Source organism: Dermacentor albipictus, chromosome 1, assembly GCF_038994185.2.
Source record: "Dermacentor albipictus isolate Rhodes 1998 colony chromosome 1, USDA_Dalb.pri_finalv2, whole genome shotgun sequence".
Classification (NCBI taxonomy): domain Eukaryota; kingdom Metazoa; phylum Arthropoda; class Arachnida; order Ixodida; family Ixodidae; genus Dermacentor; species Dermacentor albipictus.
The window spans coordinates 220,592,036-220,713,931 of NC_091821.1; the positions used below are offsets into that span (position 1 = coordinate 220,592,036).

At 45.0% G+C, this 121,896-nt stretch overlaps 2 protein-coding genes across 5 annotated transcripts; both read right to left on the reverse strand.

Annotated features, from left to right (window-relative positions):
- Positions 1-19,860: 19,860 nt before the first annotated feature.
- Positions 19,861-72,918, reverse strand: LOC135919888 (alpha-protein kinase 1-like). Of its 4 annotated transcripts, XM_065453884.1 has the most exons (7): positions 72,650-72,918; positions 68,130-68,183; positions 60,951-61,044; positions 59,859-60,000; positions 56,703-56,855; positions 25,649-25,945; positions 19,861-21,184 (listed from the first exon to the last, which is right to left on the reverse strand). In XM_065453884.1, exons 3-7 carry the CDS (start codon positions 61,016-61,018, stop codon positions 20,516-20,518), a joined length of 1,329 nt encoding a protein of 442 aa, XP_065309956.1. In that variant the 5' UTR covers positions 61,019-61,044; positions 68,130-68,183; positions 72,650-72,918; the 3' UTR covers positions 19,861-20,515. The 4 variants fall into 4 exon arrangements, with proteins under 4 accessions (XP_065309956.1, XP_065309957.1, XP_070387029.1 ...); XM_065453885.1 differs by lacking the exon at positions 68,130-68,183; XM_070530928.1 differs by lacking the exons at positions 68,130-68,183; positions 72,650-72,918 and adding an exon at positions 61,201-61,447.
- An 18,096-nt stretch (positions 72,919-91,014) lies between these two features.
- Positions 91,015-121,303, reverse strand: LOC135919907 (adult-specific rigid cuticular protein 15.7-like). The gene is made up of 3 exons (XM_065453914.1): positions 121,042-121,303; positions 96,791-96,877; positions 91,015-95,658 (listed from the first exon to the last, which is right to left on the reverse strand). Exons 1-3 carry the CDS (start codon positions 121,051-121,053, stop codon positions 95,164-95,166), a joined length of 594 nt encoding a protein of 197 aa, XP_065309986.1. The 5' UTR covers positions 121,054-121,303; the 3' UTR covers positions 91,015-95,163.
- Positions 121,304-121,896: the final 593 nt, after the last annotated feature.

Consider the following 121,896-nt stretch of genomic DNA (forward strand, 5'->3'; position numbering starts at 1 on the left):
TAACATTTAGCCACATAGACCCACGGAAACGCAGAGTTACACAAATTGTCACATTATACAAAATTATGTTGAATATACAGGGTCCATTATGAAAGTAATGCGCATTTCCTGGGGAAAAATAGATTTATTGACCGGACCTGTACAAATGGTTAAAATTTTTCAAAATACTCTTCTCTGCATCAATACACTTGCGGAGACGTATTTGCCACGCCTGGAAGGCACCCTGAAAGTTCTCGACGGGAATGTCTCAGGAACGATGTAACACGCTCTAGGATGTTTTCCACGGTCTCTCAATGCTTTCGTTTCAGCGCTATCTTCAGTCGGGGAAACAAAGAAAGTCGCACGGAGCCAAGTAGGACTAAGGAGATGGGGGACCACCGGGGCGTTGCTCCGGGCCAAGAAGTTTGTAACGATGAAGAATATGTGTGGCTGGGGGCATTTTCATGGTGGAGCTTGACCGTGTCTTTCATGCCAGCCCTCCCGCGCGCGACCCGGCGTTTCAATCTCTTGAGAACCTTCAGGTAAAAGGCTGAGTTGACAGTTTCTCCCTGCAGTACAAGCTCAAAATGGACGATTCCTCGGGCGTCAAAGACGACAATGAGCTTCCTTTTGATGCGAGCCTTGCTCATTCGCGCTTTCTTGGGCATGGGGGATGATCTTGTGTGCCACTCGCTGCTCTGCCTTTTCGATTCTGGGTCGTACTCGAACACCAAGGATTCGTCTCCGGTTACGACAGAGTTACGAAAGTCCAGCTCATTTTGAATCAAATGTGAGTTATGTGAGTTAATGACTCGTACTGGGAGATGTTTGCGACGCTTTCTATGAGCCCCAACATTATTGTAACTTATTTCGGTAGTTTTTGGGCACGCTTGCCGCGCCCGACTTTGTGACGCAGCTAGCGAAAAGCAGCTGACCGCGTGGTGACGGCTTCGCGTGTACTGAATCTTGCCGGGGCAAGTTCGTGACGCTTTCCCTGACCCCCAACATTACTGTACTTCGCTACCTTTTGGGATACTTCTCAGGTACGCGCGCCGCGCCTGGCGGTATAACGCAGTCAGCGAAAAGCATCTCTGCTGTGTGCCGCAGTTTCGCGTGTGCTTAAAGGACCCCTGAAACGGTTCGGGCAAATTTTGTAGACGCGTAGGGTACAGCTTAAGTAGAACATTCGCACCACAATTTAAGTGAAGCGTTACGTATTAATGGAGCTACAAGCGATTAGAAGTTACCCTCCTCCCCAGCCATGCTTTTCCTCCTCAACTCGTTCGCCGAGCGAGCGGGGCTAAGCTCCTCCTTCACTGGTCCTGCGTCACGATGCAACGTCACATCGTCCACTTCCGGTTGTTTTAGAACCCGTCCCGGCCCGCGCGAAACCTCTTCGCTAGCCGCTTGGTTGTCGACCCCAAGCGAGAGCTATCGAAGCAGCGTGCGTTGCGAGCATTCTGTCGTAGCGCCGAACGTGTCTGGCATTCCGTTAACCACAGGCAAGCTGGTCATTTCGGCAAATGACTGGAGGCATAAACTCAAGCTGATGAAGGAACTTTGGCGTAGACGTACGTGAGCGGCCTGATCGGTCTGCACGGTCCAGACACTTGTTGGCGCAGCGCTTAACCAGCCAAACAAAGCGTTAATATTGCTCTAACCAAGTGTAAAACATTTTAAACATTTATAAAAACAACATGTTGATGATTACAGTCCTGCGAAAAATACGCACCAGCAGCAAAGAAGAATACGCTTCGTTGCTGCTACTGTGTATGGTTGAGCTCTATGCCAGCAGGTGGCTGCACCGTGCAGACCATTCACATTCGCCCTTCTGCTCATCTCGGCTCATCCCGTTACGGCACAGTCAAGCGGCCAGACCCTGTCCCCTTGCGCTTACGTTTGCCTTAATACGGGACTCGCGAAACGCTATTGCGTTAGTAATCTTCCGGTGTGAAGTGACGGCCACAAACGCGCAAATCCTGGCGCCGATCAGATAGCGGCAGTCCGATGCGCAGCAGCCAGTTCCCTCGTACGCTGCCTTGCAGAGGGACACGACGTCGCAGCTTGACATATTGCCAGTCGCTACGTTTGCAGTCCACAAGGCAACAAAGTCGAATCATAGTGCTCGCGAAACGACTGAGACCAACTCTGACCGCGGAGCTCTCGTCAAAATGGAGTACGTTGTAACACAAGCAGACGACACTTGCTGTGTGCCGGAAGTGCTTAAGTGTACTGAAAAATTGTTCTTGTGCATTCTCTTTATGCTACTTTCTTTTTATAAAAACAAATTAACTAACATTCCAACTATTACGAAGATCATTTGTTTACCATAAAGTTGGAAAAATTATCGATCACGCGCCCTGGTCAGCCAATCGGATAGCTCGCCCCACTGACGTCATATGGGTGATTTCGGTCATATGGGTAGGGGCGGCTTAAAATTTCGCCGAGCAGTGCGCTGCGATCGGCAGCGATGTGCATTTTTAAAACCTTATAATAATTTACACGCTTTACGCAGAGCACTTAGATGTGTCAAATTATGATCAGAAGGACCTACTCTAACGACTCAGTACTTTTGTAGAAAATCGTCAAAAGCGTTTCAGGGTCCCTTTAATCCCATCCGCTCGGTGCTCTACAATCAATGCGGCCGCTGGGCTCTATGGGAGTGTCCGCTTTTGTTGAATTTTGTCTCTATAGCCACGCAGTATAGCACTACAGTTTTATCTTTACTACCCTTACAGGTGTGCAGGCTGCTGGCCTTGCTTACTACGAAATTACTGAACTAACGATACCTGAATATCCTCATTGCAACAAATATACGCCATCAAGAGCACAATTCCTTTAATGAAGCAAACTTTTCTAACCTATATACGCCTACTATTAGGCTGCAATCGCATGTATACTTCTATCGTGCCGACGCCAACTGCTTCATTGAAATGATCGCCACGTACTGATGATGATGATCTCCATACTGTTGCAATTAGCTACAACGGGGGATTGGCCAAGAAGTGGCCGATACATTTAAATATAAATAAAAAGAAATGAATAAAAGGCAATACACGAGTTGTCACATAGCGTAGCACCGCGATGCGCGAGAGCACGTGCACGTACGTTTTCATTGTTACAGACGCAAGCATGAAATCGCCAAATTTATAGCATTTCAATAACCGCTTCGCAAAAGCTTCGCTTCACATAGATTCCAAAATATCCGCTGGATCGTCTTAGTTTATTCTCGAACTAAATACTCGTGAGCAGTCATCTTTATCACCGACGCTGAAGGCGGCTGTCATGCCTACGACTACAACAGCAGCAGCAACAACAATAATAATGATGGAATATGCAAACTGGCCATACCAAAATCAAGGGAGAAGACGTGGCGATCACCATTTGTATTATCGACGAAAACTTTGTGATCGGCTTAATAACTTGAAAAATAGCTTCAACGGGTCATGCAAAAGTCCTAGACAATGTCACCACAGTAAAATATTTTTGCGCGCACAATTGACAAGGACACAGTGAAGGGGTACACACAAGCGCTCGTGTGTCCCCCTTCACTGTGTCCTTGTCAATTGTGCGCGCAAAAATATTTTACTATGAATTCGTACCAACTCGCCCAACTATCAGTTCTGCTGCGTCACCACAGAGTACCTGCGGCAGCCACTGCAGGTAGTTCATTTCTGTATCTCCATTCACAACAACCAGATTTATTATGTCTGTAACGTATTCCGAAGCTACACAATGCAATGCACAGAAGCACCATGGACAGGAGAAAGGTTGGGCGACACATCGATGAGGACACTGCCGAGGGGCACCAAGTTGGCAAGCCTAGCTCGCTTCATCAGAGTAGTGACAGGAACTGTAAGAGCAGGCACAGCTGCAGCAACATCCGTCGTTGTTCGGTAGCCAGGGCCACGCAACCACCGCTCGGGCTGCCCAGTTCGTCGGCGATCACTAGGCACAGCTAGGTGGCAGGGGGCAAGCACATGAACAGTGCGTTGCGCGCCCACTGATTGGATGGCATACGCAGAGAAAAGATACCCCTAATCTCTTGCGCGGCTAGCACTCAGGCAACGTGGCCTCGCGCCAGTTTCACAAGGGTACCATGAGCGGCGCTACAGGCGTCCAAAGTGGCACTCGGAGCAGAGTAGAGGCGACGCGTCCGTGTGTGGTACCCACTCAGCACATCCACCGCCCGGCTTGCGACGCCGTTCCGCGCCACCTCCATGACGGGTACCGTGCGCGGCCGTTCCTGGCATCCAAAGTGAAGCTCGGTGCCCATTCACAGCAACATGCTCGCCACATTTTTTTTTTTTTTTTGAGCGCATGAGCAACCTCTGCTTCCTTCTCCAAGCGAACCTCGAGTTGAGCCATTTCAACTGTGCTCTTCTCAATGCATTGTTGAGGTCTGACGAATTTTATCAGTTTGACTGTTTTGTGAAACAAGGTCATCTTGAGCTCTTCAGGAGAATGAACAATCTCACGTAGTTTGTTCGCAAGCATGGCATTCTTTTCGTGTAGTTTTACCAGTTCAGAATGAAGCAGTTCGAGCTCGGCCTCGAGCTTTCCGGACTTTTTAGTAAGAGTTTGCTTTTGTTCCTTGAGTCTGATAATCAGGACCTCGGACTGGTTGCTGCTTACTTCTTTCCTCAAACTGGTCTTGCTAGGAGGCATGAAGTGCTTGCAGTTCTTCGTTAATTTTGAAAAGTACAATGTTTTCTTCGGCAGCCACGTTAAGCTGGCACTCGCTCTCAATTGCGCCGAAGCTCGGAGCAGAGCGTGTCTGGCTGTTGCTTGGAGGCTTCGAACTCTTGTGCCCGTGCTTGAAACTGGTCTGCTCTGCACATAGCACTATTCAGTTCATTTTGTACTTCCAGAAGTCGCGTTAACTGAGCCTCATCGTCGCATCCAGCCTCCTGACACAACTGTTGCTTCAGCTCTCTGCAGAAAGACCGACTTGCCTCCAGTTCAGTGCGCAGCATGCCTATGGCTTCCTTAAGTTCTGCGCACTGTTCCTCGCTGGCCGACAGTTGGCACGAAGTCAACGTACTTCCAGCCGCTTCTGTAAGCTGCACTTCCAGATTCCCAAGTGTTGTGTCCAGAGCGAGCATCTTTGAATCCTGTTGACACAGTGCATCCTGATCTTTCCTGTTCTCCGCTACAACTTCACGTATCATATCGGCCTGTGCCACCTTTTCCACCTCCGATGATCGCAAAGCTGCGTTCAGCTCGGCGTTTGACTTGAGCTGCTCCTGGTTCATGGCATCAGAAGTGGCCGACTTCTGTGCGCGGCAACCACTCGGATGACACGTGCTTGCGTCAGCACCACGATGGGTTCCGTGAGCAGCCGGTCTTGTCGTCCAAGGTGGAGCTTCGAGTAGACGCAGGCCGCCTGAGTGCGGTAACCCTAACGGACGGCCACCAGAGCTCCTCGAAGGGTTCCGTGACAGGTCCCAGGCGTCCAAGGTGAAACTCCGAGTAGAGGCGGACTGCGGAGTTCCGACGTGGCGTGCCGTCGTCCCTGGCAAGGAGATAATCGAGAAGAGCAGCGGGTCCAGCGTCTAGTCTTGCCCAGCTCGAGAGCGCGTTCCCCTTGCTCGTCGCTCGAGAGGCGAGCTCACGGGATTGGTGGCGCGGTTGAAATCAAGAGTGATGATGACCGATGACGATGACGATGACGCTGTATTCGCCCACTGAGTGGATGGCTTAAAAATTCACTGACGAATACGATACTCCGTCATACGAAATTTGATTGCAGCTCTATACGTGTTACATAATTGGCGAAAAGTTAGTGCGCATCCGGTTTTAGTGTAACAGAAGAAAATCATTGGCATATATATATTTATTTATTTGAACCTCAAGGGTCCCTGGCGGAACATTACATGAGGGGTGGGTATGAGGGTATATATATATGGGGCTCTATTCTGGACACGCATGGCGGCTGCACGGCCGCCATTATCCGCCATGTTTACTCTCTGATTGGCTGTCGAGAGGTCACGTGTTTTAAAATTTGTGCCGGGAAGCGGAAGTATTGCAAAATGCAATTTTGCGTTTTCATCAAGATGACGAAACGTGACGTGGAGCTGCAAATGTTATGGACTAATACATTTTTTTGGTCCTTGGCAGATATATTGTGATGTTAGCGCTTCAAAAAGAATGTGAGCGGTAGCGTGCAGAAGCCAGTGCAATGCATCTGCAATTGCGCGAATATGTGGTGGCGATTCAAGATATGCGCCATGCCAGCTTGCTGATTGGCTGAAGGAATATCTCATGAGGAGCGTCACAGGAAGGGCTGTTTCGTAAACGTCATTTTGACGACGCGTGACGTTTCGCAGGGCCGCCATTGCTGAGATTTTCCGCCATAATTTTTGCTGCGACGAGCCGCGCGAATTATGCTAATGGGCAGCCATATGCAATGGCAGCCGAGAGGAATGCGTATCGCCACATTTTCCCCGTCGTTTGGCGCCACGAAAATCTTTTGTTCATAACGCGTGCTCATAGTATTTGCATCGCTCTCGGGTGGTGTTGGCATTTGTGTTTTGGGCCATCGTTTTTTAAAAGAACGCGTTTATACGAAATAATATTGGTTGAATATAGCAAACTTTCAGCAATGTTGTCCACTTTTCACTGCTGCAATTGTATTGTAATCGAGATTAATGCCTTTTCGCACAATCAAAAGTTATTACAACGGCCTTTTTCTAACTTACAAAAAGAAATATACGCAAGGCGGCGCCTTGAAGTTCCCTCCCGCGGTGCGAGTAACCAGCGAAATGAACAAGAGATGGCAGCGCCGGCGCTTGCGTCGCTCTAGTGGATATCTCTGGCGCGCGCAACGCTATCGGTGATATTCGGCCGTTTCTAAGCCAGCCGAGTCGGGCTGAGTCACTTGCGTTTCACGAAATAGCGATAACGTGGCCTAGAACGTGCGCGCATCACCACTGGTAGGTCGCGTATGTTGTCTCAAGAAAGAAAACAAGCGCGTTGGCGCCAACATGCGATGATTCATTCCATTTTCCAGGGACACGCATCCGAGCTACTGAAGCAGACGACGGCTTGTACGCAGCAGACGACGGAAGCGAGAAGCGTTTTCGACAGAATAATCATACGCTTTGAGATAGCTGCTTTATTTTTACTGCGGAGGAAAACTGTTTTGCTTTACCGATAACGCTACATTCAGTGCCTTCATTTCAGTTTCTTAGGCGAAACGTCAAGTTGGCGTCACGTTACGTAAGCAAAACCGGGCCACCAGCGCCATTTTGTTTGCGTCGCGCCTACGTCACGCATCGAAGAAAATGGCGGAATGTCCAGAATAGCGCCCCTGATGTGGAAAAGCGTCTTTAATAAAGTTTCCGCCATGTCACGGCCTTCGTCAGATGTATATATTACCACGTTAGCTTCTTTATAACAACGCATCTTGAAATTTTTTAAGCGTTTTACGCATTCTAGCAGCTAACATCTCTTTTGAAATTAAATAAAGAACACCTCAAGGGATCTTGCGGCACACATTTAACTATCATTTTTTTCAACAAGTAAAAAATTTGTGCTCCTGAGAAAACGCGATGTTCGTAGAAATTGTAATTCAATTCGTACCGAAAAAATATAACAAGAACAAAAGCATTTTAACACGTTAGGGTATAAGGGTGAAGATGGCTAATTTCTTATTACGATTTATTCACAAGAAGTAAAGACAGCTCAACAAAGGTCATCTAAGAGCTTTTGCTAAGCGGGGAATAAAAGTGCAACAACGGTTACCACGGATGTGCTTATTGCTACTGCACATACAGGCTCCTGAATATTTCGCTGCGCGTGTTCGAAAAAAGGTTATGCGCTCACTGCTGCACTGCTCTTGCTCAAATTTTGCAGGACAATTGCATCTTGGTGTCGATTTCGTTTAGTATAAAACTTGGCACAGTCAGCAGCCTCGATTTTAAGAAAAAATTGCAAATTTTCCTGTGGTTGTGGGGATGCGAGCTGCTGCCGCGACGGCGCATGTTTGTGTCGCCGTCTGCCGTCAACTGCAGAAGGTAGCGTTTAAGGCAGGGCAGTCGGCTGTTCCAGGAGCAGGCCACCGCGTGTTGTGACGGATAACTGAAAGAAATATGTGACGGCGGGTGGTGGGATCGAGTTTTTTTGCCTACAAGCAGAGCAGCCCAATACTCCAACCATTAGACCATGATAGCAAGCATGCTTCTCTCGCGCTGAAGTCGCTCTTTAAAAGGAGTGGCGCGAACATCACGTGCCAGTTTCTCGCTTTTTTTTTCTTTTTTTCTCTCGTGACAGTGCGTTGAGACGCTGTTATACTGCACTGCCTTTAAGATCGGCCCATATTTTCTGTTAAATATAGAGTTCTAGAATAGGAACCCCAATAGTTTGGAGCCCCAAAGAGCTTTGCAGGTATTAGCGTTGGGGCATGCAGGAGTGAAAAAGAGTTTTAGAATAGGGTTTTGCGTTTGTGGATAGCGTCTTGCGCTGACAGCGCCGCTACGGCGTCAAAGAAAAGGTATCAGAAAAAAATTAATAAAATATACCATTTTATGATAGGAATAGTAATCTTGACTTGCGTGTATTCGCGTTTAATTACAATTTAGAGGTTATTCTGTAAGCAGCAAAAAATTAGTTGCGCTCAGTTTTGAGCACGACCGGTCGTGGTTTTGAGCAAACCAACTTTACGTGCCTTCACCAGCCAAGCTTAGCCGCGGTGTCTAATCAATCAATCTTCATAACACACGTTAATGGAGAGAAAGCGATAAACGCAGTCACTTCTCCTGGCTTGCGAACTTCACGCGTTACTATGAATCGAACCCAGTTTGGTGCTAGGTTAGAGCCGTCGCTTCGATGGGTGCCGCCATGTTTGCTGACGCAAAGCTTTTGGAGCCGCCATATGTGCTCTCGCTGAATCGGCGAAATAGCGTTCCCAATGCAAAACCCAAACGCAGTTTGCGTCTCGCGCATGCGCAGCGGCTTCGACGCTATTTCTTTGGAGCCCCAAAGTATCTCCAAAGTGTGTGAAGTCCGCCTATGATGCCTATTGCAGTAAAACATCCAGACCGTGATAACACACCAAAAGCGAAAGGTTAAAAGTACGACAAACAGACGCAGCAGCAATTTTCTTGGGTTTAGGTCGCCAACGTTTCCCAATGCAACGTACATGGTAAATTACAGTGCCCTGAAGATCTAACAATGGAACCGAGTGCCACTGGACTTTTTTTTTTCTATTTAAGATTCAATATCCCCGCTATCAAAAATGGTCAACGACTGGTCTGCATATGGCGCGACTGAGCGCAGCTCAGTCGCGCCATATACAGCCGCCACCGGAGTAGAATGACCCCGTGACTGCCCCCCCCCCCCCCGTGTCTTGCGCGCGCGTGGAAGACGGCGCGCATCCAGTGTGCGCCTTCCGCCCTTGCGCGCGAGATCAAGCCCTTATCTTCGGCTCACACTCGCACGCTTTCACTCTCACCTACAGCATACGGCGCGCGGCCACGGTTATCGCACTGGCGCTTTATACGGAACATCACGGCGACGCCGACGGTGGAAATGCGCCTGGAGTGTCCATATAATTGCTATGGCAATAAAAATTGCAAAACGCTGAAGCGGCAGTAGGCGCCAGTATACGTCAGGGCGGCTAACATGAAAACGCTACACTCGCGATTAAAATGTGATGGCCCCCGACGATAGAGGAAAACATTGCAAAAACAGTCATTGCACTTCAATTTTCAATGTGAAACACATGCAGTACATGACGGAACGGGGTTACAACCCCTCGACATTGAATCCCCACATGTTGCGTTTGCGCCTTCGCTGCCACTTTCCCATGTTTACAAACACTTTGTTAGGGTCCTTAAATCCCATTCATTCTTCAAGTCGGCACACGCCAGTGCTGCCAGCAAGAAATTTTAATAACCCAAACACCTATACCACGCGTACACAATACGTGATCTCACCCCCAAAACACCACTAAAATCTGCAACTGGGGCCTCAAAAAGAGCCGTCAAAGAATTGACGAATATGACACTCCCTAATGTGAAATTTGAGCGTACCTGCATACGTGTTTTCATTTCACGATATATTGAGCATTGAGGCATCGCATCGATCACCGCACTGACTGGCAGAGCCACGACGTGCGGCACTATACAGGTTGTCCCGCGAATACACGCAAAATTGATGTGCGACTGGTCGCTCGAAGCACTTGGCGTGTATTCGCAGGCTTTTTTCCCGCTTGGAAAAACACTTTTAGTAGCACATATTGAGCAACAGAAAGCTGTATCAGGAGTTTTTCTTGTTGCTCTACAATTTTCTCACAGACACTTTTCATCTAATTATATTTGAGAAATTGAATATTAACATTAATTAACCAATTAGATGGAATGCAAAAATAATCTGGGTATCTCCAGGCAACGGCAAACAACATTACTTTTGTTCTATCCAGCTAAGTGGCATTTGCATATTTTTAAACTCTGGCTAAAGTTAGCTGGGACATCCTGTGCATATTTATCAGTCAGGCATTTTGCCCATCTTCTTAACCTTTTATCTCTATATCTACCCATAAATGTAACGGATCTGGTCCTAGGTCCTATCAACTTCTTCCCTGCTTTTTTTCCCCCCCCCCCCCGACTGCTGACCAGCTAATCCTTTCAGTCGCTTTAAATACCAGTGGTTCTGGAAAGTGGACTTTTCTTACGGGTCTCATTGCGTGAATACCTTCGCATACCATTAGGATGCCGAGTTGTCTCCGGATTTTACTTGTAGCAGACGCATGCCTCATCCTGCTGGGAATATTTGCTTGCTAGGCTTTTGTCAACCTTTTTCAACCAGCTCAGGCCTCAAAGAGCAAGGTGCTGTCCTTTGCATTATTGTAGATTTTCCTTTCACATTTTTTTCTCACCATTCTTGTAAATCTCCATGGTTGTTTTTTTTGTTTCCATTCTTTTTATTCGATTTAGTGTGTTTCTCTCTTTCTTTCTGATTGTTCTTGGCTGTCTATTTACACTATCAATTACCCCGTACCTGGTTACCAACTTCCTTGACCTCTTCCTCCATTCTGTGTCCACGATTTTGATCATGTGTCCCTGTCTGTTTTGATCTAGGCACCGCCATTGCAGAATTTAACATCACAAAATTTGGCAGAGAATACCCCAGCACGAACAAAGCGCAGGCTGCCAGCAACGATATCTTCGAGTGGATAAACTTGGCGCTTAGGCCGTTGCAGGACAGTATCAACGCATGCTCCCAATGGGCTCGGTTTTGGTGAAATTAAGGTTATTTATCTGTCTTAAATAGTTCAAAATTGCCTACATACGTGCAATTAACATTGATGGCCTAACATTTAAAATTCAAAAATTAATTAACAAATCTTAGGCATAGTTAATCATGCTACAAGTGATACATCAATAAGTTTTCTTTGCCCCTCTTGTGAATTTTGTTTAGGAAACGCTATTGTTGGCTTGAATTTTTCTAACTAGAACAGTCATCCCTGAAACACCCAATATACGTGCATTTGTGTTTGCACGTGGGCGGGCATGTGTACAGGCAAGCTCAAAAGTTTACGGGGTGGGGTTCCACGAACAAGTCTATTATCAGCCCAGTTTTAGATTGCAGCCATTGAACACGCCGTTTGCATACACTACACGTAGCACATTTGAACCAAGCATGCGTGCCCAAGCTCAAAAAATATTTTAGCTGATCTTGCATGCTGTAAACTTTTGACCTTGCTCATAGATATGTATATAGTGTGTAATCCCTCCCTTAGATAACCCCTTTTAATGCTGGTGAAGCTGGTGTTTCCTCTTCCAAATTGCTCTGGCAGAATTAGCAGAAGGGCATCATCTTAGAATTAATCTGCACATCCGTCCCAGAGGAGAATTGGAAAATTGCACTTTTTCCAACGTACCTTTCACATTTCACTAACAATTATTTAACATAAAAAAGTCTATTATTGTCAGTTCAGCAGTGCTAAAGAAAAAGGAGACATTTATTTCAGCACGAACACCCTTTATTGTTTACTGCTATAATACCAGAAGCAAAAGCAAATGCAAATGAAACGGTTTGGCACAATGTAGCTCAAAACAAATGTTTACTAAGCTGTCACCATTGCATATGCAATGCAAGGGAAAAAAGTAAAATATCACGGTTTTCATGCATTCAAGCAAAACAAGAAGCAAAAAAAGTAGGCTAATTACATTACTGTGTGATCAACAACCACTTGCAAGACCTACAATCTACCTATAATCCTAGCTTGCTACAGGAAAATGAAAAAAAAAAAAAGATACCATCCCTTTTACATGTGCATGATGCACCCATGACAAAAAATAAAACCAAGAGAAAGATAAACAGAAACGTATCACAAAACTTAATGACAATTCAAAAACGCAATGTGCAAAACTATGAACTCTAAGTTTTGTAAATTCTTGCATACAGGCAATACGTCCTCCTCATTCCATCACAGTGAATGGAAAGGGCAAGAATACTACTGTTGGTGTTGCACAATAATCCAGTCTAAACATACTAGGAAACATACCACTTTAAAAAAAAGACTCAACATTATCTTCACCATGAGATCTTGTACTTCAGCATAATGGAAGCAAGTCAAGCTGTAAATTACCGAGCTTAACTGCACCAAAATTTTCAAGTCACCACAAAAACAAACTATGCAGGCCTTTTTATTGCCAGAGCTATTCACAACTGATATTTTTTGACAGATTGAAAGGCATGAGCAGAGCAAAGCTCGAGGAAGGGAAGAAGGAAGTGCAAAAGATGCGCACATCATTTAATGCAGTTACAAGAGCTAGCACAACAGTGGAGACAAACTATGTGCAGCACTGAAGGTATCAAAAAGTTGCAACTACTTAGTTGCAACTCTACCTTAAGATAAGCTTCCTTTGCTACATGCTCAGCTCTTTAATCGCTTCAGTTATGAATATTAATCACCTAGTCAAACAGATATTCAAAAACAAGTTCTAAGCAGTTTATGCGAGAAAGCTGCTATACACAATCTGTACTCATTGAGGAGCCAACAAATTTCTCTGCAACTATATCCAATGTGACGGTACCACTTATATGAAGTTGAAGAAAAAAAAAAGGCAATACGACTAGAAATCAAAGGAAAACGTTTTTGAGATCTCGACATAAAAAAAAAAAAATGCAATCGTCTAAAATGTGCCAATTGTTCACGTCGCTATCACAGTACACTTGCTTTTACAATAAAGATTACACAGTTTTAGGTCAGAAAGTCCAGATTTAACCAGCATAAATGTTTAATGTGAAAGAAGTAAGAAAGCTGCTTTTTCAGTAGACTAGAAGGCTCCACCAGCCACATGCAGCTCAACTCTAGCATGCACTATGTGGGAGGAAGAAGAAAACAGCATAGTGAAGATAGAGGAGCAAGTGCTGATTACACCATTTGGGGGGGAAAAAAAATAAAGGACCATACTGCATTGACAAGCCCTTGCAGTGACTATAACAGGACAGAACTTGGCATGTGCTTCTCACGGATATTTGCACACTGTGCAATAGCCATGAAGCAATGAGTATAAAGATGACTATAACACCCTCTACAGAGAGTGCCTTTGTTCCAAGCAAAGCAATAACACCTGTTGTTTGCTTGCAAATTCGACTACACCCAGAAGGCCTTTAGTGTACCTATACACGCAAAGAGTAAACTTTTGCAAAACCTTTAAAGGGGCGCATGTGGCAGCTTCAAATGAAGAAGAATACAATATGCAGGAAGTGCACCTCTGAGCCCCATCCAGCAGCATGTGGTAGAGTTTTACAGAGGTGAACCGCAAAAGAATAAGACAGCCACAATCTGAACAACAGGTATACTGCATATGCTTTGCTTATCAGACAATTTCATGGCAATACCAATAGCACAGAGATTACGGTAGCATAGGCAGAGTGCATTAACACTTTGCAACTTTTACAAAAGCAACATCTTCAAGTCACACTTGCTCTTTATATGAATATGACAGACAAATGAGTTTCCGTGCACCATAGACAATAAAAAACTAAAGTAAACATACACACAAAACTAGTGCGTGACACAGTACGTCTGAAAGGAGCAGTAGCAAGTTTAGCAACAAAAATTGCGCCACATGAGAAATCATTCCTGCAGGCATCAATGGTAAATGGGCAAGCACAGGCAAGCTTACAGCAAACAGTAATCCCACCACAATAGCCTCACCATAGTCATTCTCCATACTTCAAGCGAAATTTAACAGAAGCTTCTTAGCTGATATTATACTATGACTTACTACTGCAATATTCAGCAAAGAACATCAAAGTCATACACACTGCTAAATTTCAACTGCAGTAAAACAAAAAAAAGCACTCGTGTTTCGTTCAGGCTGGAACTGTTACCTTGCAATGCCTGTATTTAAACAGAGCAATATAAGCTCAAGTGGAATAAAACAAACGCTTCTAAGTTACTTGGCCACAAAAGTAATACAGAAGTTTACTGAGCCATTACAGAGAGCACAATGATATTGCTTGCTTACAGCACAGTAATTAACACACACACACACACATACACACACACTTGCACACACACACGTGCACACACACACACATACACACAAAGAAACCTCTTACAGCATAATCAATGAGTGCTAGCGCCAGGAGGCACCACCAAGGTCAAAGATTGCCTTTTTGCTTAACAACAAGCAACACACTCAAGCATTTAAAGCTTAGCCCCAAAAGTTGTGCACTGCAACACTTTCCACATCCCAGCACCCCCGCAATAGTTCTAAAACCCCAGATTCCGAAAATGCAGCTTACACAAAGCACCACTTTTTTTCAGCGTGGTCTTAAAAAGCCAGTAAAATCACTGACATTAAGCTATCAACATTATAAATAACTTGATATATTTTCATGATCCAGAAAAATAAGAAGCTGAGAGCAAGTGGCTTTCATATTATGCAAACGAATACTGCATGCAGAGAGGCATGGATAACATCCAAGCCAGATTACTGTAGAATTTCTTTACGCAAGTTTTTGTTGCGCATATCGCTCTTAACTAGTACACAAAAGCAGCAAACGGCCACTCAATATATAAAGGCAACCATGATCAGGTGTTCAACAGTCTTTCACAATCCATTTCAGTACAAGCAGCATTATCAATGCTTTTGCCACTCAGTTACCCATGATACAAAAGTAAAATTGTTATAGCACTGAGTACCTTTAAATACATTTTATGCAAGTGACACGAAGGGCATTACTTCCTATTTTTATTTGAACAGCACAGTTGTGCTCTAATGCTGTCCCAAGTTGTGTCACTATGCTGAATGCTAGGCTGTTAATAAAGGCCATTCTTTATTGTACAGTAACCCTTCATTACAGTGAAGAAATTAAATTTATATTACCATTTTATTCAGTTTGTCCTGTTTGTATGCCCTTTAGGCCACATTATTTAATAGAAATCCATCACCAATATGAAAGAAAAGACCAGGTTTACATTGGACATCTGTAATACTCCTCATTCTTGCACTTAAATTTGAGAAGTACCATAAGGAAGATTTTTCCTCACAAGAACCATGGTGCACATAGCAAGAAGTGCATCTCTGAAGGCCACATAAACAGGAAATAAGTTTTCCCTCTCTTACTGATACACAGTGTACAGTGGCAACAGATTACACTAGGTACAAAAGGTGTGCAAGCAATAAACATAAGCCCTACACACAGATAAACACAAAGTGGTCTTTTGCTCTCCCTTGTTTCACTTAAGAAAGGTAAACAAAAAATCGATGACCAAAGCGCAATGCTACGTCAGCTTCTTTGGCCCAAGTACCTGATCATGCAATAACCAAGAACAGACAGCTAAACGACAGCAAACAGCAGCACTGCCAGGACAGTTAAAAACATACAAAATTAGCCATATTAAAACAAGTTAATGGCCCTTTCTGCATATGTTTCACCTTCACCCATACCGGCTGCACCTCCCCAGCCCCCCAAAACTTCTAGAAGCAATAAGGCATTCACAGGAAACTTCTCTCGTAAGCACAGCTTGTGTCACAAGTTACCTTGTTACCTTCTTTATTTTGCCTCAAGCATGACAAAAACTGCTTAACTTGTGAACAGAAAGTATGCCATGGTCAAAGAGAAAGTCAGAGCAAGCAAGTATTCTAACACTTCAATGCTGTGCATCTTCCAAGTGCTCACATTACGTAGGAGTGTGCATCCCACAAGGCTATCGTACGTACAGTTAAACCTCGATATAATGAAGTAGGTAAAATCGTCAATTTGATTCCTTATATTGAAATTTCGTTGTATTGAAATTCGACCTTTTATGCAAATAAGTACAGTCGCCAATCGATTTTTCTTGCACAGAAAGGGGCCGCAGAACTTTCCTAATTATAGGGAAACCAAAAAAAGCAAATTTGAATGAGAAAACAATTCATTTTGATGACTTTGGGAGTCGGCGATGAATGATACAGCGTCATGCCAAGTCCACAGTATCTTCACATTGGCGGTAAGAATTAAGCGAAGTCACCGCACTGAGATGACCACCTCTCGCTCCCAAGGTTCCCCGAAACTCGTGATTACGCAACCTCCAATACTAAACGCGCTGGAAGACAGCTTGCATGGTGCCACGCTGTCTCGGCATGCCCACTCTTTGTATACACGCGGCAGATTACCTCCAAAGCAGGGTGCGCCACTGCGTATGTGCTCAGCCGCCTTACAGCCATATTTACAGCCATACGCAGCCACAGTCGAGACAGATATGCGCCAGAAATTGAGACGGGCGGCAACTTAACCTCCACTATGCCTCCTCGCGCGCTCTTGATTGGGTTACCGTGAACTCGCTCCCCTCCCTCTCTTAGCCCTTTGCTCACACAGGAAGGCGGCACTCAAGAAACCCCCATCTTTCTTGTTTCACCCTCGTACACTTTCATTCACACCTAAAGCACAAAATGTGCGGGGCGCGATAGGATCTTATCGCACTTGGAATTTAGACGAAACATGAACATGATGCGGCTCCACTTCGGCGATCGCTCTTGTCGAGTTGGGCATGATTTGTGAGGTGCGTTTGCAAGCAACCGCTTGTAATTCAACCATTTGACAATCTGCGTCCACGGAAGTTTGCATTTATTGTTATGGCATTCCTTTGCACGGAAGCGAAATGTTAGTATATTGAAATGGCATACAAACACACTTTGTTAAATTTAGGTTCTAAATGCATGGTGTTCTATGCACAAGATGTTATGAAACGTTAAATACCTCGTTATATCGAGAATTTCGTTATATTGAAGTTCGTTATATTGAGATTTAACTGTATATCATAGCTTCTCCACTGCTGTCAGAATAATATTTTTCATTTCCTGATCGCTTCACTGTAATGGAGGTTTCCTGTACAGTCAAGAATACAATGCTCACAGCCACATGTAAACAGCAAGGTTGCCTCAGTGCTGAGACCAGTAACATGATAGTTTTGTAATAATATTATTCAATATGCCAATGCTCATGAAGATATGTTAAAGTGACCTGTACAATGTCGCACTGCAATCTGTGAAAACTGCAGTGTAGTACTCAGTAAAAGTCGAGAATCAAATTAACTTTAGCTGTGGGCCCTGATGAAAGCATAATGTATGATCAGATTACTGTGACTGAAAGAGGAAGGCAGAAAACCACACTCCACTTACTCTTTCATCTCCTTAACTCAATTACTGTGAACAGCAGTCTCAAGCTCACAATCAGTTTTGTGACTTGATGAGTCCAGTCACTTGAGCCTGCTCTCAACCCCCCCCCCCCCACCACCCCCCCACCCACCCCCCCCCTTACCCCACCCCGAGCTGCAAGAACCGCCTACAATATTTATGTCCTCTGGACAGGTACTGTTCTGCCCATTTCTTAGCCTCCACTTTTTTTTGAGCTACTGCAATTGCACTGCCTGGAATTTTCCATTCCATTGGTCTATTCCTGCACTGCTAATCACTATTTCACACCAACTTTTCCTCCTTCAATTACTGCCCAACATTCTGTACAGCCCAAAGAATCGCCCTGGCTGTAAGAGGTACATGCCTCAGATTTCAAGAGCCTTGCAAAAGCGGCTGTAGTGGTGGTCGTCTCTAATGAACGAACCAACATTTTCTACCATTTCTTAGCTTTTAACTGCTGTTCCCAGTACACATACATACATATATAAAAACCTCTTCAGATGTCATATTACATCAACCAGATGACCTGGCATGTCACAGCCCATCATAGTGTAGTGCAGACTGTTTCTTTTTAACGAATTTGAAACTTTCAGTGCACAAAGACAAAAAGGTCACAGATGGAATGTACAAGCATGAGACATGTAAGTGAAGTGAGCACTAAAAATTGTATATGCACTGTAACACTATAAGCAACAAACATGCCAAGACCACAACACAAAAAGCTGCATGCACATATGATACACTAAAACATTAAGCTTTTACATTTAGAAACAGAAGAAAGAATTGTGTACAAGAAAAAACTAGGACAAATAATGAACTCCTCATGTATGAAACACTACCTTAGCACTTGTGAAAAAAACTCAATATGTGGGGACAGACATGGAGAAAACACATTACATGCTTTTTGATTTTGGATCTTTACGCAAACGGACAAGAAGACATGTATCACACATCAAGCATTGCATTACATGACCAAAGTAAGAAAAGCAAGAGAACAGACCTTTAACCAAGAAAGGCATGACATAAAACTCATAATACATAATGCTCAATTCTGTAAGTAACATGTATTTAGCTGCATGGCTGCTAAGCAGGAGTGTCCATTCAACACCAAGTGCACCTCAAGGAACAGTTATTTCTCCAACTGTGTTTGAATTCTTTTTACAGCCACTAACCATTCTGGGCCGATGTAACCATCATTCCTGTATTCTTTCCCAAGCATGTCTAGGGTCCTTCCAATGCCAGAATATTCTGTTCAGTGGCCTTTTGGCTTCTAGGAAGGGCAAACTCAATGCTTACTTTTACTTTATTATGACTTCCAGAATTAGCCAATTTCGTTTACTTTCCCTTGCTTGCCAATAAAGGCACAGCATTTGTAAAGAAGCAAACTGCCTAGTACTAATAGAGCAGTTGCCTTGCAAGCTCTCTTGCAGAACCACACTATACAATATTCTTGACAACAAAACGTGCAGCTGCATGGTAAATGTAGGCGCAAAGAGCAAGCAAGGCTTTTCTATTTCACCAAAACAGTGTCTGCTGCTTTAACAGTACACTACTTCCAAAAGCTAGGCTGCAATGGTCAGCACACAGGAGCAGATAAACCAGCCATTCAGGCTTCACGGTGTGAATATAGTTGCACATTCTGAATTTATCTTTGCAAGATGAAACCAGAAAGGTTCACTGATACAGCCACAAAAAAAAAAAAGCATAAAAGAAAGCACAGTAACTAGGAGGTTGAATGTAATAACCAGCCACTATAACAGTGGGCCCTTTTAGCAATTAACTCTTCACACAGGCACTAATACAACTGAAAACCAAATGAATGGTTGTTTCCTGTAGGAACTACTATTTTGATTTATGCTGAAGCAATGTTCACACCATTCACCAGACAAGAAGACTTTTACACAACCAATCAGCAATACTAAATGGTTACAATGAAGCCACTGTGACAGAAAAAGGAGTGTTCACAGACTTCCCCCTCTTTTACTACAATATTTCTGAAGTAATCACGGAACAAGTAATTTCAGTCCGAAAACTTTGAACATCTCACTATCCACACACATTTTTCTGCTTTAAGGTCACACATGTACTGAATAGCAGATGCACCAAAGAATCAACTCTTCCACCATGAAAGAAGGAAACACAGTTAAAGCATGACAAAATGAAACACAGCTAAGTATTGCTTGGAGTAGCAACTACAGTGCTATGTACATTCAATGTCTCAAACTCAGATACATGCATGCTAGATAAACAACTTCCATTAATGCTAGACTGCTGGATAGCAGAATAGGGACAAAGTGGCCTTAAGTAGCTTGCTTTACTTGCAAATGAAATAACATTCAAACAATGGACCATACAAGTCAGTTTTGTTTAGGCCTGCCATAAAGGTATCTTCCAACAGAAAAAACAAAGGATATGTCAGGCCCTGGCTTAGTGAATGATTATGAACCGGCACCCCCAATTAGTAAAAATAAAATGTAAAAAAAAAGGAAAGTATCAATCTCAGAAAACACAACATATAAAAGAAGAAAGTAAATTCGTTGTAGCAATCTCAGTGTAGAAAACGAATGCCGTTTGTTACCGTTAACAGAAGGTATCCAAAAAAAAGATAATCCTCCAAGGAAAAGCAAAAGTTGCAGCAATCAACCCCTTAGAAAAATAACAAGCAGATTGTAAACCTAAACTTTTATTAGCATGAAGGCAAGGTCCTCAATGCTTTACCTTTTGACAGCATTTAGCATCTAGCATGCCTTCACTAGAAGAATAAAAAAAATTCTAAATATGTTTTCCGAGATAGACAATGATTAGAGACAACTTGCCCCCCGCTAGAAACAGTAAAACTGAAGAAAAGAAATAAAAGGAGGTGCATAAATCAATGGCACCTTCCTTGCATCCCCTCATGGCTGGGACTCCCGTGGTGGTGGGGGAGGTTGTTGCTGCTGTTGTTGCTGCTGCTGTTGCTGCTGTTGTTGCTGCTGCTGCTGCTGCTGCTGTTGTTGTTGTTGTTGCTGAATGTCTTGCTGAGGCTGCTGAGGTGCTTGCTGCTGTTGTGCCTGTTGCTGTGGCTGCTGCTGTTGCTGCGATTGCTGTTGGGCCTGCTGGTCTGCCTGCTGCTGCTGCTGCTGCTGTTGCTGCTGTTGCTGCTGCTGCTGCTGCTGCTGTTGTTGCTGCTGCTGCTGTTGTTGTTGTTGTTGCTGCTGCTGTTGCTGTTGCTGCTGCTGCTGTTGCTGTTGTTGCTGCTGCTGCTGCTGCTGCTGCTGCTGCATTTCCTGTTGCTGTAGCTCCTGCTGGTGTCGCTGAATCTCTTGCTGGTGTCGCTGCAGCTCCTGCTGCTGCTGGTGGGCTGGCTGAAGATGGCCAGGAGTCTGCAGGTGCAGTGGTTGCTGGTGTGCCGGCAACTGCTGCGGCTGGGCATTGTAGCTGTCATAGTAGGCATGGCAGTTGCATGCTGCAGCACAGTTAGCCACCACCTCTGATGCCCGCGTCACTGCAGGGGGCCTGCCACGGCCTTTGTGTGGTGATGGGCTCATCAGGTTCTGTGCAGGAATGGGTGCTTGAGTCAGGTCCTGCAGGCACATAAGCAGAACAGTGCCACATTAAGTACCATTGAAACAAAAATGAATTCTGGGGTGATTTGATAAAAATACTGCACAATTCTGCATCTTTATCCACTTCAAAAGGTTGCCCACTCACAATTTTAGGGCACATCAATTTTTCTAATTCAGTTGGGGCAACACTACTTCAATCAGCCCAGAAATCAGGCTGGCTTGAGAAAGAGATATTCAACAATGAATCATATCCACGTCATTAATAAGGTAATTGAAAAGTCTACACAAATATAACCAATGCCTCTGTATGATCTCCATATATAAACAAAAAACTTTAAAATTGGATGCATTTCTTTTTTTAAAGCTGCCCTAAGCACACACCATTTGTGAGACACATATGCACTTTATTAATGATTGCTTACCTTTAAACACAGCACACACGATGCAGTAAACTCACAACAGCAGATACTTACAAGCAACCCAGTGTTTCATTGCGATAGCAGTTATAAGGACACTTCAGGCACATCCGTGTCGCCACCACTAGCATGCTGTCATGGTATCGACGACACATGCAAGGTACACGCATGGTATGTTATACAAGACACACACAGAGTATGTTTGGCTGCAAAAACAACAAATCCAAGCAGATGCACTATCATATTCCACTCAATCGGCTCTGCGGCAGAGGCAGGGCAGCATTCCGCCTTCTGCTGCCAACATGAGTGTTGTGTGCACAAACACTAGCGTTACGGCTGAGCGGCTGTGCACAAAAAGTGGGTTGAGTGGGACGGACAGTATACTTTGAGGTACAAGAGCCGACAGTCTTCCTTTGGTCTGCAAGGTGCAACGCCACTGACTGCACTTGTCATGCCAGCAATCCGTGGCATCTGGTTGCTGCTAGGGCTGTTTCTGCTGTACAGCAGCAGTTCCCCCGCATGCTGCGTCACACAAACATGTCGCCCACATGTATTGTTCGACACCATCTGAGGAGGTTCAGCACTACACTAAACCTTGCTATCACTTTCAATGCTTTTAGTCCTTTGTGTGGAACTGCCAATATTTTAGATTGCAGCGACTTCTTCAGTGACATTGCTGTTGCCGATTTCACCTGCTTAAGGAACTTTTCGGAATAAATTTGCTTGAACCATGTACTTCCTGGTTGATAGGGTGCTTTGTGCTGCCTCAAGAGGGGAGTACAGGGCCGGTATTTTGTAGCGATGCCTTTTCCCATTCTATGCTTTTTCAGGCTTTTCGCGCATGGCCAGTGGTCAGAGCGACGGTCTGCCCACATTATCAACGGGATCAGGCGGCCGTGTTTGGTGGATGATAAGAATAGCATAGAATAAGGCATAAGGCATCGCTACAAAATAGCGGCCCAGGTACCATCACAATTTCTTTTGCATGCATTTTATTGCTATCTCTTCATCATCATCAGCCTATTTTCCTATTTTATGTCCACTGCAGGATGAAGGCCTCTCCCTGCGATCTCCAATTACCCCTGTCCTGCGCCAACTGATTCCAACTAGTGCCCGTGAATTTCCCAATTTCATAGCTTCACCTAGTCCTCTGCCGTTCTCGTCTGCACTTCCCTTCTCTTGGCACCCATTCTGTAACCCTAATCGTCCACCGGTTATCTAACCTGCGCATTACATGACCTGCCCAGCTCCGCTTTTCTCTCTTAAAGTCAATTTGAATATTGGCTATACCCGTTTGCTCTCTGATCCGATTGGCTCCCTTTCTGTCTTCTAACGTTATGCCTTGCATTCTTTGTTCCATTGCTCTTTGCAAGGTCCTTAACTTGTTCTCAAGCTTCTTTTGTCAACCTCCAAGTTTCTGCCTCATACGTCAGCACCGGTAAAGTGTACCGATTGTACACCTTCCTTTGCAATGATAATAGCTTCCTGTCAGGAGCTGACAATGTCTGCCATATGCACTCCAACCCATTTTTATTCTGTGAATTTCCTTCTCATGGTCAGGGTTCCCTGTGATTAATTGACCTAGGTATACATACTCCTTCAGAGACTCTAGAGGCTGACTGACGATCCTGAACTCTTGTTCCCTTGCTGCTGCTGTTAATGTTAATTTTCAATCCCACTCTTACACTCTCTGTTAAGGTCCTCAATCATTTGCTGCAACCCGTCTCCAGTGCTACAGAACAGAACAATGTCATCTGCAAACCAAAGATTGCGAAGATATTCGCCGTCGATCCTTACTCCTAAAGCCTTCCCAGTTTAATTGCTTGGATACTTCTAAACACGCAGTGAATAGCATTGGAAAGATTGTGTCTCCTTGTCTGACCCTTTTCTCTATAGGTATTTTCCTACTTTTCTTGTGTAGAATTAAGGTAGCTGCAGAATTTCTGTAGTGCCACCCCATCTTGAGAGCTTTAGAGCATTTTTGCAATCAGAATTTATTTTTTCATAAAACTTCACAGAACATTCATGACATCATAGAACAAACCCAATTTTGTAAGCTTTATAAGAATATTCAGGAAAATTGGCAGCTATGCATATGGCAGACATTCTCCAAGTCATGAATGGCAGGTTTGAAATATCTTCAAAAAGTATATTATCAATGTATTCTGCCAGTGCTAACCTATGCAGCCCAAACTTGTAGAATAACAATGAAGCTTGAGAACATACCAAGGAACACACACAGTGGAACACAAAATGAATGGCATGACATTGAGAAACAGGATGAGAGCAAGAGAGCAAACACAGGTAGGCGCCATTCTAGCTGAGATAAAGAGGAAGCGCATGTGACGTAATGCGAGAGTGGAACAACCGGTGGTCCATCAAAGTAATACAACCAGTGCCAAGGGAAGAATAATGTAGCTGAGGTCAGCAAAGGATTAGGTGGTGCAATGAGACTGGGAAATTAGCAGACATATGATAGTCTGCTGAAACAAGATGGGTAACAGGAAATCATTGGGTGATTGGAAATCACCTTCATTTTACAGTGACAATAGCAATGCATTCCCAGCGCAGGAATGTGTTGCCATCTTATACAAACACTGTAAAATCTGAAAAAATGCCAATGGTGTATCTACACCATTTCCCATGCTGCGAGTTGACCTCAGCGATGGTGTCTGCTTGATTGTTTTTTGCGAGTTGCAGCTACAGAAAGTGTGCAAAAGATTTAAACAATTCTTTTGTAAAATAAAGTGTCATTAATTTGAAACTTGCAACAAAGCCTGTTTTGTTGTAGATATGTGCCAGCACTGCAGCATAAAGGTAGCAGAAGAGAGAAACACAATACTTTTGTCAATGCTGTGCAATGCCACTTGGCACAGTACCCTACTCCAGGCAGTATGATGGAAATGAAAGGACTGCTTTTTAAGAATTTTTTTCTTGCTTTCAAAGCAATAGAAAGCCAAGTGTTATCCTGTTTCTGGTGTAATATGGCAATCTTTTTTTCCTTGTTCTTCAGTATCATCTGTTGGGCAGTGGAAAAAATATTTCCAACCAGAGAACTTTTGCAAATGTTACTTAATAAAATCAGTATTTTTTTACAGGGAATACTTACGATAACGTCCTGTAAAAGAAATGCGTCAGTAGACCCCTGTACAGCACACAAAAGTTTTCCCATGAAAGAACTAAATAACATAGTAATCAAACCTCTTGTAATAGTGATGGCAATTATTCTGACAGCCAAAACACTCATTAATGTACTCCTGACACTGATTGCAACCTTATTTTGGCATTTTAAATGCTGAAACTCAACACTGTCACTTTATTTTTACCACATACTTGCATTGCTTACGTAAGCATTCTTCCACAACTTTATAGCATGTATTCTTAACCTTTTCCATGACAAAAATTAGTCTCACTGATCCACGAATTTCCTTTGGTATATGTGCCACAGACAAGTGGAAATCGTTATTGCATTTTGGTGCAATTGCTGTACTATTCGATGGCACCAGCTTCCTAGAATAATTACTTTTGTAGCCACAGTTGGCCCAAAAACAGCTGCAACGCAAATGCGCGGCAATTTTGCGTGCATTTGTGGGCTTCTTTCACGCTCAGAACACTTTTATGTAGCAGGTATTGAGCAACAGAAAGCCATATCGGGAGTTTTTCATCTCACTCTACAACTTTCTCAATGACACTTTTGATCTAATTATAATATTTGAGTTGTTGATTAATTAATCAAGACTAATTATCTATTTAGGCAGAACGAAAAATATAGCTTGAGTATCTTCAAGCGACGGCAAGCAACATTATCTTTGTTCTGTCCAACTACGTGACATTTGCATATTTTTAAACTCTGGCTAAAGTTAGCTGGGACACCCTGTATAAGCGCGCGCGCGCGCGCGCACACACACACACACACACACACACACACACACACACACACACACACACACACACAAACACATATTTGTGCACTGTAGAAAAAGAACAGGAGGTGCTCACTGACTTAACTACATGGCTTTATATATATTCATTGTCACCAATGACATAGCAACAGGCAAAGGCGTACCCTCAGGTTGGCCGAATTTCCAACTTCTGCAAGAAGGTCCATAACGTTGAACTCTCTGCGCTCAGTGGTTGAAGCCGAAGGCAGAAGGGACCCGCCAGGACACATAATGTTACGTATATACTCTGGGTGGGGATGGTGGTTGTTGTAAAAGACTGACAGCTCCGCAGCAGCCAGGGCCAGTTCCAATGAAAGGCTCTTGATCACATTCAAGGGTGGCCCAAATGAATGCAGTGGAAAAATGTAGCCTTTTGATGTCTCCTGTGTATAGCCAAGCTGTTTGAGAATTGTCTTTGTGCCCTGAAATAAATAAAACAGCACTGAACAAGTTACAATTTGCATTATTTCCACCTATGGCCATTTTGTGGCCAAAAGAGACCAGCAATACAACACAGCGAAAATTGCACATAAAATCTGGCGGTAAACGTGACAAGAGCAGCTGTGACATGAGCTATTAAAATTGAGTTCTGAAAAATCCATCATACAGGCCATTACTGCACTCCAGCGAATGCACTAGAACTTATGTTAACACAATGAACACATAAGCAACCCACCTTCAAAGTATGTTTTACTGTGATTTAAGCACATAAAAGCAAAAGCCTGCCTTTCCTAAAACTAGCTTTTTCCTGAATCATTCTGTATGCTCCACGACATGGATGTCACTAACACAGTAAAACTCCACTTCAATTGAGTCTCAAGAAATTCTTTGTTCAAGTAAAAGATCATCTGTGTAAAAGTTAACAGATGGGGATCCTGCTGTCACAATTTTACAGTTGTTTACTCAAATGAAAGATGTTCATTAACATGAGGTATGATCAAGCAGTACTTCATGACAGCAAAGTTGCCACCACAACTCTGCTTCAATATATGTTCTTTATGTAATCCTGTTTCTGTGCTACAGAAGGGTTATCATTACTTCAGTCACGCCACTGCAGTGTTAGCACACTTCACACTTGTAGTGTAAGCTTGTCCTTTTTCCACTAAATCAATCAGTTTGGCACTTGTGCATGTGGCAACATCAGCTGTTAAGAACTCACATACACTAAGGGTCTGCCCCGAGTTTTGTGTGTGGGTGATATTCAATGACCACCACAGACAGTAAGCATTTTGTAGGAACTCTGTAGACCCTGTGTAGATGCTGGTCAGAGTCCTACAGTGTGGCTCATAAAATTCTTAGGAGCATAATTAATCACTAAAGTTACAATGAACCTTAGCAGAGCAGGCAGGGCTGCAGCAGCTGGCAGAGTGCCTTCTTAATGTTTCTAATGGTCTCTGTGCAAATTTCTGCAGATTTAAGCGGCTTCTGTGAAGGCTCCAGCACCAATGACAAATTGCATATGGAAATCCTTGTGGGCCTTTAGGGCTCCTGACCCTTAGTCGATGCTATATTTGGATGCATGCCCACTAAGAATTTCCAGAGTGCTAAAGTTTTTTTTTATTAGCTGCAGATGAGGTCACCATGGTTTTACATCAGTATCAACCTAAAACTGATGAGGAATTTTTTTCGTTGCTTTTCAAGCATTAGAAAACTGCATTAGAAAGCTGCAAGTATGTAACTGAGAGCTCTAAAAAAATTTTTGTTTGTATCATATGGCTCTTAGGCTGCGTAGTCAGCTAAGCAGATTATGACTCCATTAAAACCGATTAACAAAACTACCAAAACCAACAAAAAGGACGAATTACCACGCGGTGGTGGCGTTGCCTTATTGATTCCTTATATCATGTTACCTGATGTCACAGGAGTGGAAGGAATTATTTGTAAACTAACATTTTCTACATGCAATATTGTCGTCGGCTGTATTTATTGTAGTCCCTCCTATTTTGGGGGCCAGACTAATACTTTTAGGGGATTTTAACCTGCCTGATGTGAACTGGCAAACATTTGAACACCACTCACCAAGTGCTGGTATGTTTTTTGAACTCATGCTTTCATTGAATCTCAGCCAAATCGAAACAGAGCCCACACGTGTCCAAGGAACTGTTTCCAACACATCTGATTTATTTTTTTTTAGCCATCATTTCCCGTTAGAGCTAACTTATCTTGAATTCATTAATGGCATATCTGATCATAAGGTTACTTTATGCGCTGTACCTGATCAGAATACTATATTTTCTTCCGAACCACGCATCACTTACCCGGACTTCAGTAGAGCAGACGATACGAGTATTATTGACTGCTTATCTAACGAATTTACCGCCTTTGAAGCACTTTCAATACATCCCACCACAAACATCGAAACATTGTGGCAGTTTAAAAAAAATAATGTTTCATTGTGTTTCCAAGTATGTACCTTCTAAAGTTAAAAAAATGAGGAAGCACAATCCCTGGATCTCACGTGACATCATTCATGCCAAACGTAAAGTCAAGCGTCTGAAAAAATCAATGAAAATAGCACCTAATCCTTCATCTCGAAGTAATCTTACTTTAGCTATCCAAGACATTAAATCTAACATAAAGACAGCAAAGTCAAACTTTTACTCCAACACACTTCAAGAATTCCTAAGAAATTCACCGAGCAAATTCTGGAACTACCTTAAACCTAAGGTATCAAGTGATTACCAAGTGTAGCCCGAAACTAACAAAGAAAGTGTTAATTCCCTAAATAACTATTTTTCTTCTATCTTCACAACTGACGATGGGAAACTACCTCAAATTGACATCACCGTTAATAGCAGACTAAGCCACCTTACTGTCACTGAGGCCGGAGTACTGAACCTCCTCCTAAACCTGGTCACGAAAAAAGGGCCAGGCCCGGATAAAATACCCAACGCTTTCTTGAAACGATACGCAGAATGGACGACGAGGTACCTTGTATAATATTTAACAAATCATTATCATCATCTGTTCTTCCACAAGATTGGAAATCTGCAAACGTCGCAATACATAAATCAGGCTGCAAAGACGACCCGTCCAACTTCCGGCCGATTTCGCTTACAAGTACCGTGTGCAAACTTCTGGAACACATCATACTAAAACATATAACCGTTTTCTTAGAAAAGGAGAATATCGTATCACCATATCAACATAGCTTTCGCAAAGGCCTTCCTGCAATCACTCAACTACTGGAACTAACCCATGACATATCATTTAATATCGACCAACACAGACAAACAGACCTCATCCTACTCGATTTATCAAAGGCATTTGATCGGGTATCACACAAAAAGCTCATGAGGAAACTTGAGATTGCATTAGGTACATGTCCCATAATTGACTGGATTTGTGACTATCTTACTAACCGTACCCAGTTTGTGGAAGTGAACGGACAGATTTCCCTGAGAGCCCGGGTAACATCGGGAGTCCCCTAAGGAAGTGTCCTAGCTCCCCTTTTATTTCTAATTTTTATTAATGACTTACCCGCAAAAATCACAGGAAACATTAAGCTATTTGCAGACGACTGCATTCTTCATCAAAATATTAACTCGCATGATGACCACATAACATTAAACGACGACTTGAAAGCTGTATCTAACTGGTACTGGCAGATGACCATCAATACTAAGAAATCTGCTGTTCTTCCAATCACCAGAAAAAAATCTAACTCGAGCTTTAGGTATACCATTAACGACATGCCACTAATACGAGTTCATGAGCACAAGTACCTTGGATTAACGTTAATACTTGACTTCAGATGGAACTCCCATATAAACAATGTTACAGCGACTGCAATGAAACACCTTTTCTTTCTTGGAAGGCACCTCCGACTAGCACCACCCGATACGAAACTTCTGGCTTACAAAACTTTCGTCAGGTCAGTCCTTGAGTACGCAAATGTTATCTGGTTCTCATACACTAAACAACTAATTAAAAAACTAGGTGTACAAAGGAAAGCTCTACGGTATATATACAATAAACATAAATTAACAGACTCGCCCACCGAACTACTTAAAGTCGGAATCCTAACAGTACAAAACCGAGCTGTACTAGCCTGTTCCAAACTTGCGTACCAGCGCCTACACAACAAGCTTAATATTGATACCTCGAGATACATCTCCAGAAATGAAACACGGCCAACGCGACATAAACACACACAAACACTCAATGAGTATTCTTTTCATACCGATTGCTTTAAGAATTCATTCTTTCCTTTAGCGATAAGAGAATGGAATAAACTGAGTGAATCCATTAGTAACAGTTCCTCATTAGATACATTTGCTAATTCACTGGAAAAACATCTCCTCGCCTTACAGCTCTGATTTACACACTCCGGTTTGTTACCGATCATCATAGCCTAACAATTTAACCTACGAGTGTTCTTTTTGTACAATGCATTATATGCATGACTGCATCCTGTTTGTGATGTTCATTAGGTGTTTTATATCACGTGTTTTCCAGGTGGTTTCTTTTTTCTTTCTTGTTTGGTTTCTTATTCTCTGATTCTTCTTGAAAGCTGACATTATTGCTGAATAATTAATTAATTAACTAATTATTGTTATAATTAATTAATTATATTACATTATATTATTATTGCTGAAAGATATTGACACTCTGAAAGATATTGCATTTGTAATGAAGTAGTTAATTCTTTTGTTTAGCAAAGCCAAAACCTTTGCAATAACACACTCGTGATTATATAACATATTTATATTCTTTGTTCGCAAATACTACCATAAGTACTTGCCCTTCCTGTTATAATCCCATGAGGGATTGACAGTATGTCAAATAAATAAATAAATAAATAAATAAATAAATAAATAAATAAATAAATAAAACAATCTGTACATCAGTATAAAATCTAAGGCAGTGATCTCAAGAATGATCTGAAGGGTGGAACCAGGCTAGAAATAACTTTACAAGTTTTAATGCGGTACCGTCAAAGACTACGTGACTAAGATTAAGGCTCAGAGATTGATTACCGCAGTTTCCGGTGTGTAAGTCACACCTTTGTATAAGATACACATCTTACTTTCCATGACGTTCGAAGAACGAATTGGTACATTTGATGCACCTTTGTATAAGACACACCTATTCTAACTCAGTCAGTATAGTGAAACCCAAGTACACACACTTGTACACTCATTACAGAATGTCCTACTCACCCATTTCAAGGCACGAAATTTTCTAAAACAAAATTTCTACGAGCTAATTCTAGCAGAATAAAACTTCAACCAATGTTCCTCTAAGGTGCAGGAAACAGACTTTTATTGCATTTAACTCGAAGCCATCAAAGGCAGCATCAACGTACTACTGTCGCCAACCTATGAACAACTTTTAAGCAATGCTGTAAGCATCTTAAAAGCACTTCGTTGGAGCTGCATTTGCGGTGTGGCATGCTCGGGACAAACGCATGAACAACGATCATATCACGCCTGAACTCATGCATACAAAAGCAAAATGGCGACCATAAGCCCATAGCACTGTGAATAATGCTACACTGCCAAGACTTCTCGCACGGGCGACTGATGATCATGATAACCAAGAGGTGCTTTCTTGAAGGGGGGATGCGGGGCTAAAATACCGATTTCGGTGAAAAAACTTGTTTTTTATTCTGAGTTGTTCTGAATTGCTTGTTTAATAAAGAATCTTCTCACCAGCTTTGGTAGTTATCTGAGCAGTAGAAAGGAAGAAAATGAATTTTTTTCACAAGTTGGTGGTGTGCATTTCCTGTTGAACGCAACTCTGAACGCTGTTTTTCCAGACGTGGCCGCATAGTGGGCAAGAAACGAAACGCAAAGTGAATGCCCATGTTAGGAAGTTTGTTTTTCGCGCTTTTTATGCTAGAGTTGAGAAACTAAAGAAAATGACGAAAGGTTTAGGAGGCAAGGGGAAGCTGACACAAATTGTTGTAAAAAAACTCACTGCTTACTATGTATCTGCCCTGAAAGACAATGTTCCAGATGTAAAAGAATGCAACGAGGAGTATTTGCGACACTTTTTCACTCCTACTCAACAGATGAAGTCCCACGACATGACGCTTGCCCAGTTGGTGAGGACTTTTGGTGTCACTACAATCAGCACAGAGCCGTAGTTGCAGCGGACAAGCCATCAGTGCCAAGATCCCGTCGTCCAGCTTTCAGCAGAGACATTGCCAAAGAGCTGGTGCCTCTCTACAACAGGCTTAGTAAGCCAGAGCATATTGCACGATGTTCAAGGATGCAGACAGAGAATGCAAACGGGTCCTTCAATGCTCTTGTATGGAAAAGGTGCCCAAAGACAGAATTTGCATCACTGAGAACAGTGGAGACTGCAGCAGCCCTGGCTGTGCTGGAATTCAATGAAGGAGCACGTGGCATCAAGAGAGTTCTCGACAAGCTAGAACTTGAACATGGAGTACAGACGAATAAACACGTTCAGGAAGCAACGAAGCAAGCCATTTCACAAGCGCGGGCAAGAGCGATGGATAGCTCTAAAGCTGAAAAAAAGAGACGACGCCTTGAAGCGATCGCCACAGAGCAGCGTCGTGTTGAAGAGGAGGGCCCGACATATGCAGCAGGGCACTTTGATTAATTTTTTCTGATCACAAGAATAAATGCCATGCTCTGAAATTTTTGAACTGATTTTTCTCAGTTTGCACTTTTTGGAAAAAGAAAAAGCATTAGGAAAAGTATCATTTCCAAACTGCTTCCCCAAATGCTGCTTCCAACGTTTTTTTCTAGACTAGAATTTTGAGAGGAACAAGCTAAAGTACTTTTCAGATGCCTAAATTTTTCCAACATATAATATTTAGCAGATTTTTTACATGTAATGACAGCGAAAAAAATTAACTTCATTTTCACAGTGATGGCATTTTTATAGAAATGACATAAAAGACGTGCAGCTGACCTTATCCTACACTATAAACCATCTAAAAGGTATCTAATCACAAATAATTTGTATATGTTCATTATTTTGTAAAAGATAGTTTTCCTAAGTTGACACACAAGATTGCTCAATTTCACAGTTATAACTTTTTTTGTCGTTGCGCTAGGGTGTAGATATTCGGAAGATATTCTAATGACAAGATCCACTACCCCTGAAAATTTAATAAAAATTAGTTGAGCGCTTCAAAAGCTGACCCTTCAGCCTAGCATCCCCCCTTAAGAGGCAGATGTCGAGCGCCACAACGTACAATGATTACTGTTTCAGTAGCTAAACTATAACAGTAAAACAGAACACGTGATCCCCAATCACAAAGGTACCTATTATATCATGAAGGCCACGATGGCGGCCTTTACTGCAGCTGCCGTGCTGCCTATACTGCCCTTGGTGCCGACATCTGTTGCCACGGTCACTTCACTGTTAAAACGAGAGTCAATTTCGTTCAGAATGCTGCCATGCATGGTGGCAAAAAAAGATGTACTTATTGGTCACACCAGCACATTGTTTTCTGCATATCTAAAACACACTAAAAATTTTTTAATGCGTCTTATAGAGTTGATTTCCATTAATTCGACCGTGAAGGGACCAAAGAAATTGACTAAATTAAAGATGGAGAAAAAAACAGAAACGTATAGGTGCCAGGGCCGGATCTTTCGGTTAAGATCGAATTATCTGGAAAAAAAAAATAATTAACCGGAGTCGCATCAATGTAAGTCAACTGTGCACGAAAAATACGATATTTGCTTGTCCTCAGAGGTGAGAGAAGAACTGCTGCTTGAGCAAAGGCAGAGGTAAACACTAAGTTTCTTACACTGGACATATGTCCACATGTGCGGATTTAGTTTTCAGTACTTAGTACTGGGAAAATGAGCAAAACTTAGTCATCGCTTTCACAATGCGCAGTACAAGTTTGTCAAATTACCACACCACCTTCACTCTAACTTCACTCTTTCCTTACCAACCCATAGAAAGTAGATAAATTTGATTAACAGTTTAATGATGAATAGTTAAACATTACCATCTCAATTTCTCCATGAGCCATGTCAGGCACCACATGAAATGAAGACTACACTTTTGTAGAGATTTCACAATTTTTAGCACGTTGGGGAGTCCAAAAAATAAAACTTCGACAGCAAGTATTGTCGAAACTGGTGTACAGTGCTCTGTGCACTTCCCAAATCAAACAACACAAGATGTGCAATCAGTTGAGTCAGTTACATAATCTTTCAATGAGAGCAGCAGTAAAGACACCAAAGCTTTTGTGGGGTTGTCTAAAAATTAAATTATGGGGTTTTATGTACCAGAACCACAATCTCATTATGAGGCACGCCGTAGTGGGGGACTCCTGAAATTTTGACCACCTGGGGTTCTTTAATGTGCACCAAGTCTAAGTGCACGCCTGTTTTCACATTTCACCCCCATCGAAATGCAGCTGCCATGGCCAAGATTCAATCCTGCAACCTCGTGCTTAGCATCCCAACACCATAGCCACTAAGAAACCATGGCGGGTTCGGATTGTCTAATTTTCTGCTCCAGCATCTATGCTGTTTTAGAGGTGCCCTAAAACACTGTTCTAATTAATCATAGAATGGCCGCACTATTAACAGATGACTAATCTCCTGCGGTAAAATCTTTTCGAACCTTTCAAGTTAAGAGGAGTCTGCCGTACTCATCACACCAATGCCCAACTTTCTCCCTTATTTCATCTCTGTTCGTGCACTGGAAGCTACACAGGGGGGATGGGATGGCAGTAGGGCAAGGCTGCCCAAAAGTTTTTATTTATTTACTTTTCCTCTCTACGGCGCTACTTCCAGTTCAGGCATGTGCAGCGCTCTCTTGACACGAGACGGGCGCTCCTGTACCTGGAGCTATCCGATTGTCTCGCCAACAAGAGGACTCGTCGCAGCACCCCCCATGATGGCCGCGGTATCTATGCTACACAGCATGTCGGTGCGATCTGCACTTAGTAGATGCAGCTAAATGCAACAGGCATGTGTACACCAGAACTGCAAAAATGAAACTTTTTTGTCTTTTTGACATAGCAGACGCGTATTTTTCATTTACTGAAGGGGAAATGTGGGGCTAAAATCAAAATTTTTTTCAGAAATATGCATTTTCTAATTTTTTTGTCTTTTTGGATTTCCAAACAAAGAAGAAAATTAGCTTTTTAACCCGGTAGTTGCATGTGTTTTGGCATGTTTTGAGAACTTTGAATGGATTTTTCTCAGTTTGCATTTTATGGGCAATTTGCAGTTTTACACCCATGACACCCAGGCACTGAAAATGACATTAACTAGCTAATGTCTTAAATTTTTATGTGATTCATGGGGTGCCACACGGACATGCTTAATGGCATTAAAGCTTAATGCCACTCGAAGCGTAGTGCTTACTCGTAACTCACTTGGCCATCAAATGCGTACTCTCATTCGCAATGTCTCCACATTCTGAGAACACTAAACGAATTTGTAGCGAAAAACAATCACTATATTCTTCACATTCTTTTAAAAAGTACTCTTTTTTTCCCAATGTAGTGCATTCTCACAACCATCACAACTCACTTGGCCATCGAATGCATCGAATGCTTTGGCTTCAAACAGTTTGCAGAAGGGTTCAAAAATGACATTCCTGAAGTAAACTACATAAACTACCGCCTATTAATATTTTCATGCCATTTCTTAAATGTTTGCTGCCTAAGGAGGAGGAGGAGGAATGAACGTTTATTGTAAGAAACAGCGAGAAAGTGTCCTTTCTTCGCCCTAGGAAGTAATTTTTTTTATTGTATTATGTTTAATGTCATTAACCCTTTCAGGGTCAATGACGTAAATATACGGCGCTGCAAACAAGTCCAAAATGGTCGATGCCATACATTTACTGTACGCTTAAAAAGCATGCCAATGTCCTAACCTTTTCTTTCTTGGCATGTGCTGCCACTATGTGGGAATACATGCAATTTTTTTCTTGCGCCCCCCTCTCTTGGTTTTCGTTGCATGGTTTGTTTTAGAGCTAGTTTGCTCCGGTGCATCTACGTACTACCGCCCGCGCATTGATGCACGCATGGGCAGGCGGCGGTTTGGGTTTTGTTCCGCGGGCAGCTTCGGCTTCCTGTGCTCGCAGAACTTATGGCTATCTCGTTACTAACCGCTCAAAGGGCGGCCACCTGTTTCTCGCTTGTTTAGTGCTCACAAGGGTGAGCATAGGAAGGATGCCGCCGTGCATGCGTTTCCTTTTCCTTTCCTTTTTTTCTTGGAGACTTGTGAAAACTAATCGCCTCTGGTTGGCAATAAGATAAAAATTAGCGGAAGTTTGTCGCACATTTTGCTTTTTTGATGGGCACACAACCATACAGTTTTCTTGAGTGCGCTCACCTATGCAGTTCGATTACGCTACGGATGTAAATATTAGTGTGAGAGCAGGAACATTTGACACTTGTGAAATATTTTTGTTTGCGCATTTTCTAAGCTTTCAACTATGTGCATAACAATGCATCAAATTTTTAATTCTTATAAATTTATTTCATTTTTTATTGTGGTTATTCATGAGTAAACAGTACATATATACCAACACAATACATTTTTTTCTCACTTTACGGTCACCCTAGAAAAATGATGGGAGAGGCACTGCATGGGTGACACGTGGGCACGATTCACAGCAACCGCTGCAGACAGACCTCCACTCATGCGGTGCTTTGCTTTCATATATGGTATTGGTGGCATCATCAGTGATCAGACGACGCACTCTACTCTGGTACCACCTCATAGACATCACCGCAATAGAGCCCATCTTGCATGACACTAGGCTATTCTTTTCACGCCTTCGCCATACCCTCCACCTCCACTTTCAGCCTCATGGTTCTGCTGCACCCTCCTCCTCCCCTTTCCTCCTCACGCTCTCTTCACTATTGCAGCCTTTCATCCCCTGCTGCGCTTTGCGTTCGCTCTTTCATCCTTTGCTGTACACATTCGCTCGATCACAAGGGATGCCGACACTCGCCACAGGAACGGGCGCCTAAAAGCTTTGCTCTAAAAAAAAGTACAATTTCTTGATCTCTGTAACAACAACAACAAAAAGAAACGTGGTTTTGAAGTGACACGGTTTCTACAGAAGGCATAAAATTGCAAGCGGCTAGTTCTATCCTGCACTATATGGCATCCAAAATATAGTTATATAAAAAAATTTTATCGAAGTTTTTCATTTTTAAAATAACAGTTTTCCTAAGGTGGGACCACCAACCAAGAACTGCTGGTGGTCCTGGCTTTGCAACGTAGCTACATGACATTGCAAAGAAAAGACAAAGCGGTTTTTTGTTGTTTTTGACACGAGACTGTAAGTTCCCTGCTGCCTGCAGTGCAATAAATTTGGCTCACATGTTCGCAGTAGCCTCGTCAACAGAACAGCAACATTTTCTTATTATGCTGAAAAAGTATTTCAGGGCCCCTTTAACCCCCGAGTGCCGTAGGCAAGTCTTACTTGGTTACAATTTTTTTTTTTTTAAGTGTCAAGGCTGAGTTTGTCTCGTTGAGTTCGACTCTGTTCCAGCAGACATATTGAATATGGTGGCTACCAGTTGGATGTTCCTGCCCCCTCAGGCGTGGACTTCCTTCAGAAGCAGGCCTTACTCATCTGATGGCACAGCACTTTGTGGACTTTATCCTGTCTACAGCAGGCAAAGAACATCTAACAAGAAGGTGCGTTGTCTGCTGCAAAGGTCAAAGCAACACTGGCAATAAGTCCGAAAAGTAATATGCTTCTGGGGTAAGAAGTATGGCGTGGGACTGCCTCATACCTAGTTTTGAGATCTCTCATACAAAAACAACGTTCTAGACACTCTTCAAAAACTTGAGACTTTTTGTATTTGCAAGCCTTTCTCAACAAATGTTTGACTAGAAATTTCTCCTTTAGCATCGAATGGTTGCGACGGAACTGAACTCCTGTCAACTGAAATTTCCAGTCACTGTACATGGTTCTTGTTATTTCGTATTTTCATAATCAAATTGCAATTTTACTACTCCACGTCTATATATTTAAAATCTATTAAAAAATTTCTATCCAGATGAGCAATTAAAAAATTTCATTTCCTGAACACTTTTTCGAGTTTTTGCCAGCACTTTTATCGGGTTAACGGTCTCAAACATTGCCACATGCTCCCAAGTGTGCATTGTTTGGACGATTGTGTTCAACTAATATCAAGTGCAATTCAAATTTGGCTTTTAAAGTGGGTAGCTTTTATTCATTGGCATTTCGACAGCATAAGTGCAGCTATTATGAGAAATTATCATCGTGTGGAGTTTTCACTCACACAAGAGTACACAGACAATTTCAGATCAACCTTCAGATCATCAATTTCAGATCAACAAGGCAGCAGGGAATTTATAGTCTTGTGTCAAAAACAACGAAAAAAATGCTTTCTCTTTACAATGTTGTGTAGCTACATTGCAGGCAGCCAAGCCCACCAATAGTTATTGGCTGATTTTGTGATCGCGACAACATTCTCAGTAATACTCAGTTAGTGGGCTTGGTGGTACACAAATGAATCACCCTAACTGCCTTCGCTTCTTTGTCACACAGTTCACCACACCTTCCTGGCCCCGGCTGCTCGCTGTTCTCAGGGTGCTGTCCGCATGCACTTTATCGGCAGCCAAACCGTTCCTGGTGATTACCCCCTACGCATGCTCTAACCAACGCGGACCATCCGCTGCAATGTCACGCTTCAACGGCCGTGGATTCCCTGCTTCCGCCACAGTATCTTCATTGCCCGTGGCCAACGTCATTGCTACCTGGGACAATCGCTGCGCCCTCCCCTAGGTTATACTATGCCCTCCCCTAGATTAGACTATATAAAGCCCGACCAAACCATCGCAGCGCTTAGTGGGCTCAGTGGTACTACAGGAATGGATCACCCTAACTCTGGTGATTTTTCTATGTCCATCAATCTTAATGAAATTTTGAATATAAGTTCTCATTTGTATTCTTATTATCCATACCAAACGATATGGCTGCAAATCATTTAGTTTTCCTGAAAATGAATTTTAACATTGGTTGCGTTTCTGACTCATTACTTTTTACTGGCCACCCTGTGCTTGTGACGTCAGAGATTAGACCGCCACTGTCGCTAAAATCATTGCTGAAATCGCCACCATCTTCTTCGGAAAATTTGGAGAAGCTCCCTGTGGTGTCGGGAGATATCATCAGCTTCGCTTCTTTGGCGTTAGCGCCACGTGTACTGTGTGTTTAGCTCGTGTTCTGCGCATTTGCATTATGGTAGTGTAGGGTCTGACGTCATTGACTCATCGTAACATCACAGGAAGCTGCTACCTGTTTCGGTTTCGGTATCCATTTATTGTTTATTTAAAATTATTGATGAATTTATAAGCAAATTGAACCACCTTACCGGCGACATGACTGCCAATGCCATTTAAAAATGACGATATCCTAATATGGTTAAAAAAACTCCGAACTTGCCCTTAAATCAACCGGTTACGCACTAAGTGAAGACTTCTCCCCTAGCACCCAACTCGCCTGTAAATGGCTTATTGAATTCACGAAAGCTAACCACATTTCTTACAAGCTATGTCACAATAGACTAGTTTCTAGTGGCAAAACTTACATCTTTGATCACACAGCTGATAAAGTACTTGAGCGTAAATCATGGCAGCTATCAACCCACCTCAGCCGCAATGTCAAGCCCAGACACGATCACCTACGACTTCTTTACACCACCATTCGCAGTATAAGGCCCAAACGAGATTCCCTATGTAGTCTTATCAGCTCATCGTCCAGAAACATCGTTCTGCTAACCGAAACGTGGCTAAATTCCTCGATCTTAGATTCCGAAATCATGCCCAAGCTAACCAATGTTGATATATTCAGGAAAGACAGACCTGACGGCTGCCCTGGTGGCAGTATTCTCATGGCTGCCAAGTGTTTCTTAAATTGTTCAGTTGTGAACGTAGTAATGTCGCTGGAAATGATTTGGGTGTGCTGTCAAGCTTCTTACCCCCCCTCCCGTTCTTATCGGTATATGCTATTGACCGCTTGATATCGACAGTTCCTTCATACCTCTATTTCATGACACGCTCCGTTCACTAATCTCATCTCACCCTTACACGCCCATTTTGCTTTCTGGCGACTTCAACTTCCCGTCTCTAGATTAGAGAAAACCCTAAAAAAAAAGTTATGCTTGTAGTGAATTCTTGAACACTTGTCTAACCTTTGGCCTGACTCAAATTATCTCTGAGCCCACCCGCACAACTGACCATTCATCTACTATTCTTGATCTTATTTTGACTACTCACCCTGAAGATTTCGGCACTCCTTTGTACATTATGGGCCTCAGTGACCATGTTGTAGTCCATACTACTTTCTCTACCAATATTACCAGAAGTCCAATGTCTAAAGAAGTACTAACGCTTTACGACAAAGAAGACTACACTAGCATGTATCGCAATCTCTTTGTGTTCTATAAAAATTTCGCCTCTACCTACGACCTACGTTCAACTGAGTCAAACTGGTCCCTCTTCAAATCAGAGTTGTTGCGCTTAATAGAACTTTACATCCCCACCATCAGAATAACAGAGCGAATGCGTTCTCCGTGGTTTAATATCACACTAAAACGTTTAAAGGACAAGAAAAAGCACCTTTATTGTTCTGCCAAGCTGCATAACACTGAATGCATGTGGCAGAAATACCACACCATTGCCAAACAATACTCAACTATGACTGCCCAAGCTGAACGCCAGTTCTAATCTACTACCCTTCCCGAAATGTTACAAACCAACCCAAAGCGCTTCTGGAAAACTATTATCCCCTACGTAAACACTACTGTTTCACTCTGTGACAGCACTGGCTCGCTGGTAGACGTAGCTAACGTACCTCACGCACTGAACAACGCTTTCTGTTCAATTCTTGCTAACGAAGCAACTCACAATGTTCCCGATCTCCCACCATTGCCGCGTCTACCAATGGACACCATCACCCTCAACCCGCACAGTATTGTCAATATAATGGATTCACTAATGTATTCATCTTCCTGTGGTATCGATGGAATTAATTCCAAAGTTTAAAAAAATACTAAACATGTTTGCAGTCATATTCTTTCCATCATTTTTAGCAATCAATTGACACTGGTTCCGTTCCACATGACTGGCGAATTGGGAAGGTCATCTCAGTTTTTAAGAAAGGTGACTGATTGCCAAGTAACTACAGACCCACGTTGCTAACTAGTGTATGCTCCAAGATCATAGAACATGTAATTTACTCCAATGTCGCGACATTTCTAGCATTCGTCAACTACTTTCATCCCAACCAGCATGGATTCTGGAAAGGCCACTCCCATGAAACCCAATAGCTTTGATCCTGCATGGCATTCAATATTGACCGCAATATCCTAACCGATGCACTGTCCCTAGACTATGAGAAAGCATTCGACAAAGTACCCCATTCCCACCTTTTACTCAGACTGCCTTTTTTACTCCTTCAGCTGCATGTCTTTAACTTGATTCGAAACTTCTTAACCGACCACATGCAATTTGTTTCTGCTAATGGCTTCTTGTCTTCTTACTCGCATGTTCTTTCAGGAGTACCCCAAGGCAGAGTTCTTGGCCCTTTGCTCTTTCTAATATATATATTAACGACCTGCCTTCCATAGTAACACCTACTATTCGCATTTTCACTGATGATTGCGTAATCTACCGCCCTATAACTAACACTGACGGTTCTTCTGTCCTCCAAAATGGCCTGAATAACATACAGAAATGGTGCGCTACTTGGCTAATACCCCTAAATACTGCAATGACTGTACTGATTTCATTTCACTGCCACCGAAATTATGCTGTACCTACTTATAAAATCAAGGATACCACCATTATTTCCACTAGCTCCATTAAATACCTTGGTGTTTACATCACCAGTGATTTATCATGGTCTTACCACATTAACCCCATAATAAAGTCATCTAATTAAACAATTGGGTACCTTCACCGTAACCTGCGCATGGCACCTTTTTCCTTAAAATTAGTAACTTACGAAACACTTGTGTGACCTAAACTTGAATACAGTAGCGCAGTCTTTTAATCCACATCAGCCTAACCTTAATACGGCTCTCGAATCAGTTCAAAATTGTGCTACACGTTTCATTCTTTCAAACTACTCACGATACTCTAGTATATCTGCTCTAAAGAATCAGTTACAAGTGCCTTTTCTCGCTCCCCGTCGCCATATTTCACACCTCTGCCTTTATCACAAGTTTTTCCATTGTTCACCCCAAGACAGCCAACTCATCCAACCAGTGCGTCAAACACCACGCACAGGCCATCCTAACAGCATCATCCTGTATTGTGCCCGCAGTGCTAAGTTCCAGAAGTCATTTTTTGTGCACACAGCCCACGATTGGAATGACTTTGCCCGCAGCCAAGCTCTTATCCCTGATCCCGCTGATTTCAAGAATTCCATTGAAGAAGCTACGTACTCTTTATAATTATATGCAACAATCATTGTTATCCCCCATCAATGCGCCCACTCCTCATGTAAGGTCCCGTCTGGGGACCCTTGAGGTTAAAAAAAACTCCCATAGAGGCTTGGTTAGCAGCCTCAGCTCTTACATATTGAACACCACATTGAACATTGCCGACACAAATATTCGTATTCATTACTCTACACTTCTGTTACCGTACAATACTGTCAAATACTGTACAGTACAGAACAAATGCAGTAAAAAGTATGCAAACACTCTAATATCACTTCATAGAACTAGACTAGGCCAGCTTGCTTACAAAGCAAAGTTGGTCGAGCGTGATAATCATGCTCACCAACTTAGTTTAACAGACCATTTATTAGCAGTTGGGGCGAAGGTGGCATCGGGGTGCTCGTGACTTTTTTGACACAAGCACATTACATATTTTATATTTCTCCTTTATCCACAGTCATCTATCATACTGTCTGGAATCATGGGGATGGACCTACAATAGTTATCTCCAGCCAATCAAAAAATTGCAGAAACGATCATTACAAATCATAACGCAATCTAAGCAGGATCACCCCAGCAACCCATTATTCCACGATCTACGGATATTACCCTTCGATTCACTACGCCTCCTAAAAACAGCAAGTGTCGTAAACAGTATCGTAAGAAACAACCACCCCTTCCATATGTCCCTCTTTCATACATCATCGTGTACTACCAGAAATGTATTATTAGGCAACTTTAATCTACCTCCCACGCACAATGTTTATGGAGAACGACAGCTCTCATTCATTGGTGTTCAGATATGGAACACTCTTTCACAAGAAATAAAATACGCTCAAAATTTTGCACTTACAGCTAAAAAATTCTTTCAGCGCATGCATTAAACATGTTAAAAGACATCTATCTGCTGTTTACATTTCATTTATTATAATAATATAACGTGCACAATGTTTTCAAATTGAATCAACCATTTCTTGTTATGCTTTATTTTTGTCATATGTATTATGTATATATTCCCCTCTCCACTTTTCCAAGTTTTGATTGTTTATGTGATGAAGTGTCTGCATTAAATAATTTCATTTCTTGGACCCATAACTAGCCTACGGCTACGGGTCCAAACAGTACTGGACACACTTTTATTGTATTTTCATGGAAAAAATAAAGAATTTGAATTTGAATTTGCATGTTCCCCAACCTGACAACCATTGTTTCAAGAGCCTAAAGGCAGAAAGAAAGCAACCTGGCACTTGCTGCAAAGAGAACAAATGCTCCGTGCACAATAGGCGCATACATAATTTCACATTTGCAAAGCCACGGCTTTCCCGCATAACATGAACATCAGTAGAGATAACATTCACATCGAATCTGCACGTCTAATTTTTGGTGTGGTCTAAAATACAGAAATTGGAACCAGGAGCAAGGCACATACTTTGTACAGCCTTTCCAGATTTTTTTTTTTTTTTACTCTTCATAGGCCAAACTGAAGTTCTTCTTCATACCATATTTACTCGCATAATGATCGCACCCCTGAATTTTGTCGTCAAAATCCGATTTTTTTCTTTCCCATGTAATGATCACACCCTGAACTTGTCGCAGCGATATGTCGTGTGCCAAGTCTAGCTAATGATGATCGCGCTTACTATCTGTCGAATGCTACACGAACGACTCGAAGACATACCAAGCGGTCTGCACGCAGCCAACATCACTTTCCGCACTTCTATGAAAAAAAAAAGCTACAACCAAACTTGCCTTGGCTATATTATTTGTCTCTACATGTGGATTGAAAATTACCTAGATGGTCGCACAGTCTTCATGTCTATGAATGATGGCGAAACAAGAAGACACATTGTGGTCCTGGGAGTGCCTCAAGGAGGTGTGCTCAGCCCATTGAAAAACATTGAAAATAAGGGCAAAATTGAAAAATGTTGACCTTATTGGCCTTGTGGAAATAATTCCTGATACAGTACGCATCAGTACCTACGCAGATGACATATGCATATGGGCGTCCGCAGTCACACGACTGCAAATTCGTGCAAGATTGCAGCGAGCTGTTTCTTTACCGTCTTAGTACCTGCAGTGCCAAGGACTGCAACTGGCCCCAGGTAAGTGCGCTGCAATAGCGTTCACACGGAAGCTTATGTGTGGGTATCCAATTATGATCAATGGCAGTGCCATCCCATATACTTTAACGTGTTTTCACTGGCTTTTCTCAACAATAAAATAACAAAAACATAGATGTTTCGCCACCTTGGCCCTTTCAGGAAATACATCGACCACTCTATGAAGATTGTCTGCCATGAATGCCACCTGCGTTTCAACTACTAGTGTCTAAGCAGCAATGTTGTTCCCAAAAGCCTGCACTGCCGGACCCTGGTCAACACGTCCCTACGGACGCAAGCTTGCAAGAGACTTCAGCCGGAATTGCTTAAAAGCCTGTATTCAGGAAAACAAGCAGCAAATTAACCAAGCAAGACGTCAAATCTGCACATTTGAGGCATGTCTTCGTGCAAAGCTACACGCTGCAGACTTCAGTGAGGTTCTGGAAGCAAGAGTAAATGCAGAACTTCTCGAAAGGTAAAAGTACATGCATGCCCATAACAAGAAATTGACTACCCTACTCCCCAGTCAGGAAATTTTGAGGCTACAAGTGTGCACAACCTTTCTGAAAAACTGCTGTCGCAAGACCAAGTGAGTGTTCTGTCGAAAGGGATGAACTTTGCTATCGCACCACGGTTTATTCCGAAACGCGATATTATAGTAGAAACGGAAGAATGTTTCTGTCACATGAAAGGTACTGCAGCTGTAAGCCTTGCTCGTAGCCGTATTGTGAACATTTTGGCAAATGCCCAGACACCTCAGTCGAATTTAACCAGTAAAGAGCGCGCTGCGCTTCATGACCTGAAGTCTGATGCATCTGTTGTGGTCCTCGAAGCTGATAAGGGCAGAGGTATTGTAATAATGAACCGCAAGGACTACGATAGAAAAATGCAACTGCTTTTGGATGATCCTCTGCACTTTCAGAAGATGCAGCACGACCCCACTTCCAATTGCGAAAGGCAGTTGGTCAACTATTTGCGCACGTTAAAAACGAAAGGAAGGGTCGACCAGACGCTATACCGTCGACTTTTTTCGTCTGTCAGAGTGACGCCGAGAGCCTACGCGTTGCCAAAAGATCACAAAGACGGCTGCCCCCTATGCCCTATTGTTTCTTTTGTTGGGTCACCAACATACAACTTGTCTAAGCTTTTGGTTGAAATTGTGAAGCCACTTGCAAAAGGGAACACGTTCACGATCAAGAATTCTAAAGAATTTGTTACCACGGTACGTCAGCAGCAGCTTCGGCATGACGATGTTATGGTATCTTAAGATGTCGTGTCCTTGTTCACGAATGTGCCGATAGCATTGGCTACGGATATTATTGAGAAACGCCTGCAGGATTACTGTATGTTAGAAAGCCGCACTTCCCTGACTGTTGATGACATGATTCTGCTTAGGTTCTGGTTGAAGCAAACATATTTCTCATTTGCCCGAACCATATATCACCAGATAGAAGGCGTCCCGAAGGGCAGTTCTGTTTCTGTAATCGTGGCTGATCTGTTAATGCAACACATGGAAACAGCTGTGATGACGTCCTTGCCCTTCCCTGTCAAAATGTACTGTCGCTATGTAGATGACACTTTTGTGATTGTCGAAAAGAAAAACGTGCATGCCATGCATGAGGCGCTTAATGCCGTCCATCATGCTATTCAATTTACATGCGAGACGGAGAATAGTGGCAGCCTAGCCTTTCTAGATGTGCTGGTATGACGGAGCAAAGGAGGTTCAGGGGAGACAGCCGTATATCGCAAATCTTGCGATAGCGGGAGTGTGCCGAGTTTTGACTCTCACCACCCTACAGAACACAAACATGCCGTGGTACGTACGCTCCTGTCCCGTTGCGATGCACTCTCGTCAACGCAAACTTTAAGGGAGCAAGAATTAACAAATGCTGCCTCTCTTTTGCATAAACGTAGTTACCCTGAGCGCTTTGTCAATGACACGCGACACTGCATGCAGTGACCCCACAAGAGCAAGGCCGAAAGGCCGGCTTCTTTTGTGTGCATTCCATATGTCCGTGGTGTATCAGACGCAGTGCGCAGAGCTTTACAGCCTTTGGGTGTTCGAACTGTGTTCAAACCATCGTACACATTGGAAAACGTGTTCCCGAAGCCAAAGGACCACACACCTCAGGACGAACAAAGTGGTGTCTTCTACAAGGTCGGCTGCTCGGACTGTGGTGCCAGCTACATTGGCGAGACGGCCAATGTAGTTCATGCAAATTATAACCGTGGCCCCCTGCTGGATGTTTATGGCAGTATCATACATAAATAGGATGTATTCCTCATTTGTTGCCATTGGTGTAGTGATGATGCCACCCGCATAGGTGGCGAAACGTCTATGTTTTTGTTATTTTATTGTTGAGTAAAGCCAGGGAAAAAACAACGTGTTGAAGTACGAGTTCCCCTGGCTTTTGGAACATTTTTTCACGCCATCCCATATGTGACCCACCACAGATACCTCGCCGTTGTCATTGACCGCGGTGTTTTATGGTCGAAGTATGTGGCAATGTTAAAGAAAAAAATTAACTGGGCTTGCTCAAGTTTTTCGCTTTCTGGCCGGTATGAAGTGGGGTCCATCTGAGCATTCGCTACTCCGGCTGTACCAGGCTCTCTACGTCGGCTACATTCGGCATAGCCTGCCAGTTTTACCAAGTATGAGCCGGTCATGTTTGCGTACGCCGGAAAGTGCCCAGGCGCCGATGCTGAAAACATGTCTCGGTGTTCCACGTTGCACCTCAACCTACGGAACAATTGAGGAGGCTCGCGTCACCCCTTTACCTGTCTATCTACGATGCGAACCTCTTCGAGTATTCCTGCGACTGCTGTGCCGTCATGGAAGCCACCCCTTATCGACACTTCCCGATATGCGGCTGGACTCCACTTTTTCAAGAGCCATTAAATGCTAAGAATCTGCCATACCATCATGCTTTGTCCCTGCTGACCTTCCACGTATGCCTCCATGGGTAATGTCCAAAATACGGGTACGTCTATCTATTCCTGGGATTTCTAAATAATCACGAATACCTACCGTCGGCCTCAGACATTTAACACTTGAATATATGTCAAAAGAATGACTCCTCAGTGAATGCGTATACAGACGGATCGGTCTCGTCATATGTGTCTGGTGTGGCTTTCGTCATGCCTGCGCATCAAGTTATTCAACGGTTTCGTCTGTGTAACGAGACGACTACAACATCTACGGAACTAGTGGCAATCAGAGAGGCAGTTCAATATATTTTACGACAGCCTCTTCAAGTATGGACAGTCTTCAGTGATGCAAAATCGGCTCTGCAACTACTTAGAGCGGTGTTGAAAGTAAGCGCTTACAGAGTGTTGGCTCTTCAAACTGCCGAGCTCTACACTTTAGCGCAAGAAAACAGCCACCACATCACATTTCAGTGGATTCCCAGTCACTGTGGTATACACGGCAACAAACTGGCCAATGCCGAAGTGAAGAAAGCACTCGAAGAACCAAATTCACTGCTTGCAATTCCTTTCTCAGGAGCGGACACCAACTGCCTCCTCTCCAGTGTCATACGAAAACCGACAGAAAAACACTGGGACAATCCAGATAATTGCCACATACGACTCCAGAGATTGGACCCTACCATGAAATTTAGGCTACCACTGAAAATTCAACGCAGCTGTGCCAGTCTTCTGCAGAGACTAAGACTGAGGGTAGTGTTTACACGCGGATATGTGCACCTCATGCGACGCACTGAGTCGCCAGACTGTGAGTTGTGCAATGTTAATGAGACTGTAGGTCATGTGCTTTGTGACTGCCCTAAGTACATGGAAGAGCGTCAAAAGTTGAACAATGACCTTATGTGTCTCGACAGTCCACCACTGTCGGAGGACGTTATTTTAGGCCCTTGGCCAAACGCTCAGTTGAGTTTCATGGCCATCCAGGCGTTACTGAACTTTTTAAAAAGTGCGGGTCTGGACTGTAGGCTTTGAGCATGCCAAATTGCTTGCCATGTGTATTACATCCTCCTTCTCTCGTCATCGTCACCCATGATGCGCCTCTTTCTTCCCTCTTTCTTTCCCTCTTCCCCTTCCCCCAAGCAGAGTAGCTGGCTAGAGGAATATACCTCAGGCCGACCTCTCTGCATTTTGTATCATTAAACTTCTCTCTCTCTTATTTGTAGGCTTCATAATGGTTTTGGTCAACAACATAAAGGGCGCCTTTCAATTCTTTTCGTCTGCACGGGGCGAAATGTGAAAACACCCGTGTACTTAGCTTTAGGTGCGCATTAAAGAACCCCAGGTGGTCGAAATTTCCGGAGTCCTCCAATACGGCGTGCTTCATAATCAAATCGTGGTTTTGGCATGTAAAACCGCATAATTTAATTTTTTTTTTTATAACGCAGCTAAGATATTCGCCCACCCTTAGCGGAAACATGCCATATTAGGATAGCAGCGAAGACAAATGCCGCAGTTTCCGCAGCATGCCTGCCATGGGTTTCTGTCTCTGACAGCTAAGTGAGCCCATCTACGTTTCTGTCTCCTTAAAGTGGACATGGCTACGTTATTGTCACAAACTTGCCGATATTAACGATTTTATTCATTACTGATACGAAGAAACTGTTTCAATGCGCGTAATGTACTCACGAGACGAAAAATAATCGCGTTCGGCTTGCTCCACCGGCCGCCATTTTCGTTTTGGTATCCCGCACTGACAGCGGCAGCCGCCTGCTTGTCATCCCGCAGTAAATGCGGGATAAAAAAAGAAAATGTTTCTTTTTGTGGGAAATTCAATCCGCGTAATGATCGCACCATTGAATTTGCATCATTTTTTTTTGAAAAAAGTGCGATCATTATGCGAGTAAATATGGTACAGTAAAAGCTCGTTAATTCGAACCGCAAGGGGAAGCCGCTTCAGTTCGAATTAACGAAAGTTTGAATTAACGAAAGTGAAGGAGAGCAACAGTACACTGCAATTTGGAAGCAGTAGGGCATGTCAGAAATTTGGCGTCAGAAAGTGATGGCGTGTGCCGCGGGCACACGCCATCTTCAAGTCGAAGCTCTGGGTCCGACTGTGCCACACCACCGATGTCCACCGAAACGAACGTTAGCCGAGGCTTAACACTATCACAATGATTCGCAACGGCCGATACCTCCTAAGCTGAAAACAGAGGTGCACAACCGATTAAGACTGCCGAGACAAAGACGCTGAACATGTGAAGGTGGCGAAGGTCCTGATTCGTTGGTTCTTGATTGCAAGCGCAGCTGCGACGTACTTGATTCGCTGTCTTTTGGCGCTTGCCGTGCCATCTCCGCACAACATTAGCAGCTGTACACGATTTGCAAAGCCTCCGCGATTCGCAACGGGCAAGAAGTCTTGGAGGTTACGTAGAACGGAGAGGCGGCAGCCGCCACTGCCTTCTGGCTGACCCCGCGTCGGTTAGATTTTTTTCCGATTTTGCCTTCTCTCGCCGTTCTCTCCGTTTCGGAGGCAATGCAGCCTTGTGTGTAGGCAGTAGGCGCTTTTCTCGGGCCGTGTGCCAGGTGAGCGTAGTTCGAATTATCCGTGAGGGAACCTTCTCGCGTTCGAATTAATGGACTTTTTTATACATAGACTTCTGTGGAGCTTGGCCGGACCAAATCGTACAGTTCGAATTATCCATAAACTCGAATTATTGAAGTTCGAATTAACGAGCTTTCACTGTATTACTAATAAATGTTGAAAACAGTTCTTTTCATTCATGCTTCTTGAGGTACTTTGAAATTTTGCAAGGAATTTCTCGAAAACTATACCAGAAATAATTCCCGCTTTATTTCCATTCAAGATACCAACCATCAAGCTACCATTTTATCATTATGGTACGACTAATATGTGCGACAAGGTTTATTGGACTCGTCAAGCATCAGCCAGACACACAGCACCAGCAACGAGCGGTCAGCAGATTGGCAAACTAGCTACGCGACACGCAATGGCAACAGCGCTTTCTAGAATGTCGATCTCCCAGCTCCGAGACACGCGATGGCAACGGGACTTTCGACCACCATTCTTCTTCCTTACAATCACACCTCAGCTGAAAGAGGAGCCATCCTGGCAACCTACGGCAACGACAAAACGATGGGTTCGTAATAAAGCTTGAGCCTGTTGACATAAACAATTTCTTGCGCCTGGCGATGATGGTAACTTGGGGCTGTCAGTGGCTCGACAATGTAGTTGACAGGCAAAGTTTGGGCAATTATGTGATAAGGACCATCAAATTTCGGTAGTAGTTTCGAAGAGAAGACAGGACTTGTAGGTTGGACCCAGAACCATACAAAGGATTCAGTCTGAAAGGCAGGAGCAGGCCAGCCATCGTCACGTCAAAGCTTTTGGCGGGATCCATCTGTGGTAGTGAGCGAGCGGGCGAGCTACCGACGTTCCTTGACACGCTTAGCGGCTGTAGAAACCAGAGTGCACTCTCAAGAATCTGGATGATATGGAAGGATTGTGTCGATGGTACAGGAAGGTTCAAGGCCGTAGAGAAGAAAAAACAGAGAGAATCCAATTGTGGCTTGTTTGGAGGTGTCGTAGGCATATGTTATGAACGGCAGAACAAGGTCCCAGTTAGAATTATCCGAGGTGACATACATGGACAGCCTGTCACCGAGAGTACAGCTGAACTGTCCCGTCAGACCGTTTGTCTGGGGGTGACAGACGGTGGTGCTGCGATGTATTATATGTTGCATTGATGAAGGAGAGATGTCACTGCTTCAGAAAGAAACACGTGCCCTCGGCCACTCAAGAGTTCACGAAGAGCACCGTGGCATAGAACGAACTGATAGAGAATGAAGGAAGTGATGTCGTGCACTGTGGCCGCTGGGAGGGTAGCACTTTCCACATGTCACATCAGGTGATCGACTGCTACTATGACCTAACGGTTGCTTGCAGCCACACATGGGAGAGAACCATACAAATTAATCCCAATGCAGTCAAAGGGGCAGACTGGGCATGGAAGTGGCTGCAATGGAGCGGCTGGATGAGGGGCACTCATCAGCCAGAAACACAGTGGCAGCAACGAGCACTCGGCTAGATCGGCGAACTGGCCGCACGACATGCGATGGTGACAGTGTTTTCTAGTGTGCCGACCTTCTTCTGGCGCCGAGACATGCGATGGCGACAGGACTTTCCAGCACCAGTCTTCTTTCTTACATGTCTCGAAATAAAATGATAGAACATAAAAGCACCGAAAATGAACAAATTTCTGGCGGCGGTAAGGAAAGAATTAAGCAGCTTCTCTGCTATCATATCCATAATCATCCAATTTTCTGCATTAACACTCAGCCAAAGTTAAAGCAAAAATTAAAGCATATGTCCAAATGCTTGCTAATAAGGAAGAAGGCTATGACCAAATATCATCACTGAATCACAATGCACAGTCAATGTTCATTTATTTGATAAATGGTTAATTCGTATCTCTAGCTAAATGGATAGTGTTTGAAATTTCCAATATGTCCCTGTAGTTTTTTGCATAGAAAAAAGCTTGTAATTTTTAACATCACAGGCCACACATCACATCATTCAAACTAGCTGGAACTATCAACAAGTAGATTACGTGGTAGCAGTTGTACTAAAGGCGCTAGCAGCGTCATACTAATGCTGTTCATTCTGTCCGACCCAAACCACTGATTCTAGCAACATGGACACCACCCACCTGCTTGAAAAGGCAAAGAAAAAGTAATGCCTATGAGTACAGTCAGAACATGGGCAGACCATGCTGTGGAGGGGTTCAGGAAAGTGGGCAGCTGACAAGGGCAAGCAGCTAGAGGCAACCTGAATGACTGCTAGCAGTGTGCACATCTGTACAGACCTACTGTGAACCTGCTGGTTCCTTTACAGCTGGGATTTCACAAAAAAGAGGGGGTACGGCAGCCGTGTATGAGAAGACACTTTCAAGACTATCAGTGAAAACTAAATGAGGAACATTTGGAGCTCCCTTCTCGTGATAAAGTCTGCTCATAATCCTTATTGAGAAAGCACAAGGATGCAACAAGAGTACAGTTTCTGTCAATGATTGTTTGGTAGCATTTATCAAAACAGCTGGTACCAGTGGCAGGGCCATGGATGCACTCTGCTCATCACGGCAAGTGAACAAAAATATATGTGCACAGTACGTGTTGCTCTCTGCAACATTAAACTTTCCGGTTATATTCAAAGATCAGGCAAAGGACAAGGCAACCCAGCGAGAGTGAGGGTGACGGTCAACAGTTCACTTTCCTGACACGATGCGACAGGCTACAGCCAATGATGAGACACGCCACAGCTGTTGACTGGTTTTAAGTGCTTGGAACAATTTGAGAAGAAACCAAACAAGCTCCCAGATACATGCACGTCAAGAAAAATGTTTGCATCGATAATACTAACAGCTTATCGCACAAATACGACAAAGCTGCAACACAAAAGTGGAACAAACAAGATTAACAGTTACTGCTTGCTAGCAGGTTTTATTTGCGCCAAGTTACAGATCTAACTGATAAAGATGCGCAAAATAGCCCAAGAGTCCACCGAGTTTCTGTCAAATTGTATGAAGGAACCATAACCACTCAGCATTTGCTCGGTATCTTTGCATTCCTTCCACAGAAGTGCTTATCTGCCTGCATTCGGTTTTGTTCATTTCTCATGGGGAATATGTGCACTTTTTTGATAGTGCATCAGCATGCTGGAACAGAATGTGTTCATAGCCGCACACGTTCAGTGCTTGAATTTGAAAAAGGGGTACCAGCAAAACACAAAGGACGCGCACACAAGGAAAAAGCGTTAGACATGGACGGACATTGGACTTCGAACTGTACTTTGTTGAAATTTACATTGCCACACATAACCTCCGACGCATGCATACCTTCAACTCCACCCAAGACATGTGTATAGCTAACACCTCGAAGATACATTAGATGTTCGGACGTGTGACCATTTTAGGGAAAGGCAAGACTAGATACGAAAGCGAAATCTTAGAAGCTTTTTACAATGGAAATGAGAAAGAAATTGATGTCATTGATACGTCTTTAGGTTCAACAAACAAGGAACGTGCTTGCCTATCGAGTAGATAAAATATGATTTACAAGAAATTGACATTCATGCACAGGTCTTGGGAGGAGTAGAAGTTGCGCATGCGTCGGCTGTTTTCATGCGGTAATGTATCTTCGAGGTGTTATCTATGCACGTCTTGGGAGGAGTTGAAGATACGCATGTGTCGGAGGTTATGTGTGGCAATGTAAATTTCAATAAGGTACAGTTGAAAGTCCAGCGTCCATCCGCGTCTAATGCCTTTTCCTTGTGTGCGCATCCTTTGTGTTTTGCTGGTACCGCCTTTTTGTCCAAGTTCATCATGCACCAACTGGCCCAAGAGCTTGCGTTAATGTTCAGTGCTTATTACATATATACACTGTGAATTCTTTCTTTTAAAGCAAAGCTCTCTTTGTTTCTTCTCCCAACTTTCTAGGCGCTGCTGTAATGGTCTTGCTGTGCATGCCGTTGGGTTTCTTGCAACGGCACCAAGTGGCACTGACTATGCATCCTGGTCCACGGCGGCACCGCGCATCCTGCGCGGTGCCGCTGTGGGCTGGAGTGCATGGTTTGTATGTATGGCACGTAAATGCAGGTGTTGGGGGGTGGAGGTCGCATGCTGAGCTGAGATAGTGTAAACATTACAATCGTCCATAGCCTGAAAAGACCGCTTGGAGTTGGCATCTCAACAGCGTGCTGGTCACATATGCAGGAGCACCGAAACATGTGCCAGCAAAATGGCTCCAAAGCATTCCCTCAGCGTCAAGGACACTGAGGCCCGAAAGAAGCATCGCGCGGAATAGGAGCGTCTTCGCTATGCAGCGAAATGTGGTGCAGACCGTGAATGTATGTATACAATGTATACATACAATTTTATAACTAATTGAATTACGTACAGCCCCATAATTCAATTAAAGTTTAACAATTCTGCAACAATGCATGTGCCATGCGTGGCAGTGATAATGCTCAACTCTCGGAGATTATGAACAACGATGCACAACAAGGCCTCAAGCAAACACGTCTCCCTGTGTGTTCTGTGGACTACACAGACAAGCAGCAGTGGTGCATGCAAAGTAACCTTTAACATCAACTCGCCACTCTCATATTGGACTAAATGCTTAATTACATGTGCACCACCAACATCACAGCTAATTATTGTCAATCAAAGCAAACAGCATACAAAGCTTCACTTACACCAATTCTCACAGTGTGTCAGATCTGCATATTTTCTTCTTTTGCATTTTTACCTTTCTCATCGGTGAATACCACATGCTTGACATCAAATAGCATCGAACTGCATCGCCGTCTTTCAAATTCAAGGAAATGAATTTCTTTGCAATTGAAATTTATTTTTTTCCGATTGGCCAATTATTCGGCAAATATTGCAGCCACTTCTGTGTAAGAAAATCTATCAGGTATTATTTGCATAAAAAGTTCATTTTCAATATAATTAAATTTTGATATAACGAAGCAAATTGTCATTTTACCAACTTTGTTACATCAAGGTTTCACTGCCTTTCAGAAGCTCGCAAAGATGCAAAGTAGGTACATCCTCCATGCATTTTTCTGCACCATGCAAGCCCTTGGGCGGCTGAATTCTCCAATTCTGTGCACTGGCGAAATTCCTGCAATGAGTAGTTCATATATGGTAGCCAACAGACATGTAGTACTATATGCAAAGTAGCATACTCGGATTAAGACTAACACGAGCCAAATTGATCAGCATGTTAACATTGTAAGACTAACTTTTGTTTAAAGATATGAGAAACCCACCGTCCTGTATGCTGTCTCCTGTTCATGTTTTTAACTGCCTAAAGTGCAAGCCAGAAATGTTGATCCAAATGCACATATGCTAATGACAGTAGAAGCGAAAAAAAAAATTAAATTATGGGGTTTTACACGCCAAAACCACTTTCTGATTATGAGGCACGCCGTAGTGGGGGACTCCGGAAATTTGGACCACGTGGGGTTCTTTAACGTGCACCTAAATCTAAGTACACGGGTGTTTTCGCATTTCGCCCCCATCGAAATGCGGCCGCCGCGGCCAGGATTCGATCCCGCGACCTCATGCTTAGCAGCCCAACACCATAGCCACTAAGCAACCACGGCGGGTGACAGTAGAAGTGAATACAACTTCATTTATTCTCTGTGAGTATATCCTACAACTTGATGTGCATGTGTAATGTCTATATGCAGTTGTGCACTGTGTGTGTGTGGTCGGTTTAAGTCAACAGATAAACCAGTAAATTAGGACCTGTCTTCTAACTGTGTGTTCTCGCTATTGTCTGTACTATAGACTGTTTACAGCACCTTAATCATGGGCGACGCCATATTTGGTCATGTGACAGCTCCCATCATTGAGCGCTTTCTGATCGGCATTTGCTCGCTTGTTTACAATGGCCAGGCCAGCCACAAACATTGCTCAGACAGCTGCTATTTCGGCCTCCATGGGGAGCAGTGAATTGATAGGCAAGACTTTGGCCAAAGCTGCAGAGGCAGTGCAAGTATACTTTTCATCTATCCATTCCGTCTGCACTGCAATCTTATCGAGTGCAAGTGTACTAGATGAAGACAACGAATGTGGCCCGATGTTTTTTTTTACTCTTTATATTCAGTCTTTACAGCAGTAGATTTATAAAACTGTTACGGCCGTGCACCTGTTGTCGTTAACTGTATATGTATGACAACTTCGTTTTGACCTGCTCCGACCACAGTGGTTCGTTACGATCACATCATTCTTGTTGCCAGCGCTAATCAGAGAACTTGAAAATGGCTTTCCAATTACTCAGAGTGCAGACTGAAATGTATTAGCGTACGCATGGACAAATGTTGCAAGTGGCTGAGCGATCACACGCCTGCTGTCCGATTCCTGGCGCATAAAGAAAACTCATGGTGTCTGCTTATTATTCCATGTTTGACTTTGCTACTATAGAAAGGGAAGTTGCTCAAGTATGTCGGTCACATAGAGTTCAACAGTGGGCTAATTGGTCAAACAGAGAGTTGGAGCGCTGAGATAAAGAAAAGACCAGACTGGAGCAGGTACACTTGCACTTGGTGACTGGTGTTTGTATACTTGCTCCAGTCTGGCCTTTTCATTATTCTTGTGCACAAACTCTAGTATGTCAGTATCACGTGTGTAGGGAGAATGAGCGCTGACTTGCATGCTTATGAAAATTGAACATATCGTGATGGTTTGTGCCAGCGATGGTGGCACAAGATATGGTGGCACACCTATGTTGTAGTTGCAGGTGGTATTAGCTTGGCAATCATTGCCGGCAACTGGCTATCCAGCACCAGCGGTTGGGTTAGTTGTGGTCGCCTTGTGGAAAGGCGTGCTTGACAAACGATCATAAACACAGGCACTTTTTGAGCAGCAAAGATGGATGAAGCTCATACAGTCTTTGTCACAGTTCTTGCAGTTCCCAACAGAGCCCGTCTTCCCTCTGCTCTTCCACATCTTAAATAACTAGTACTAAGTGATAGCCAGCCTCTCAGCGGAACGTTGCTGGAGTGGCCTGCGGCAGCTGATGCCTGTTTGCTTCCAATTCAGAAGATTTTCACTGGTGGTGAGCCTGTGGCGGCCCCTGGTGTGTAGACTGCTCACTGTAAAAGGTCTATAACCATCCAAGAAACAGCTCAGAAGCCAGAAAATATTCTCTCACACAGGATGTCATTCTGGCCCCAAATACAGAACTTACATCCATCCTGGTCCATTTCTGTGGGGCACCTGCTTTCATAAAGGGGATCTTATTCCAGTGCTTGTACCGTTCTTTTGTAGGCTTCAACATCTCTTTGGCATACTTTGCAAGAATTCTCAAGCAATCAGAGATCTCCATCAGGCTCATGCCATTCTGTAAAAAATAAATGTGCTTCTGGTTTATATCAACTTGTACAAAGCCTATCAACAATTTGAAAATAACTTGCAAACTTATCCCGAAATTTTGCAGTCCCTGCCACCTTAAACCAGTTCATATAGGCAGAGTTGCTCCACTCTGTATCTGACATGCAAGTCTCAGTAAAGCACACAAGCATGCTAACCACTGTACAATGGTTTTCAGCAAATGTGGTCACAACTGCAAAGCGGCAACTTTTTTAAAGGGATATAAAAGGATTAAAGGCCATTTTTTAAATGAAAACAAATGGTCTTAGAAGAAAGCAGGTGTCCACGTTTACTCAACACTTAGCCAGCATAAAGCAAGCACTTGACTGACTAATTAATTATCAAACTCGGACATTTTGGAAATCCTACATTGAAGACAGAACGAGCTGGCCAGAGCGTGTGCAATGTCACGCGTCTGTGTCGTGCAATTGGGTCATGCTTCGCTGCAATAATTCCACTGTGAGGGTCTTGCAAGTACATTTTTTCTAAATTTTTCGCTGGAAGCTAGTTCCTTCAGTAACGCAGCGTAATGGTGAAGTAGAGGCACTGTGCAGTGAAGTGCGATACACAAGATGCGACTTTTCACAAGTTATCCAAGTATGAAGCGTTTTAGAAATGCAAGTGGCATCTGTTAACTTCAGTTAGGTCACAATTGAAGCATAACAACAGAAATAGCCAATGCTGACAAATGCACATCCCTCCATATAAAAGATATTGGATCAACGAGATTTGCAGGCAGCATAACCACTCATCCTTAGGCCGAAATTCACTGCATGTGCACTTGAAATGACCCCATTGAGGTCATTTATGCAGCTGTTTAAACATAAAGGCCAACCCACATTCAGTATTGCTACCGTCGTCTTCTGGCATAGAGTCACTCAGTATCATTTGGTGTTGATGCAGAGCCAAGAGGCAAGCAAAACGTCAAAAGCTGGACATGCAAGAACTTCACAATGACGTTTCTGCCCACGTTGGCTGGCATGCCATCACTCAACGTTGCTCAGTCTCGACATGGAGAAAGGCAAAAGCCAGAACACCAAGGACAAAACATGCCAGTTTAATCCTCTTCATCACCGTCAAGACCAAAGTTCCTAAAGTGGTTCAAACAGCATAAATCAGAGCTGTCTTTGCTTTACGACTCCAAAGAGCTCCCACAGCTCTCTGTTTTGTTGAAAGAGATGGCACTGAAGGCCCATAGAAACATGCAGTGCCTATTGCCCTCATCGCACACACAGCTGGGATAGAGTGGCAAATGGAAAAACAGGAAATTAAAACAATGCCTGAAGTCAAATAAGTCTCCAAACGCGATAAATGCCTTCCAAACTATGCACACCTGGCAGCTCTTGCTCAGAAGGGGCTTTTACTCACAGATGCTTCATTAATAAAGCATTGGCATGAGCAAAGAAAATTACTGAAACATGTTTGTGTGCCAACAGAGCAAAACATGCAGCAAATGCACACAGCAGATAGCTTCGAATGTGCTGTCGTGTCACAATGGCCGCCGCTCATCAGAATATCTAGGGCAGGTTTCGTACACATGAAACAAAAAACTAAATAAAAAGCTTTACAAGACTAAAATAGCCTAAAAAAATCACAGTTGTGTTTTTCACATGCGCAAGCACGATACACACCACAGTTCATCATGTTTACTCTCATGCTTGGACCTTAATTGGTAAGCAGAATGTACTAAATAAAATAAAATCAACAATATCACCGGACTATTCCCTTAATGCAACAGTGCGACATAAGCTCCTGCATATAGCAGACACACTTGCTCATTGCATACTGCAAAACCTAGCATTCGTGCCCATGGTTGGGCACGCACAAATTCCCTATGCTCAGCACAAATGTCCATGCTTGGGAACAAATGCTCTGGCATTCATGCAAATTAAAGACGAAAATGCAACCAAGTAGCAAGAATACTAAATACTTATAGTATAAGGAAGCCCCAAATGTGATGCCCCTGGTCATCACAAACCAGATTTGCTGATAAAGCTTCCTATGACATAAAAGCCAAAAACTGGTGCCAATAATTTCGCTAACACAACATGGCAACACAAACACAATCCATTTGAAACATGATTTGCTGCAGTTTGAAATTCACAAAAGCAGTTTTTAAAAGCAAAGCTTCCCCCCCCCCTTTTCCTTTTTAATTGTACTCGTTTCTCACTTGCGTATTCAATGTCCCTTCTGATATTACATTGAGACAACTGTGGACTTTCTCAATACGCTATGTGATCCCTACAGTTCTCAATTACCTACGTGACCAGGTGACCAGTTCCTCACATCACAAGCAGATTAGGGTTGATTTTGCAGAGTTGAAATCGAGAGGGTGACATGATCCTGTCGGGTTGGGATGGAACATGATGAAATAAGTAAAACACCAACCACATAAGATTTAGTAAGGCTCACGTCTAAGCTCCCACACAGAAGCCTTACTAACGAATGAGAGTTGCTTGCAGAATTCTTCAGTCACTTATACTGGTTTTGGGGATTTGTTGAAAATGTAGCAATTCCAATACAAAAAACGGTAATTTAACCCATATTCATGAATTTGTGAGTTGTTTCACATACCAAAGTTTTCAGGTAACCTAGACTGATGCATCCACTTCCCATTGGAAAGAACAGGAGAAACCAAAATCTCTCAGAATCATTGCTTAACATAAGCATTACTGCAATCTGTAATGACAACTGGTTTTTCACCACTTTTCTTAAGTACCACTAACCAGCCATCGCCTCAATTATGCATACAAATACACAAATGTATGTCCGTAATTAAACAATCTATTATTTAAGATAAACCACTTTGGTAAAATGCTATGCTTGTTTTGAGCTATCTCAGGGCAATCCATGCCCTTCATGAGGGCCTGTTTTGACGGAGCTTTGCAATTGGTGGCCCGAGATCATCTGGTCACCCTGCCACGCCACAATGCACTAGTACCATGACATGACCCTAGTGAAATTCATCACTTACTCGCAGATTTGTGACTATTATTTCTGAAATGTTCAGAAACTCGAACTTTTTGATGAAGTCGCAGTTCATCTGCAACATGACATAAACAGAATGGTCGACAGACTGCAGTGTCAGTGACTCCAAGGCAACACTCTTTGCTGTCCTGAAAAAAAAAATATAATAATAATGAGGAAATAGAGCCACCAGTTCAATAATCTGAAGTAAGTGTATGTAGTGGCTTGCAAAATCAAAGGCTAACTGAGTCGGAACATAATAGTAACACACATGGAAATACATAAACGCTAGTACTGGTCGTTATTAAAATGGGCGACATGCACAACACACGCAAGTATAATGCATTACACTGCAGACATTAAGCTCAAAGATACAAAGGTTGCGTACTGAAAGTACTGTGAACCGAAATACGCCCACCAGTCAAACTAATGAGTCTTTTGCTCACTGCAGAGGCTAAAACTCCGCAGTAACCATCAAGAAAAAATGAGGTGCACAATGACGCACCCAATCACATTTCGATACTAGCACGCCTGTGAATTGTTCGCATTTTGTTCCCACAATACCAGTAACTTAAACATTGGCGTCACAACTTAAACTGAACCATACATCACTGCAGTTCGGCGCTAAGTCTTACAGAATTTGCTTTGAATATACAGTCGATTCCGGCACCTCTACAGACATATCCCTTCCGAAAGTAATCTGCACACTAGCAACTAAATAACTTTTTTTTCTCAGTGATTTAATAAACTAAGCATACGTAGTAGTCGGTTCAAAGGACGCTGGATGTTACCAGAAGCGAACATCCAGCAGCGTTCACATTCTACGACACTGCGAATAACATCTGAGACAACATATATTACATAAAACAATACTCGAGGGCTTTCTTCCTGCGCCGGATCAGTAGACTGGCAATAAAACCTTGCAAAATCATCTAAAAAAGACAGAACCCAGTTTAGCCTGCCATATTTTTCGTTGTTTTTTTTTCTCCCCGAGACAGCCATTTACGAAAAGTAAAACTAACTCTTAAAACATCATAAAAGCAAAGCTTATTCGATGAATACTGCCAAAAAAAAGCCAAAGGAACCACCACACACTCACCTGACATCGCCTTTTATGCTGTACCAAAGCTTCAGCGGATCACTCGGAGATATTTTGGGCTCCGACATCGCAACGGATGACCACTGAACCGCCACTATAAAACGGAATTAATAAGTCAGACTGAAGGGCAACCGATCAACTGTTAACTACTTTGTTTGCAGCAGTTGTTCACCTACAGCATAAAACAATCAGACCACGGAAAGGCGCCGAAAAATGTAGATCATTTGCATTAAAAGAGGACCGACTTTACCCATGTGCCACAGTTTATTTGTGCTAGCGCCCTCTGGATTTCGCGCCTTGGGGATCGCGTTCGCGTTTTTGCCGCGATAAATGAGTGGCTTCAGAACGCTATGCTTTCCTCAGGGTAGATACAAGTTCGTCTCTACAACAGTGACACAATACCCTAGACTGGACCTAGTTATAAATGAGTGTTCTTTGTTCTGAAGGGTTTTCGAGGTAAAAGAAATATCGACATTTTGGACGCCGCTGCGGCGTTGCCTTCCCAGGCGAGGGCGTGGTTGCCAGACCTACCAGACCTGTTTTTCTAAGCGGTGGCCCGCGTAAAAGCTCTTCCCCAAAGCCGGCACGCATTTTTCCCTAGACACAAGGCTGGTTCTTCAAAATGACATGTGGCAGCTTCACAGGATACACAGACTGCACTGCGTTAAAGAAAGCGTGCTTGCAAGGAAGCGCATATACAAGCTTGCTTCCGGCAACAAGATCGATATGCATAGCGAAAAAAAAAGTAGATCGTTTGAAAAATACCGCTTTATTCTTTTGTTTCTATGCTTCCGGGCCGAGCCTCAGAGCCTCTTTTGTTCGATACGCTATTACTTGCCTGCTGGATGCAAGTACGAAATGCAATTACGCCCAAAGAGTGACTGTCTTTGCGCCCGGCCGTTGCTGACAGACAAGGTAAAAATTGGGCCGTTAAACACAGCAAAATTTTCCTTCCGTTCTATTCATTTCATGTCAACCAATTGTGTTACCTTCCGCGCTGACAAGAAGATGTAGTTTAACAAGATCGAGGCCCTGTAGTCCATGGACGACATCACATTTTCCGTAATGGGGAGGCAACGGGAAAGCACAACAAATTATCAAGGAAACGCGTAGTTTCGAGCGTGTACTTTCTAATGATGGTGAAAAAATAAGCGACAATATCTGCCTGCGCACTCAGGCAGACGATTGGAAAAACCAAAACTTAAGGAAAAGTTCGTCTTCCGATTTTCTCGGTTAACGCTGGCACAGATCTCGTCAAGGGTCTGGGTCCAAGGACGCAGTAAGAAAGTTTTGTAATGTCTTATAGGCCGGTCGGAATTCGACGTTGTTATAACGCCGTGTGGCGATATACGGTCGACTTACTGCAGTCTGAAATATTTCTGTAACCGTACGCCACCAGCTCTTGTGCATGCATATGTATACCAATGCTACTTATAAGGTATATCCATTCTTCGCAGAGGACGGAGCTCACGCTAAGATTTCTTGGTATATATATATATATATATATATCCGCGTGGTGCATTTATTGTAGAATCGGAGAACGCTAGAAGATCGATTTAATGTATATATAAACTAAATGTCCAACATTGTCCAAAAGTCCTTTCTTTTGAGTTGGGGCGAACCGTGCGATGAAATTTATGAGTTCCGTAAAAGAGGCGCAAAAGTGGGCAGTTTTCAGCCATTCCCAGGCGGCACTCACATCGCTTTGCAGCACGAAAATCAAAACATATAATGCTATTACAATTTATGACAGTCAAAGAGCCCACAAAGGCAAACCAAGCGCACCACGAAATGACACTTCAGTGGATACCGGGACATTGCAATGTTCCAGGCAACATATAGCAGTCGATGCAGCAGAACAACAAGCACATTGCATTTCCCTCTCAATTTCAGGAAGCGAACTACGCTACATCTTAAAAGCAACATTACTCAAAATATGCAGAAAGACGGGGTTCGGCCAAAATTCCTCCTATCTATTTTATAATGATCCGCTTACTAAATTCAACATTTCATGACCTTTAAATGTAAACATGGAAACTCTTATTCATCGCTTACGACCTGGGCACTGCCCACACAAAACACTTTTTACACAAAATTGGTCGCGCTGAAATTCCTCACTGTGACTGTGGCTTTGTTGGTGAGGACAAATGTCAACTTCTGTAGAATGCCCGCACTATGGCACACCAAGACGACGACTTAAATAATCATTAATGGCTGTAGACCGTATACTTCTCAGCTTGAAGAAATTATTTGGGCCGTGGCCAACAAGAGCAATCCGAAAGTACGCTTTAATAACATACAGAACATTTCTGGAAGACAGCGGCGTTATTGGCCGCTATTAACGCACGAAAAAAAAAAATGTTTCTCTCTCCCCGGCAACGAGGCGGTCGACACCGTGGCTGGGGCTGACAGGGGACCGGATGGCTGGCTACAAGGAGATAACTAACCATTACAGATTGGGGAGGGTGTGTTTTCCTCCCGCACACCTATCACTTAATAAGCAGCAGGTGGTGACATGGCGCCTCCTTCAAATCAGTACGTATCCAAATCCAGTGACTTATCATCCAGAACAATATTCGGCCAAATGTAAATTATGTCAAGAAAGGGCGCACCTGGATCACATTATCTGGACCTGCCCTCGGGCGCCCCGACAGGGCCGAAAAATTAAGGATCGGAAGCAGTGGGAGACCGTGTTGTTCAGCTCGGACCCCGAAGACCAACTTTTGGCCGTCCAGCAGGCCGAGGATGCCGCTGGAGCTCAAGGGCTTCAGGCCGCCATCTAGGCGGGGTTGCCCCCCCCCCCCCCCCACTCTTCCGGCTACATAAATAAAGGTTATTTCTCTCTCTCTCTCTCTCTCCAAAGGATTTTTTATTTTCTTTATTTTTATTGTCAAGGTGTATATGTGATATTATTGGGGTTAGTATCGTTGATTGAATGTTTATTTGTTATGTGGCACCATTGTTCGCATTATCGCTTTAAGTACGTGTTTGTAATCACGACTTGTTATTAATGCGAAAACATTACATCTCCCATGAGGCAGAAAATCCGCTGCGATCAAACGATGGCTGCTAAAATATGGCCGACGGCGCAAAGAGTAAAAACATGTAAAAAATGCTCAGATTGACGTCAAATTTCTCAGGGAGGTTGCTGTGAACAAAGTAAATCAATGCCTTAGGAAAACAAAGGAAAAATGGTGGGAATCGAAACCGGGCCTCCTGGGGGCGAGAAGAGCACGCTTCCCCGACGGCATGGCATCTTCACAGTCCTAGCTGACTAAAGGTGCGCCTAGTGCGTGCGCCACTGCACACGTCGCGTCGCAGCCATCAGTCTGCGATGTTAGAGTACGGTGAATTAAGGTGGAAGAAAGTGAATTAAGGTGAAGTAAGGTGAATGAAAGCGAAATAAAGTGGATAAAGGTAGATTAAAGTTGATTAAGGTGGATCAGGGTTGGTGCAAATTATAGCAAGGTGGATTAAGGTGGACGAAGGTGGATTAAAGCACATTAAGGTGGGTACAAATTATATCATGGTGGATTAAAGTTGATTGCGGTTGGTACAAATTATAGCAAGGTAGATTAAGGTGAAATAAAGTGGATTAAGGTGGATTGGCATTGGTACAAACGAGCAAGGTGGATTAATGTAGAGTTGTGAAGGACACGTGACAATTTGTATGACGTCACGTATCATGGATGTAAGCAACTAGAGAAGTCAAAATGCTTTCGCATTCAAATCACGTAAGGATAATTAAGTGACTCAATTTTATTGTACTTGTATGCGACAACGTAACTTTGTTGAAACTGTGCTGGATGCAGGCACGTACGCAGGATTTTTGTTCGGGGGTGGGGGGGGGGCAACCCTATGTAACTTTTCTATGCAAATGAGGGGGAGTGTACTTTTACTAGTACAGATGTGAATAAAATGCCCACCATTCGCCATAAAGACGCGTAAACCCGCAAAAGAGAATTGAAATAACGTGCATGTCACAGGTACGCCTGTGAGATACACCTCTTCTTTACTTGGCAAATAATGAACCACATTAAATGGACTCGTGCATGAAATATAAGCAGGAAGAACCTTGCCAAGAACAAGTTAACCAGCTAAAGTGCAAAATAAAGATTTCTAGTAGCGTTTTCTGAATTAGCTCTGGAAGACAATCGCAGTTCTTTTGGATCCCTCCTTTACTGCTCTACCAAGTGCCATAACTAACTCATGTTATTATTTGGGAAGTGGCGCAACGATGCGTGGTCACCAGTCCCGTACAACCGCGTAGAGCGCAGAACGCTGCGGTTCTAGACGTACTGCGCCCACCACGGAAGGTTACAAAAACACCCCCATTAAGACAGCAGGGAAGTAGCTACGTCAGGCGGCTCGATTGATAACTGTAGAAGAGTCATACAAGAAACACGGAATTATTCTCCACTTCCGGCGGCGTTTTTTCTACTTCCTTTGTAAATAAAAAGTTGTCGATCCATAAATATTTTCACAAACAATTTTAGCTTTTCCTCCCGGTTTGGCTGTTGCCTTGGCTTTCTCCCTTAGTAGATCGCTTAATTTCTCATCTTCTTGCGACTCTTGTTTCCAGTTGCCAATTTTTCACGAAAAGTACTGTAGAATTAAGGAAAAACCAGACGAGGTAAGGGGTGACAGTCATATTGCTTATGGTTGAACGGTTATTGCAGGGTCTGATGATGGACACTGTTTCGCAATATTTTGTTTTCCACCTTATCTTAACCATATCGCGGATATATGGTTCCGAGAATCTGCCAGCGTCGCGGCAAGCCATCACTCGAGGAAAGAATGAAGCAAAAGGAAAAGTTAAATGCAACTGGCGTTTTCTCCGGCCACAACACGTTCCACTATCATACAGGCCAGCTGACTATGAATCGAGTCCCTTTCCTTGCCCTGGATCAGTGTAAAAGAAAGAAGGTTGAACTAACGTAGCAACAGCGATGCGCGTGATCGTTGAATAGATGGTGACATAAAAATTGTGTTGGGCATTATAAATAAAATAAAATATTATAATTAAAACAATAAACTACGCCCTGTCTGCTGCAATAGATGGTGACAACTGAATTCATCTTGAGGTAATCGTGCGGGCATGGAATTGAAGAGAAAACTGGCCTCTACACCCCAGGAGACGCCGATAACTACCACCATCCAAAAGGAGTTAAAAGCTTGACAACCGTTCCACTCTGTGAAGATGGAATGACAGCGAAAGCTGACGACAGTCAACACTTTCAAACGAAAAGCAAAGTGTTTCACCTCCGCCGCGGGCCGGCCTGAAGATAGAGCAACACCGGGCCAACCCTCGGCGAAGGTGAAGCAGGCGTAAAGCACCGTGCATACGTTGTCCAATCCCGAAAGTAGTGCAACGCCGGACCGACCCGCGGCAAAGGTGAAGCAGGCGTTAAGCACTCGCCCTACGTGGTTCCATCACGAAGGTAGTGCAATGCCGGACCGACCTCCGGCGGAGGTGGAAGCAGGCATTAAGAACTCCTCATACCTAGACCAATCCCGAAGATATTGCAATACCGGGCCCACTCGTGGCGGAGGTGAAGCAGACGTTAAGCGCTCGCCATACGTGGGTCCATCCCTAAGGTATAGTGCAATGCTGGGTCGAACAGCGGTGAAGATGAAGCAGGCATTAAGAACTCCCCATACCTAGGCCTATCCCGAAGATATGGAAATACCGGGCCCACCCGTGGCGGAGGTGAAGCAGACGTTAAGCGCTCGCCATACGTGGGTCCATCCCGAAGGTAGTGCAATGCTGGGTCGAACAGCGGTGAAGATGAAGCAGGCATTAAGAACTCCCCATACCTAGGCCGATCCCGAAGATATTGCAATACCGGGCCCACTCGTGGCGTAGGTGAAGCAGACGTTAAGCGCTCGCCATACGTGGGTCCATACCGAAGGTAGTGCAATGCTGGGTCGACCCGCGGTGGAGAAGAAGCAGGTATCAAGAATACCCCATATACGTAAGCTGATTCCGAAGATATTGCAATACCGGGCCCAGCCGCGGCGGAGGTGAAGCAGGCGTTAAGCACTGCACATACGTGGGCCCATCCCGAAGATTCTGAAGGGCGCTTTATAGGTTCCCGAGTCCACAGAAGTATGTGCCATTGATATTGGATCCTTTTTGCACTATCACCAGGATCGGCCCACAGGATGATTTTTTCTGTTAACGGATGCCGAAAAAAACTACGGAAGTTAGTCATACACTGCTTTCGCTGTAAAAGGCAGCAAAATGTTGACCGTCGAGTAGATTGATTTGTCGGCGCTTTATGAATGTGTGTGAGGAGTGGTGGCGTGGGCGGAAGGGGGGGGGAGGTGTTATGCCGCTTAATTTCACCCCCCCCCCCCCTCTGTGTGCGTGCCTGGCTGTATGTCGTTATGTTTTATGTTGCAACTGTATTTTGTGTGCACCACGTATCTAAGAGCCAAGGAGTAGCCGTTGCCGCATTTGTGCGCCAACATGTCTTTATATCATGCCAATAAAAATAATAATTTGTGGTGGAGGTGGCGTTCCACGATCGTGAAGTGGGAATACACGAGTATTTCTTCCTCCTCTTTCCTATTTCGCCTTTCAGATTTTCACACTGGCTTCGTCAGCCAATCTAAAGCAGCTGTCGGTGTGACCGCGCTCTCCAGGCTGTTCCGTCTCAACACAGTCAAGGGCATTAATTAGATGTTTGCCACGACGCAACCACACCCCATTCATCGGCGCCTATCCAGAAGTCAACGCAGCGTTGACGCCGACAGTTGACGGGTCTACAAAGGACCCTTCTACCAGCGCCTGACAACCAAAAGGGCCAATGTCGAATGCTACGGTGGGGACGGCTTCGACCTCGGATTCCCAGGTTTGCTACGCGCTTGCTAAATATGCGGCGGTGAAGGTACAACATTGGAGGCGGAGTGCGGCGGAACGGTGCTATATCATGGGCGGGATGTTGCCGCCGATTCGATGATTATGATTGGCCGCGATGCAGTCGTCAGATTCCCTAGTCTAGTCGCATAGGGAAGACGACGGTATTAAAAAGCGGAAACCCTTGGTGCAGTGTCGGCTGACGTGTCCTGATGTGAACTCAGACGTTTAATATGCTCCTACATGAAGGTGGCTTCCGTATCTGGAGCCAGTGTAAATAATGTTAAATAAACCCTTTTTCCTTCATTCCTACTTACCGGACGTACTCGTAGATGGGCTAGGTGGATTCCTGGCCCAAACACCACCTCGAGCTGCAATAAGGCACAGCATGTAATTCATTGTATTAGGCCCGAAAAAGATGTCCTTAAAAGAGTCAAGAAGCTGTTTCAGCCGGAATTAAAACTCTTCTTTAGCTTGCATATACGGGAGCTACCTGTCAAGCCATGGCTGGCAGAGGAATTATTTTTCGTACCATGGCGTGTACATTGTTTCATATGCAAGGAAATTGAGACGATTGAGCACTTGAGCCATTGTTCTTTGAATGCTGGGATGCTGTTTTCCTTTGGGATGTGCTCCAGCCATACGATTAAATGATAATTCCCCCTCCAGCCTCAGGGAACCCGCTTTTTGTCTGTTGAAACAGATGATAGCACGCCTTTCGACCTCATGTTATTTGCCCTGCATGTCATTAGGAAATGCAGAACTGCCGTTAGACATGAGTATATTGGCGTTCTCCAAGCATGGGTGTATACTTCAAAGAGAGTATCAGATGTCCGCGATCAAAAGACACAGGAGTACATAACGGAAGGGCTGAAAGAATTTTACCCTGTTGACACCAGCCGAGATACAGCTGACGCTTTTATTACATGACTCTTATCCGTTTCATTTCTTGGAAGCGTCTTTTGTCTGTATTTCCTTCGACACCTGAGGCCAACACGTTGTGACGATGTACAATTTGATATATTTTTTTACCTATAGGAATGCATAACCTGTGGTAGACACGCACGTTAGAGCGAAACGCAGAACCTATAATTTCCTCAGCAACTCATTTCAGCCAAAAAATCGTCCAGCCGAAGTATCTATATGAACAAATTGAATTTTGTCCAGAGCCGTAATTTATATTGGTAGCTGTAAAAACAGTTACACCCTTTCGGGTCTATATTTGCCGCGCAACAATAATCGTCATCTGCCTTGCTTGCGTTTCCTTTCTTGAAAACGCTGCGCTCGCTACTTTCCCGTGGAGAATGCTCTGTCATGCTGGTAACACGCATGCCGTTCGTGACTTGACTCGTGACTCCTCTACTGACTTGCGTACAGTTTATTGGTCAAAGTTTAAGAAGGATATGGATGACGCATGTCGGGAAGGCATTTCACACACTATCGACGATGCAATCGCAGAGACATTGAAAACATCCATCTGCTCGCTTACAAGGTCAGCAAAGCGAATAAACTTGGACATTGAACTGGAGGGGCTGTGTGCGGCACGCCGACAGGCGGAGAGAAGGTATCGGCGCACGAAATCCGTCTTGGATCTGAGGGCTTCCCGACGCATACAAAAGAAAGTCCAGCTTCGTATGAATAAACTGGAAGACAAGCGATGGACAACTTTCTGTCAGTCGCTTGATCCCGGAAAATCGCTCTCGTACATATGGAGAACTGTTCGGGGTCTTCGCTCATCTGCGCCTCAAAGGAAGCCCTTTACTGCTCTGGCCCTCTACCAACTCTGCTCGGAACTTGAAGTGGCTGAATAGTTCTGTGCACGGGTTGCTGGGTCCATGGCCATAATTACTGACGCAGCACTGAATGACATCCCTGAGGCACGTGTACCAGAGATATGAACGTGCTATTTTCACTCGAAGAGCTCGACGCTACGTTGGCGATCTGCAGGCGTTCTTCGTCACCAGGACCTGATGGCACCACGTATGCTGCCCTATGCCACCTTGGACATGACTCACGTGGTGAGCTGCTCAGCTACTACAATGAGTCTTGGCAGAACAACGCCGTTCCTAAACAATGGGAATCGATCGAGCCGCTTGATCTCCATTCTGAAACCTGGAAAATCTCCGCTTGATCTATCATCATATCGTCCGATTGCGCTTTCGAGCTGCTTCGGCAAAGTGATGGAAAGAATGATTCTTGCTCGCTTGGAATGGTACCTAGAGCGATTCAACATATATCCGTACGTCGCGACAGGTTTCCGTCGAGGTCGCTCGTCCACCGAAAACGTCACTGACATCGTAACCTGGGTACAAAATAAAAAAAAAAGCCTCAAGCGCCTATCAGTTACATTTTTTCAAGATATAAAAGGAGCATACGACGTCACCCATGAGGCCATACTGAACTCACTCGAGAGTGTGGGAGTTGGTGGGCGGATGTATCAATGGATTCGGGACTATTTGACTGAGAGGTGCCTCTTCTTACAGATCGAAGACGGTTTTGGCGACTTCGGAACATTGCATCTGCCGTGGTGCGCCGCAGGGTGGAGTGTTGAGCCCCATATTGTTCCAGCTCGTCCTGGTAGGACTAGCGGAATACTTACCGTGGACAGTTCATGTCTCATTATACGCTGACGACATGGCCTATGCGGTGACTCGCCCTCAGCTAAGAGCCAGGCTTCAGCGGGCGGCAACCATGACGGCTTCTTATCTCCGAGAACAAGGCCTCAGTGTGTCTACTGAAAAGTGCGCATTACTTGGTTTTACGCGGAAACAAATGTCATCGTATCCTGTTACCATCAATGGTCAAGCTGTATTCTATGTTAAGACGCATCGCTTTCTGGGCGTCATCATTGACCGCAACCTCTCGTGGAGCCCTCACTGCGTCTATCTGAAGAATAAGTTAGTTGTCGTTGCTAAGGTCTTTAAATTTCTCTGCAGGAAAAACTGGGGTACACCAGTCCATTCTATGATGCAGCTGCACAGGGCACTGTTTCTCGGACTCCTACGTTACAGTCTACCAGTGTTGTCAAATACGTGAAAGACGAACTTTCGCGCTTTGGAGAGCATACAAGGTGAAGTCCTACGCACGTGTTTTTCGATGGGGGCGAAATGCGAAAACACCCGTGTACTTAGATTTAGGCGCGCGTTAAAGAACCCCAGGTGGCCGAAATTTCCAGAGTCCTCCACTACGGTGTGCCTCATAATCAGAAAGTGGTTTTGGCACGTAAAACCCCCAAAATTTAAAATTTTTTACGCACGTGTTTAGGGCTGCCTCGGTGCACCTCAACAGCAGCAACAATTGTCATCGCGGGAGACCATATGATCCAGACACATGTAGCTGTCGACTCACTCAGGGCGCACATTCGCCATCTGTCAAGGATCCCCGACCATCGTTTAGCCTCCCTACCAGCCGAGAGACCTCAAGTGACCTTTTCAAGAGTGATTAGCGCTCATCAAGCGTGCATACCGTCATCTTTTACACCGGCGGCGAAGCCTTAATCTCCCCTGTGGTGCCTGCGACAGCCTCAAGTGAATTTTGCTATTCCTGGAATTACAAAAAACGCCAATCATCCATCATCGGTTCTGAAGCAACTTACGCACCTATTACTGCACCAGACGTATCATGACCACATACATATATATACCGATGGTTTAACCTCACCTACCAACTCAACTGCCGCCTTCGTCGTTCCAGCTCAGCAGGTTACAGATAGATTCAAATTGTCACACATGACTACGTCTACGTCGGCGGAACTTGCAGCTCTCCATGCCACTATGACGTACGTCACCGAAGAGCCAACAGAGAAATGAGTCGTATTTTGTGATTCTAAGGCAGCTCTTCACAGTATAAAGTCGGCATTACATCACAGAACTTACGAGCAGATGATATCTGACATCAGGGAAGTGCAACACCATACTCTGGAAATAGGGCACAACATTCTCTTTCAATGAATTCCTGCTCACTGTGGCATCGTCAGCAACATCCTCGCTGACCAGGCTGCCCGGTCTGCCCAAGAATATGCCCAGACGCGTTCAACACCTTTGGCTAGGTCGGACGCTGCCAGGGAACTTCGCCTACTTGCACGCAAACAGCCGCAAGATCTCTGGAGTTCAAGTGCCTTCAATTGCCGATTACATAAACTGGACCCCACGCTACGGCTACAACTGCCATCTAGCCTTTCCCGCGGCGAAACAACCTTTCTGTGCCGCTTGTGGCTGGGAGTGGCGTTCACGAACGCCTACTCCTATCGTTTGGGAATGGCCGAGAGCCCGGTGTGCGACTCCTGTGGGTGCGAGGAAACCATCGAGCACCTATTGTGTACCTGCCCTCGCTACGATGTAGAACGCCTCTCTCTGCGGGTGACTTTACACCGACTGGACTCGAGACCATTCACCAAGTCAACATACTAGGACCGTGGCCACACCCATCACTGACACAAAAAGCGATTCGTGCACCTGCTTAAGAGACCGTTTATAGTGTCCTTGTATATAGTGTCCCTCCCAAACGCACTCAGTGCCTACTCTACTTCTTTTTTCCTCTTTTTATTCCCCTTTCCCCAACCCCAGTGCAGGGTAGCAAACCGAGTGCTCGTCTGTTGACCTCCCTGCCTTCTCTGTCCTTGCTCTCTCTCTCTCTCTCATTTCTCGCGGGATAAGTTATTTATGTATATATTGTCATTTTCCAGGTCACCTAAAAGGGTAGCTATTGTTGTGACGGTGACGTCTCAACGCTGCCGCCACTGTTCCGAAGGAGGAGACAAGGCGACGGTGATTAAACGAAACACATATATGCAGTATGTACAAGGGCGTTACATGAGCGGCTCAGAGGCCTGACTCACACCAAAGCGTGCGGCGAGTGACGGGAGGACGCCTCTGGTCGCTGTCGTCGTCGTCTTCTCTCCGGCATCACATGGTTCGGGCTTTTCCCAGGAGTCGCTGCAGTTGTCATCAGTTCGAACTCCTCCAATCAGGACCCACCGCGGGTTGCTGTGCGAATTCCGACGAATGGACGAGAGGCACCTGCATCAGGCGATCCCGGTGAAGTGGCTCATCGGCGCCGCTCCGGCGGCGCCACCGGATGTAACCCGAACATGACTCGCCGTCGGGCCCGGCCAATTCGCTCGGCGCAAGGTTTCAGCCGCATGGCGGCAAAGCGAACTTTTGTTGGGAGCTCTAGCACAACACTATGCGTGATTTTAACCTGTTTCTTCCATGACATATTCTTGAAAAGGAGTCAGCCAAGTGTTTCTATTTCTGAATGTATAAGGTATGTCGGATGGTTGTGTTAAGGGACATAATGCAAAAAAGATTGTTTCGTTTTGCTTAAGACTCTTCTTGCATTTTAATAGTGGATTAAAACTATACAATAAAGGAAGTATGCCGTATTTTAGAAGTAGGCCTTTGTTTGAGCATCGTGTACTACATTCGCTATATGACGCAGTGCCCGTTTCTGTAGAGTACACATCTTCTGAATATTCCAACATGAAGCAGTTTCCCCATATAAGATGAGCACGAGGTCGCGGGATCGAATCCCGGCCACGGCGGCCGCATTTCGATGGGGGCGAAATGCGAAAACACCCGTGTACTTAGATTTAGGTGCACGTTAAAGAACCCCAGGTGGTCAAAATTTCCGGAGTCCCCCACTACGGCGTGCCTCATAATCAGAAAGTGGTTTTGGCACGTAAAACCCCATAATCTAATCTTCCCCATATAAGAGTACAGTAATTAATGTGAGGTACAAAGAGAGCGTTATAAAGCAATTATTGAATCTTGTCTGTGAGAACAAGACGAAGCCTAGAAAGCATCCCAAGCGCTTGTAATAGACTGACACACACACGATGTACATGAGCATTCCAGCTTAAGTGTTCTGTGAATATTACTCCTACTATTTTAATCTCACTCACAATAGCTATTTTTTTTCACTCCAGAGATACAAATCAAGTGAATGGTTAGAAGAAGAAGAAAATAAACTTTATTAAAAAGAATGGTCCGGCACTTTTGGTTGTGGTGGCCTCAGGCGGCGTCTCGAAGTCCTTGGACTCGGGCGGCATCTTCGGCTTGCCGGACGTCCCAGAGCTGTTCTTCCAACTCCGAAATCTTGAGAGCCGCCTCCCAGCGGCGGCGACGCCGACGGAGAAGGTCCCCAGCGGCCCCCGCAGCTGGGGCGGCGTCGCGTGAAGAAACAAGCTCGAGACTTCCTGTACGCTGGTAGCGACCGCGGTGTTGCTGTTTTTTTGTTGTTGTTGTTGAAAGATTTGAATAAAACTGATTTTGCTTTGGTGGTATTAATTTAAACTGAATTTGCTATACCCCATGCGTGAATTTTTTAAAGTGTTGTGCTCGCTAAGCGAGAGAGCTGATGTAGAACGTGTGCGTGGACGAATATGCTTGAGTCATCGGCAAAAATAATGAATTGCGCATTGTTACTAACTTTTACAATGTCATTTATATATATTCTAAACAATATCTTCCTAATATGCTCTCTTGGGAGACCGCAGCAGCAATATCTTCTACAGAGGAAAGCTGATTTGGGATTGCTACTGCCCGTTTTTTATGCTTCAAGTATGATTGTAGAAGAGAAAACGGTAGACCACGAAACCCATAATATATTACTTTTGCAAACAAGGTTCGATGACTTATTCTATTGAAAGCCTTGGAGAAATCCATAAAGACGCCTAACATTAATTTTTTTTCTTCAAAACCCTGTAATATTATTTTTTCTGCGCCAGCACAGCGAGTTCTGTGGACATGCGCTGGTGGAAGCCGAGCTGTTGCGGTGATATAAAAAAGTGTTTTTCGCAGAACGAGGCGACTTTTTCCAAACCCTTAGGAAAAACGGGGAGGACAGAAACAGGTTGATAATTCGAAAATTTTCTTTTGTCTCCGCTCTTATACAAAACTGTGTTACTTTCGCGTGTTACATTTTTCTCGGGAAAAATGCCCGTAGAAAGAGAAATGTTATATATGTAGTTAAGCACATGGGGACAATAAGGTCAAGTACATACCATACTTTATTGGCCGTACTTGAAGGCCGTCGATATCTCGAGCTTTACTCTTGAGCATATGGAATAAATTTCCTTGGGTGTAACTGGAGAAAAAAATGCTCAGTGAATGTTACGTTCATTTAAAAAGCTCATATAGCTGCATTGTTGCGGACATTTGACATTAAATTTGTAAAGTAGGTATTAAACCGGGCTGCTAGTTCCCGGCCCTTCATAAGCCTATTATGTATATTAACCTGTAATTCACTGAGCCTATTTGCCCGATTCAAAAAGCTTTTAAGTTCGCGCCATAGAACTTCCCCTCGACCGGCACATTGCAAAACACGTTTTCGTAATACGCATTTTTCGTGCTGCGCAAATATTTTGTTACAAAATTTCTAATTTTTTTTAATGATGCAAAATCAGTAGCATCCCGTGTATGCATCAACTTTTATATACGGAAGGCTAGTGACGTCACTCCCCACGTCGCGAGCTGCCGTCGCCGCCGCAGCTTGCGTAACAGTAATCCTTACCTGGACAGGTTTGCGGGGAGCGCTATGTGCTTCGCATTGTTATCAGGAGCGCCTTATCATCAATTATGTGGTTTGGACGCTTGTTTTGTGCTTGTTCTTTGTGAAAAGAATGCTGTTCTGAATGTTGTACGCGTAATTCCAAAGAATATATGCGCGTTTCGCTTCACTTCTATGAGTGCTTGAAGCTTGCTTCACCTCCGCCACGGGTCTGGCCGGTATTGCACGACCTCCATGATCGGCCCACATTTTTGCCCACGGACGACGACACGAAACGTGCAGGGCAACTAGAGGATAACAGCTTCGCTGTAAAAACGGAGTGGGTGATAGGCTGAACTTCCGACTACTAATCTGTGGGAACGGATTTCAAATCCATTCAGTAATCTGCGCTATTTTTAATTTTTTTTATTTTTGTAAACCTCGCAAAGTATTTTTGGATTCCTGCTACGGAAATCGGCGCAAGGGGCGGAAAACCAAACGACTAGGGCAGTGAGAGATAGCAGATATACCTGCAAAAGGGAAACATAGGGTGCGATTCCCTAAGGTGCGATTCCAAAAAAGGGGTCAATCCTGAATAGGAGAGATGGCTTTGCCTAGTCAAATCACATGGCTTCACTAAGTTTTTGTTGCAGTCTAGATAAAAAACGTTTGGCATTTTATATTGAATATTCAATGCGGTGTCAAGGTACGTTTCTGTGGGTGTAAGTGGGGGAGCTATGGACACCAGAAAATATACTTAAGGGTGCAAATTTCCTTAGTGTGTGGTGTTATTGTGCATGAGAGCTGCAAGCATGGCGGTTCAGCCTGCATGGGAAAGATGGTTAGTACATGGATAGGCTTAAACTTCATCCGTCTGGCTTCAAGCAGCTTTGCAACTTTGCTGATTGATCATTTTCAACAAAATATTGCGTTATAAATGCAACAATGCGCGTTAATTCTGCTTGTGTGCCAAATAAAATTTATGAATTCTGGGGTGTTACGTGCGAAGCCCGCTATTCGATCATGAGACACGCCGCAGTGGGCAACTCCAGATTATTTTGACCACCTGGGGTTCTTCAACATTCCGCCAGTGCACCGGTACGCGAGCGTTCTTGCATTCCGCCCCCATAGAAATGCGGCCGCCGCAGTCGGGATCGACCCCGCAACATTGTGCTTATACCACGGCCGCTATGCATGTGCGCAATCTTACTGCCTTCTGTGTTTAGAAAAATAGGATTGCTTCGGAATTTAGGCCAATAATACAAGACAAGACGCAGTAAATAAAGCCACAATAACGTTCGAAGACACAAAGAGCAGACAAATTCACGTACTAACCATCCCCAATTCCCACAGTTCCGGAGTTCCCTCTAGTAACTTTAGTAGGAAACTGCCTGATTCGGATTCGTTGAGATGTACGTCCTCCTTACATAAAACACTCCTTGTGGCGTCAATTAGATAAGTAGTGCACCATTTTGGCCCGCATTCACAAAAAAGTGCTAATGTCTCGGGTGTAGGCCCGGGCCCCCGTGGCCCCTCTTGCGGATCCGGCAGCTGGTTCACTGGATTTGGAAAATTGCCACTGGATTACTAACTGCGAAATAATTACAAGACCTTATTCAGGACCGCATGTTTCTGGACTGCTGCAAAATCTGTGCTGTATGCCTGAAGACATAAAGCATCGTGCTTCGATCACAAGCACTCGTTCATGTGGTCACGTGTTTTGAACTGCAGTCACATAAAACATGCTGCAAGTTCTCAGGAAGATTGAACACATGGTCGAGTCTATAATAAGTGAAACTTGTATTCAAAGTAGGTGGTGTAAGCCACGTTGAGTCTGATACCGTGAAGCATGCTGCTCAGGCCTCGACAGCATGTTAAATTCGCGAAATAGATCAATTTTGTCAAGGGGCCCGTATTAAAGGTTCGCACCAAACCACAAAGAACGCTGTGAACGCAACGCTGAAGTAGACGCCAGAGTTGTAGCGTGTTTCCTCGAAAATGATATTTCAGCTGACCAGGCCCACTGACCAAGAAGTGTCCAGGCAATCACTGACACACAACGCTGTGACGCAGTTCGCAGGCTCTATACACAGGTGTATGGTGTCGTCGAGAAGCTGCTCTGATGGGCGTTGCGATTTCGACAACTGCAGGGCCGCTCGTGAGTCGGTAAAGACAACCCATGATTGAACACCTTGTTCTAGAACACTGTCAACAAAGGCTGCCCGCAGTGCAGCTAATTCAGTGGTTGTAGCTGAAGTCTGGTGGCTAAGTGTAGTAGAAATAGTAACACAGTGACGGTAATCCCCACACCAATGGCAGAGGATGTAGGTGCGACAGAGCCAGGGGCATATATGTGAAAGTGAGTACTGTAGCAGTTATGAATACGATCAAGAGCAGAATATGTCAACGCTGGTAGATGAGTATATTCTTTTTTTCTCTCTCTCCCTCTTGTATCAAGGCATTCACGTGATGATCGCCCAATCCGTCCTGGTGCCGTAGTGGCTTTCATGCTGCGATGCTAAGCCTGGGGTTTCGCGATAAAATCCAGACCGAGACGGCTGCATTTCTGGGAGGGGGGGGGCGAAATGCAAAAACGCCCGTGTCCCGTGCATTGGGGGCACGTTAAAGAACCCCCTGGTGGCCATAATTAATCCGGGTCCCCCAATACGGCGTGCCTCATAATCATATCGTGCGGTTTTGGCACGTACAACCCTATAGAATTTAAATGATTGATAAGAAAGCGATTTCCACGTTGATATCGTCGCGCAGAAAGGCTCTGGTGATCATTGGGAGCAAGCTGCGCACGTCTGGACCGCAGCTAGAAGCTGTAGTTGACCTGGCGCACCGGCAACAAAGCGTACACAAGCTCGAAGAGGCTCCTGCAGCAGAAGCACGGGAAAAGAAATGTGTCTGCTTCCTGTAAAAGTTCCTTCAGTCGAGGCGCTTTTCAGCAGGCCTACGCACAACCTTTAAATCTCTTGCTTGCGCAATTGCAAACGTTTTTATGTTATAGACTGGGATTGATTTAGGATTCTTTTCCACCACCTCTTGCTCGCTGACGTACATTCAAAGCACGATGACATATTGTTTTTACGAATTTTAATGTGCTACGTGCTGAACGCGCGATCCAAAGGACCAGAATAAAGTTTTACCATACCATACCATATTGATGTACTAACATATATTATAATCAAACTTTTCTCTCAGATTTGTTTTTGCGGTTGCTACCTATACCAAAATATACCAGCCGCATTAATGAATGTCATTCGGTGTGGGGGATGGAACAGAGCGTTTTCGCCCACGAGAAAACATTGCGGTGCCTATTTGTTCAATGAAGCGGCTGCTTCGCTTCCTTGTGAACCGATCTTGGACTCTACAGGTGCTCCAGCATACCTGCCGCAAATGACCCTCGATTAATTTGCTTTCCCTGAATCCGTTGTGCGCCGAGGTTTTCCCACTCCTATACCTATAGTCCCACGGATAGATAAAATCGAACGCGAAACGCGTGAATCGCCAGAAGAGGAAAATATGCGAGGAGGTCCGGGAGAGGCTTCCATTTCGCGCCGCTGCAACCTGACAAGTCGCCTACGCGTCGTTAACACAGAAGCCACGTCTCGCTCACAATGGGCGATCAGAACGGGCTCGGGAGGAAAATTATCGAAGCACGTGTCCCGACACGACTCACACGGAAGCATTAGACGCGGTGCTCAAAAAGTGCTACCGTGTTTTCGCTTCGCACGGGTGCATACAATATCTAAATACGGTACGTGCTTATGGCCATTGTTCCAAAGCGATAAAACAAGAAGAAATGTCTTAAGCTGGGCAGAGCGCAAGGAAAGATACAATAAACGCGACTCCGTAACCTCGCGCGTATGCGATGGCTATAGCCGCGCGAAAATCGCTGATGGTCTTGGTTTGCCTTTCTTTTTTTTTTTCTGGGCGAAGAAGTGTCCGTATGCGCAGCAATAACGTCGAGCTGTAGAGTTCGTTGGCTTTAAACTGAAGACAGACGTTCCGGGTTTTTGTTATTTTATTCTCTACAAGCGACCACGATACGGTTGAGCAACCGCCTAAGTGAGCCCGAGGCAGGACACTTTGGAAGAAGCGAGTGTGGCCATAATGATTTCTGGCAAGGAAGAAACAGCGCACTCTGACAATTGCAGAAATAACCAAGCGCAGTCATTTCAGTTCCTTCTCCCTTCTTTTTTTTTTTAATCACTCAAGTAAAGCACTTGCGACGAATTAACGGGTAGCCACTTTTCACCTGCGCTCACTTATTTACATAATCAGAAGGCGTGAGAAACAGCAAGTCCTATAAGAAAATGCTGAAATATTTAATAGTTTCAGTTAAAAACCAAATTATTGATATGATAATACGCGATTCTTCTGGGGCGGAATTCACTAAGCGAACTTATGCACAAAATTTGGCCTAAGAATAGTCTTGCGAAAGAAAGCGTATTCACAAAGCTAAAACTGTTCGTAAGATCAGCATGCTTGCAATGCCCGCTGCAGCAAAGAGGAGCGCCCTAGTCGGAAAAAAAATGCGTATATTTAAGGGTAGGACAGGTGCGAATTTCAGTACTTGCGCCAATAGTAAGGGTAATTAAGTCGATTCACAAAACCTAAACAGCCGTCGCATGTTGTCAAAGTAAGAATTAATTTCTACGTTAGGGGGGTAGCAATCTTACGAATATAATTATGTCTACCTGCGCCGCTCGCGTTGACGCGGGCAAGCGTTGGAACGCGCTGCGGCGACTGATGGGTCAGATGCCAAAACTGATAGCCGAGGATGGCGTGTGATTACATCTTTGCGGCGCGCTCTGATTTGTCATTTCAAAGTGCATTGAGCTGTTTCAGTGCATAATTGTATTGAGCGTGCGCTGCTGTGGAAGGCAGCAACATTAATGCTGTGCGGCAAACTTCTGCCTAATGTCTGATAGGCTGTGTTTCTGTATGTGCGATGACGCTCCGCTCTATTGGGCGTCAGCAAATAGAAGTGTCCGTCCCTGACAACCGTCAAGTTTGTCATCGATGTGCTATGAGCACTCCTATCGTATCTTTTATATATATATATATATATATATATATATATATATATATATATATATATATATATATATATATATATAGTTTGACCTTTATCTTGCTCAAAGGGCTGCGGATAATTATTTGTTCCAACGCTTTGAGGCTATGTTCTTCATGCGAGATGAAACAATGAAAAATAGCCTAAACGTTTCTGATTATCAAAACTTGTAGCTGTTGCACAATTCGCTGTCGTTTTCCGTGCTGTCAACCCCAGCCTTCAATTATATAACCTATAGTTTCAGTTCAGCACTAAGTCGAAGTGACGTAGTGTTTCTGCCTACGGTTTTTCTCATACTGTGGCCTACGGTGTGCGCCAACGTATGCTTACGACGGATGGCAATCCTGTCAATGATATGAAGCGGGACGTCACTACGATGACATAAAAAATGGCGAATAATAGCACGTACCACCATTGATACGCAAATCATGCGAACTGCTTGAATAAGAGTGATGCCGTGAAGTACACCTCACGAACGAAGCTAAGAATTGTCGCTAGAATAAACACAGAGAGAGCGAGAGCGGTTTATAGTTACTTAACCACACTGACGAGTGTCACTGGAGACACTTTGTTTTTGGTAAAAAAAAGCTCGCAACATAACGCTCATAAAGACGCCGCTAAATTTTTGTAAGCGACAGCAGACGATAGCCATCGTCGCCTTATGATTGGCTGAAGATGCTTATTCTAAACCCCAGACTAACATCAGTCCTGGGCGAAATGACGTCACTCTTGTCTTTCAGTCGCTTCGTCCGATGTTCTATCTATAGTTTCTTCCTTCACTTAAGAAACCCTTCATAGGCGTTTGTGAATTCAGCGCAATAATTTTTTTACCACTGGCGACAGTCTTACGGTGCTCCGCGCTCGCTGCGCAGGATAGTCTGGTCAACATGACAACATGAAAAAGCCGGCCAAAGTGGCCTGGTATCACGAAGTGAACAATGTGAAGCGTGCACGACGCTAAGAGCGGTCACTAAAAGGAGTCCTATCAGCAAGATCAACATTTGCGTCGCTCGAATTATGCTGCCTTTTGGGCTCTCGTGGCGGCGCACATTTCGACCCCTTAATTGTGTGTGTGTAATTAGCGATGTAAGTGCACATCGTAGGCATTATACTAAAGGACTGAGCGAACATTACATCAAGGCCGTGGTGCTTGCAGCAGACGGCTGACAGCTGAATAATCATTTCATTTAAGTGTAACTTCCACAATTACGTTTAGCCACAGCGCACGCGTATCCGCAACTTCTCAGGCTTCGACTCTACCACTGGCTCTACATGTTTTAATTACCAGCAAGAAAAGTAGAAAAATACTTATCGAGAAAATGGTGAGGCAAGGAGACGGAATCTCTTCAATTATATTATGTGCATGCTTAGAAGTATTGAAGCTATTAGATAGGAAAATGGGAACGATCAAGGGCGATGATCAACGCCGAATACCTCAACAAGCTTCAACCTGCCGATGACATTGTCCTGTTCAGCAACACTGGGGAGACGTTGCAACAATTGATTGAGGACCTTGACAGAGAAAGCCTAAGAGTGAGAGAGAGAAAGAGGAATATAGGAAGGCAGGGATGTTAACTAGTCAAGGTTCTAGTTGGCTACCCAACGCAGGGGGAAGGGAGAAGGGGAAGAGAGAAAGAAGGGAGAAAAGGGAGAGGGAAGGTGTAGAGACGTGTACGAACAGTACTTGAGTTAAAGCCACTCGCGCAAACCACACGTTCTGAGAAAGCACAAAAGTGCCTTCACTGCCTTCTGAGCCGATGATCGATGGGGACAGTGCTCTAGTACTGTCTGTTCACTCAGAGAACGATCATCTAATTTCCTCAATGTGTTAGACAAAGATTGTATTTGTGATTGAAATTGAAGACAATGGCACAATAAGTGGTCAATGTTAAGAAAGCCTAAGAGTAGGTTGAACAATAATATGCGGAAGTCAAATGTAATGTTGAACAACTTGTCAAGCGAACAAGAATTCATCATTTACAGTCAGCCTCTAGAGTATGTACAGGAGTAAGATTATTTAGGACAATTAGTCACAGGGAACCCTGATCTTTAGATAGAAATTTACAGAAGAATGAAAGTGGTTCGAAGGGCACACGGCCGGCATTACCATATCGCGACTGGGAGCTCACCGCTGTCGTTGAAAAGTGTACAATCATTTCATTCTTCAAGTACTATAATATGATGCAGAAAATTGAAAGTTAACGTTTAAGATTCAGAATAAGTTAAGGACCGCTCAAACAAGCGATGGAACGAAAAATTTTAGATCTAATGCTCAGAGAGTGGAAGAGGGCGGTGTGGATCAGAGAACAAAGTGGGGTAGTCGTAACTGAATACAAGAGGGAAAAATAGGAGCTTGGAAGGCGACGTAATCCATGCGGCAGATAATCGGTGGTCCATTAGCAATACAGATTGGGTGCTAGGGAAAGGAAGCGCTGTTGAGGATGGCGAAAAATTAGTTGGAGTAATGAAATCAGGAAATTTGCATTGGAATCAGTTAGCGCAGGTCAGGGGTAATTAGAGATCGCTGAGAGAGGCCTTCGTCCTGCAGTGAACTTAAAAGTACGCTGATGACGTTTTACAACATCCAGAACTCGTGCGGAATTTTAACAGACTGTTGCTCTTGAGCCGCAATTAATTCGCTTCGTACTGCGAGGCCGCATTCGTACGTTTACAGAACGGCATCGGGTGCCGCTTGGATACCACTACCCCCACGTTGGTATCGCACTATATGTCCAGTGACTGGCCTGAACAAAGTGCGTCAGTGTCGCAAGATCGACGACTTTAACCGATTTGACCCGAAACCAACTAGAATTTTGAACCGCTATGGACTTCGTATACGTTGCTGTGCAGTAATCTGATGTGCACTTTAGCGTATGTTCTATGAGGCTGGAAAATTTATGGCAAAGTTGGCGCTGAGCACCGTGGTGGTGTTGACTAACTAGCCTTGACTTCCATGAGGTGCCACTTAGGATATGACATACAGCGTTTCTAGAGGCTCCAGGCCCTGACAACACCAACCTATGATTTATTACCGGTCTCCAAAATTAATGCGTACGTGCCTTTGCGCATTTCGCCTCTGTCGGAATGCGGCCGCCTGAACCTGCAAAGACAAACTCTTCACCTGGTGCAAGGCATAATCGTATTTTATCAGCTGAGAAGCCAAGAAGAAGCGATGAACACTGATGCCATGTCAAAGTGTGATAGGCAGCGAAACTAGCACGTGTGATAATTACGTACAGTGAAGTTTTCTGTCATAACTTTGGAAATGTCTGTAGCGCCGGCTTCTTTCTGCATTTCTCTTTCAGGGTTACTTTTTTTTTATTGATATGATATAAGGAGATGTTGGCGCACAATTTAGGCGCCGGCTACTCCTTATCTTTTGAGTGGTTCCGTCATACATCATACAGGATTCAATATTACATATTAAATGCTCTTTTCACACAAGCACCAGTACTTATCACGCAGCGTTCCCACAGGAATACTATGACGTCAGGGTTACTTTAATAGCTCTCTGTGCTCTCGACAGCGATTCTATGCGAAGGGAGCGTGAGTTTTACCGTCGGTTGGTATTCGACGACATCGTCGACCAGCACCTTATAGACTGTATACGGCTGCCGAGGGAGCTGATATTGAGCCTATGCGCGGCATTAGAACCGCACCTGCAACCGTGTGCAGCGCGATCACATACCATACCGGTGAACGTACGGATGCCGGGGCCATACGAATTATATATTTCGGAGCTTTTTTTCATTTCCATAATTAGTATCGAAATAAATACATTTAGTTGCTTTGTAATACGTTGTTGTTGTTGGCGGTGGTGATGTATACTGGCGGGGTTAGCCTGGCAAACCTGGCCGGCAATTGCTCCGACTGAGCCTCTCTTTCTGCGCAAAATATGTCACCATGTGTCAATCAATCCTGTCTATCGCAGAAATGTGAGAAGAATGCGTAAAATTTCCACTGCAATTCTTTTGACGGTGCCAGAGAAGAAAGAAACGTCGAGGGCAGAGGTTGGATGGCGGCCGTAGACCAGGAAAAACGAAGAGTCTATAGCCTGTGGTGCGCTGAACAGCGGTGTTGTAGGCAAATGACACAAAGGGGAGAATGGCATCCCAGTTGCGATGGTCAGGTTGGATGTACATCGACAGCTATCACTAAGCGTGCGATGAAATCACTCTGTCAGACCATTGTTTTGGGGGTGGTATCCGGAGGTTGTCTTGTGCACGCTGTTGCAGCATGTTTGAGAGAAATGCCTTGCCGCGGTCGCTCAAAAGGACGTGAGGGGCTCGGTGACGTAAGTAGATAACTTGAAGGACCAAGGCAGTCAGTTCCGAAGCAGTCCCTGAGGGGACAGAGGTAGTTTCCGCGTACCGCGTCAAGTGATCTACAGCAGTGACGATTCATAGGTTGCCGTCTGCAGTGGCCGGGAGAAGGCCGTAAAGGTCAATGCCGACGACAGCGAAGGGTCCTCCTGGACAAGGTATGGGTTGTATCGTCCCAGCGGGTGCAGTGGTAGGTCGCTTGCGGCGTTGGCAAAGAGTGCATGGGGTGACATATTGAGCTGCGCTGGTTCGAAGACCTGGCCAGAAGAATCGGCTGCGTATTCGCTAACGGGTTTTATGGTAACCCAAGTGGCCAGACGTCCGGTCATCGTGAGAAGCCTGGAGAACTTCAGCAAGAAGAGAACGCGGAACGACAGAAACCATAGATGGCCCTCCGGGTGAAAATGTAGCGGTAGAAAACATCGCTCTCTATTTTATGTAGTTTGAGCTGTTTTTGAAACCTTGAGTTACGTGGAATTGAAACGCCAATGAGGCGATCCGTGATGTCGTGGACATATGGATCAGTGCGCTGTTCATCAGAAAACACAGAAGTAAGGCTGGATGGCAACTGGGTCAGGGAACCAATATAGGTAACACTGAACACGCGACATCCGTGCGGCCAAGTTGACAAGGTGATGTAACATGACCGAAAGCTGACGGTAATGGGCAGTGAGAAAGTGCGTCGGCGGCTTGGTGCTTTCTTCTGGACCTATAAACGACATCGAAATCATATGCTTGTAATCTGAGGATCCAGCGGCCAAGGCGTCCTGACATGTTTTTGGTCGTTGACAACCAACACAAGGCATTATGATCGGTAACAACGGTGAAATGCCGACCGTGGAGGTATGGGCGAAATTTTTGCACGGACCATACAACAGCCAGGCACTCCTGTTCGGTGATGGTGTACCTCTTTTCTGCGGAAGTCAAAACGCGGCTTGCGTATGCGGCGACTTTCTCGCGAAAAGCGCAGTCGCGCTGCAGCAGCACGGCGCAAATTCCTTGACCGCTAGCGTCAGTGTGCAGTAGAGTGGGTGCCAGTGTGCAGTAGAGTGGGTGAGTAGAGTGGGTGCCAAGGACGGGTGGGAAGGTTAAGGCACGCTCAAGTTCCTGAAAAGCGGCTTCGCACTGATCGCACCACTGCAAGGAACTGGAACTGGCAAGAAGTTCATGTAGCGGCGCGGCAACTGTGGCAAAGTCCCGGATGAAACGTCGGAAGTACGAGGCGAGGCCGAGGAAGCAACGCAGTTCTTTCGCACGAAGTGGGCGTGGCAAGTTGAGCACTGCGAAAATCTTACCAGGATCCGGTTGAACGGCGTATTTGTTTACCAGATGGCCTAAAACTTTGATCTATGTGCTATCGAAGCGACACTTCTTGGTGTTTAGTTGAAGACCAGCACTTGCAAGGCACGTGAGCATTTCGTCGAGACGCTGCAAATGCTCAGGGAAAGTCGACGAAAAGACGACAATGTCGTCGAGATAACATAGGCAAGTTTTACACATGAGGCCACGAAGAAGAGTGTCAATCATTCTTTCAAACGTGGCGGGAGCATTGCATACGCCAAAAGGCATTACGTTTAACTCGTAAAGACCATCAGGAGCAGAAAAGGCGGCCTTTTCTTTGTCAGCTTCATGCATTGGAATCTGCCAATAGCCCGAAAGAAGATCTAGGCTGAAAAAGTATTGCGCCCCTCGCAAATAATCAAGTGCGTAATCGATATACGGCATCGGATAGATGTCCTTGCGGGGGATCTTATTGAGCACGCGTAATCGACACAAAAACGTACCGATCCGTCTTTCTTTTGTACTAAAACGACGGGTGTTGACCAAGAACTTGCCGAGGGGCGTGTGATGTTCTTTTTCAGCATGTCAGCGACGTTCTCCTCTATGATTTCGCGCTCGGCAAAGGTGACATGGTAGGGACGACGGAGTACAAAAGTTCTGCTATCGGTGTCGATGCAGTGGGATGCGACGGAAGTCTGTCTGAGTGAAGATGAATTGGCGACAAAGGATGTCTGATGCTTCGTAAACAAATCTAGTAATGCCTGAGTCTGCGAAGAGGTAAGTTCAGGGCTTATTGCGGAAGCAAAGGCGGATGCAGTAGCAGATTTGCCCGGCCGAGGGGGAGCTTGAGAAGCATCAAGGCGAGAAGCGAAGAGTGATTGAGTGTCCACGCAGCAAGTGACAGTGGTGCCTTGAGGTAGAGGAACAGTCTCTTGGATTGTATTCACAGCAGTGATGGACGCACAACCATCTTTGAAAAGCACCTGACTTGAAGCGAAGACAACCCCACGGGAAAGGCAACGGCCGTATTGAGTGAGAAACACATCGCCATCGGTGATGGTGGGGGACGAGAGGGTAATAAATTGCTCGTGGCCGGGAGGGAGCACAAAATCGGCAGCTATGACTAAAGGCAATCGTCCTTCGTTGACATCAGCAGAATGGTCGGTCTGAGTCATTTGTACGACGCGTTGACGGCAGGAAATTAAAGCGGACGCCGAAGAGAGAAAGTCCCACCCTAAAAATGATTCGTGAGCGCACGGGAATAAAATCGCAAACTGAATGTGGTGACAGATACCATCAATGATGACGTGTGCAGTACATTGTGCGGACGGTCGAATAATTGAGTCATCAGCTGCACGCAGAGATGATCCAATGTAAGGGGTTTTCACTTTTTTCAGGCGAGAGCACAAGTCCGCACGCATAACAGAAATAGTAGCTCCCTTGTCAACCAAAGCCAATAACCGCACACTTTCCGCAGACACCGATAACATGTTGGACGGGCGCTCAGTAGGAATTAGAACAGTTCGCGAACCTGCAGCTTTCCCTCCAAAAACTGCACTGGTTAGTTTTCCGGGCGTTGGAGAGGGAGTTGAGAAGCCGGGCGAAGCGGATAAACGGAGCGCCGGAATGGCGATGGGTAGCGGCACCTCGAGGTACGTGAACTCGGGTGCGTCTTGGAGAAGCCTGCCGGAGATGGAGATCGGTGAGAAGACGGATTATCAAATAGTCGGTTGTATGATCGAGGAGGAAAATGCGCATCGCACTCAAAGGCAGCCTAGCCTCGTCGTTCGTCTTGTTGGCGGCGTCTGCAAAACCAGGAGATGTGCCCACGTATGCCGCAGTAGTAGCAGGTCGGGCGCGAATGACGCCAGAAAGAGAAGTCAGGCGGATAGCTGACCTTGAACCGGCACAGGCGACGTGGCGCAAGGAGATACAGGTGGCACTGCACCAATATGGGCGTACGAAGGCGGCGGCAGGCAAGGAGATGTGGCTGGATGATTCGCTCTGTTCAGGGAGGCGAACTCCTCTTTAATGATGCCGCGTAGGCCGGTAGAAGCAGGATGAACGTGAACGCTGGAGGAAGGTGACAAATCGTGAGCCTGTAGTTCTTCACGAATGCGAGCTCGAATGAAAGCTCGGAGCTCAACACTGCTGGTCAGGGGGTTGTCGAACAAGTGGGGCTGCAAACAGATTGATTGCGAGGAATCGAGGCGCTGACCCAGAGAGATGACGTCGTGTACACTCGTGGGATTCTGCGCCACAAGGGCGTTGAAAGCGATAGATCCGATGCCTTTGAGAAGGTGGCGGACACGGTCAGTTTCTGGCATGGCGTTGTCGACGTGACGGCAACGCGCGAGAACATCCTCAATGTATGGCGTGTAGGACTCAACATAATGCTGCACAACACTCAGAGAGCTGCTTCTTCGCAACTTCGGAGTGGACCGTAGGCGTGCCAAAAATACGCCGAAGATGCAGAAGACCAATCACGGAAGTCCCGCTCGTGATTCTTAAACCACGTCTTGGTGATCTCAGTAACGTAGAAGGCAACGTTTCGTAATTTAGAAGCGTCGTCCCAGTGGTTAAAGGAGCTTACTCGATCGTAGTTGTCCAGCCAGTCTTCGACGTGATCGCCAGGCAGGCCAGCGAACGCTTCAGGATCGCACTGACGGCTGCTTACAGACCAGGATGGTGGGGTGGCTGGCGCGCGCGCGCGCACACACACACACACACACACACACACACACACACACACACACACACACACACACACACACACACAAACACACACACACACACACAAACACACACACACACACACACACACACACACACACACACACACACACACGCACACACACTTGCTGCATTACGCTGACAAAAGAAGGCCGCCTGAGGACGCAATCGAACGTATCACCATTAGAATCGACTGTGCACTAGCTGCAGTTTTGTGACGTCTCCACATCGATGATGTCTGGTCGTGTTCACGCCTCGCGACAGCATGTCTTCTGGCTGCTCTTACTGTGGTAGCGCGCATGGATGCTTCTCTCAAGCACTGGCTTATCGAATACTCATACTACGACCATCATTCAGAGAACTTTCATGGCTGTCTGAACCACTCCCACGTTCTTTACGTGTAAAGAAAGTGCACGTGGTCGTCGCTTACTAAAGAGAGACGCGCTGTCAAATCCTAGCGGGATTTTCTTGTGGAGAGTGGCCTCATGGTCTACTGTACTACAGTTACAGCATAAACTGTGCGGTCTTTTGTGCTCTGTAACTTTCGGTTATGAATACAGGACGCTTCAGTGTTTTCTTAAATTACTGGAAATGTTGACACTTTTAGCCAGCGCAATTCTTTGCAATACTCTGTGCAGGAGCAGACAAACAGAAGTGGTGTGAAGTTATTGTAGCTTTTTCAGCATATGTATGTATATACATGACAGTTAGATGACCTCCCCATTGCGCGTCGGTTATGTACACCTGGCCAGAAAATATTACGCACTATGAAATCCGGGAGAAAGTTGAATATCTCCGCCACCTCACAACGCAGCCTGGCATTTGCATTTCGGGCCTTCACTTTATGTTAGCAACATTGTCGTATGCAGCTTTATTGGCTACTGCTACAGGCTGCTCGGGAAATGAATGTTTTCTGAGATACCGTGGCCCGTAAACTTTTGCGGCCGGGATCTTGTACATAAAGTTCATTTTTTTTCTCCCCCTCACTTTGTTATTTTCCTCTCTCCAGTCGTAGATTATTTTACTAAGGCTATTAATGGTGAAGCCTTATTTGGCTCATACCAGGAACTTTTCGGTAGGTAGGTTCCTATCTCGCATCATTTAAGCCCCCTTCCATAAAAATACAGAGGAAGGTTGGATACGTGCCTCCATCCCCTTCCTGGTCAAGTGCGACCTTTTTGGGTTTTATTTGTTTGTATCGCTATTATAGGCGTCCGTATCATCGGCTGTAATTCGTAACATTAAGCGATCCTTACTTCAATTGTTTCGTTGTTGTTGTTCGTTAGAGTGTTATTCGCTTTGCTTTCGACAGTACTGCCAAGGTTTTATGTTGTCAGAGCTAATAAAATCCGATGTCCAACGATTTCCTTCGGCGGGCAGTCCTTTCAAGCCCCTAAAGCGTGTTCACTTTCACAGCGCCAGCTGCTTCAGATATTTTCGGCTCTCGATACAAATAATTTTACCCATTCGTCAGTTCCTAAGACATGCCAGAAAACTATCATCGTCGTGGCGTTAAAATCATTGGAGTTGGAGGCTACAGTTGAAATCAGTTGGAGGCTACAGCAGTACATAGTATCTTGAAATGGCACAGCGTAGCCATTGGTCTGCCGAGTTTTCTCTCCAAAAACGGCGAGCGTCGATCGATCGTCGTAGCTGACGTCGTCGTCATCGCTGGGCCAGCTACTGCTGGCTTTCGTGTCGAAACATAAGGCTTTCGTTTGAATGACCTTCTGCAATTTCTTTTCGCCTAGCTTACAGGCACGACGGTTTTCGTTCTGCATAATTTCCGTTGTGCGGGTTACCTGCGTTCTTTACAGGTCCCTTCTTGACATACTTTCACGATTATGTGAAATGAAAGCTGCATGGTAATTCAGGTGACGTCTGTTAGCGCACACCAACGTAGAGCTGACGACCGAGGATACAGCACGATATTGCCACGAGGTAGTGACGGTTGCTGGCCGGCAGGCACGCAGGCAGGCAAATAACCAGGGCTCGCATGATGACAGGCAGCAATTTAACGGACATAGCACTAGGACGTAGCAGTAGCACTGTCATATATTCCTTCCGAGCTCGTCTTTGTTCACATGGGCGCTTGGCTGAGTATATGTCAAGCTTTGCCTCAAGGTGCGGTTTCTATTGAATTGCCGGCCAATGTGTACCACAAGATATATTTATGAATGCACTTACTTCTGAAGCAGTACTGGTTACATTATTACGGTTGCCTAATACAAAATACGGAAAGCGCCGCTATGGCGCCCAAGTTGCCTGTGTGGATTTTTCAGCTCAAGAGACACATGCTTTGCAAGCCATGGTTTATTTGACAGGTGCAGAGTGAGTACAGAGATGGAAGCTGAACTGTTCACATCGTTGCACAAATCACAAAAACAGCGTACAGAAAGAAAGCTCAATGTGAAACAGATAGAGAGATCACCGCAGAATGTAAATCACAATATGTCACTTTGCGGCAGTTTCGAAGACGCCCAACTGTACTGTGGAGAAAGAGTCGAAAACAGTCGAGGAAGCTGTTTTACATTAATCCAGTTCACTGACCTGTACTACATCAGTGATCCAGAGTGTTAATATTTATTCCTTAAGTGAGTATTAAACAGAGCACAGCACCGATTAGGACACGGTATCATCTTTTAATTATTTTCGGCTACCCATCCAACGCAGCTGTGGCAGCCAGGATCTATGGGATAGAATAATTAATGGATGGAACATTTAGTTAAACTTCACTAAGTTCTCAATCAATGGTGTGATAGTATACGTCGCCATTACAAGGCAAATTATACGAATTTGCTAGAAGTAGCCTGCCTTGCAGCAGCTTTCTAAAGAATAATATGATCAAAATACGCTGGTGGTTCAGCTAACATTTTTGCACACAGCGAAAAAATTCAGTTCGGAAGAAGATTAACTGAAACAGCAGTGCGTTTTGCCGGCCATTTCGCGGGCGCAATTTCTCTTAATTGAAGCTTGCCGCAAGGTTTCTAGCAGATGGGGGATGCTTTGCGTCGCGGCCGAATCCAATTACAAAGTCACAACGAGCCACGTGAATTTGCTAATAAAAGCCAATTAGTGACAATTATAGCATTCAATAGTGATTATCACGTAGATCCCGATGTCTGCTGCAGCTGATGGTGCGTCGCCTAAGAAATCGTGCCTTCATCTCCGCCTGTGCTGTAAAAGCAACTTAAAGCCACTTTTAAAACAACCTCAATGGCGACGGGATCGAGACTCAATTGGGATAGTTGGTGAAGTGGCACTTTGGAAAATAGCGAAAAAAAAAAATATGGAGCGGCTCAAACGATAGTGACACACTTCTTTTTGCTCTACACTTCTTACGTGGTCTATATAATATTCCGACATTTTGCACTTCGCAAACAGACAACAACGCTATGGGTTGTGTAAGCTCTTCTTTATTGCTACGTCCTTCCCTTGTTCTGCTTTTCAACATGTATACGTATGTGGCACTATAATAAAAAGAGTGTAACTGTTTCTCTAGCGTGCTCACGAGCTTTATTTTCAAATATTCTATAGGCAAGAAATAGAGATGCAGTTCCTAATTTAGCACATCCGTCACCCGCAATTTTGTCCTGTAGCGAAATATTAAAGAGCCACACAAACTAAAAGCTGCATTCATGGTCTATTGGAAGCGCAAACACGCTTACAACGAAGGAGGAATGAGACACCACGAGCGCATGTTGTGCCCCGTTCCTCTTTCGTTGTGTGTGTGCGCGTTTCCAATCAACGGTGATCCACTCTCCTGTAACAGCAGTCTCAACAGATCAGAATAGAAAATAATGTACAGAAGAGCAACATATGCACCAGAAATAAGAGCTAAAGGAAAATATAAGTCAAGAGGAGGCGCTGCTGGCGCAGACAAGATGTGGCGTTCGATAACAAGTATAAAGCAAGGTACCTTCGGTGTGGATATTAACAGGCAATGACACATACACGCACACAAAAATCAATACTGCAATGAAAGCACTTGCACGTATACACGTACGGAACGCACTGCACACAGACATTTCGGCGGTATTGTGAACAGTGGCACACTTGCAACGAACCTACGTAGCGCAATGGACGGAAACAAAGAAGCCGTAGGGTTGACACATGCTGCCACCATTTGGCCACTTGCAAACACTCACGCAGGCGCAAGTTGTTCGCCTTGTCGAAGAGGAGGAAAATCGCAGGTTATTTGCATAGCGCTGGGTGTAATTAACGCTCTCAAGGGCGGCAGACTAGATAAAAAAAAAGAAGTACAAAGCAGAATAAAATTTTCGGCATCAACGAGACAAAGTGGCCATACTAAAGGCGCCAACAGACAGAAACGCGTAAACGCGTAAAAAGCCAAAACACAAAACACAAAACGACAAACACACAGCAAGCCCCAACCTTCGCGTAGTGTATACTTATGCTGTATGGCAGACGTTCCCCGTTTTCTCAACAGAAGAGCAGAAAATTCTGCACTGCAACAGATACACTCATTTGCACAGCGTATAATGACACAACAAAGCGCGACACACTACCTGCTAAAAGATATTACGTGCTTCTGCTCATTTTTAATGACAGTAATGGAAATACGCCAGTTGCACGTGTAAAATGAACCCACTAATACCAAAATATATGGAGGGGGGGGGGGGAAGATGGGCAAAAGAAACTGCAATGTAGTGAAAAAATTTACGATTACGAAATCCTTTCGACCACAGAAACGTTCAAGTGAAATTCAGTAATTATGTCAGTGCTGATGTTCGGAGCCAAGACAAGTGTGTACTAAGATCATCTGACTTTGTACTAGTTTTCGGAACTTTGGGCGTTTTGTACCGTTTCATTTTATGACAAAACACGGGACATAAGGTTGACGAGAGGAGATGTCACAGTTACACCGCGATATAACAATGACCTCTTATCACGGTAACCCTTACGAAAGGTGCATATTCTCACATTTTTTGTGCACAGTAAAAGTCACACGCCGCACTTCCTTCATTGTCTGTAACTTTTCTACTCAGTTATAGTAACCAAAGCATCTAAATCACCGCGCTACAAGTTGTGCTTAGAAGCTACAACATGATAATGCGAAATTATGCACCTTTACAAGGGCTTCCATGGTAACAGTACATACATGATGCTAAGTTCTCAGTAGATACACAATCTTAAAGATGCGCGTTAGAACAGCAATAAACACGATGCTAAGTGGAATACGATGACTCGATTATGAAAAAGAAGGTGAACATTCTTACACAGGAAGGTACAACATTTTCAGATACACATTGACAACTTAAGTACACAAAACATAAAGCACGGATACGTTTCCTCCTCCTATGGAACCAATATGGGCAGTGATCTTAAGAATGATTGAACTGGCACCACACGTAAAACAGGGAATATGCGTGATTCAAAGAGAAAGTTTTTGGAAGTAGCTTCGGTAAGTTAAGCAAATCAAGGCCAGCTCGTGAGAACAATAAGGGGCGACTCTCACTCAACCACTCAAACACTACGCTGCTCGGCGTTTCCCCTCGTCATGTTCGCTGCATAAATGTAATTTTCTGCTAAGCAAGCATCATATATATATTTGTGTGTGTGTGTGTTTCGGCTGATGCAATGGAGCACCATAAATCGCTAGGTGCTATTTGAGTACATATGCAGGCTGTACTTGAGCGCTACCGCACACTGCCAAGCAATCGACTGCAAAGGGTAGTCACATGCCTAAGCTGCCTATATTTACCCACACCTGAAAGTAAGTTCGCGTTAACAATAAATGATTTCATGGAAAGCTTTTGCAAGTCCCAGACGCTAGCGGTTTGGACAGGGCTCCGTTGTACGCTTCGGGGGCATCTTATTGAACCTGAGGTCAGATATGGCGAAACCGGACACGTTTTCAACGAGGACTTCGTACGCTACAACGGTTCGTGAATAAGTGAGCCGACCAATTCTGACGGGAGCAAGCATAACTTTAGTGAAGGCGCGAGACCAATGAAACGTAGTTCTGACGGAAGAAGCGCTTTGTTAATTCCGTTCCTGATGCCCACCTTCACAAGTCCACCGCCAGACACTTTCTCGCAGCTCACGGCGAAACGCTTTGTTCACGCATCGCGTGTATTGCACAACGTGAGTGGATTTTCATAACTTAAGTACACCGCGTCACGTTTGCAGAACCTGCCCCTCTTACATTCTGTAACGTTCGTGTGAAGTACGCTTCTTTCTTTCTCCTTTCTTCAAGTCATATTTAGGGCAGCAAAGAATGAATTAACTCCAATAACAAATGGAAGGCCATATAGGTGGGGTTCACGTGGTGCGCAGGCGAGTAAATTAAAAACGAACAAAATAGGCGAGAACCCTCATTTCAATGCTTTATGGGGCGTTGTAACAAATTTATTTTATATGCTTGTCCGACTGCTCCAATTCTTTTTAAGCGTACCTCTGGCAGCCCGCGGGCACGAAGCGTCAGCGCTTTTTGTAATAGTTGTAGAAGTTTCGCGCCGCCCCGATGCGGCGTCCGAACTGTCCGTGGAAGGAAGGTGCGTAACCCCCGTAATGGCCGGCCAGCGGCGGCGCGGCCAGCACTGCAGGCGCCTGCAGCACGACCTTGGGCACGCGCTGCGCGTACGGCGCGTACGCGTGGGTCACCGGCACGGCAGCCGTCGCGGCAGCGGCGACCACGGGCTTCGCCAGTGCCAGGCCCCGTATTACGTTCACGTAAGGCGAGTTGAAGACGGCGCCGGCCGGCGCGCTGGCCGCCGTACCGGGCTCGTTGGTGTTGACGATGACGCGGAATCCGTACGCGTCGGCCACGTACTCGACGCGCCGCTGACGGCCGTCGATGTCGTTGATGGTGTAGCCTCCGCGCTTGTTGCCGTATGCATCCCCTACCTCCCAGCGGCCGTTGGTGGCGCCCAGTGGGTCGACGATGTCGTAGCTGAACTGGTAGTTGCCATAATCCTGCGTTAAGTGAATGCCACAAGGGCCCACATAAAGCGACGCTCTGAAATGGCCGACGGCCTGGTAAGCCCTATCACTCGCCAGAGCGACGAGCCTGCTATATTAGTCCGCTGCGCTTTTGCTCTTACTTGCAGCGCTAGCAAAATGCAGCTTCTTAATGATGGCAAGAGCGCACGCTTCGTGGGGACGTCTCGTTCAAGCTAATCTGTGGCCGTGACTGCAAGCAAGAATATACTAATAATAATACGATATGACTGTGTGTACCCATTCCAAATGCCATTGATTGATTGATTGATTGATTGATTGATTGATTGATTGATTGATTGATTGATTGATTGATTGATTGATTGATATAAGGACTCATGTGTTGACTGTTCATTTCGCGTCTAGAGATTTCTGCTGCCGTAATCCTTCAAAGTGCGCCACGAAACTCCAACGCACGATTTCAAAGCTCAGTGGTCATAACGCTCCCAATTAAGCCCTCCCGGGCACAGAAGGTTGGAAGCATAAGAAATGAGAAGGCGGCTAGCAAAAGACAGCGTATTTCAGACGCTTTGCTCAGATCATCCGGCATCAGTCAACACTCGAGCTCTAACAAACTGCCACTTTTGAAAGATTGACAAACAACTTTGGTTGTCGTTTTTTGCGCATAAATATGCACTGCGCGCATACTGCGAATGTGTTGTTCCTTTCCGTCTGCCTCATAATTGGGGTTTAATTAAGTTCTATGTTTGACCAACTTCACTTGTAGAACTACCTGGCATCTTTGCGCAAGACGGAGCTCCGGCCACAAACTCATTCAGTCAGCAGCATTGTACGTATATTAGCTAAACAATCAAGCCATGTATGCGTAGCCATTAAAGGCGAATGTAAATAAGCTACAGCTGCACTTATTTGTAAACAAACCCTCTCGCGCCAAAAAAGTGGGCATATATACTGCAGCTGCTCCTTGTTTGGCCAAGAGATAGAGAAAACTCCTGCCAAGCACGAGCTCCTGTGGCCTTTGTATACAAGCATGCACAGACAGACGTCAGAAATGCGTGCACTGCGCGCACGACAGCGTGCCTCCTATGAAAAAAAAAAAGAAAGTTCAAGTCACGCATGTGTCGAGGAAAATGTCGGGCATACTCACGTCCTGAGCTCTGTGCTGCGTGCTTTCGCCTCCCAGCAGTGGAACGCCGGCGTTCACCACGGCGAGCGTTCCGAGCATCACGAACAGCTGTAATTGAATGGATTTCAAGGTTTCATTCGGGTCTTAAAGGCAGACGTTGCACAAGCAGTTTGTTGCAGCCAGTGGTCCAAGCTGGCGCTCAGCGTGACCTAATGGCGCTCACTCGCCGATACTTATTTTAATGAAATAAACTGTATCACTGTGTGGCACTCAGGATGCGGAAGCATTGAATGCTGCATCTTTCGGTCAATGCCATCGACATCGTTTGTGTGCTGCGCACAGTATGCCGTCCGCCTTGAAATTACACTGACAACAGGGTCGCCAAACGAGTTGCTTGCCCAAAGCTATCGTTCGTGATTTCACGCACATAGGCATGAAATGACGAACGATAGGGCTTTGGGCAGGTCTAATGCGGCACCACTACATGCATGTGACATTATGTTAGCGCCACCACCCCCAGTATAGAGCAGATTGTATCAAATAGATCCTCTCTACTGTTTTCTGTAAACATGAAAATTGACTGTGCATTGCTTTCGCTTTTACACCGCTTACGAATGAAAGTGGCTTGAACACCTTGCTTTTTGCGTCGCACGAGAAAGAAGACAACCTCCAACTGCCCTATATACTGCGACGCCCCAGTCGTTTCTGCGGAGTGCTTTCTCGAGGACTGTCCGCAATATGAGCGACAGCGAGACCATTTGCGTGATAAGCTGAATCATTTGGTCAGGCGTGATTTCTCTAACCAAAGCACTCACTCCATGGCCATGCCTCGCAAAACACGAGATGTGCCGTGACAGCCTTATATGGGACTGCCTTGTGGACCGCAAGCTAATTGACTTGATTTGGTTTGAACATTCTTCTAAGCTCTATATACATCGAGTATGCGCTTTCATGGCTAATTGAAAAATGGCATTCATGTGTATAAGTGTGCACAGCGGATATAAACGTGAATGCATATTGGTCACTTCTTCCGGACTTTTCGTCATGTTTACATTTTTTATATGTAGACATGGTATGTCTGTGTTTGTGCTAAATGTGTGCGCGTTATATGGAAAAAGGGGTAGCCTCAATTTCTTAATTGTGCCTTGGAATAACCAGTTCCATGCAGTGTATAGCCTATAGCTTCCAATTTATCTACAGCTATTAAACTGCAACGAAAAATAACTTCTGTCAGATTTTTTGTGAACCTTAGGATGGTGGCGCCGAATAGAAACCCAGTTAACAAAAAGCTGTAATGTGCATGCAGGTCGGCGGTCACAACATGTTCACAGCTTTGACAGACAGTGGATGAGCGTTAACAGGAGACAAAAATAACTTTTACTTCAATATTACACGGATGCGGTATAGAGTAGACACAGTAACACCTTTTTCACATACCTTTTCAAGCAAACAGACCAGCAAAGAGCGCTAGCGGCAGGCGATCACAAAATTAAAGAACGGATGGTAGGACAGGCGGCCGCGGTGGTATACGAAGCACAGCAAATTATGAATCGGTATACCCATACGGTAAAAAGAATAACGATTCCAAGCTAAAAAAATCTGAAGAAACAAGCGAAGAACTTGCGAGCCAACAGTTGGTGAGAGAAAGCAGACAAATCGCATGGCCCGTCCTTCGACGAAGAACCTGTGAACCTGTGCTGCACTACATACATCCTCGCATACATTAGTCCAATATTTCCTCTGCGAAGAATTCTTGGTTCATAAAGTACTTATGTTCTTCGCCAACATTCCGACTCAAAAGCAGGAGAAATTTCGTGCTGCAACGCCAGAAATAGAGGAGGCAACTGGAGCTTTTTGTGTTACTTTTACATAAAGACGTTTCAAAGCAAATCAAATCGTAGGCATGGGCCAATGAAAGGGTGCTAACGGACTGGATCTCCCTCTGGAGAAAAAGAGAGGAAAAGGATAACCCGGCAGCTTCTGATTTGCTACCCTACACTGAGGGAAGAATAGGTGATCTAAAAAAAAGCTAAGGTAAAAAGAAACTTTTTCTGGCTTGTTTATTGTTCATATGGACAGGGATCGCAAGATTTACGCCGGCCTATAAGTACTTAAATCGAGACGATCGAGATAAAAAGCTAGTAAGTGCCACCGATCACAGTAAGTCAAATCATTTTTAACTGGTTAACCTGGGGTTCTTTCAAAGTGCATCGAAGCCTCAGTATACATACACTAGCGTTTTTGTTCCCCGCTCCAAAAAAAATCTTTAGCGTCCCTATGTTACCGATAACGCCGCTATGACAAGCGGATACAGCGGATATAAAAGAAATATGGGTAACGACAAATCAAAGTAATATTTTTTTTTGTAAAGTCGACTGTTTTGTAAAGTTTTGTAAAGTCGAAAATTGTTTCTCGCTGTTTTTAAACAACTTCCATCAACAATGCAGAACGCTTTACTTCCGCTTGCGATAACTCTCTCCCGCTCTTTGTGTGAGCGTTGAGTAATATAATGATGCAATTACTCGCACTTCATCATCGCTAGGAATTTGGAACGTGTCCTAAGGAAATTCCATAGCGCCTTGCCGCAATTTAGGACAGGGATGAAAGCTCCCGAGACTACAGGGAATGAAACTGCTGAAGATTTCAGCTTCGTGCACAAGCAATTCACGCAGTACCAGCAAGTGATGTCATTATGCCTCCTTGTTCTTTAAAACACAGTGTTTCTTTTTTTTATGTTCGCAGAAACTTGAAGGAGCAGGCAAATATAATGCCGAAAGAATACCTCCAGGCCGCGTTATGTAAATGATAAATGAAATTGCAAAGCAAGGAATGAGTTAACAAAGCTTTAAACATAGAATTGTTTATCAATGGCCGATGTCTTCGCCGTTATGTATGGCAAAACCCCTTTCCATGAAAATTACGAACGGTCTCGCGAATGCAAGTTCAACATTTTCATACACTCGGCACGCTATTTATTCACCGCCAGCGCCCCTTCCGTCGCTGCGGCGACGTGTTGACACGTTTGTTCCGTGGCCATGCGGCATTGCCAGCATAAAAGGGCAATCGAAGGCCGGCGCAATGCATAAAGCCACCATAAGAAGCGCTAGGGTCACGTGTGACAATCGTTTCCGGTGCCGTTAACCACCCTGGCGGCAGCCTCGAAGGCAGCGCGGAAGAGGACGGCAAGGAGCCCACACTAATCCGGCAGCAAAGCGGTGGCCGTGCGCGCGTTTCTCGCACTGCTCACATTGACAGCCTCTTAAACGGTCGCAGAGCGCGCTGCGACGCTCGACCCTGCTGCGAACGACCAACAATGAGTTCCTTTGTTGCGCGGTCGCGCTCTTCGTGTGACGTGCGACTCGGGACAGGCGCGGCGGACTCGCGCCGAATTTGCATGGGCCGAACACCAGGCTGGGCCCATACGCGCGCAACGAGAGCACGCGGGAGGAATGCCACCATTGTGGGCCGGCGCTTATCTTTTCTTCGGAGCGGCAGTACTGCGCCGGCGTCCCTAACGGATTCCCAGAAACAATGGCCCGCGCAGCCCTAATAAGTCGCCCACTTCGGGGAAACGGCGGCGCCGCTCCGCGCAACTGTGCCACTGGGCGTGGGCCTGCAGGAGCCGCCGCTGGCGGAAGCCTCTCCCTCCGTCGCGCACCGGAGACGAGCTCGTTCGCTTCCCTCTTCCAGGGTCCGGCTCCGGCCAGCGAGTCGCGGACGCCTGGCGTAATGCCGGGCCCAGCTGACCGGCCGTGGCCGCGGCAGTTCCGTGCTGAGCGATCGGCGGGGAAAGAATGCGCTCGTCGACGCGAGAAGCTTTGTGCTTGGCTGCTTTTCCATGTCGCGTGGTGCGCGGTTGTGACATCGCGCGATTCGTAATGCGGAAGCCGGGCACGTGCCCACGAAGGCCACTGCGAAGCAGAGAGGCAGATTTTTGATGGGTTTGATCTGTTTTTGAGGCTGTCGGTGCACAATGCTTGCTTTGCATATGACTCGGAAGAAGTGGTAACTGAGAAGTTATCGCAGATTGGTTGGATCGCGCGTGCAAATTCCCATCGAATATCTGCCCGGTCTAGCGATGGCACATCGCTAGACCGGGCGAACGTCTTTGACGAACGTCTTTTTTTTTCTTACTTTTTTTTAAAAGAAGCATAGGCTGACTTTCGCGAAGCCACTACAGCTGTACACGCCTAGTTGCATATGGTCATTTGTCTGAAAGGCCTAATTCTATGGAAAGTACTTAGCTTCCGCCGAACAACACAAGGAACAATTGCGACGCAAACAATCGCCCAGGCCTACAAAGGGTTGGTGTACTTAATACGCGCAGATACCTCAAAACACTTCCGATTCTCCCAAGGCTTTCATTCAAAACAGTTTAACGCTACATCACTTTAAGCGAACTATCCCGTCAGCCGATAACAGAGGAAGATATTGCGAAGTCCACGACGCCTGTATAGCCCCAGAGGCGCGAAGAAATTAGCGCCATTACCCGTCAGCGCGCGCCTCGGAGCAGCGCAATTCGATGGCTCTAGGCACTTGCCATGCAGCGTAGGAAGCTTCAACGGCTTTCCTCGCTTTAGTGCCCCGTATCCGCATGTTCAACGTGCCAAGCTCGCCTGAGCGCCCAACAGTACAGATACCTATCGCCACTTCGCTATTCTTTTTCAGCACCTGACGGCTCTACGTGCACGCCAGGAGCCACTGGAGGCGGCGTGTTCAGCGCACTGGTTTTTCTTTCAAACGTCACTAAGCGTTTTTTCCTTACCGGGCCGTTCCCTTCCTGCTTCTTCGTAGCGCCTGGAACGACTCGCCAGGAAGAGGAGGAGGCGATCGGGTGTCGTTAGCTTCGACGATTAAGCTCTTGCACTTGTGTATGCGCGCACGCTTGATTGGGGATACACGCCGCGCGCACTGCTCCGAGCGGCGTGCTCCTCTGCGGACGTCCTTGTAGAGGACAGCGCCTACGCGCGCCACGAAGGATCGCATACAGGCATGCACGCGGCCGTAACCGTGAGCGGCGTCAATAAGCAAACGCCCTCCACCTTCGCCCACTCCTCCTTTCCTTCGAGTAGGCTGGACTCGGCTTTCCTACAGTCTAATAATAATGCTTAATCTTGATGTTTCGGTTTACTGCGCCCCCCCCCCCCCCACAGCCCCCGCCCCGCGTGCACCCAATCAAACAGGCACCGATTCCGCTGCCGCAGCCAAGCGCGCCCCTCGTGCAGTTCTCGATGCCCTGGCGCTGCCAATACGTCGGCGCGGACTGCCCGTGCATTCCGAGGCACGCGACGTCAAAAAATAGCGGCCTGCAGCAATGAGAGGAGGTGGACACAAGATAATTATAGGCAGTTCAGAATGTCGCAATACACACGCAGATTATATATGTTGGTATCCGTGTGTACTCAAGAACTGATTGGCGCACCCGGGTCGTTAGCCCCAAACGACAATATCAGAGAGTGACTTCCCCACTTCGTGTCCCGCGCCGAGTATAAACGCGCGCTGTAACTTTATGTGGGACATGCTTGCTTAGTGGACGTCATCTGCTCCTTCACTTAGGCGTCAGAAGAACCGGCGAGACAGCCGCGATGTCAGACAATTAACTTGGCCTGAAGCCTTGCTTAACGAGCGGAGGAGGAAATCGAAACGAGAGGAAATTGTGAGTTCTCGACAGTCAAATTATGACTGTTTACATAATTTTATCATAGCGCAAAAATAACTTATCACTCCACGGATGTTTATTAAGAGCAACTGATTTGTGAAACGGCTGCTGAAAGAGAATTAGAAAGAAATATATGAAATGTAATCTTCCATCGACGACTGCTCTGGTTACATTTTTGTTATTTACTTTTTTGTTACTGAGTATCCGATAAAGAGAGAGAGAGAAGTGATAAAGGAGAGGAATGGAGGTTAACCATGCTGAAACCGGTTGGTTAGTCTGCGCTGGAGAAAAGGGAGAAAGGGTACAAAAATACGAGAAGAACGCGAGAAGAAAAGTTAATGCCGCAAACACGCACACACACACGCGCTCAAACTTTCATTGTTCAGCCAGTAGCAAGTAGTCACATAAGCTACACCACGATCCCAGAATCTTCTTTTCCATGAAAGGCCTGTCATCAACTTAACCCAAAGCGGGGCGAAGGGCAAGCTTATGATCATCCTACGAAAGGCTTTTCACAAGGACACCCATCCGCTATGTCAGCCGAACAAAGTTTGGATTTAAGAGGCATGCTTTAGCTCGATTTCACTACAAACACAGGTCGCACGTCAGTGTCCTTTCCTTAGGCGATAAAATAGCCTGTGTTAACGAAATATGCAGTATCTCAGATTTTATTAAAAAATTGCATTTACAGATGCAAACAAAATTTTTATTTAGGTCCTAATTCTGTTGAAAAACTTCACAACTGTAAAATTTCTAAGAAAGTAACAACCCAATTTAAGCACTGCATCTCCGCCAAAAAAAAGAAAAATGCCGATTTTATTAAGTCAAGTTACGGTCGACATAAAATTGCTACCTCTTTAGTAAGAACTCCGTAAATCCTATTGGAAGAATAGCACATAATTTAAAGCCACTTGCGATGTACAGGTATCAGCTTTGTTAGTTAGCTTTACGTGCTTTAACGTGACCAGTATAAAAACGTCTCATGTTTCTTTTCATAATGAAGTTACATAATTCTAAGCTTGGGGCTATTTTTTTTCTTCAAATCGTGATCGTTTTTACCGAAAGATTGCGATCCCAAGTCAAAATTGCCTGTCCTGTCTTTCAACAAGTTTTTACAATTATTTTTAAATGCAACAAATTTATTCAACATATAGAGGTTCTATAAAAAACAGCAAGCGCATTTCCGTGTTACACATGTGTAAGAGTATGCGTGGGACCTTAGCTTAGTACGAGCTGAAGCTCCCACAAGGTTTCTTTAGTCACATGCTCGAGTGCGCTGTGCCTTCGAGCAGCCGATGTAGCGTACCGGCATCTTTTCGAAACACCGCGTAGATGGCAAAATATTCCGTTACATGAAAGATGAGTTCTCTATGGCTCAAATGGCGAATACCGACCAAACTAAGTTTCCAGCTTTCGATCTTTACAAAAAAATTGACTGAAACAATCTCAGATACGCTCAAGGCCCCAATTTCCCTTATTGGTAATTCACTTGACCCGTTACGGCCGAGTTATTTTGGAGTTGCACTTTTTTATTTGGTGGTTTCTAAAGCTTTTGCCTCTACACTAAAAAACTAAATTGAAGAATGTTAGTTGGCGGCTGTATTTAGCAAAATCGCAATGCTGAAAATTTGTGCAGCGTTTACTAGCAACTACGGAATACTTTTTGTTTCTCGTACGAATTATTTACTTTAACCAAACTCGTGAATTCGGTCTTGCTGGATAACTGCTTGTGGGAATTGAAGGAATAATTGTGTCTATTGAGGCAGAGGTGCATGGTGCACTTGAATCACATGAAAACCGTGTGTCACTTACTGCTAGGCTATTTGCAACTTCTCGACATGCCTTTTACAAGTAGCCAGTGCCCAATGCCGTTAGTACTGACACATGTAGTTGAAAGTGGACTCATGGGCCCCCTCTCCTTTGCCACTAGGATTCTTTCTACTGACGACGACTCTGTCGTTTTACTTTGGAACAGTACATCCTTTCCTTGATTGAGTGCGCTGCTTCGTCAACAACAACAAAAATATCTGAAATACTCAGTCGGAGCCTTCAGGTTCCCACTTTGAGGAATAAATTATGTTATGATCCCTGATGTTATGATCCCTGTTATGATCCCTGATGGGATCGACAGTATGAATAAATAAATAAATAAAAATTGCTGCCATTGCGGCATTTGCTCAATGCAGCATGTCCTCGTCCACTTCACGCCGCCCTCCTTTTCTATTGCTGGGAGGCACACGCTCGTTGGTTTGCCCACGTTCGGAGCGACTGCAGTTTTTGTCTTCCTCGTCCTCGCTGCTCGTGTTCATTATAGAAGATGCTGTGCCTTGTATTCTGTATGTGTAGTCCTCGTAATCTTTGCCATTGAAATAGCTGTCATATCACTATCGCCTTCCGTTGGAAGACGCATCCTGAGCTGACTTGATCCATAAAAATAACGTGCACCCATTATATGACGTAAACCCAACATGCTGCAATTAGAACCTTTCTTCGAACCATGCACCCGCAGTTAAATGTAAAGAACGTACGCGAGCGTCGCGCGCAGCCTTTTCTTTTTCTTTTTTTTCACGCAGCTTGTACTGCGGCACAAACATGTATTTAAATAAAATCATGGAGATCCTGCTCATGCATAAATTGCAGTAGTGGCATGACGAATTTTTCCGTGAGCCAATGCCTGTAAATGTCCGTCTGATTCGTTCGTAGCGTGGAAGTTCTTAGTATATCCTGTCTCGAGTATAGCACTCGTTATTGGACAAAGCCACAACAGGTTATGATGGTCCGCTGTAGATGCTAGAAGCAGAACACTTTGGACAGTTCACTGGGTCTTCAGGCGTCAGAGCGCAAGATCAGATGACGGAAGACCTTCCTATCCCGTATTCTCTCAAGATAGTCTTCTTCTGCCCGAGAAAGATAACGGGGACGGGGGAGACGCGCGGAGGGATTAAAGCACATGTGTTCCGACTAAGAAGCGATTTTGGGGCCTAAAAGCACAGGAGCGAGGGTCTAATAGGAGGTACACTCAGAGGCTGTATTGCATCAGCAGAATCCATCAAAGTGAGGATTCAAATAACTGCCATTGTCCCCACAACAGATATCCATGGTATACGGCTACTCACCTCATTTCACCAGTCCTGCTAAATCTCGTTCATATTGTATTTGTGCATTCCTGGCGCGGTTAGTTTCCACCTTGCCGTGGGAGTACACACGAGGGCGCAAATGCCCGTTGTCGCGAATTCGCGACAAATTAGAAATCCGGGCACTCTGCTGCTGAACTCGCATTCCGGTATGTTTATTGATGGAGGTCATAATGTTGAAGTGCACAAGCACCAAAAGCCTGTTTCTTATTTTCGTTTTCTGCGGCCAGTTTCGTCTGCACTATCGGTCGGCAACGACGAAAAATTGTGAAGTTTCATGTGGTTAATTCCACACTCGTATACACGACGCACGCTCGCTACTCGTTCAAGTTATTGCCCCGAGGTGACACTCCAAGATATCGCGAATTCGCGACACTGGGAATTAAGGAGTTTGTAAGGAATCAAGGGTGGCATGTAACTATAGAGTCTAGTCAGATGCATAGCTGATTTGCTTACCAAGTGCGCCTTTAATAAAGGGAAAATCAAACATCCACCCGTTCGTAGCAGTTGCTACTATGGAAACCCATACGGGTTCCTCGAAAGAAGAGCCTAGACTCGCAGTTGAAGACAAATTCGTCCTGCTGGTTCGGGACTCGAAACCGGAGGACCACCGCTTTTCCGGGCCAGCCGCTCAACAATCTGAGCTAACCAGGCGGCTAGCAGATGGCAGGGCGAAGTCGAATTTGTCAGCAACTCGAAGCAAAGGCAAGAGTTTCACGTAATAGTTCTGCGGAAGCCCGCATGGTGGAGAGAAGTAATTCATAAAGGGAAAATCAGGCATTCATCCATTCGTCGCGATTGCTACAAAGGAAACTCATACGGGTTCCTTGAAAGAAAGGCCTCGAAAAGCCTTTGTAGCAATTGCTACGAACGGCTACATGTGTAATTTTTTATAATGGTATTTAGTAGATGTTGTCACCTTTAATTGGCGCCGGCTACACCTTTACACATAGAAATTAAAAAAGAATAAATGATAATAAAAATAACGAAATCGTAACACAAATTACAGTCACATAATTACACTAATGTCACACTAAATCTGAAAGCGAAACTTCGTGTAGTAAAAACAGGTTTTTTGCAGATGCCACTGAGGCAACACTCACTGAAAAACTGCCGTCTCCCTTTACTCGGAACGTTTCAACTTTTTCCTTTGCGGCCTAGACAATTTCTGATGCAGCATGACTTGCATTCACTTGCCAAAAATCGTGTCCTTCTTCTGATGGTTGGAACACCACCAGGATTCCTTCACTTCTTGTCTTTTTGTAGGTTCTTCATAACACTCAATGGCTTCGTAATCGTTTAGATCATAGTTTGAAGTGCTGTCTTCCTGCTGATTGGTTGCCTCACCAAGACGAGGTCTCTCACTCTCACCTTCGCTGGGTTCCACCATGGTCACCGGAGGCGGGCCGTCAGCGCCTTCATGTTCAAGGACTAGCCGTGCCGGCTTGCCGATGTCACGCACGTGGTGTGTGTTGACAGAATCGTGGACGCGCTCCTGCAGTGCACTCATGTACCTCAAAACACGCTGGCGGTCATAGGGCTCGTGCCGCCGTTCTCGGCTGCCGACTGCCGTAGCGGTTGGAGGCACTCCGAGGAAAAAGGCGAAGAAGGCTTCGTACCTGGCTTCTGAGCTCGCAGGTCGCTACACTTATTCTCCCTGAATTCCAGAGCAAAGAAGTCCGGACACAATGTAAACAAACTAGTTCAAACTGAAGTAAAGAGTGAGCAGAAAAGAACAGGGCCATCGTCTCGGAGAACTTCTTCTCGATGTCTGATTTTTCCTTTATTAATTACTTCTCTCCACCTTGCGGGTTTCCGCAGAACTGTTACGTGAAACTCTTGCCTTTGCTTCGCGTTGGTGAAAAATTCGGCTTCGCTCTGCCATCTGCTAGCCGCCTGGTTGTCAGAGTGGCTGCCCCGGAAAGGCGGTGGTCCCGGATTCGAGCCCCAGACAAAGAGGAATTTTTCTTCACTGTGAGGCTTTTCTTTCGAGGAACTCGTGTGGGTTTCCTTTGTAGCAATTGCTACGAACGGGTGGATGTCTGATTTTCCCTTTATTAATTACTTCTCTCTACCTTGCGTGTTTCCGTAGAACTATTACGTAAAACAAGTGCGTCTTTTACAGAAATAAAAAAATAAGGCATCTGTGAAACTTTTCGTGAAGTGTAACTTTCCTGTACAGCTTTCGGCTGACATGCCCAATTAGACTCTTCTCCAAAGATGACAAGAGCGAAAATTCTCAAATAAGCTCGTCGTTTTGACATTTCATCGAGATATCGTTTATCATACGAGTGGCCCTGAAGAACTGGGATGGAAGCGATGGTTAAATGAACGTAATATTGTTTAATTCGCAATAGATACATTTTTTCTTTCGCTCAATCTTTCCCCGAACATAGAAAAGTAAGACCGCCTCACCTTTTAATAAAAGCATTTTGTCTCATAACTGTGCTGGTTAACCCACTACAAGGACTTGTTTCGCATTCTAGTCACGAAAGCTGATTTCACGAAGTGGCAGCCTGCGCAAAGTGCTCGACGTGAACAAAGTATAATTTCAATGTTTTCAATGCTTCTCAAACCGATAATCTTTAAGCAAACAAATGCACGCGGGAAAGCGTCATGGATGGGCCGAAGCATTCTCTCGGCGCCACTCGATCATTCTGTTCGGAGCCGCGCCCTTAGCTCTTTCAAGTTAAACAGCTCACCGTTTCAACACCTGAACTTGATGAGGCAGGTGTGCACGTGTTTTGCATGCAAAAAGATGCCAAGCGGTTCCCCTGAAGGTTCTCTTGAAACACTCGGTGGTCCGAAATAGTTGCAACTACACGGATCTCTGAAGGCGAACAGCGCGTTACTTCTAAAGTACTTATTTGTGCATTCAGCAGAAACGCCAGCGACAAACATGACTCTACCCAAGGCTGTTCGAGCAATAGAAAGAGCCAAGCTGAATTTCCATATTTATAGCGAATGACCGAGAGGCTTCGGTCTGAAGTGGAGGGGCCAGAGCATGGAAAGGAGTAGATTTTAATGAAGAGAAAGGAGGCGAGGTCGACCTGGAGAGCTTGTCTCTAGCCTGCTACTCCTCACTGAGGCAAGGGGAAGTGGGAGATAGAGGGAAAGGTAGATGGCAGGTGATTACGATATGGAATACTTAACTACTATGTACATCTTGCCCAATACGCGGATGAGCAAAACCGTGAGCAATATGGGCAGGAAGACAGAGTCGGTTTCCGAGCAACGATTACGTGCAGCGTGTGGATTCAAACCTGATATGTGAATACACACCAAGTAGCTTTACCGTTAAATTCGTGGAACACTTTAATTTTCGGCATTGGGATGTTAAGCTGGTATGGCCTTTATGACCAACTCTATGACCAATTTTTAATGCCAATAAGCGCACCATGCGGACAATCTGTACCGAGTGAAGTGCCTTTAATGCCTGAAATTGCGCTCGACTATAGAACTAGATAAAAACTTTGCTAAGCCGATTGAATAATTCAAAAGCTATTCGTCCTGATGGTTCACTGAATGCCCATCGGAAGCTACAGAGTTCTTGCCACACGTCAAGGGAATGTCGTAGATTACTCCCGCCGAACATTTTGCATATGGATTTGCATGTATTCTTTCTTGACGCATGTCATGGGTCGCTGGTCAGCTTTAGAAAAGCGAGCGCAATTCGGCCAGTTTGTTCTGCCCTCCCGTAGGGAGCCGGCGTTGTGTGCCGATGGTGTTCTCTGCGCCCGGAACAACGGCGAAGTCGTCTGCTCGCATTTCAAAGAGCAACAGACGCAAACTACGAAAGTTCCGCGACCTGCAGCAAGAAGTAAGGATCAAAAAGCTCGGGAAGTGATTGAAGCTTTCTTTATCGGAAAGAAAGGAAGCATGTGCGTCAGCGACCCGTCATTATCTTTATATATTGCTGAAAAGAAATATTTAACCAGTGCGCTTCCATATCAATCTTGATGTGATTGTGTCCTTGCGTCTAAGGCGGGTATATAAGTGTGTGGTGTGCCTCCGAATAAAAGCAGTTGTAAGTGGCGCTCTGTATCGTCTCCTTCCTTGTGTCGTGTGTGTTTTCGCGCCTAGTAGCCAAGATGAATTGTGACCAACTCGCCCAACAAGACGTCCTTTTAAAATATACAGGGTGTTGCAAATGTCATGCCACAATATTTAAGAGTATGCAAATGCAACATAGCTAGACAGAACCAAGGTAATGTTGGTTGCCGTCGCTTGGAGATATTCAGATTAATTATTGCATTCCGCCTAATTAAATAATTAGTCTTAAATAATTAAGCAACCTTTAGATGGTATAATTAGATTAAAAGTGTCGATGAGAAAATTTTAGAGCAGCAAGGAAAACTTCTGATACAGCTTTCTGTTGCTACATGAAGGTGTTTTGCCCAGCGTGAGAAAACCCCGCGAATGCAGGCAAAATTGCCGCGCGACTGGCCGCTCGAGGCGCTTTGCGTGTATTCGCGGGCTTCTTTCACGCTCGGAAAAACTCTTGTGTAGCACGTATTGAGCAACAGAAAGCTGTATCGGGAGTTTTTCATGTTGTTCTACAGTTTTCTCATTTACACTTTTAATGTAATTATACTATTTGAGAAGCTGATTAATTAATTAAGGCTAATTATGTATTTATGCGTAATGCAAATGAATATACTGAATATCTCCACGCGACGGCAACCAACATTACCTTGGTTCTGTCCAGCTACGTTGCATTTGCACACGTTTAAATATTGTGGCATGACAGCTGGGACACGCTGTATATAGGACAAACGGATCGCTACGTGAATGATCACGCAGGGGAACATTGCCCTCGATGTTAAGGACAAGGATGGTGCGCATTTTTAACGCGTACACATGTCTCTGCACGTAGATGCAAAACGCCTTTTTGGGGAGATATAGATATTAGGAAACAGCAAAAATGTAGTAGCGCGTTCATTAATTAGGCGCAGAGGATAAAAGTTCGTTAGCGATACTTCGGTGTCACCGTACCTATACATAAATGAACCTTGTCCCTATATTAAACTTTTGTTGAGTTCATATAAAGTTAAACTAAACTCTCTTGACATGATGTAATAGGACACGTGGGCACAAAGAAGAAAGAAAAAGCTATTTTTAATTTCAGTTCTGTTTGATTGTAGTCAATCTGATATCAAAATATCTCGTACCAAATAGACACAACAAACTTTTATTTGACAGTGTTTAATATTATTTCATTTGAGCTGATATTGCGAACGTTCTACCTTCTGAAAACCAATAGAGGCTACAGAGGTTATTTCATTTAGAAAAAATAATGTCTTCTGTTAACGCTGAAAGAAAGATTTTCTTTTTAATTTCACCAAAAGTATAGCCCATAGGGTAAAGTGAAATTCTTGTCGTAAATACTACGACCGAAATAAGTTTCGTTCGTTTCTTTACTGTCCTCATTTAACATTTGTGTGCTGCTACACTACTCACGTTAGCGTACACATACAGATCTGGTATACGTTTAATTTATGAAAATGTGAGGCTGCTCACCGAGCCCAGTAATACCAGTCAGAGCATGGCTATGTATTACTCGTAAAGCGGATACTTGAATGGTGTCGCGTAGTGGCGGCTGTTTTGTCGCTTTTGACTTGTTCTGTGTAGCGTGATTATCTATATTTGTATACGTATATGATCTGTTACAAACGCATAGCAGCATTTGACTCTTTTACACTCGTTGAAAACTGCTGTCAGGAAGGGAGTAAAAGTTACTGCCATAAGGAAGTGAACTACGTAAAATGACGGGAAAGGCTATAGTACAGTGAAGCTAGGGGAAAAATGACAATATTTATGTCACTAACATTGCCATAATTTTTCTGTTTATCTCAAACACACACACAAAAAAAAATAGCAGTACGGGAGTGACATGCAGTAGATCGGCCGTGCTCGCGGAACCACTATACGCGTAAACGATAATGATTGGATTGGTGACATGCTGTGCTTGGACGGAAATTTGCATATACGTTTGTTCTCACGATTTCAAGTTAACAGCTGTATTGTCAGCGCCTGTCCGATTTACGTGTCTTTTCGTTTGCGGTAATCAGTTTTGCTTTAAAGTCTAGTAACTTGCAGTTGGCGTATAGGGTGCCCCACGTACCCCCTCTGTCTTCCGGATCATGGCACAGTAGAAGAAACCCACACAGTGTAAAACTTTTGTACTTTGATGTGAGAAAAAGCGAGAGAGAGATAGAGATGGAGGCCGCCTCGCACTCATCGGTAGGTATGCCAGGTGGCCTGTATAGCAGCTCTCGGGAAATGTGCGTCCAGATAGCCAACCTACAGACGCAGTACACACATTCGTGACAAGCGCCGTGTGTACAGGCCGGCATGACGGTCGGCAGTTCCTGATTCTGAGCGCCTGCGCCGCGCTTCGCCCCGTGAGAACAAAAGGGCCCCGTCAGTTATCAGGGCTAAAGCGCACCAGCCCCGTATGGAAATTGAGCCGCTTTGTGCGCGCCGCCACCAGAGCTGCAACAACCGTTTGGCTGTCCCCGATGGAGGCGCGGTCGGTTTTATAGGAGTGCTCATTTCCGGACGCATTCGTACCATATTCCCCTTGTTGTGTGCCTCGCTCGAGGAGAAGGCGTGACCGTTCGCCGCTATATTTCGCAAAGGACTTTTATCTCCCACGTCGGACACTTTTGAAGGCCCCTTAAATTTAAGAACTACAAGCAGCGCGGGCATCTTGACATTGCACTCACGCGGTTCGCGCCTGTCGGCGCATGCGGCCCAGTGTTACGACGGTGGGAAACACGACTACAGCACGACACTGAATCACCGCGCGCCCGTGCGCATTATGTACGGCCGAGAACGCTGCGGTACAGCCTGACGTGTTGCGACTGCTGACGCGGAGCTGACGAGAACGCGGAGCGCTGAAACCAGCCGCGCGGGTGCGGCCCTTGCGTGCGTCTCATCAAGTCGTGCAACAGCCCCTTGCCGTTCTGTCCATTGCAGCTCCGACCTCCAGCCCTCCCTCTTTCCCTTAATCGCCACCTTCAGAATGCAGCCCGCACCGCTTCGCTTTCGAAATGGTGTGCTATTTGCTCAAAAGTTGCAAAATGGAAGAAAGAAAGAAAGAAAGAAAGAAAGAAAGAAAGAAAGAAAGAAAGAAAGAAAGAAAGAAAGAAAGAAAGAAAGAAAGAAAGAAAGAAAGAAAGAAAGAAAGAAATGGAAAGAGCGCGCTATAGCCTTTGCAGCATGGGTTACTCTCGTCAAATACAACACCCGTTTTTCACACTGAATGCCGCCCTACGAGATAGAGAAAGTTCCAGCCCATGAGAGGACGCTTGTATAATCGACCTGCCTACACGTCGCTCAAGGTGTCAGAGTTTCATTCATAATAAAAACGAGAGTATGCACGCAACGTCGGAACTGAGAGTATATAGCAGTCGTCGAAGGGTGGCCATAACAATCATGCTGGGAACGGTGCGAGGGTGGGCCTTCGATCTATGCACGTACTGCGCCAGAAACTGAACGGATCAAGGTCACCGATTGCGGGCGTAGACATTTGTGACAACGCTTTCATCGTTTGTACAGGCACCGCGATTTTTTTTTATCTTCACCTGCATTACGGGGCCTTGCTTCTCGTTCTGTTCCTTTGTGTAGCACTCATCGTGGCAATGGTCCGTTCTTTTACTGCGACAGCACAGTTAAGAGCCCGAGACTGGGTTCGTTGTGTTCGTAGAGTTTCTCAGAATTACCGAGAGGGAAAGATGGCGGTGGTGTACGCATGGGAAATGCTGGGAAGTTGCGGCTTCGGATTTTCATCGTTCTCGGAGGACCAGGACACCTTGAAGGCGTGGCTGGCGAACAGCGTTATGTTTACCACTATGGTTCAGTCTCACCTAAAACAGCGTGTAAAATTCTGGTTTTTTTTCTGTGTGTGTATCCTTGCGTAAGAATACTTTTCATTCAAACGTAAGTTAGGAAAAGGTACAGTTATATCAAACATGAACAGTACACTGGCGGGTGACTGAATGGCGGAAGAAAGGCGAGGATGTCTGCGATCACTGCTTCAGTTTAAATCGTTTGTTTCCGCTTTGAGTCAACGTTAATGATATATATTTATTACTCGGAAACAAAAAAACAAAAACATATTATTCTATGAAAGTTTTATTTTCAGAGCCATGGCTATGTTTTAGGCCAAGTCACGCTCAACAAAGGCCGAACCACTAATTTCCCTTCATTACCTTCTTTTATTTTCTTATCCCTTAACATCCCTTCATTTCCATGGAGGCACAGAACCCACAGCAAACTCGCATAGACAGTGGCACCAGATTTCGTTCTATATTGCAAGAAACCCCATGGCTGTGTCCCGTCGGTCCTTCCTCTGCGTTATACGCAATCGTTGTCAGGTGCGACAAATTCCGCAGTTCATTCCATCCTCCGCTTCATCACCACTAAATAACAAACAAAGCTTTGCTACCCACCCGCTACTGAGAATCAAATTGATGCCGCTACCTCAAAATTCAGCCGGGAGCCAGCCTAGTACGCCTAACCAATGAGCTATCGCACAAACTGTGTATTTGGCCTGAAGTTGCGCGACACGCAGACTCTGAGAGCGATGGCATCTGTGCATGTACATTTTGCAGGCCACAGCAACCAATACTGCAAATAGATGACGTTGTACCCACCGCGAATGTGTTCTTGAGAAAATGGCCGTGTCTGCCGAGAGGGCTTTCCAAATTAAAACTTGTTGACGGCTTCTACGCGGCTCTGCTATAACACGCGCACGCAGCGTATAGCTCTACAGTGCCTACGGCAGCCTTTCGCAGCTGCGGCGTTCGGCGCAGCATATATTCTCGGCGTTGTTCTTCGAAAGACGGCTTTTCACTGACCCTGAATGCCGTCAGTGAATGACTTGTCGTCGTCATGCCACCGTTGTAGTCGTTGTCATGTCATCGTATACATTTGCTGACGGTTAAATACAGAATAACAAAACATTAGCGGTTATCACGCTGCAGTCAGCCAACTTCTCATTACAGCGAGAAAATGTGAAATCCCAGAAATCAACAGTGCCGTGCAAATCTCTGCTTCGCCTTTCCTTAATTGTCCATGTTGTACCTGAAATTTCGAGGTGTGCATCGAGTCTGAATTCTGAAACTTTGACGAGAATTTTCAACAAAGTCGTGAAACGCATGTCCCCTATAACTAATTGCAAACAACCTTCCATTAAGGTCTTGTAAAAGGGACACTAATTAAGAGAACCACTAATTCAGCTTAGACTAAATTATTATTATTTGTGAGCTCTATTTTTATTTATTTTGCAGGCACTAGTAACGGGCTGATTATTAGACGCGGAAATGAATTTTTAAAATCCCGCGCTGTAACCTCAGCGCCGGCATGTCAGTGAGACGTCAATGGTTTAAAATATTTTTATCGTATTTGAACAGTGGTGGCTCAGTAAAAGTCCTCGAGACTTATTAAACTTAGTCTTTAACTCTTTCAGAATAGAGTGTAGTCCACCTTTACCGATGGGAAACCACCTAGGACCCAAGCGACGGCGTCGAAATCCATGACGTCACAGCGAGATGGTGCGGGAACTTCAAGGCGGCGTCGCCACCCGTCTTTCCTTTTTTCCCTCTTTCGGGTTTGCCAATTATCTTATCTCGCAAGATTGGCTTTCTTTATTCTTCTTCTATTTCTGTGATGGAGGAGGGTAACTTACTAATACAGCGCCTCTTAATTTTCTCTTTCGTGTCCCTTTAGGTATCCGCAGCGATGATTTCTGTCATTGTTTAATTTTCGCGGCACTGAAACAAGCGAGCTTTAATTTGATATACTTAGTGCACTTATGCGACGCTACCTTCTCTATTCACTGGCACGATGCAAACTGTGAAACGGTGACGGAATAAGTGCGACATAGGCGTATATCTCAAGAAGCTGCCTCTAATATGTCCCGAACCCTAAGATATTCTTCACTCCTCCTGATATCCTCCAATTTCCGTTGGAAAATACTTCTATAATACAACTTCGTAGCGGTAAAGATAAACTAATGAGACAAACTAGTACCCCTTGCGTTTATGTGTAATCCTTTGTGCTGACATCAAATACACAAATATGCGCAACACCGTGCTTTTTTACTGTTTAGCGGAGCCTTGGCTTCCACTGACTTTTCTTCAGGTTCAAGCTGGCTTCGCTGAATTATGGATTTCCCCTCTGAAACCGCGCGCACTGAGGCGGAGAAGCATTTTCCGCTGAGGGCAAACTTTATTGCGTACCGGCCTGATGGCGCTCAACGGCGTAGCCACGGGGTGGCACACCGGGCAGACGCCTCTCCAGAAGTTTCTAGATAACTAGTACGCGGCCTTCACAGCATCCCTCCTCACCCCCCCCCCCTTCTCCCTTTCTTTCGATCCCGGTCAAGTGGGTGCAGCCTCTCCCAGAAAAAAAAAAAATTTAAAGCCACTGAGGGCGCTGACACTATTTCAGTGGAAGGCATGCATGTCATTGTTCATTCATTGCTTTCTAGCATCATTTCATTTCATTGTTTTCCAATTTTAAGCACGCATGGAAGCCACACTAATGAATAAATACAAGAAGATACGGGGGTGATCAAGTTATCTGAAGCGCGAGGAGCCAAAAGCAAGTACGATCGAAAGCAAATGGGAGAGAAAGCGATAAGGAGGCGACTTTTCAGGCATTCCTGTATTGCTGCGGCGTGGGTTTACCTGATTGCTGAATAACGTGGTGTCTTGCATGAAAATGCGAATGTCACAGAGGAACACGAAATAATCAGGTTACCTTGAAAGAGAAACTAAGTTATTCCCAGAGAAGTTAAAGTAGAATTGGAATGCAAGATAAACTGAATTTAGAGCTCTACATGACGGCTAAATAAGACACTTAAAAGGAATTCTTTTTTAAGCTCCTAAAGGAGCGTTTACTTTTTGATGCTACAACTGAGTGTTCTTAAGGACTTACTGCTAAAGGCAAATGTTTTACAATGTAGATGATATTTGCCACTGCTGTATGCAAGGGAAAATTCCTTCTCGCAACGAGCGACAGTAGTTAGCATATAGATCAAAGAAGCACTGGTGATTTTTTTTTTTACAACTGTCCGGAATAAATTAATACACAGAAGTAGACAAGATTAGACGTACCCTGTCAAAGTAAACTGGGACGTAGTTATCATGTATGCCTTATGGAAAAGGTGAAAGAATCTGACGGTGGAGTATACAGGGTGTCCCAGCTATCATGCACCAAGATTTAAAAATGTCCAAATGCAACGTCGCTGGACAGAACCAACGTAATGTTGTTTGCCGTCGCTTGAAGATACTCAGATAAACGATTTTTGCATTACGCCAGTTACATAATTAGTCTTAATTAATTAATCAATTTCTCAAATATTATAATCACATTAAAAGTGTCAATGAGAAAATTGTAGAGTAACATGAAAAACTCCCAATACAGCTTTCTGTTGCTCAATACGTGCTACACAAAAGTGTTTTTCCGAGCGTGAAAGAAGCCCGCAAATGCACGCAAAGTACCTCGAGCGGCCAGTCGCGCGGCAATTTTCCGTGTATTCGCGGGCTTCTTTCATGCTCGGAAAAACACCTTTGTGTAGAACGTATTGAGCAACAGAAAGCTGTATTGGGAGTTTTTCATGTTACTCTACAATTTTCTCATTGACACCTTTAATCTAATTATAATAATTGTGAAGTTGGTTAATTAAGAATAATTATATAATTAGGCAGAATGTAAAAATGTAATCTGAGTATCTCCAAACGACGGCAAACAACATTACCTTAGTTCTGTCCAGCTACGTGGCATTTGCATATATTTAAATCTTGGCGCATGATAATTGCGACACCCTGTATTTAGTAAACGAAAGCTCGAACAATGGTGGTGTAAATGTAGGGAAAACGCAGGATTAAAAGAACGTCGATTCTTTAAGCCGATAAAGTAACTAGAGATTCGATGGTATTTAGGTACGATCCACGAATCTTAAGGACCAAGAATAGACGCAGGGGAAATGTTAAAAAAATTACGATCAAGCTACAGGTGGAACATGCAACTGTACTGCGTCCCAAAGGGGATGCTCATGAAACCCATTGATTCCTCCTGCTTCATGTCCACGCCAGGCACTTGTAGCGCTCACGCGGACGTCATACACCTCATCGCTTCTCTTGTAGCTGCCAGTTTACTAGACGTTCATTATAAGTTCCAAGAACGATACGACATATTTTGACGTGACTACGTTTTGCAACAGGCTACAGGAGTGTTGCGGCGTATAGCTCGCGTTATGCACACTTTATGCGATACTACACTCTCAAATCTTCCTTAGATTTTTTTGGGACTCCCTTTCCTTAAGTCTTCCAAGAAGGTGCATTACCGTCACTCGTGGTAAACCACCTCGTCTTTCCGTGGGCCTTTTGTCTTACAGTATAGACCACGGAGTAAAATAGGAGTGACGACTCGCCTAAAGGCAGTACAATTTATAATGTCCTGCCGATCCAAGCTCTGTGAAACAACGTTTAAATGGCGTCGAAAGTCGTCACTAAACTTAACAGTACAGTCGCGCTGCGCGGTGCTGGCGAGCTCTCGGTGCAGCATTTGGTTTACCGTCGACTTTTTCCATTCGCGGATAACGAGCTGGCACACTTCGGCGACACGCGTTTCACGCATTTGCCGCCGGGCTGCGAGATGTCGGCACGATCCGACTGTTCGTTCTCGCGCGCAAGTCGTTTGTTCTTAATGCTTTGTCCGTAAGGCGGCGCGCACATTTAACGCTTCCATAAAGCGGATGAAGGAAGGGAGAGATCATGTTTTAGAGGCACAGAGAAGAGATGAGGTTAGCGGTGGAAGAGAGCAATGTAGAAAGCTGGGCGCCGCGCATGTCGCAAGGAGATTAGTTGGTCGCGACAAATTCATTGCGAGACATGCAAGTCGGTGCTCCTCCACTCCACCGGCGCACCTCCGTGGTCTAGAGGAAACGACAGCGATATTTAGCCTCCTGCGCGGTTCGTTTTCCTGCACGCGGTGTGCAACCCTTTGCGCCACAGGAGGCTACGCATGACGGCGCACGGATCATTCCAGTCGGGCGCGCAAATTTCGCTTCGACCAGCCGTTAGTAGGAATCGGTTGCAATGCAACTTCGCGTCTCGCTTAGCTAAAACTGCTAAACACGGGGGGAATTGGCGCAGTTCGCAATTTAAGGCAATCACAAGGTCAAGGAGCAGAATAGCCTCGAGTGTTTTCCTCGCACAATCGTCATCAGCGTGGGCATCGCAGCGTTTCTTTATTTTTTTCTTTAGGAAGCAACGGAAGTGTTTCGTTTTAGCAATTGCGTTCTGGTGTCGAGATCACGTACCTGAAAGGTACCATGTGTAATTAACATTTCATTATAGCTGACGTATAGCCTCAATTGTGCGTCGAATGTGTGCATACAGTGAGGAAGGAGAGAGTAGTTTTTATCTAACAGAAACTGTTGTCTACTATTACAACAGAAGGGCAAAGACTTAGACGATTGGCTTTTGCGGAATAACACGTTGAAAAAAATTTTTGTTTAATTAGCGTACACTCCTTAGACGTTCTCTATCGTTTCCTGCTGGTCAGCAAAGGAGAAATGGGCTCATTTCAACTTAGTTCAAGAACTTACTGCACTTGGTTTCACAATAAACAGCCCCCATTCGATATTGACATGTGTACTTTTTTATCTTGATCAGGTGACCACGTTTTACCGCCTAACAAATGTTATCGCACAGCGCAGGACGCGCCTGCATGTATCGGAAGTTTCTCGAATGTTATCGACGGTTCTATCCACTGTCTGTTGTCACCGAACATTGTGTAATCTGATTTCATGTATGCGCGACGCGAATGGTGTAGAACTTTCTGGAAGGCACGTGGGTACCAGCAATTACCCTGGAACCTTCGATGACTGATGTATAAAAGCCGACACACTTTACCCGCTGACCAGATTTCGACGATCGCCGACTGTGTTCGCCGCTATCGTTGTGCTTTAAGTGTAGCCTATTTTTGTTGGCACAGGTTAGTCCAATAAACGTTAGTTTCGTCATTCACAGTATTGCTACTGTGTTCTTTACATGACAATATTGTCGATGAGAGCATGAAAGATCTTGTTCAACACTCAAGAAGGGTACTAAGCTATATGAAAGGGAGAGAGCCATCGTAAGATCCAGCTGGCTATATTCTCTACTGTGGGAAGGGGTTAAAGGAAGTGCACAATGAGGAGAAAGGACAAACAGACTTGGTACCGCTTCAACGAGGATCCATGCTGCCATCTAGGCTTACAAAGCAAATTATCCCACAATCATACCGGCAACGGTGGAGATGAAATAGTCAATGGAATCGAACTCGCATAGAGATGTAACTGATGTTTATCTTCCAGGGTGCGCCAGCCCAACGACAAAAGCGAGGCATGAGCTGCTGCAAACCGCCTTCTTCGTGACAGAAGAACGCAGGATAACTAAATGCACGAAATAAATCAGCAAACGCGATCGATTCACACAATGTTAAGCATCCTTGCCTGTGCTTAATGCAGCGCAATGGAACTTGCGCATAAGAACTATGGAGTCTTTTCCTTTGCTAAAGAACTTGAGAAGCGCAGCGCGTTTTGCGCCGCGCTTGTTTGTCGACACGGAATCCTGCAGAATGCGGCTAGCGTAAAGGGTCCTCGCCCTCACAATGACGTTGGAATTTTTTGGTACATTCTCTACAAACAAACGAACAAACAAATTATTTTAATTAGAATCACCTTCTCTAGCTCGATGCGGTTAGTTGAAATAATTTTGTATGGATCTGGATTTGTGAAACCGCACGACGAAGCAACGCAGTCTCTCTGGGGCAAAGAAAAGTCAGCATAAGTTTGCTACAAAAGAGCATCGAAACTGCATGCCATGAAAGACTATCTTTCGCTACTTCGACACGTTCAATAAGACTTGCCTGCGCTGAAACTGCATGTCACCCTGCACAGTTCAAGAGGTAATTTTTTAAAAGTATGATGAAGATATTTGCCCGGCCATCCATCAAATTCAACAGAGCTTACTGCAGGATTCGTATTGGCTGTTGTGCAAGTGTTCACATTTTGCAGCTGCGCTTTGCACAATTACGAACTGCTGAAGGAAGACTTCACTGTAAGTGCCATCAGCAAGATTTAATAGCGGTAGGCACAGGAGTGCCAGTCACTGCATAATGCGTATGCAGTAATCACATTTCTGAACATTCGTATTTCCGGGCACTTCTTTTCCATCCTCAATTCTGGAACGTCTGATTAACTAAATCAATCACCGCTGCAGATAGCCGTAATGTCGGGCCGTACGGAAGAGCACAAGCTCGAGCAATAAGCGACATGCAGAGAAACTATTGTCGATCAGCTAAGTTGCGGAGTGATCCCCAGTCCCCGTCTGCGGTCAGAGGGACAGGACTCGGGATCGCGCCGGACAAATTGAGTAGATCTAGTCTAACTGCAGACCCAAAGAATCTTCAGTACGTACCTTCGCGTTCATGCTGGCTCGCCGGCGGAGAAGCTGCGAGATAATCCGGGACCGGCGCGGTGGATTTACGGGGGCGTGCGACGGTGGGATGCGGTACGACTCCCGGGATCGCGCAGAAGTGACGACTCGGCGCTTGGCGAAGCGCGTGCACACACACAAACACCGTTACTCCCTTTCCGGTCAACTTTTATATATACCCCGGTAGCAAGCGCGGTGCTCGCAATGTGCGGCCGCACTCGGTTCAGGGGCTGGAAGAGGGAAACCCCTCAGCCGCGAGTGGTGGAAATTACGAAAAAAAGTCGGCAAAAGAAAGGAAGACAGCTTCGGCGTCAGCCGTGACGTCACGCTTTTCTCGCTTTCTCCGCGCCGAACGCGGCGTCCAAGCGGCCGTCGTCCGCGCGGAAGAGTCGCGCGCGGCGAGAAGGGTGGATGTAGGTCGTCATCGCGGTAGCCGTGCTCTCCGACGCCGGGCCAGTGGCCGGCGAGAGAGGAGGGGAGGTGGTCGGAGAAAGCGCTTCCACGCCCTCGGAACTTTCTCCGCCGGCCACACCTGCGTAGGCGCCTTGTCGCTCCCCGGCGGCGGCCACCACCGACGGAATCGCGAGAGCGCTGCAGCACGCGGCGCATTGTATCGCCGATTTCCGTTGCTCCCCGCGCAGCGCGCCTGTGTGACCCCGCCAAGCTGCGTCGAGACTCTCGGGACTTGTCATTTCAATTTGCGCCGTTTCGAAGTGGGAGCACGCGGGCGCCAAACGAGCGTCTCTTTTTCCCCTGAGCGTCACGGCTGTCCTCCTGTTAGACAGATGCACATCCGCTGCGGGTGATGGATGGAGCGAGACCGGGTCGCGGATCAAA

Excerpts from the sequence above, each read along its gene's own strand:
- LOC135919888 (XM_070530928.1), bottom strand. Across the intron at positions 56,856-59,858 it reads TAATAGTCACAAATCTGCGA|AATGGCATGAGCCTGATGGA; the intron begins GTAAGTGATGAA and ends TATTTTTTACAG. Across the intron at positions 21,185-25,648 it reads GAAATTCGGCCAACCTGAGG|GACCTGACTCAAGCACCCAT; the intron begins GTACGCCTTTGC and ends ATGTGCCTGCAG.
- LOC135919907 (XM_065453914.1), bottom strand. Across the intron at positions 95,659-96,790 it reads CGCAGCACAGAGCTCAGGAC|GATTATGGCAACTACCAGTT; the intron begins GTGAGTATGCCC and ends CACTTAACGCAG.